General features: G+C 39.6%; 1 protein-coding gene and 2 pseudogenes across 4 annotated transcripts; 1 reads left to right on the forward strand and 2 right to left on the reverse strand.

The window, feature by feature from the left end:
• Positions 1 to 150: 150 nt before the first annotated feature.
• LOC308491994 (THUMP domain-containing protein 2-like) lies at positions 151 to 1,186 on the reverse strand (annotated as a pseudogene). The gene is made up of 2 exons: positions 316 to 1,186; positions 151 to 222 (listed from the first exon to the last, which is right to left on the reverse strand). The product of its transcript is annotated as a THUMP domain-containing protein 2-like (transcript).
• An 8,925-nt stretch (positions 1,187 to 10,111) lies between these two features.
• On the forward strand, positions 10,112 to 106,000 carry UIMC1 (ubiquitin interaction motif containing 1). 2 transcript variants are annotated; one of them, XM_081036214.1, is made up of 15 exons: positions 10,112 to 10,260; positions 21,977 to 22,131; positions 39,852 to 39,936; positions 50,328 to 50,452; positions 51,150 to 51,255; positions 51,571 to 52,304; positions 59,335 to 59,399; positions 61,582 to 61,658; positions 69,093 to 69,196; positions 73,924 to 74,077; positions 99,653 to 99,731; positions 102,319 to 102,490; positions 103,816 to 103,879; positions 104,873 to 104,915; positions 105,409 to 106,000. In XM_081036214.1, the coding sequence occupies exons 2-15, from the start codon at positions 21,985 to 21,987 to the stop codon at positions 105,617 to 105,619; spliced, it is 2,166 nt and encodes a 721-aa protein (XP_080892340.1). In that variant the 5' UTR covers positions 10,112 to 10,260; positions 21,977 to 21,984; the 3' UTR covers positions 105,620 to 106,000. The 2 variants fall into 2 exon arrangements, with proteins under 2 accessions (XP_080892340.1, XP_080892341.1); XM_081036215.1 differs by lacking the exons at positions 51,150 to 51,255; positions 51,571 to 52,304 and having other exon boundaries at positions 105,409 to 105,999.
• On the reverse strand, positions 14,323 to 15,108 carry LOC308491979 (large ribosomal subunit protein uL11-like; annotated as a pseudogene). The gene is made up of 2 exons: positions 15,090 to 15,108; positions 14,323 to 14,803 (listed from the first exon to the last, which is right to left on the reverse strand). The product of its transcript is annotated as a large ribosomal subunit protein uL11-like (transcript).
• Positions 106,001 to 118,089: the final 12,089 nt, after the last annotated feature.

Consider the following 118,089-nt stretch of genomic DNA (forward strand, 5'->3'; position numbering starts at 1 on the left):
TTTGTGTGCTGCCTTTGGAATTCAAAGGGATGCTGATCCCTTCACAATATTCAAGGTGCCTGTGGTGATCTTTGCTAAGCAACGATACAATGGTTGCGCCAACATGAAGCACTCTTTCCATTTTTTGTAAAATGCGTCTGATGTCGTTTCCTAACTTAAACTTTTTCCTGCACGGAATGTCAGAAATAATAATATCGACACTTTCTGATGGCAATGGCAATTCTATTATGAGACTTTTTTTTTTAAATGAAAATTTATGGGGGTGACAATTGTTAGTAAAGTTACATAGATTTCAGGTGTACAATTCTGTAATACATCATCTATATACCACAGTGTGTGTTCACTACCCAGAGTCAGTTCACCTTCCATCACCATATATTTGATCCCTATATTGGAGAGACTTTAAGTAACTCAATTTTATCCTTAAGGCCTGCAGCTTTCAGATTGTCACATGCACCTAGTAACTGTGAGTCACTGATATCATCACCCACATAATACACAGCTGGCCATTCTTTAGCAGCTTTCAAAAGTATTGTTTTGAATCCACACATTCGATCTAAAACAAACGTACCAGCCTCAATTTCTGCGACAGAGGCCATTGCCCATGCTATGGTAGATCTCAGTCCTGTAGTTTTGATGTAAGCTCTGCTGGCTAAGGGAACCCTGAACACAGGAATTCCCACCACAGAGTAAATGTCATTTAGATGTATAAAGATCTCTAAATTGGGATTCCTCAAATCTCATTTCCATCCAAACTGTTTGATAAGAGCAATTCCAATTATCCTTCCTATCTCCTGTGCAGTAAAGGTCTTTGCAATAGCTCCACTGCAGCAATAAGAAACTCGGACATTCAAGTCATTCTCGTTTTATCAACTGCTTTTGCTACATCATTCTGAAATTCTTCTTCTTGAAATTGTTCTCTTTTTGTGAGAAAATCTCCTTGCTCCAAGGTTCCTTCTCCTATTTGTTTTTCCAGTTGGCATTCCTTAGTCTTTTGTGTCTCTTGAAGTTGTTCTGTTTTTAATTTCTTATCAATGATGGTGTTATTTTGTCCCATTTGTATTTTTAGTGGGTTAGCATCTCTTTGAGGAAGTTTTTCCTTTTTTGCATCAAGTTCAAGAAGATGTTTCCAAAGTGAAACGACATTCAACCAACTCTCAGGATCATCATTTATAAGTCTTTGCATTTCATTAAATATGTCTCCTTTACTTACAGAAGAAACATTAAATGGAAACTGCTTTTTAATCAGCAAAAATAATCTTTCTGCAGATTTTAACTTTTTCAGCATATTCAAGTCAGAACAGGTGGTGAATAAAACTTTTCTTAAAATATATTCAACCTTGGTGTCTTCCAGCGGTGCTCACACCTCCTGCATCAGGAAGGGCTCCAAGCCTCTGCCGGTGACCTCACCCACCATGCAGAAGAACCAGGTGCCCACTGCAGGCCACCACATGGCCTCTCCATTGCCGAGGTTTTATTATTCCATTTTTATCTTTTACTTGTGTGTGTGCTTTTTTTGAAAGCATTTAATTAAAAAAAATTTTATTGGGGAAGGATAACAGGACTTCATTGGGGAACAGTGTGTACTTCCGGGACTTTTCCCTCAATCTTAGTTGTGGTGGGCGCCCTCCACAACTGAGCTGCACCCTCAATCTTAGTTGTGGAGGAGCCAGGTCCAGTTACCTTTGTTAGTTGCAGGAGGCGCAGCCCACCATCTCTTGTGGGGAGTTGAACCAGCAACCTTGTGGTTGAGAGGACGCGCTCCAATCAACTGAGCCATCTGGCCACTGGGAGCTGAGTGGCAGGTCATTGACTTCATTCTAGTTGTGGAGGGCGCAGCTGGCTGGCCCATGTGGGAATCGAACCGGCAGCCCCCTTGCCCAGAGCTCGCGCTCTAACCAACTGAGCCGCCCTTATTTGTGTTTTTATTATTATTTAATTACTTGTGTATTTGCTTATTATTTTATTGTTCTTTTAGTGGTTACTCTAGAGGTTGTAATATGTATCCTTAACTCATCACAGTCTAAATTAGTTTTTCCCCACTTCCTGATCAGTGGTAGAACCTTAAAAAAGCTTAACACTTTCTGCACTATTTTTGTCATATATTTTATTTCAATATATATTTTAAATCTCACAAGACATTATTGTTGTGGTGGTTTTAAACTGTCAGTATTCATTTATATTTACCTACTTAGTCTTCCTTTTTGGTCTTCATTCTTTCTGCAGTACCATGTTACCATCTGGCTCATCTTCCTTCAGACTAAGGAATTTCATTTAGTATTTTTTTGTGGTGTAGGTCTCCTCATGATGAACTCGCTCAGGTTTTGATTGTCAGAAAATGTCCTATTTTGCCTTCATTAATTTTTTTATTCTGATAAAATATGCATACCATAAAATTTACCTTTTTAAACCATTTTAAGTGTACAGTTCAATGGCATTAAGTGCATTCACTTTGTTGTGCAACCATCACCACTATCCATCTCCAGAACTTTCTCATCATCCCAAAATGAAACTCTGTACCCAGGAGGTGGCCAGTTAGCTCGGTTGGTTGGAGCACGATGCTCATAATACCAGGCTTGCCGGTTCAATCCCCACATGCACCACTGTGAGCTGCACCCTCCACAACTAGATTGAAACAACTACTTGACTTAGAGCTGATGGGTCCTGGAAAAACACACTTAAAATAAATAAAAGTTTAGAAACTCTGTACCCATTGAACAACTCTGTAGTCCTTCTTTCTGTATGAATTTGACTATTTCAGATACTTCATATATGTAGAATCATACCAGATTTGTCCTTCTGTGTTTGGCTTATTTCAATTAATGTGATGTTTTCAAGGTTCATTCATGTTGTTTTATGTATCAGAATTTCCTTCCTTCTTAAGGCTGAATAATATTCCATTGTATGTATATAGCACATTTTGTTTATCCATCCGTTTATCCATCAATGGACAGTTGGGCGGCTTCTACCTTCTGGCTATTGTGAATAAATGCTACTACAAACATTGGTGTTCAAATACCTGTTTGAATTCCTGCTTTCAATTCTTTCAGGTATATGTCTAAAATTAGAATTGCTGCATCTTATGGTAACTCTATGTTTAACTTTCTGAGGAGCCACTGTACTGTTTTCCACGATTGCTAACCTTTTTACATTCCCACCAGCAATATATGAAGTTTCCAATTTCTTCACATCCTTGCCAACATTTTGCCAACATTTGTTATTTTCCATTTCAATTTTGAAGTATGTTTTTGCCAAATATAGAGCCCTAAGTTGCCCTAAGTTGATAGATGTATTTTTTCACCAATTTAAAGTGCTATTTTTTCGTTCTGTGCTATTTTTAAATTATGCTATTTTTTCTATCTGTTCCATTCCACTCTTTCTGTTGAAATGTTAGTCATCAATGTTAGTCATCAGTCTTTTTATTTATTTTTATTTTTTTATTTTATTCGTTGCCATTCCTGCCCCCCTTTTAAAAAAATTTATTGGGGAATATTGGGGAACAGTGTGTTTTTCCAGGACCCATCAGCTCCAAGTCATTGTCCTTCAATCTCGTTGTGGAGGGCGCAGCTCACTGGCCCATGTGGGAATCGAACCGGCAACTCTGTTGTTCAGAGCTTGTGCTCCAACCAACCGAGCCATCCGGCCGCCCTATTTTTATTTTTTATTTATTATTTTTTCATCAATCTTATTCTTGTTCCTTTGATCATAATATATCCTTTTCACATGACTGTTTTTAAGATTTTGTGTTTATCATTGGCTTTTAGCAGTTGGGTGTGATATGTCCTTATATTTTATTATATTTATTTATTTTATTGTTTATCCTGATTTGGGTTCAGAACCTCCTTGAATCTGTGGTTTGATGTCTTTTGTAGTTTGGAAAATTCTTGAAGAATATTTGAATTCTTGAAGAAAATATTTGAAGAAATTTCTTTTCTCCTCCTAGGACTTCTGCTACTTATTATATATGTTTAAACGGTGTACCATGTCCTATAAGTCTCTTACACAATGTATATTTCATATTTTTTTCCCCTGTGCTTCTGTTTGCATATTTTCTATTGTCATTTCTTCTAGTTCACTAATCCTCTGTCCTACTGTTAATCTATTATTAAATCCACCTGTGGTATTTCTAGTTTTGCATATAGCATTTTTTTAGTTTTAGAATTTCCATCTGCTATTTTCCTTATTTTTAGATTCCAGATATATGATGCAATTTCTCTTTTTTTTCTATTTTCTTGAACATTTTAATAATAAAGTCCCTTTCTGATAACTGCCAATATCTGACACACTTATTGATATATTTCTATTGTTTGTTTTGTACATTGGGCTTTCAGTCATTTGTTCCTGTTTTTAGCATGATTCATAGGTTGTTGTTGTTTTTAAAGAGTTTATTGGGGAAGGAGAACAGGACTTTATTGGGGAACAGTGTATACTTCCAGGCCTTTTTTCCAAGCCAAGTTGTTGTCCTTTACGTCTTGGTGGTGGAGGGCACAGCTCAGCTCCAGGTCCGGTTGCTAGTTGCTAGTTGCATGGGGCGCAGTCCACCATCCCTTGCAGGAGTCAAACCAGCAACCTTGTGGTTGAGATGACATGCTTCAACCAACTGAGCCATCTGGGAGCTCAGCGGCAGCTCAGCTCAAGGTGCCATGTTCAATCTTAGTTGCAGGGAGCGCTGCCTACCATCCCTTGCGGGAGTGGAGGAATCGAACTGGCAACCTTGTGGTTGAGAGCCCACTGGCCCATGTGGGAATCGAACCAGCGGCCTTTGGAGTTAGGAGCATGGAGCTCCAACTGCCTGAGCCACCGGCCCGGCACTGTATATGTATTTTTGTATTATTAAAGACATATGTCCCTTTTATTTTGTTCACAATATCTAAAAACATCCAGATTCACATAGATGAGTATTTGTAAATAATAACATTTTTAAATTAGCTTGCTTGCAATCTCAAGTTGCTCTTCAATTAAACTGATTTGGAAGCTTTAAAAAGAGAAGGGAATTTTTGTTTCAAATGAAATCAAGAACACTGTCTGATGGTGTGTAGTCCTTGTAAATGTAGATTGAAAAGCACCCAAAACCTACAATAAATGCTAAGACAAAAAAAAAAAGATTACTCTATGATTAACACAAGTACTGTACACACATACCTGAAGCTCACCGAACATTTTCTTGGAGGCTGTGCACATATTCTGCAGTACTGTTCTCTTGTTACAGTTTTACATATAGACATATATAGCCTTACATAAAAAATAAAAAAAAGTGAAGAACTGCCAGCTTCCTAATTATTGTGGTTTGAGGAGATTAACAAATAACACTCCTGTTTCTTGCCCAATATTGGAGCCCAGTAAGAGATTGATTAGTGTGTTAACCAAGTGAGCTTGCTTATAATTCAACCCTGTATTGGATGGACTTGCCCCATCTAAATAGGTCCATCTAAACAGTCTTGGCTTTTCTTGGTGGAGATGGGAGAGGTGAGGGGTGGTGTGATGTGCCGGAAAACTTACAGTGGTGAAGAGCAGAGAATGTGTGCTTCATGCAGGCGGGCAGATCAGGAAGACAGTGAGAAAAGGGCTGAGTGGAAGATATGTATTTCCTTCTCTGAAACCTACCAGACATAATCAGCCTTACTCTGGGAGGAGTGAGTGAGGAGGTAGGATTATTACACTTACTGTAATGCTCCCACATGGAACAAGAGGAATTGTAAATAAGTCATCTTCCCACTATTAATAAATGACCCACTTAAAAAATGACAAGAGGGGCCAGCCCGATGGCTCAGGCAGTTGCAGTTCCGTGCTCCTAATGCCAAAGGCTGCCGGTTGGATTCCCACATGGGTCACTGGGCTCTCAACCACAGGGTTGCCGGTTGGACTCCTGGACTCCCACAAGGGATGGTGGGCTCCGCCCCCTGCAACCAAGATTGAACACAGCACCTTGAGCTGAGCTGCCGCTGAGCTCCCAGATGGCTCAGTTGGTTGGAGCGTGTCTTCTCAACCACAAGGTTGTTGGTTTGACTTCCGCAAGGGATGGTGGGCTTCGCCCCCTGCACTAGAAAACGGCAACTGGACCTGGAGCTGAGCTGCGCCCTCCACAACTAAGACTGAAAGGACAACTTGACTTGGAAAAAGTCCTGGAAGTACACACTGTTCCCCAATAAAATCCTGTTAAAAAAAAAAAAAAGACAAGAAATTCTACTCAGAAATGGCAAGAGAAACTTTAGAAAGAGATCAGCAGTGAAACATTAGGTAACTGGGATGCAGCAATCACTGAAAGATATTTGCTTTCTCAATATATAATTTATTCATTTTTAGTTACACAGTAGTAGTTCTAAAAATAAAATCAAAACACTATGGCTAAAAACAAAACAAAACAAAACAAAAAAACCCCAAAAAACACTATGGCTATATTAAGATTCCCTTTGATCCCAGTTTTGGACTTCTGGCTACCTTTCAAACTATCTTCTATTTTTTGCTTATTATGATAATACTTTCAAATGTATCTTTTAACTTAAAACTACAATATTATTTGTGTAAGAATGCATGTTCACACAAATGGAATCAGGCTGAACATATCATTCATTATTCTCTACTATGTGCCAGGTATTGTTCTAAGTACTAGGGATGCAGCAAAATAAAATCCTATTCTCATGGAACTTGCATCATCCTGCAATTTTCTTTTTAAAGTATTATTATCATTTTTTGAGTTTTATTTATGATGATACATGTAGATCTAGTGTATTTCTTTTAATTATATGATGTTATTCTATTATATGAATATACTATATTATGTAGTATTTCATTCCCTTCCTGATGGACATTCAGATTTACCACATTTACCGTGTATAATGCTTACTTTTTTGTCCAAATTTGTGAGGGAAAAATAAGGATGTGCATTATACATGGGTAGTACTAATTCCATATGTGTAAAAATTTTTTTAATTGTTTTATTTATGCTTATGAGTTAAAAGTGTAACTCTAGAAATCAATAACAATATCCACATGCAAAATAATACCCTGGAATACGATAATTTGTTTTGTTGAACTTACAATGAACTGGCAGTGACAAAGAGTTCTTGGCCTTCTATGATGCGTAAATATTGTAAATTTGTTACTGGTACATAAAATCTCTTGTACCATAATATGTTAAAAGATAAATGCTAAAATTCCTTTATAATACAAAAAACAAGCACCTAAATATAAACAAATAAAAATTTGATTAAAATATTAAAATGAAAGATTTTTTTCCCCCTGAAAGTTTGGGCCAACAATGTGGGTGCGCATTATATACGGGAGCACATTATACATGGAAGCGCTTTATACACAGCAAAATATGGTACATCTAATATGGTAACATCAATTAGAATGTTGTCTACTGCAAGTAACAGAAAACATGACTCATAGTGACATAAATATTAAGGATATTTATTATCTCACATCATAGAAAGCCCAGAAGTGGAATGGTCTCCAGATTATATATATGTACACATATATATAATACAAACACACACACACACACACACACACACACACACACACACACACACGAGGTCTGACAATTAAGTTTGTGAACTTCGTTGCAATGATGTTGCTAATCTTTTTTGATGTCAGAGGGATTATTCATTATGAATTTGTATCAACTGGACAAAGAGTTAACCAAGTTTACTATTTGGAAGTGCTGAAAAGGCTGCACGAAAAAGTTAGATGACCTGAACTTTTCGCCAACACTTCATGGCTCTTGCATCACGACAACGAATCAGCTCACACAGCACTGTCTGTGAGGGAGTGTTTAGATAGTAAACAAACAACTGTATTGGAACACCCTCCCTACTCACCTGATCTGGCCCCCAATGACTTCTTTCTTCACCGGAAGATAAAGGAAATATTGAAAGGAAGACATTTTGATGACATTCAGGACCTCAAGAGTAATACGACAATAGCTCTGCTGGCCATTCCAGAAAAAGAGTTCCAAAATTGCTTTGAAGGATGGACTAGGCGCTGGCATCGGCGTATAGCTTCCTACAGGGAGTACTTCGAAGGTGATTGTAGTGATATTCAGCAATGAGATATGTAGCACTTTTTCTGGATGAGTTCGGAAACTTAATCCTCAGACCTTGTGAGCGTGTGTGTGTGTGTGTGTGTGTGTGTGTGTTCGTGTGTGTGTGTGTGTGTGTGTGTGTGTGTGTCAGGGTCCTCACCTGATTTTCTGTTTTTGTTTTCTTTTCTAAGCTGTGTATTAGTTCTCTGTTGTTATGCAACAAATTGCCCCCAAAATTAGTGGCTTAAAACATAAACATAGTTTCAGTGGGTGAGGAATTTTGGCATGGCTTAACCTGGAGGTACCTTTGACCTCGGTTTCTTAAGAGGTTGTGATCAAGCAGTCACCATGGGTAGGTGGGTGGGGGGAATCCTCTCCCACATGTGGGTCTTTTCACATGATTACCTCAGGACATGGCATTTGGATTCCCGCATATTGAGCACATTCAGAGGGTGAGAGTGCCCAGGAAGGAAGCCACAGTCTTTTTATAACCTAGTTTTGGAAATGACATCCCATCACTATGCCTTATTATATTTTTAAAAAGTGAGTCATTAAGTCTAGTCAGTAGCCCATCTTCAAGGGAGGGGAGGAGATTACACAGAGTGTGATTGCCAGGAGGCAGGATGATTTGGGGCCATCTTGGAGGCTGCCTACCGTAGGCTGGCTCTCCTCAGTATTGCAAAATGGCTGCCAGCAACAATTGCATCACCATTCTTGTCTGAAGTAGGATGCTCCAAATGGACCTTTTTGGCCCTGCATTGAAACTTTTTCTGATCTCCCCTACTTCACAATTCAATTCAATCAGCATGTATTGGGTGTTTGCTTTTGCCCAGGCTCTTTGCTACTTGCTAGGGTTACATGGATTATGTCTTCAGAAGGCCCACAGTATTACAGAAGGGATACAGTAAACAGTTGCAGTATATCACGGGTGATCAAACGTCCCAGAAGCTGAGGAAGCAAGCAGGAGAAATGAACTAGGGTTAAAAGAGGCAGATGAAAAAATTGGCTGAGCTGGATTTTGGAGGATCACTTGGAGGTAGGTGATTTGGGGGGATAGGAAAAGGGCATTCCAGAATTAAATGTTACGAAAAGTACCGAGAATAATGTGTAGATCCACTACCCAACTGTTAACATTTGATTATTTTTGGACTTCTTTTTATTTTAAAGAAATCATGAGAGATCTATCTGAAGTTCTGTTTATCCCCTATCTCCATCCATCCTGGGTTCCACCCCTACCGTCTCCTGCCTATTATCACATCATTGTCACGGTGTGTGTTGATCTATCCATCTAGTTCATTTTCTATACACACATATATTTTCTATAATCAGTATATTGTGTCATTCTATGTAATTTTAAATTTACATATATCATTTCACTGCACATATTTGTTGGCATGTTGCTATTTCAATAACTCATGAGCTATCAAATGTTGCTACTTGTAGGACTCATTTATTAGTTTTATTTGTTGTAATATTTTATTGTAGGAACATATCACATTTTATTAATCCATGTCTTAGTGGACATTTCCATTGTTTATATTTTTTGCAAGGAAGCAGGCTTCAACATGAATATGTCTTCTTGTGCACACCTGTAGCAGTTTCTTGCTGTATTTTTCTAGACAGGAAATTGCTGTGTGATAAAATGCACATTTTAAATTTCTCCCAAAGTAGCTGTTCTCATTTTACACTCCATCTGAGATCTTTTACGAGTTGCCGTTTCTCAGAGTCCCTCTCTCCCTTGAAATGATCAGACTAACATTTACAGAGAAAGTTTTCAAGTGTTCATATGAACAGATAATTTCAGTGTTAACTCTAGATACATGCAAAGAAAGGGCCAGAGGAGGCTTGATGTGGCAGAGAAGACTTTGAAAAGTTTACTGTAATGTTTGGGGGCCTTTGTGCTACTACTGTTTGGTTTCCCTCAAAGTGCTAGCGAACAGGCACTCTGCGAGAGCAGCAGGATGGGTCCATGCTGCTGTTGGAGATCGGATCCACTTCCCCCGCCTGGCGCAGTTGGTACGTCCTGGCGGTGGCTTCCCCCGCGGTGCGCGTTGGTTCCGTTCCCGGACGCCTGCGCCTGCGCACGCCTGTAGAGCGCGTCGCCTCTCGGTAGCGGCCAGCTTCGCGCGCGCTCGCTCGCTTACCCGCCGGCTCCCAGCTCCTGACGTGCCGCGGGCGCTCGCGACCGCCAGCGCCCCGGAGGAGGGGCTCCGCGGAGTGGCGCGGGCCCGTTGGTGAGTACCTGCCGCCTCCGCATACGCCAGCCAGCCCTCTTCCCACTCGCCTTCCTCACGGGGCCGCGGCCCGCGGCCCGCTCCTCACCCGCTGGGGCGCCTCTAAAGCGGGGATAGGGCTCTGTGGACGCTGAGTCGGGCCTTTCGGGACTCAGGTGGGCGCCTCCCCACGCAGGTGTGGCCCCTGGGACGCCGGGTGGGCCCTTGGAGAGGCCGGGGATGGCCCCTGGGACGCCGGTGGGCGCGCCCCGACGGCAGGGTGGGCCCTTGGAGACGCCGGGGATGGCCCCTCGGGAGGCGCGGCGGGCTTCCGCCCTCGGGTGACGGGCGCGACCCCTCACCCCGGGAGTGCGGCCTTCATCGTCCTGCGCGTCCCGCTCTGTGATTCCCGCTCTCGCGGAAGGGCTCTGCTCCCCTCCTGCCCGTGAAGGCGTCCGCCTCCCGCAGAACCCCGCGAGGAGGCTCCGTCCGGCTGCCCCTCGGGAGTTAGGGCCACAGTCGCTTCGTCGCCGCCTTCTCGCGCCCCGCCCTCCTCCGGGCTACTGTTCTGTCGGGGAGCGATTCTTGCATGAACTGGTTATTTTGCCAGAAAACAAGATTTTCCTTGGAAATCCTTATCATTTTCCACTTTCCTCTGCAGCAGAACTGGTGCGTTGCCCGTCTGTACGATGACAGACGGTGTTTCAAGCCTTTTACACAGACACGTGTACTTAGTGTTCACGAGTAGGTGCGGGACCGTGCTCTTCGGGTTACAGATGATCAAAGACACACGTTTCGCCAGAGCTGGTTTTGAATCAAGGCAGCTTGACTCCAGTGTTCCTGTGTGTAGTCTTATGTCGTAGTGAGTGACACCCAGGAAAAATGGAAGTTTTATGCTTCTGTTTTTAGTTTTTCCTGTCAGGGAGGAGGGAGTGCTTTGTAGTTGAACGAAAGAATGTGTTTTTGGAATCAGACACATCGGACTTCAGTTCTCAACATAGCCTTTTACCAGCTTAATCTCTTACCAACTGTTTGATTTTGAATAATTTTCCCAATGTAGAAGAAAACTGATAAAAATTGTTTATAAAAATAGTGTAAAATAATGATACCTACCACATAGAGTTATTTGGAGGAACGTCCTCTATAATGTGTGTGAGGGACCTAGAATAGTGTCCAAGGACTCAATAAATAACTATAATTTAGTTATTACTCAAAGTGTTTGGATTCTGTACTTACACATTTGTCCTAAACTGAGGCTGAATATGAGCTGGGAAATAAAACATCAGGGGTGTGTGTAGATGCTGGTATATATTTACCTTTTTTTTAAATTAGAGAAGCATCAAGCTGATGTGGTCAGTTGATAAAGAGCTTGGTACCAAATTTTTTTTTTTTTTTTTTAATTTTTAAATGTGTGTTTTTCCAGGACTCGTCAGCTCCAACTCAAGTCGTTTTCAATCTAGTCATAGAGGGCGCAGCTCACTGGCCCATGTGGGAATCCAATCTGGGACCTTGGTGTTATGAGCCAACCAGCCGTCCCCAAATTTCTTGAATAGTGGCTTATTTAGGGGTAAGAGTCAATCATTTATAAAGTCCTGTTGTTAAGGTCGCTGTGCCCCCAAGCTTTCAAAGCAATTTTGACAGGTTTGGTAGGTAGAATGTTAAGATTTTAAATGATCTTGTCAGTGATTGTTCTTCGGACAGATTAAGACGATGGATGTGCTGAAAGGAAAAGACAAATATCCCAAATTGGAGATTTTCAAGAACACTATCAAAGGGTCACCTTAGTGCTTGTGCATTCTTTGAGAGACATTTTATTCCTAAATATCATGATTATGAAGAGGCTGTTGGCATCCAGACTCTACTCCTCCTTTATAGACACTTAGTGGTAATTCATTCTATAGTCTCAGTTCAAGTAATTGAAGATAAGCCGTTATTTTAGTGAATTCTTCATTTTGAAGAGTAGCAATTTAAATAGTAGTTCAATTATAGGCTTGCTTGCTTGTTTGAATGGCTGAGCAGTGACCTTTTTTACTCTTAGAAATACTTTGGAAACTGGCTAAATCTCATAAAGCATTGGAATTTTGGAATCTGTATCTGGGGCGCCTCTTCTTAATGCTTCTTATTGATCCTTTATCTGCTGTGGTTCTTTGAAAACCTACTTTGAATCTCCAGGTGGTTCTGTGCTAGGGAGAAGGGTTTTTATTTACATACAACTTTAATAAATTACATACATATATTTGTATGGGTGTAGCTACCCTTACTATCAGATTTGAGCATATTGGTTTAAATAACTAGGATATAGAAAACATTAATTAAGATGGAAACTATTCCATATAAGGTGTTTTCCCAGGGCAGTATGATTCCTCCAGTCTTCCTCCATGCTAATTCTCACTTCCAAGTCGTACTCATGCTGTTCTATTAGATTCAAAGATCACCTTAAGTCTTATGATCCTCCATATAGCTTCAGTCTATAATAATTTTGTCCTTCTGTGCCTTTATATAGCATTTAATAATTTTAATATATACTTTATGCCATTAATTCAGCAAATGTTTATGTGTGTATACCATACATCAGGGAGCAGTTCTAGTTAAAAGAGGTATAAAGATTAAGCCATGAGGTATTGGAGTCAGATTTTGGAGACGAGAGACAGAAGTGGAAGTGCCTGCTTTGTGACTGGGCAAGTTACTTCTGAAGCTATGTTTCCTCATAATAATTATATTTACTTCTTAGGTTTTTATGAGGATTAATTAAAATATCCATTCATTCACAAACATTTATTAAACATTACAAAACCTGTATTTAATACAGTTTTAAAGGTATTTAATGTAGTGAAGTGAACCAATCTTAACTGTACTGCTTAATGTGTACATTAATGTACCTACCCCCCAAATCGACATTTAGAACATTTCCAGCACCCTGGAAGGCTCCCTTGTTCCCCTTCCCAGTTAGTTCCCTTCACAGGTAACCAGTGTTCTGACTTAGTCACCGTAGGTTAATTTTTTTTTAACAGCTTTATTGAGATATAATTAATATACCATACAATTCACCCATTTAAGTGTACAGTTCAATGAATTAGTATTTTCACAGAGTTGTATAACCATCATAATACTCAATTTTAGAACATTTTCATCACCCCAAAGAGAAACTCCACACTCCTAAGCCATCAGTACTCAATCCCACTGAGCCCTAAGGAATCACTGCTCTACTTTCCGTCTAAAGATTTACCAATCTGGATATTTCATAAATAGAACCATACAATAATATATGGTCTTTAAGTATTGGCTTCTTTCACTTAGCATGATGTTTTCAAGCTTTATCCATGTTGTTGTATGTACTAGTAATTCATTCTTTTTTGTTGCAAATAATATTCTGTTGTATGGATATATCACATTTTATTCCTTCATCAGTTGATGGACATTTGGGTTTCCAGTTTAAGGCTCTCATGAATAATGCTATTACGTAAATTTGTGTACAAGTTTTTGTGTGGACATAAGTTTTAATTTCTTTTGGCTATTTGCCTAGGAGTGGAATTGCTGAGTTGTAACTCTAATTTTAGCATTTTTGAGGAACTGCTAGACTGTTTTCCAGAGGCTTCATTATTTTACATATTCACCAACCAGCAGCATACGAGTATGTAGCACTTTTTCTAGGATGAGTTCTAGAACTTAGTTGTCAGACCTGTATGAGGGTTCAATTTCTCCACATTCCTGCCTGCACTTATTATTATGTGTCATTTTGGTTATAGCTGTTCTGGTGTGTGTAAAGTGGTATCTCATTGCACTTTTGATTTGCATTTCCTTGATGGCTAGTAATATACAGTATCTTTTCATGTGCTTATTCGCCATTTGTAAATTTTGTAGAAATGTATACTTAGATCCTTTGTTTAATTTTTATTGGGTTATTTGCCTTTTTATTTTTGAGTTGTAAGAGTTATTATTATTTTTTTAATATATTTTAGGTGCAAGTCCGTTATCAGATGTGATTTGCAAAAAGTTTTTCCAATTCCGTGGACTATCCTTTAACTTTTTTCCCCTCACTGATTGTTAGATGATCTTTAATTGAAATATTTTCCTTTGTAGTTCTTAACTAGCTGGGCATTCCACTGCACCACGGTTAATGTCATGAGGGTGGCAGCCATCAACATTGAAGCCCACAGGCTGGGCAGTTCCCAAGATCTATTTAATGGTTCCAGGGAGTTCTCTAGCTAAACATCAGTGCTGCATCTGTTGGGCAATGTTGACAATCTCATCAAAAATTATATTTCCACTGTGCTTAATGTTTTTTTGCTTTTTTCTGTCTTTTGGTTCTTTGAGGGCTTTGATGATCAGGGCAGAGGCAGATCCACCTCAATCTGGGCCTGTCTGTTCTGCATGGTCAGTTTCACTGTCATCCTCAGACCCTTCCAGTCACCGGTTGTTTTAGCAATGTCATCACCAACTGTTTTGGAGACAGACGCAGGGGGCCGATCTTGGGGGCTAGAGCAGATGTAGCACTGACTTCCCCACAGGTACACCTCAGGTATACGACTGATCTCTTTGGGGTTGAACTTTGAACTTTGGCGGCCTGGTAGAGGTGGCTGGTGTCAGATGAAACTGGATTCCTGACTAGGATGGAAGAAAGTTGCTCCTTGGCTTTCTCTTAGCCGAAAGCCGAAAAGCTCCTTTCACTTTCTTGATAGTGCCCTTTGAAACACAAAAGTTCTTAATTTTTGATGATGTCTAGTTCATCTAGTTTTTCTTTTCTCTGCTTGTGCTTTTGATGTTATATCTAAGACACCATTACTTAATTCAAACTCATACAGATTTATGCCGATGTTTTCTTCTGTGAGTTGTGTAATTCTAGCTCTTACACTTGAATCTTTGATCCATTTTGACTTAATTTTTCTATGATGTGAGGTAGAGGTCCAATTTTATTCTTTTGCATCTGACTCTGCAGTTTCCCCAGCACCATATGTTGAAAAAGAGTATTCTTTTCCTATTTTTTTTAAATTAAATTTATTAGGGTGACAATGGTTAGTAAAATTACAGGGGTTTCAAGTGTACATTTCTGTAATACATCTTCTGTATATCACATTGTGTGCTCACCACCCAGAGTCAGTTCTCTTTCCATCACCATATAGTTGATCCCCTTTACCCTCTTCTACTATCTCCCCTCCCCCCTTACTCTTTGTAACCACTAAACTATTCTCTGTGTCTATGAATTTTTGTTTGTCTTGTTTCCTTTTTGCTTTCAGTTTTATGTCTCACATATGAGTGAAGTCATATGGTTTTCGACTTTTTGTCTTATTTCACTTAGCATAATGATCTCAAGATCCATCCGTGTTGTCCCAAATGGCAGTATTTGAATCTTTTTCTTTTCCTGTTGAATGGTCTTGGCACCCTTGTTGAAAATCAGTTGCCTGTAAATGTGAGCATATATTTCTGGACTCTCATTTTTATTCCATTGATCTATATGTTCATTCTTATGCCAGTGCCACACTGTCTTAATTACTGTAGCATTTTAAGTACATATTGAAATCAGGAAGTGTGAGTCCTTCAGCTTTGTTCTTTTTCAGGATTGTTTGTATTATTCAGGGAACCTTGAATTTCCATGTGAACTTGAGGATCAGCTTGTCAATTTCCACACAAAACCACCTAGTATTTCATTAGGGATTGCATTGAATCTGTATGTCCATTTGAGGAGTATTGATATCTTAATATTAAGTCTTCTGATCCTTGAACGTTGGATATCTTTGCACTTATTTAGATCATCTTTAATTTCTTGCAAAATATTTTATAGTTTTCAGAATATAAATTTTGCATGTCTTTTGTTAAGTTTATGCCTAAGTATTTTATTCCTTGTGATGCTGTTGTAAATGAAATTTTCTTAATTTAATTTTCAGATTGTTCATTACAAGTATAGAAATACACTTTATTTTATTTATCTTTGTATTCTGCAACCTTACTGAACTTGCTTTTATTTTTACCCTCTTTCTTCTGCCTCTGCCCGCCCCCACTCCAGTTCAAGCTGTTGTTTTTCTCAGTCTAGTTGTGTAGGACACAGCTCCCTGGCCCATGCTGGTTTTAGGAGCCTTGTGCTCCCCCTGCTGCAGCAGTCGCTCGCCAGTCGTCGGTCGGCCGCTCACAGCCGCTCACGGCAGCTCTCGCTGGCTGCTGGCCACTCACGCTGGCTGCCGGCCATTCATGGCAGCACACAGCAGCTTACGGCAGCCCACGCCAACCTCCGGCTGCTCATGGCAGCCCAGCTCCAGGGAGAGCTATTGTTCACAATTTTAGCTGCAGTGGCCGCAACGCAGCTCACGGGCCCATGTGGGAATCGAACCAGCGGCCTTCAGTGGTAGGAGCACAGTGCTCCAACTACCTGAGCCACTGGGCCGGCCCAAACTTGTTTTTTCTAACAGTTTTTAGAGGATTCCTTAGAATTTCTTATATAAAAGATCTTTGCATCTAAGAATAGAGATAGTTTTACTTCTTCCTTTCCAAGTTGGGTGTCTTTTCTTTTTCTTGCTTAGTTACCCTTGCTAGAACCTCCAGTACCATGTTGAACAGAAGAGGTGTGAGTAGACATCCTTGTCTTGTACCTGATACAAGGGGAAAGCTTTCACCATTAAGTATGATATTAACTGTGGGTTTTCAGATTATAATATGTCATATAATCTGAATCTGTTCTCCCGTTAAAATCATCAAAGATCTCCTTGACATCAAATCCATGTGCTTCTCACCTTTCATTTCACCAACAAATATTTTCTTTTTGTTTTCTTAATGGTGTCTTTTGAAGAACAGAAGTTTTACATTTCAGTGAAGTCCATTTATGTATTTTAAAAAATTCCATGGTTTGTACTTTTTGTATCCTGAAAATCTTTACTTACTTAAGGTCGCAAAGATTTTCTTACCTTTCAAAAATCTTGTATCCCTGCTGATAACTTTTGTAGCACAATCCATAATATATGTATATTTGTAAGTTATGTATGTGTACTAATATACTTATGTATATTAGAAAGCATACACACAAAAAATTTAAAAATGTAAAAAGATTAAATAGTCAAAGAACTTGGGTAAATATGCTTATTAAATAAAAAACACTGGGAGACTTCTTGTGTCCATTTAAACCTCTGGATTGCTTCTGAAAATGAAGGGGTTTAGCTAGATTGTTGGTAGTTCTGAATTATTTTGTGTCTTGAGCCCCTTTGAGAATTAGATGAAGCCTATAAAATTTTCCCCCAAAGAATATACAGAAACAAGACAATTTTGCACAAAATTTCAAGGCGTGGTGACTCCTTTGAGGCCTATCCATAGATCCTTTAAAGCTTGTAGATTGATGGGTTAAGAATGTTTAACATGGGCAGCTGGATGGCTCAGTTGGTTAGAGCATAAGGTCTTAGCAACAGGGTTGCTAGTTTGATTCCCACATGGGCCAGTGGCTGTGCCCTTCACAAGTAGATTGAAGACAACGAGCTGCCACTGGGTGGCTGGATAGCTCAGTTGGTTAGAGCGCGAGCTCTTAGCAACAGGGCTGCTGGTTCGATTCCCACATGGGATGGTGGGCTGTGTCCCCTGGCCCCCCGCCCCCAACTAGATTGAAAATGGCACTGGACTTGGAGCTGAGTTGCACCCTCCACAGCTAGATTGAAGAACCTGACTTGGAGCTGATGGGTCCTGGAAAAAACACAGTTACCCAATAAAAATTTTAAAAAAACCCACAAAAACAAAACTGCTTAGCCTGCAGTTCTCTAAGTATCAATCTAAAATCTGTTTATCTTTAATTTGCCAGATTCCATATACTTTTCCCTCAGGTAACTTTGCTGTTTCTCTTGGTTCCCAAAGAGATTTGTTTTCTTTTCTTTGGGTGATTTTCATTATGACAGTAGCAGACCTACATCTAAGAAGGTGGGGTAAGGTGAGTGGTTAAAACTTGAGACTTTAGTCATTTAGAATTATGGCACCATTTGTACAAAGTTTTGTGTTGTGTTTGTGTTTGGATTTTTCCCCCATTTCTATTATAGTTTGGTCTTTAGAGAACTGCCTCCTATTGTGAATTACCATTAATATTCTTTTAATTTGGGAATTAAAAGTATATCATCCTATTTGTCTCACGATAGCTTGATAAGTTAAATGCTTCTATATATTTGTATTTAATGTGATTTTTTTCCTTGCAAATTGACAGTTCGTGTCTAGTTATCAATTTGTATGTATGTACTACTTATATACTAGATCACTAACCCTTTTTCATATATACTATTAATATATGTATTTCTCTAGTTCTCTCGTTACTCAGTACAGAATTAAAAATTTATATCTAGTTTAAATTTTTGATCTTTTCGGTGTGACTTCTTTAAGACTTAAGTTATTTAAAAATATGCATTAAGAATAGAAAATAAATTTGTGTTTATGTTTCTGTTGTGATAGGAAATGATTTTGGAATGACTGGAATGGAAGCATCTGGGTATATTACCGTCCTCCCATAATACCAGGATTGCACAGATTCTTTTTGATAAACAGGTGTAACAACTGTCTAAAGCTATTTGAGAAGTAAGACAGTTAAAGTTACTTTATTTAAATCAGTAACTAAGCCAGTGATTCTCTGCTTTGGTTATAAAATAAAATCATCTTTTTTTCTTTACATTTAGGTAAAATTCACGTAACATAAAACCCAATATTTAAAAAACACAAACCCAACATTTTAATCATTTTAATATGTACAATTTAGTGGCTTTTTGTACATTGAGAATGTGCAAGTATTACCACTTTCTAATTCCAGAACATTTTCATAATCCCCTGCAAAGCCCTGTAGCCATTAAGCAGTCACTGCAAGTTTCCCTCTCTGCCAGCCCCCTAGTAATAGTAATCTGCTCTCTGTCTCTACATATTTACCTGTTGTAGATATTTCATGTAAATGGCATCATGCAGTGTTTGGGCTTTTGTGATTGGTTCATTCACTTAACATGTTCTTAAGAGTTCATTCATGTAGTATATATCATTACTTCATGCCTTGTTTTTTTTTTGACCCCACAGCAGCTGTACCATTGAATATTCCCATCAGCATTGTACTAGGGTTCCAGTTTCTCCATATCTTCATCAACAGTTGTTATTTTCCATTTTCTTAAATCGCCATCACGTAGTGCACTTTGTGTTTCCCTAATGACTAATGACATTGAGCATCTTTTGATGTGCTTACTAGTCCTTTGTTTTTCTGGAGAAATATCTATTCAGCTTCTTTACCCATTTTTAAATTGGTTTATTTGCCTTTTTACTATTGAGTTACAAGTGTTTTTTTTGTATTCTGGATACCATAATTTTATTACATAGATGATTTTCAAATACTTTTTTCTATTTTTTTTGTTTCACTTTCTTGATATTATGGTTTGAAGCATAAAGGTTTTTAATTTAGATGAAGCCCAATTCATCTATTATTTTTGTTACTCATGCTTTTCATGTCTTATGTAACAAACCATTGCCTATTCAAGATCAAAAGAATTATGACGAGGGGCCGGCCCGGTGGCTCAGACAGTTAGAGCTCCATGCTCCTAACTCCGAAGGCTGCCGGTTCAATTCCCACATGGGCCAGTGGGCTCTCAACCACAAGGTTGCCAGTTCAATTCCTCGAGTCCCGCAAGGGATGGTCCCTGCAATTAAGACTGAACACGGCACCTTGAGCTGAGCTGCCGCTGATCTCCCAAATGGCTCAGTTGGTTGGAGTGCGTGTACTCAACCACAAGGTTGCCGGTTCGACTCCTGCAAGGGATGGTGGCCTGCACCCCCTGCAACTAACAATGGCAACTGGACCTGGAACTGACCTGAGCCCTCCACAACTACGATTGAAAGGACAACTTGATTTGGAAAAAGCCCTGTAAATACACACACTGTTCCCCAATAAAGTCCTGTTCCCCTTCCCCAATTAAAAAAAAAAAGAGATTGAAAACAGAGATTGAAAACAGCGACTGGACTTGAAGGTGAGCTGCGCCCTCCACAACTAGGTTGAAGGAGAACGACTTGGAGCTGATGGGCCCTGGAGAAACACACTGTTCCCAATATTCTCCAATAAAATTTTTAAAAAAAGATTTATGACGGTATTTGACTTGAGAATTTTACCTAAATCTTACATTTAGGTCTTTGATCCAATTTTTGCAACTTTTTGTATATGTGAGGTAGAAGCCCTCTACATCTGTTGAAAAGACTATACTTTCCCCATTGAATTATTTTGGCAGCCTTGTTGAAAATCGACAGTAAATGTGTGGGTGTTTTCTGGACTCTGTTTTATTCCATTGATCTTTACGTCTCTATATTTGTGCCAGTGCCACATTGGCTGTTTTGGATCCTTGTGTTTCCTTGTGAATTTTAGGATCAGCTTGTCTATTTCCACAATAAATTCAATAAGAGATTTTATTAGGGATTATGTTGCATCTGCAGAGCAATTTGGGGAATATTGCTGTCTTAACAATATCAAGTCTTCCAATTCATGAATAATGGATGTCTTTGCATTTATTTAGGTCTTTAATTTCTTTCAACATTATTTTTAAGTTTTCAGTTGCAAATCTTGCACTTCCTTTATTAAATTTATTCCTGAGCATTTTATTATTTTTGATGTTACTAGAAATTGAAGTTTTTAAATTCCATTTTTGAATTGTTTATTGCTAGTGGATAGCAATACAAGTGATTTTTGTATATTGACCTTGAATCCTGCAATATTGCTGACCTCGTTCATTAGTTATAATAGTTTTTGTAGATTTCTTAAATTTTTTAAAAAATACAAGATCATGTAAATTATAGTAGTTCTACTTCTTCCTTTCCAATTTGGATGTCTTGTATTTCTTCTTGAATAATTGACCTGCCTAGAATCTCCAGTATAAATTAATTAAAGTTCAGAGAAATGATGAAATCAGGCATTGTTGTATTGTTCCTGTCTTAAGGAGAAAGCATTCAATCTTTTATCTTTAAGTATGATATTAGCTGTGGGTTTTTTGGAGGTGTCCTTTATCAGGTTGAGACATTGGTATTTAAAAACACTTTAGATAAATTATAACATGTACTCAATTATAACATGTACTCATTTAGATAAATTATAACATGTATAATAACAAATTATAACATGTACTCAAGATGATATTTTTAGCTATTTGAATACATCAATTATCTGGGCCGGCCCAGTGGCTCAGGCGGTTAGAACTCCGTGCTCCTAATGCGGAAGGCTGCCGGTTCGATTCCCACATGGGTCAGTGGGCTCTCAACCACAAGGTTGCCGGTTCAACTCATTCCTCGACTCCCGCAAGGGATGGTGGGCTGCACCCCCTGCAACTAACAACAGCAACTGGACCTGGAGCTGAGCTGCACCCTCCAGAGCTAAAATTGAAAGGACAATAGCTTGACTTGGAAAAAGTCCTGGAAATACACACTGTTCCCCAATAAAGTCCTGTTCCCCTTCTCCAATAAAATCTTTTTTAAAAAAATAAATTAAAAAACCCCAATTATCTAAGTTAATGTTTAAGGAACTAGGATAAGTTATTATTCCTACCGAAATTTCACTAAAGAGATAAGATTTATATATTTTCCTCTATAGCAAAGTATATAAATTTTTAATATATTTTCTCTATAGAAAAATATATACATTTTAATGAGTAGTGGAAAAATTTAGAAATCCAGCTTTACTTCTGTTAGATGGTTTTTTCCTTTTATGTGATTTATTACAAATAGCATCTAAAAAACTTATACTTTGAGTAAATTATTTGTCTTTGTATTTCAGTCAAAAGGATGCCACGGAGAAAGAAAAAAATCAAAGAAGCCTCTGAAGCGCAGAACCTGGAGAAGAAAGATGCAGAAACTACCGGTCCCGTCAATGTGAAGAGGAAGCGCAAAGTTGACGATGCATTCATTGTGATATCCGATAGCGAGGGAGAGGTCAGTATTCTGTAGAGTGGAGTTCTAGGTCTCAAACTAGGCCTTCTAATCCAAGACTGGTTTGTTTTGCCACTGAACCTTAATGCCAGCTTGCCAGACCATGCAGTTTTTACTCAGCTTCATTTTGATTTACAAATGGAATTAAGAATTACTTAATCATACTGTTTGGCTGAGGATGGATCATAGATCCTTATTTTTGTAATATATTAAGCCAAGATGATATTTTTAGCTATTTGAATACATCAAATGTAAGCCTTAATTGTTGTATGTATGGGACGTAAGAGAAATGGAATGTAAATGCTCTCTAAGTTGCTGGATATGTTCTATCTAATGTGGTAGTAACTAGCTACCTGTAGCTATTTAAATTTAAATTAAAGTTCAGTAAAAATGAAAATGAGTTCCTCTGTTGCACTAGTCACATTTCAAGTGGTCAAAGCCACATGACTCGAGTGTCTGCTGTATTAGACAGTACAGCTATAGAATATTTCTCTTATTTTAGAAATCTTTTTTATTCCCATCCCTCTACCCTCCTCCCCTTTGGCAAACATCAGAATGTTATCTATATCTATGGGTCTGTTTTGTTTATTTATTTATTTATTTTTAGATTACACATATGAGTGAAATGATATGGTATTTGTCTTTGACTTATTTCACTCAGCACAATACCCTCTAGGTCCATCCATGTTGTTGCAAATGGAAAGATTTCATTCTTTTTTAATTGCTGATTAATATTCCATTGTATGTATACCACATCTTCTTTACCCATTCATCTGTTGATTGTAGAAAGCTGTATTTGACAGTGCTCTCTAGATCTTAATGTCTCTCTTTTGTTTCCTATTCCATTTGTTTATTGGAGATTTCCACCTTTCTGTAGATCACATACAGTAAAGCAGTGAACTAAGTCACTGTTTTTTCCTCCAACTTCTCTTTCTTCTTTATCTTTGATCACATTTGATGGTAGAATTACTCATTTGCCTCAAGTTATAAAGCTCAGAATTATCTTTAACTTTCTTCTTTCATACCTAATCATTCACCACAAGCTTTTAGTTTTTTACCTTTTTTTTTTTAAATTTTTTACCTCTTAAATGACACTACACAGATCTGTCCTTTTTCATTTCCACTTCTCTCCTTAATCATCTGCTATTTTAGTTCTTGCAGTAGACTCTGAACTTGCTTCTCTGCCTTCAGTTTTGTTTCTCTACATTTCACTTAGCTTACTCTAATTTTCTTGTAAAAGTTCAGATTTTAGATCTTTGTACTTGATTACTTAAAAATCTGTGACTCCATGAGATCAGTTCATATGTTATACTCTCTCGGAGCCGTCACAATAGTCTCATTTGTATTCTTTTTGTTTTTTTCTTTCCTTTTTTTATTTTTACTATTTTTCTTTTTTCTTTTTTTCTTCATTTGTATTCTTAACAGCAGTGCACTCCTTGTCCTTTTGCCAAGATTATTATCACTTTATTTTTCCCAATTTGATAAAGCATTGTATATTTTTAATAACCAGCAAAATTGAGATTCTTTTTTCAAATCTCTATGGGGTATTTTTATTTTTTTTTAAATTCCTCATAGTCCAGTTTTTAACTAGGATTTTGACTAAATACTTTTTTTTTTTTTTTAAAGATGTAAAAGTATAAAGAAGAAAACAAGCAATCCATCAATTCTACCACTTGGATAACCCATCTTAATATTAACAAAAATAAAATAGTTATACACATACAGATATGTTAAAAAGTTACATGCATGTTAAAAATCAGTTCAGAATAAAATCAGAATAAAAACAGTTCAAAACTATTTGAAAACAAAACAGCAGAGAAAGGTATAAAATGAATATGTATACCTTAATTATTGTGCATTTAATGAAAGGTAATAATTTCTTCTGTATTCTTCCAGAGGAAAAACTCTTTATGCATATACTATCAATAAAAACTTTTACAGGAAAGGAATCATGCTACACATACTATTTTGCTTTTTCACTTAATACTTCTTAGAGATCTTTCTGTAACAGCACATACAGATCATTTTATTAAAATTTTTAAAATTGTCAAATATGTCAAACATAAAGGAGAGTGCATAAAATGTAAATACATAGTTTTATAAAATAACCTGAACACCTGTATTTACCACCTTAGAAGCCTTCTTAGCGTGATCCTCTCCGATTGTGTCCCTTTCCATTCATCTAAAGGTAACCGCTGTATTTGTTTTATCTTTCTATGCTTTTCTTTATAATTCTATTATATTTATTTGTATCTCTAAACAGTGTACATCTATACTGAAAAACTTGAGTCTCAGTGGATAGACCTTTCTACCAATGTTTTTCTATAATCTATCCTTTATCCAAAGATTTACGATTTGAAATTGTAAACTAAAATCTTGTCTATAAATGGGTTTGTTTTTGGATTTTTTATTTTGTCCCATTGATGTGTCACATATTTTTGAAATAATTGTTCAGTTGATTATTTGGGATTTTTTAGGTAGATACTTGTGTCTGCTAATAACGATCAGTTTCTCTCTTCCTTACTTCATTTTTTTGTTTCATTGCATTGACTGTATAGCCTCCAGAGTAATGTTGATTGATATCAGTGACAGGGTACAATTTGTCTTGATTTTAAATTTAACTGTAGAAGTATTCTGATGTTTTGCTATTTTTTTCATATTTCTATCCTTTACAGAAATATCCTTTAATTGCTTATTTACTATTAGTATTTTTAGGAAGGGATGTTTAATTAAATGCCTTTTCATTACTTAGCAAGATGACGATGGTATAATTTTTCTTCTTTAATTAGTTAACATTTTATGTCATTAATACATTGTCCAATGCTGGAACATCTTTGCATTTCTGGAGGAAATCTTACTTGGTCATGATGTATTATATTAAGGAGAATATGAGGAATGGTATAAGGAAATCTCTGGATTATCATTCCAACATTTTTACAAATCTAATTATTCCAAACCAAAAATTTTATTGAAATAAAAGGATGAAACAAGACTTTTCAGATACACTAATGCAGAAAGAATTCATCACCAGCAGACTCACTGATAAGAAATGTTAAAGTCCTTTAGGCAGCAGGAACACTGCTGTGGACTGGATTATTTCCTCCTCAAAATATTTGTATGTTGAAGTACTAACCTCCAACGTGATGGTATTTAGAATTGTCTCCTTTGAGGGTAATTATAGTTAGATGAGGTCAGGATGGTGTGCCCTCATGATGGGATTAATGCCCCTATAGGAAGATATACCAGAAAGCTTGTTCTCTCTCTCCCAGTGCACGTGGGGGTGGGGGGAGCATATGAGTACACAGTGAGAAGGTAGCCATCTACAACCTTCAGAGAGAATCCTCACCAAAGATTGACCCTGCTGGCACCTTAATCTTGGACTTCTAGTCTCCAGAACTGTGAGAAAATAAATTTCTGTTAAAGCCACCTAATCTACGGTATTTTGTTATGGCAGCCCAATTAGACCAAAACAAACATGATACCAGATGTAAATATGGAGTTACATAAGGAATGAAGAACACCAAAAATGAAAACTACACGATAAAAATGTAAGATTGTTTATCTTTAAAAGAAAAACTGCCTATTTAAACAAAATAAAAATGTATCATGGAGTTTATAATACATGTACAAGTAAAATGCATACTAACAAAGTTCAGGGAGTATTAATACATGAAATAGTATGATATCACTTGATAGTAGACTGTGATGGGCTAAATATGCATACTAAAACCCCTAAATTGCTAAAATAACAGTTATAGCTAGCATGTCAAAAAGGTAGATTAAATGGGATTGTAAAATAATACTTGATTAATCCAAAAGAAGGCCCTCCCAAAAATGTCAAAAAAAGGACATACAGAACAGATAGAACAACTTGAAAACAAATGGCAAGAGGACAAACTCATAGCTAATCATATTCATAATCACAAAACATGAATGATCTAATCACCCAAATTAAAGGCAGAGATCAGACTGGATACTAAAGCAAGACTCAGCTATATATGCACCCTACAAGAATGCACTTGAAATGTAAAGATACAAATAGATTTAAAATAAGAGGATGGAAAAAGAAATACCATGGTAATACAGGTCAAAAGAAGGTTTGATAGCCACAACACATTGGAAATAACAAAAAAAGCAAACACAGGCACGAAGCCAGCATTAAGAAAAAATCATCCAGTAAAGAGATAGAAAAGTCTTTGAAGGATTCTACACTAAATAACTAAGTTGATGCACCTGTAATATAAAGTACATTTAAATTTACAATACTTTTCAGTTGAAATATTGAGACTGTTAAAAGTTTTAAAATTTATAGGCATAGGTTTTGATGTTTAAAACTTAGTTTGAGGGAGACAATCCTTTTACTTTGCTTAAAAGTAAACAGCTAATTATACTTCTGTAAAATTAACAGCTACATCATATAGTAGAAAAGTGGACAATCCATTTAGAAAATGATACACTGCTCAGAATTATGGTTCTGGCATATTTTCAATTAGTGTGTATATGTTAATGTGTAATTGATAGTAGAAAAAAAATATATATATATTTTTATGATTGCAACATTTTTTTTTAAATTTATTTATTGGGGTGACAATTGTTAATGAAATTACATAATTTCAGGTGTACAATTCCGTATTACATCATCAATAAATCCCATTGTGTGTTCACCACCCAGAGTCAGTTCTCCTTCCATCACCATATAGAAAAAAATATTTTAAAAACTACTTGTATAAACCTTTCCCCCAAATACTGTAGTTTTTGTGCATAGTTTTTAAAAATTTGGATTTACAAACTGTCTTTTCATTCATGTGTTTTCTAGAAGTTGAAAATTTTTATGATAGATAAAATATTACTTCTATATATAAGTACTGACCCTCTCCTTTCATCAAAAGTTCATTTATAATCTCCCACTCTACTCTGTGTTACATTATCCCCACTTCTCTGTAACAATGTGTGTAGTATGTATGTCTTTCTATGTCACAACCAGTAAACCAACTTAGGTTGAAGTGACAACTTTACAAAGTAAAAAATGCATGTGTTTTTAAAGATAATTAATTTTATGCCTTGGCATTCAGAAAATCACGTGACTTTTCCCAAAAAGAGCAGAATGGGTTATATGTAAGAATGAATCTGGCTCTAAGGTTATTAATCTTCTTGAAATCAATCATCTAAGAGCCTATGTAAACATGGTAGATAAAATTCAAAACGAAATGATAAAAGTCTATTTTGTTTTAAAGTCACACATTAACAAAGTCATTTAAGTAGTATTTTTTAATTGGAAAAAAAAAATCCATGATGCTTGTATAGTCAATCTAAATATCATATAAGGAGACTAACCTATCTGAAAATATGGCTGTATTAGAAGGGAATTTTATTCTCATTTCTGCATCATGTATGTGAACAGGGTTAAAAAGAATGGAAATACTCATTTCTTCATGGCAGTGAAGAAAGAGTGACTAGTACTTTGATAGTCTATATGTAAACATGTGAACTAAATCAGGATAAACCAATGTTAAAACAAATTAATGGATTATGTTAACCAAAGGATAGTGTTTCTAAAATACCGTTTTGAATATTAGGTCATTTGGTAATGTTCAATAACTAAAAGATACATTTCATGTTGTAAAACTAAATGTGGGGAAATAGCTTAATGTAAGACAGATAATTACAGGCCTGTGTTTTTTAAATTACAAATAAAAAGCGTTTGCATGTGACGTGTATTGTATGTTTTTATCTCATGGATAACTGTTTTCATCTACAGATGGAAAATCTGAATTATTTCAATAATGGGATGTTTTGCTTTTCAGAGGTCATAAAACGGAACTAGGATCCATTATTTTAAAGAAATTATACAAACCAGTCCTTCTGTGTTTGGTCCTTAATACAATTTTAATTTGAACAGATTTATTCTAGTTAAGTCATAAATGTTAACATGTAAGCTTGTTTCACTAAAGACTTTTCCTATCAAAAAAAAAGAAAACTGGAGTAGCCATATTAATGCCATAAGAAGTGGATGTCATTAACTATTATCTCAGTTACAGTTTTTTGGTTTCTGAGTTTTTTTGTTTGGTTTGGTTTGACATTTCTATTTATTTGAAACAGTATTAAGTCCTATTGCTAGAATAGGTTACTACAAAAAAGATATTTTGAAAGAAAAATAACTTGGCATATAACCAACTAATTTAAAGTATTGCCATTTAAATTACACACCAAGAACATGTACTGTGCAGAGACAGGTTTTTCTGTTCATTTATTTTTCTTTATTGTAGTGGATTGATTTGACAGAGGTGTTGAATTACTATGTTTGCTATACATATTATTTAATAACTTTATTCAGGAAAAAAAGAAGTAGATGTCAGAGTAAAGAATATTGCCAGTGATTAAAAAAAGTTATTTCATAATGATAAAGGGGTCAATTATCAAGAAAAGGTAAAAATCCTAAATGTTTACACACCTAATAGCAAAACTTAAAAATACATGAAACAAAAACTGGTAGAACTAAAAGAAGAAATAGACAAATCTACAATTACAGTAAAAACCTTTACTACCGCCCTCAAAATAATAGCAGAATATCAGTAAGGATATAGGTTTGACAACCCTATCAACTAACTTGATCAGGTTGACATTTACAGAAAACACCACCCAATATACACATTCCTCTCAAGTACACACAGACTATTAACCAAGATGAATGATATTGTGGGCCATAAAAACAGTTTCCATCAATTGTTTTTTTTTTTTTGAAGATGTTCTTTTTTCCCCTTTGTTCCACCTCCCCCCTCTCTCCCCTTCCAGATGTTTCTCAGTCTAGTTGTGTAGGACACAGCTCCGTGGCCCAAGCTGGTATTATGAGCCTTGTGCTTTTCCCTGGCTGAGGCAGTCGGTCTCCAGTTGTTGGTGGGACGCTCACGGCAGATGCTCACGGCAGCTCTCACCGTCTGCTGGCCACTCACTCTGGCCACCGGCCGCTAATGGCGGCACACAGTAGCCCACGGCAGCACACAGCAGCCCATGGCCCCCCTCAGCGGCCCAGGGCAGCTCACTCCAACTTCTGGCTGCTCATGGCAGCCCAGCTCCTGGGAGAGCTGTTGTTCACAATCTTAGCTGTAGAGGGCACTGCTCACTGGCCCACGTGGGAATTGAACTGGCAATCTCGGCGGCGTTAGGAACTGGGCGCTCCAACCACCTGAGCCACTGGGCCGGCCCTCCATCAATTTTAAAAGGATTCAAATTGTACAAAGTATACAGCTGACCAATGGAATTAAATTAATAACAAAAATCTGTAGAAAAATTTTTAAATATTTGGAAATACCATACTTCTAAATAACCGACAGGTCAAAGAAGAAATCAAAAGGGACATTAGAAGGTATTTTGAATTAAATGCAAATGGAAACACAACATGTTAAAAATTTGTAGGACACTTTAGTAGCACTTAAGGGGAAATTATAGCATTAAACACCTATGTTAGAAAAGAAAAAATGTCTCCAATTAATGACCTTAGCCTTCACATTAAGGAATAGAATCAGAAAAAGAAAGTAAGCAGAAGAAAAAAAATAATAAAGATCAAAGTGGAAATAAATAAAACAAAACAGAAAATCAATGAAGGCAGAAGTGATAAACCAGACTGATGAGGATTAAAAAGAAACGATCTATATAAGGAATGAGAGAAGTGATACCAGTATTCATTCCACAGATTTTACAAAAAGGATAAGGGAGTGTTGTAAACAACTTTATGTCAAGAAATTGAACAATGTAGTTGAAATAGACAAGTTCCTTGAAAGATACAAGCAAAACTCATACAAGAAAGAGGTAACTTGAATAGCCTTATGTGTATTAATAAAATGGAAATTATTGAAGTCCTTCACATAAACAAAGCTTCAAGCCCAGATGACTTTACTGGTAAATTCTATCAAACCTTTAAGTTAGAAATAATACCGGTTCTACTGAAACTCTTACAAACAACTGAAGATGTATCTCCCAACTCATTCTAATACAGCCAAACTAGCCCTGACTTCAAAAGCAGACAAAGACATTTTAAGAAAAGAAACCTACAGACCAATAACCCTCATGAACATAGCTACTAAAATCCTAAATAAAATTTTAGCAAATCAAATCCAACAATATTGAAAAGGATAATACATCATGAGCAAGTGGAGTTTATCCCAAGAATTCTGTATTTGTTTAACATTGAAAGATCAATGTAATTCACCATTATCAAACTAAAAAAGAAAATTTATAAGTTCATCTCAATACATGGAGAAAAAACTTTGACAAAATCCAGTATCCATTTTTGATTAGAACTCTCAGCAACTAGGAGCAGAAGAGAACTTCAATCTGATAAAAAGCATCTATGAAAAATCTACAGCTAACAAAAGCTGATTCTTTCTAAGGATCAATAAAATTGATGGACCTCTAGCCTGATTGACAAAGAAAAAGAAAAATACTGGGAATGAAAGAGGGTGATTATTATAGACTCTCAAACATGAAAAGGAAATAAGGGAATATTACAAAAACTCTGTGCACATAAATCCGACAACTGAGACTTGGATAAATTTCTTGAAAGACAAACTACCAAAGGTTACTCAAGAATAAAAGATAACCAGAATAGTCGTATACCTATTAAATTGAATTGGTAGTTTAAAACCTCCAAAAATATTAATTACATACTCAAGAATTTAATTATTATGCTATCTCTAAAATACTAAAAAGGACTTTGTAGGGAAAGTCATAAATACACTTTAATTGTTTCTAGTCTCAACAGATACCAAATACAGAAGCATTGTTGTCATCCATTTGGTGACAATGTTCTGAAACAAAAATTAAGACATAGTCTAACACAGAATTTTTATAATCTTCAGGGTATAAGAAAGTCTTGGAATAGTTTGGATGTTCAAATGACAAAACTTCTGGATTATTTCTATGGTTGGGGAGACCTAGAGATAGGACAATTGAGGTTGGAGCTGTTTGTAAAATTCCTGAACAATCTGTTTTTAACCATTTAAATCAAGTTGGAAAAACAACTTGAAAGACAGTGATTAGTTGGCCAAGTTTTAAAAAGGTTTACGGCTTATAGTACCAAAGGAAAATATGTTTAATGCTCTTAACTAAGAAAAGGTTCACTAAAATATACGTTCCATAAGAACAGCAAGTTCGTGTTTCTCATCGCTGTTATCTCCAACCTCTAAAATAGTATCTGACTAAATAGCAAGGTGCTCAGTGATGTTGAATGTTGAATAAATGTTAAATTAATAAACATACAAAAAATGAAAAATTTTAAGTATTAGTAGTTTGAAGACTTACAAACATAATAACTTTAGATTAAAATCTTCGATGTTAATATCTGCAAAAGAATTTGAAGAGATAGAACATATTTACTGAATCAATAAGCTATTTTTTGTACAAAAACATTGAAGCAGTGCCTAAGCTAAAGGCTGGGAAAAAATGCTTCTGGGTATATAGCTGATTTTAATTTAAGGTAACATCTTACATTACTACAGTACATTTCTCAGAACTAAGACATTAAAATTGGTGCATTACTATTAACTAAACTTCACACTTTATTTGGTTTCATCTGTTTTTCCACTACTACCTTTTTTTCTGTTCTAGGATCTAATTCAGGATACCATATTACATTTAGTAACCTTAATTTTTAGAAGAGTTTTCTGGGTGTAGAATTTTAGGTTGATACTTTTTTCTTTCTGTATTTTAAAAGATTTGGCTCCACCGTTTTCTTGCTTGTATTGTTACCAACAAGAAATCTGATGTAACCCTTATGTTTCCCTCTGTACATGTCTATTTTCTCTGGATGGTTTTAAGATTTTATCTTTATCACTGGTTTTAGACAATTTTATTGTGATGTGCTTTTTAAATTTATGGTATTTCTTGTTCCTGTGGTTCATTGAACTTCCTGGATCTCTTGATTTATAATTTTAATCAGTTTGAAATATTATCAGCCATTACTCGATCAAATATTTTTCCTGCCCCTTACCCCCTACAGAGACTGTATATTAAGCGACTTAGAATAGTCCCACAGTTCACTAACGTTCTTTTCATATTTGGGGTGTTGCTTCAGTCTCATTTCAACTGCTCAACGGCCACATGTGACTAGTCCTCGCTTCCATATTTGACCCACAAATACAGACAGGTCCACTGGCTTGCACTGCTCCTTTAAGAGATAACCAGCACTAATATTATCATGCCTTAAGTCTCTTTACCTGGGACACCACGAGAAATCCAAGCCTCCCTGGCATCTGTCATCACCTAGAGTCTCATCCCCGCCTGACTCTAATCTGTCACCTGGGGGGATTTTCTGATCTGACTCCATCGCCTATTCTTACTCTCCCTCTGGAATTCCTGTCAGGGATCAATAAAATTCCCACCGTTCCCAACGTCCTCTGAAAGTTTCCTTTGTCGTCTTGTTCTCACTGAAAGATCCTCTGAGGATAGTGCTTCTCCGTGGACCTTCTCAAGTCCTGGCTTGTTTCTTCTTCCAAACATCACAGTACTACTGGCTGGGGGTGGGGTATATATCCTCTTACTCCTCTGTTGCTTCCAGGCGACGGGAAAAATCTAGTGTGAGCACAAATCATTGTGCTACCCGACCCTGATGCAGTCATCTCCGATCTTCCTGGTCACCTGCCCCCCACCAGCCACCCACACGTCCCAGCCCGGCCATTCACTGAAAGTTTTCACACGTCACTCACCGTCTTTCTCTTCACCACGCCTGCCATCATTCTTGTGACTTCAATCCACACTGTATGGGACTGAAGCGCAGGCAGCTGCAGTTTTTGTAGGTTCGACCTAAGGTAGGATCTGTCCGATACTCTGGCCTCTCAGTTCCTCGACCTCTCGGCTGTCTGCTCCCCTGGATCACACCTCTTATCTCAGCCTTTCTCAGGTCAGGTGCTGAGAGAGGAGTCAGCCTAATGCCCTGTGGCACCGTCTGCATCTAAAGTGGCTGGTACCAGTTTTGTACCATCCTTGGGAGAAGTAAGGTCACAACAGTCTGTTCTGTTCATCTTCCGTGTTCCGTACTTCCAGTGAGGAACCCTGGTGGAGCCTGTCAGCAATCGTGCCACTTGCAAGGTCTCAGTTTCAGATGTCTATTCTCTTATCACCGCCGCCACCAGTCTTGCCAGCTCACTCCCTCTAGTAGCCTAACTCCAGTGATCCTTCAGCCCTCGAGGACGTCTAACTCCAGACGGTCACCTTTTCACTGTCCATGACCCTGTCATGCGCTCACTTTCCCTCTTACCTAACTTAGACCTCACGGTTACCATATCAACAATTCCCTTGAATATGCTCTCAGCTTATTTCTAATTTCTCTCGTACTCCCTGCAAAACCCAATTTTGGTTCAGTCCAACCCTCCACTGTTCTGTTTCTACCTAAGCAGCAGCGCAGTGCCGCCCGCAGCCTTCAGGTGGCTCCTCAGCCCTGCCTGGCGGTGCCGGTCTGTTGGCACAGGGTGTTGTTGCACTTCCCGGGGATTATTTCTCATCTTCTCCGCTACCCTCACACCTCCAATGTCCGTCCTGACTGCTGGCGACATCCTTTTTTGTTTCAATGTAACACCTTTATTGAGGTATGACATATTACATAATTCACTAATTTCAGGTATAATTCAGTGGTTTTCAGTATGTCCAGAGTTGTACGGCCATCACCACAATCAATTTCAGAACATTTTTGGGAACCAAAAATGAAATCTGTTCTTATTAGCAGTCGTTCTGCATTTTCCCCCAAACTCCCAGCCCCAGGACAGCACGAACCTGCTGTCTGTGTCTATGGATTTCCCGATTCTGGGCATGTCCTGTAAATGGAATCATACAATACATGGGCTTTGTGGCTGGCTTCCTTCACTTAACACACGTTTTTAAGGTTCACGCATACTATAGCACGTATCAGTACTTCATTCCTTTTATTATTATTTTTTTACAACTTGCACACCACTTTCCATTCCTATCAACAATACTAGGGTTCCAATTTCTCTGTGTTAGCCAACACTTATTTTCTGTTGAAAATATTATAACCACCCAATTGAGTATATAGTGGTATCTCATTGATTTTGATTTGCATTTCCCTAGTGGCTAATGATATTATCCTTTTATGTGCTTGTTGGCCATTTGTATATCTTTGGAGAAATGTCTATTCAAGTCCTTTGACCATTTATAAATTGCATTGCCTGTCTTTTTTTTTGGTTGTTGAGTGGGAAATATTTTTTATCTTATGGATATTAAACCCCTCATATATGATTTGCAGCTATTTGCTTTCCTTCTTTGAGTTATCTTTACTTTCTTTATGGTGTCCTTTGATGCACAAAAGTCCAAAATTTTGATGAAGTCCAGTTTATCCATTTTTTTTCTTTGTTGCTTGTGCTTTTGGAGATTGATCCCTAAGATCTTTATTGTTTTAGTTCTTACATGTACATCTTTGATCCATTTTGAGCTAATTTTTGTATATGATGTGCGATAGTAGTGTGCGTGTGTAGTTCTAATATATACCAGAGGTGCCAAAAAAATGTATACACATACTTGTATTCATCTTTTGTTATCGGTATATATTATTTCAATTTTAATACAATTTTTTCCTTTCTTTAAATGTATGTACTTTTTTGGCACCCTATGTACATAACATAAAATTTACCATTTTAACCATTTTTAAAGGTAATTGTTCAGTGACATTAAGTGTATTCACTGTTGTTGTAGTTCTTTATATATTGTGGATATAAACACCTTATCGGGTAAATGATTTGTACTTGTGTTTCCATTCTGTAGTTGCCTTTGCACTCCATTGATAGTGTCCTTTGATGCACAGTAGATTTAAATTTTGAAATACTTCAGTTTATCTGTTTTTTATTTTGTTGCTTGTGGTTTTGGTGTGATATCCAAGAAGTCATTGCCTAACCCATCGTCATGAAGCTTTCCCCCATGCTTTCTTCTAAGAATTTTAAAATTTTATCTTTCACATTTAGGTCTTTGATTCATTTTTTGTTAGCTTTTGTATATGGTATAAGATAGGGGTCCAACTTTCCTCTTTTGCATGTGGGTATCTAGTTTCCCTGCACCATTGTTGGTATTTTAACTTTTAACCTGTCTATGTCTTTATATTTTAATTGGTTGTCTTGTAGACAGCACATGATTTGGTCAATTTTTATACCATCTGACAATTATTACTCTTTTAAAACTGGTGTGTTTAGACTACTTATATTTAAAAAATTATTGCTGTACTTTAATTAAAATCTACCATCTTACTGGAACAGGAAGAAGAATTTTTAAGCACTTTCAATAGGATTGTGGTATTTAAAATTGTTATTCAAAATGACATTGTTTAATTGTTATTCAAAATGACAATTTTAAATTGTTATTCAAAATTTTATTGGGGAAGGGGAACAGGACTGTATTTTTTTAAAATAAATTTTATTGGGGAATATTGGGGTATAGTGTGTTTCTCCAGGGCCCATCAGCTCCAAGTCGTTGTCCTTCAGAGTAGTTGAGGAGAGCGCAGCTCAGCTCCAAGTCCAGTCGCTGTTTTCAATCTTTAGTTGCAGGGGGCTCAACCCATCATCCAATGGATGGGAATTGCACCAGGAACCTTGTTGAGAGCTCGCACTCTAACCAGCTGAGCCATTCGGCCGCCCCTCTGGAAGCTCAGCGGCAGCTGGTTGTCTTCAATCTAGTTGTGGAGGGCACAGCTCACTTACCCATGTGGGAATCGAACCGGCAACCCCTGGAATCCTGTATTTCAAAATTCATCTTTGATCCTTCTTGGTAGCCAGTTCCCAGCAATTTTTCCTGTAAAGTTATAGTTACATTTCAGTTATCTTTTGAAAGAAATGATATTGAGATCCATGAATTTCCTATAGGCTAATTTTTTTGAAGTCACATAAAATTCAAAAGGTTCTGTCAAATTTGTAAGGTCTTAGATAATAACTATTTGTAGATGTGTAATGTCAAGATTACCATGTATTTTATTGATGTTTGTTATAAAATTATAGAACATACCACAAGATGCAGAATATTCTTCTAATAATCTTTTATTTCTGGCCTTTGATCTTATCTGCCATTGAATTCCTCCCTTGCATGGGAGCATTAAGTTTATTGAAAATACTGAAGATATCAGACAAATAAACAAGTCTTGCTTTCCACTTACATCTTAAAGAAGTTGCAGAAATGCTAAGCATTCATTTTGTAGTTCAGAATTCTCCACAGAACTTTTTCCTTTAGTAATATCTTATATCTCATCAAGTAATAACAGTTGTTTATGATCCATTTACATAATCACACAATAAAGAGAATTTTCTTTTTTCTTTTTTTTTTTTTTAAAGATTTTATTGGTGAAGGGGAACAGGACTTTATTGGGGAACAATGTGTACTTCCAGGCCTTTTTTCCAAGTTAAGTTGTTGTCCTTTCAATCTTAGTTGTGGAAGGTGCCGTTCAGCTTCAAGGTGTTGTCCTTTCAGTCTTAGTTGTGGAGGGCACAGCTCAGCTCCAGGTCCAGTTGCTGTTTTCTAGTTGCCGGGGTACAGCCCACCATCCCTTGCGGGACTCGAAGAGTTGAACCAGCAACCTTGTGGTTGAGAGCCCACTGGCCCATGTGGGAATCAAACCGGCAGCCCTCAGAGTTAGGAGCATGGAGCTCTAACCGCCTGAGTCACCAGGCCGGCCCAAGAGAATTTTCTTGAATTGAATGCGTTAGCCTTAATCTTTATGTAATGTACAATTTCTGCTATGCACAGTATTTAGCTGACACTTTTTTCAGTAATGGAATTAGTACATTGATTAACATTCTGGCACAGGCTCCTTAATCTAGGAAATTTTCCTGTTATTACTTCTGGCTACATAAACTTTAAAAGTTTAATTCTTTATGGTTGGTTTTAAACAGTTCAAAATGTAGTTAAGTTTGTCAGAAATGAGGCTGAAAGAATTTTTCTACCATCAAGCTCATTACACATTTCCTAAAAGTATTCCGTGTTGCCAGAATCTGTACATTCATGAAGTTGCAATGAAAATTACGTTGCTAGCTTTGTTTTATTAATCGGTCTTCTCTATCATGATCTACTTCTTGAAAATGTCAAGCTGTGTTGTCCTAAGAATATGGTACTTGAGCTACCTTCTTTGCCAGATTCACCCAGCATTTCCAAGTTGATAGCTTTGCTCTTTTACTAATTTCTTGACAATTGTATATAATTTTTTGATCTTAATAAATCTAGTATTTATAAGAAATCTACAAAGTACTAATTATATATGAAACATTAAGCATCTGTGTCAGCTTATTAATTCAATACTCTTTCATAGAATTCTTTTGATTTTGAACTTATTCTTTTGTTTTGTAGATAAATGTTTAAGTTTTGATAGTTTCATTAGTCAGTGTATATTTAGAAATAAGATACTCTGATTGTTATACTTCATAAATTGTGGGTGGAAAACTAAAACTAGAACGAAACTTTTGCTCTTTATTTCTTCACAATCACTTAGATCATCGGTTGTTTTACTGCTACATTCGAAAAGATTTGCCTCTGACAAAAATCCACTGAAGCTGTTTCGAAATCTGTAAATTAGGATTAAAAATAAATAATATGAGCTTTACTTTTCTTGTTTAGCAAATAGTATTAAAGTATGATTTAAAAAATAGGCTTGATTAAAAATGAAAATTATAGTTAATATCATAAGTTATGTCTACATTTTTTCAGATATTTATATACTTTAGATTTTCATAAATAACTAAGCTTAAAATATCACAAATTATAATTTGGTCCTTTTGTGAATGACTAGTCTGCAGCTTTCACCATAGAAGTCCTCTTATCATGTGCATGGATGTTGTAGCAATGTCAAATTGCTGTAAAAGTTTCTAAGTGCTTATTCTCAATTTCTGTGCTTATTTTATTGCAGCCCAATAACAAGCAGTTTGCTGATTGTCACCCATTTGTAAATCATACTTAGAGTAGCATTGATTGAGGTGGTTTACAGTCTTATAATGACAAAACATTCTACTTGGAACGTAATTGTGCTCATGTCTTTGTGGTAATGTGTGAGCGTATATGTAGGATCAATTCCTTGAAATGTATTGCTGGACAGAGTCTGTATATGATTTTAGAGGTTATTGCTAATTTACCCTCTAAACATTGCATCCATTTTATCCCATCAATGGTATGAGAGTACCTGTTTTCCCACAGTAAGTGTTTTATAAAACATTTTCATTTTTACTACTAGTATAGGTAAAAGGAAATAATATCTATATAATTGTTTTGATTTGCATTTCCAAAATGAAGTTGAGCATCTTCCCATATATTTATGAGCCCCTGTGTATGTTTTTCTATGAAGTGTCTTATCATGTTCTTTCCTATGGGCAGAGGCAAAATATTGGTCTTTTTATTGATTTTAAGTGCGCTTTTATATAGTCATGCGCCACTTGATGACAGGACACATTCTGAGAAATGCGTGGTTAGGAGATTTCCTTGTTGTGTGCGTATCATAGAATGGACTTACACACACTTAGGCGGGATAGTCTGCTACACCTAGGCTATGTGGTGTAGCCTGCTGGGCCACAAGCCTGTATAGCATGTTACTGGACAAAACAACACCAGATTCATCAATCATAAGATAAAATGACGCAGTCAGGAGGCTGCTGCTGGTGTAACACAGCATACTGTTTTACGGAAAGCTGCTTTTTTTATAAGTAGAAAGAGTACATTCAGTTGGTTAGAGTGTGAACTCTGGGCAACGTTGTTGCCGGTTCGATTCCCACACGGGCCAGTGAGCTGCCCCCCTCTGCAACTAGAATGAACACAATGAGCTGCCGCTGAGCTCCTGGGCGGCTAGATGACTCAGTTGGTTGGAGTGCGTGCTCTCAACCACAAGGTTGCCGGTTCGACTCCCGCAAGGGATGGTGGGCTGCGCCCCCAGCAACTAAGTTTGAAAAATGGCAACTTGGAGCTGATGGGTCCTGGGAAAAACACACTGTTCCCCAATGAAGTCCTGTGCCCCTTCCCCAATAAAATTTTAAAAATAAATAAGTAAATAAAGTAACAATGAAAAGTATAGTAAATATATAAACCAGTAACATAGTTGTTTGTTGTGATCAAGTATCATGTACTGTACGCATTGTCTGTACTATGCATTTTTACGATGAGCAGCACGGTAGATTTGTTTTACACCATTACCACAATCGTGTAATTGGTTGTGTACGACGTTACCATGGCTCTGATGTCACTCAGTGATAGGACTTTTCAGCTCCATTGTAATCTTATGTCATGTACGCTGTCTGTCTTTGACCGAAATGTCTTTATGCGGCACATGTATAAGGAAAATTAGCCCCTTATCTGACAAAAGGTTGCCTACTTTCCCTCAGTTGTTCTGTTCTTTTGTTAAGTACAGATTTAAAATAAATGAATATGTAGAGTTAAAACATTACTGATTTTTAAACCTTGAATCAAGCTTTTTCTGAACTTGGGTGCGTGCTTACTGCTATTTTGCAGAATGACCAGTTTTTACATGAGCGTGTATATGACACATAATAATGTGAATATATTTAAAATTTTTATTTCTATGGTACTTACTGGTATTAGATCTATATTTTTTTGTACCGTAAAGGATATTTTACTAATATTTTTCTGTGAACATTTACAACCACTGTTTCTTCAGAGGTTTAGCGGCCTCAGCTATAGAAGAGATTGAAAGAGTACTACTTTTAATGGTAGCTATCCTGATCCTATTTCTTGTTTTGCAACAGGAACCGAAGGAGGAGAATGGATTGCAGAAAACGAAGACAAAACAGTCGAATAGAGCAAAGTGTTTGGCTAAAAGAAAAATTGCACGTATGTTTTTATTTCTGTGTTAAGAATGGTTTAGAAATTGCAACAGTCATAGAATTGACACTAGTTTCTTCATTAGGAAGAGATTTCTCTGAATAAGGATGTATGTGCTTCCTCTTTATTCTGGATTCTGTTAAAATTTTTAGGAGTCACAATTACCTGTAGCTTATACGATTGACTTATTAGAGGCAGAACGTGAAAATTAAAAATGTGACCTTTAGGGGTGGCTGTGTGGTGCTGGTAGCACCAAGGTTGCCGGTTCGATCCCCGCCTGGGCTACTGTGAGCTGTGCCTTCCTTAAAGTGACCTGTAGAGTTAGCCACATTTGGATTTGAATCCTTGCTTCAGCCCTTACTATGTGGATTTCAGGCAAATCCCTGCTTTCAGCCCACCTCTGTTTCTTTGTCAATAAAATGGAGATAATTCGACTTACTTAGAACCTGACTTAGTAAAATTGTAAGGGAAAATCTCTTCTGTGTGTTTCCTCCCAGTATTTCACTCTGGTCATCAGATGTGTAGGGTTTTTCCCCCACACCGAGGGATAGTATCAGATCCCCCAAATTAGGGGCTCGGTCCCACAGGACTACCCCTACTTCACACAGCAGTTGCAAGTCCAGGTTGTTACCTCTGCTTTGACCGTCTGGCTCTAAATTAGAAGTTTCCATGACTTCCTCTTTATTTGCTAGAATGGCTTACAGAACTCAAGGAAACAGTTTACTTATTAGATGACTGCATTCTATTTTTTATTTTTTTTTTAAAGGCTATGACTCAGGAACAGTCACATACAAGAGATGCCTAGGGCAAGATATGGGGGTAAGGGTGTGAAGCTTTCATGCCCTCTCCAGGAGTGCCACCCTCTCAGTACCTCTACATGTTCACCAGTCCGGAAGCTTTCCAAACCCTGTAGTTGAAGGATATTTATGGAGGCTTCATTAATGCATGTATGATGACTAAATCATTGGACATTGGTGGTTAATTCAACCTTCAATCAGCCCCTTTCCCCTCCATGGAGGTTGGGGGTGGGGCTATAAGTTCCAAATCTCTAATCACAATGGTTGGTTCTCCTGGTAACCAGCCTCTGTCCTTTAGGGCTTTCCAAAAGTAAGCTCATTAACATAAACTCAGGAGTGTTTGAGAGGGGTTTGTTATGAATAACAAAATATACCTTTATTGCTCTTTTCACTTAGGAAATTCAAGAGTTTTAGGAGCTCTGTGCCAGGGAACAAAGACTAAATATATATTTATTATTATAAATTACAATATCACAAAAATCCTTTGTTGATGGTTTTGATCAATTGTGAAGATACTTATTTAAAGTTGTTTCATGCTAGTTGATTGGGGGGGGCGGGGTTCCATTTTCATTCTTTAATAGATTTTTATGTGTTTTTCACATGCTTCTTCATTCCTTAGTTCATCTAGCTCTGAAGGGTAACTCAATGTCATTTTAATCAACCAGCCATCTTCATAACAAGATTTGTTGACAAGACCTGGATTTTATGCAAAAGCTTCGTTAATTTCAGTTATTGCTCCTGATAGAGAACAGAGTTCACTAGCAGATTTCACACTTTCCAAAGCACCAAACTCATCTTGTTCAATTTTGTCCCAACTTCAGGGAGACTATAGTAAACAACATCTTCCAAAGCTTCCTATGCAAAACTGTTGTTTCCCACTGTTTCAGTGACATTTTCTATTGTTATCCATTAACGTTTGTGAATTTATCCACTGAGAGCAGAGCGGGGGTGGGCTGGTACCAGCGTCTGGACAATGCCCACCCTCAGCCCCCAGGGTTGCAGTGGCCAGGGCATGGTGCACTGCAGAGTCCGAGTGCCTTCTGCAGGCAGTGGCCCACTCCTCACCACTTCCAGTGCTAAGTAGGCAGGGGGTGAGGGCTGGAGGGGGTGGTTCAAGGCACAGCTCCTCGGACCCCTGCGAGCTGGCTAGATTGGGACACGGAGGCTAATAATAATTACATTTTTGCATTTTAATGTGATGTGAAATGTTCAAGTATGTAAGTGAATTTTTCAAAAAGTACGTATGATAACTAGTTGAAATTATTACAACAGTTGATTGAAGATAAACAAGGCTTTTTTTCACTATAAACTTGAGTTTTGGTGATTTAAGGTATAATTCTCAGCCTTGTAAAATTAATCAAAACAGCTCTTTGTTACATCACATAATTACATCTAGAGGTGGTAGTCACTATGGTTATATTTGTTGAATGTATTCAACTTACTGTCAGACTTGAAAATTATTGATAATAGTTAACTTTTTAAGATGTGATAATCTTTATCAATTGAAGTTAAATTTTTGCCACCATTGGTAGACTGTTGGTAGTTGGCTGGTTGGAAAATCTGGATCTTTATAGTCAAACTGGGTTTTACTTGTTTATTTAGTCATGCTTTTTTTATCCAGTCTGACAGTCCTTTTTATCTTTTTATCTAGGCTGACAACTTCTTTTACATTTGTATTCATAATTGTATTAAAATCTACCATTTTGAAAGCTGTTGATTTGTTCAACTGTTTCTTTTTCTGTCCTTTTTTGTACTTGCTGAGTATTATTTTATGATTCCATTTCACTTGTATTTATATGTCTTTTAAAAGGTCAGTAGTTGCCCTGGAGTTTACAATACACAAGTTTAATACATCAGTCACCGTCAAATACTGTTAATTGCTTCACGTGTAGTGTAAAAGACTGTGTAACTCCCAGTTACTTTCTGCCCTCTTTTGTGCTATTTTTGCAATATATTTGACTTTCGCTTATGTTATAAACACACAATACATTGATACTCTTTTAGAGTTGTCTTTTAGATAGTTGTCTTTTAGAACAATGAAGATAAAAAATAAAGAATTACGTACTTTTTGCTATCCCAAGGGCTAAATTTCTTTGCATAGATCCCAGTATCATATTCTTTTTCTGCTGTAAGAGCTTACTTTATCACTTCTTATAATGTAGACAAGTTGCTAATTCTCTTTTTGTTTGTGTGAGAAAGTCTTTATTTCTCCTTCTTTATGGTAATTGCTTTACGATATAACTCACCATGTAATTCATCATACAATATATTCATCATTTAAAGTGTTCAGTGGTTTTTCATATATTAACAGTGTTGTGCAAACATCACCACGGTCTAATTCTGAACATTTTCATCACCCCAAAAAGAAACCCCATACACTTAGCAGTCAGTCAGAGCCCTCATTTCACCCAACCCTGAGTAACTACTAAATCTGTTTTCCGTCTCCATAGATTTCTCTGTTACGGATATTCCATATAAATGAAATCTCATAGTATGTGTTTTTTTGTGTGTGATTTCTTTTTTTTACTTAATGTTTTTAAGTTTATCCATGTTTTGTCTTGTATCAGTACTTTATTCCTTTATTGTCAAATATTATTCCAATATATTGCTATACCACATTTTTAAATGTATTATTTGATATACATTTGGGTTATTTCCTACTCTTTGCCTATTATGACTAAAGTTGCTATGAACATTCATGTACAAGTTTTTGTGTGGACATAGGTTTTTATTCTTTTTGGTATATACTTAGGTGGAATGATTGGTTCATATGGTAACTCACTATTTAATCATTGGAGACACTGCCAGACTGCTTACTAAAGTGGCCACAGCGTGTTACGTTTCCACCAGCATTGTATGAGGGTTCCAGTTCTTCCACATCCCTGCCAAAACTACTAGTGCTACTTTTTGTTGTTATGGCCATGCTAGTGGGAATGTAGTGGTTGTGATTTTCATTTCCCTCATGACTAATGATGGTGAGCATCTTTTCATGTGCCTATTGGCCATTTGTGTATCATCTTTGGAGAAATGTCTATTCAGATCCTTTGCTCATTAAAAAATTTTTATGGTGTTAAAATACACATAACGTAAAATACACTGTTTTAACCATTTAAAAATGTGTTTATCATGAAGTGGTGTTCAATTTTGTCAAATGCTTTTCCTGTGTCTGCTGAGATGATTGTGTGGGTTTTGTCTTTTATTCTCTTGATTTGGTGTATTAGTTGATTTTCATATGTTGTATCAGCCTTGCATTTCTGAGATAAATTCTACTCTGAGGAACTCAAAGAAAAACTAAATGAAAACTCAATAAATGTATATTTCTCTCCACTCTTTTGCTTGCATCGTTTCTGTGAAGTCAGATGTGATTCTTATCTTTGTTTCTCTCTTTAGGTAAGATGTTTTATCCTATGGCTTCCTTCAGAATTTTTTATGTTCGATTTTCCATAGTTTGAAAATGATGTGTCTAGGTGTAGGGGTTGTTTTTGTATGTTTTTAAATATTTTCCTATTTTTTGTTCTCTGAGCTTTCTGGATCTAAGATTTAGTATTTGACATTAATTTGGGGGAAATTCTGCGTCATTGTTTCACATACTGCTTTTGCTCTTCTCTCTCTTTTCCCTCTGGTAATTCCATGATGTGTGTGTTACACATTTTGTAGTTGTCCCACAGTCCTTGGATAGTCTGCTTTATTCTTTTCAGTCTTTGTTCTCTTTATCTCGTTTTGGAGGTTTCTATTACTATATCCTCAACCTCAGATTCTTTTCTCAGTTGTGTTCAATCTACTAATTGAAGACATTCCTCATTTCTGTTAGTGTGTTTTTGATCTGTAGCATTTCTCTTTGGTTCTTTCTTAGGATTTACATCTCTATTCACATTGCCCATCTGGCCTTGCATGCTCTCTACTTTATCCATTAGAGCCTTTTAGCATATTAATCATAGTTGCTTTAAATTCCCAGTCTGATAATTCCAACATCTCTACCATGTCTGGTTCTGGTTCTGATGCTTACTCTGTGTTTTTTTTTTTTGTTTTTTGTTTTGCCTTTTAGTGTGTCTTGTAATTTTTTCTTGATAGCTAGACATGATGTACCAGGTAAAAGAGACTACTGTAAATAGGCCTTTTAGTAATGGGGGTAAGCTGAAGCATTTGGTAGTTCTATGATTAGGTCTCAGTCTTTCAGTGAGCCTGTGCCTCTGGACTGTGAACTTCACAAGTGTTTCCAGTTTTTTTCCTTTTCCTCTTAGGTGGGACAGGATGGCTAGAGTAGGTTGGAGTTTGGTATTGCCCTTTTCCTGGGTCAGTTAGACTCTGATCAATTCAAGTTCTGGTTAACTAGTTTCTCCTAGGACAGATCTTGTTAAAAAGAACAAGGTACTCTGGCGTATTTCACAATAGTTCCTTTTTCCCTCCCCATGCGATGCTCAAGGGGAATTTCCCTCCATATTTATTGTGAGAACCTGGTTGAGCTCTTCAAGATAAAACTCACATAAAAGTGTGGGGGCCGCCTATGAGAGTTCCCCTGGAGGTTTTAACTCTTAGAATTGTCCACACTGAGCCTCCAGCAATTTTTCAATTATAGTTTTCCTACCCTGGCACTGGTTTCTGTGGCAGTTTCCAGTATTGAATCTGCTCTGATAAGCCATGAACCTGTATTCCCCTCTCTCTCCACCTTGAGGGCAGCAGTTTGTCCTGTGTCCTTCCCTCACAGGGATCCAAGAAGAGTTGTTGACTTTTCAGTCTATTCAATTTTGTACTTACTGTTAGGACAGAGTGGCAACTTCCAAGTTCTTTACATGTACAACCAGAAATTGCTGAGTAGTCCCCATTATACTCATTCAGCTTTTACACACTTTATCATTTTCATGCCTTTATGATTAGCATTTTGGTAACTTCTGAGTCTCTTGAGTTAACATGCTGTAATTTATTTAACCATTGCCTTGTTTTAGGCATTTAAGTCAGTGCTCTTATAGATAATAGTGTAGTGAACATCTTTTTGTGTTTAGCATTTTTCTTTTTTTTCAGTGATTGCTTAGGGTAAATTCCCAGAAGTGGTATTACTTTGCTTGAGAATGTGCATCTGTAAGGGTTATGACACAGTGCCTTTTTGCTTTCAAAAGTGTCTTATAAAATTACATTGTAACTGACAATATATAGGTATATCAGTTTTACCACAGTTGCAGAGTTATATCTGTTTTAGAAAAGAAAGTTCATAGGAAAAGATTTGGGTGGGAAAATAATTTATCTTGTATATTTTTTTGTTATGTGAAATATTTTTCAGCCATTTTAAATACTCACAAATTATACTATAGGTTCTCTTGATATGTACTATCTGGTTTGTGTTCTGGATTGTTAATAGTCTGTTTGCACATCTCAGTGGGAGGCTACCCTGAATGTTGGGAAATGTTAATCTTCATAAATTTTGACCAGCATAATCAACTTCACCCAAATTGTATACTGCTCTGTTTAGCTTAGCAGAATCATTTCATAAGATGAATGGAGCCGGTTCAGCTGGGGAGTCTAAAAAGGTTGATACTTGCTGATGATTTCCTTAAGGAAGCATGCTCCCAGGTGGGATTCCAATGTTTTTATATAGTAGAGAGGTCAGGTAAAATGTTTTAATTAACGGTGATGTTTATTGGATTTTAGTCTCAGATTAAGGTTTATAAGTGAGAATAAGAGACAGTAACTAATAAATGAATATCTTTTTAACTCTGATGTAATTCTGATTGATTTAATTCTGAGTGGTTAGGGTAAATTTGTAATGGTGGCTTTGTCAAGTTCTGTGGCTGTGTGCTGTCAGTAATGACTTAGATAATCTGAATTAAAGTTTTGGATTTCTTTAACATGTAATGAATAAATTAATTATTAGTAGTAACAATTATTGGGTACCAGTGTGCCAAGTAGTATTCTAAGTGTTTTGTTTTTTTTTAATTGGGGAAGGGGAACAGGACTTTATTGGGGAACAGTGTGTACTTCCAGGATTTTTTTTCCAAGTCAAGTTGTTGTCCTTTCAGTCTTAGTTGTGGAGGGCGCAACTCAGTCTAAGTGTTTTACATGTATTAAATTATTTAATCATCAACAGCCTTAAATATTATTACCTCTATTTTATGTATGTTTGAACTAAAGTATAACAAAATCATGATATTTACATGAGAATCCCTAAAGTGAAGGGTGTACTTACTTTACATGCATGTCCACAACATATTAAAAGAAGGAGGAGGAGAGATGAACAGAACCAGACCAGTATCCAGGTACCAGAGGATAAGTAAGCTGCTTAAGATTGCACAACTAAAGAGGAAAAATCAAGATTTAAGCCCAGAATCACACTGTGTTACTGAATTAAAGTTTTTGTTTTAGTGGTGGGGCAAGAGGGCAGAGTCTGGAGAATACTTCAGTTAATGCAGCAAAGCCTCATCTCTCCAGAACCTTTAGGATTATTTAGGATGTTTTGAAAAGCCAAGTATTACGAAGAACTCAGACTTACTTCTTTTGTATTACATGATCTTTGGTACTCTTAAATTGAACATAAAGGATATAATCACTTTTTCTTGATGATTTATTAGTGACTGTGTTAGGAATGCCGATCTGTTTCATTTTAGCTCGTCTAAAGTGGCATATAATGGTATCTCATTTTTGACTTGCCTGATTAACGATCTTTTCATGTGCTTACTGGTTATTCTGATATTTTCTTTTGTGGAGTATCTGTTCAGATCCCTTGCTCATTATTTTTCAAATTAGATTTCTTGTTTCTTATTGAATTACAGAATTTCTTTATATATTTTGGATACAAGTTCTTTGTCAGATTATATGTATTATGAATATGTTTCCCCATTTTGTAGCTTACCTTTTTATTTTCTTAACAAAGAGAAGTTTTAAATTTTGGTTGGGTCCTTTTTTTTTTTCTTTTAATGTTTTTTTCTTTCTGGGTCTAAGCAATCTTTGACTACCCCAAGGTTATAAAGATTTTCACCTATGTTTTTTTCTAGCACTTTCACAGTTTTAGCTTTTACATTTAGACATATCCATTTTGAGTTAATTTTTGTATATAGTGTGAGGTAAGGGTTTTAAGGTTCATTTTTTTATATAGTATGAGGTTATCAGCACCATGCTCTAACCAACGGAGCTAATGGGTTACCCCATTACGTTTTTTGTTTTTTTTTTTTTACGAGTATTCTTTGATAGAGTTCACCAGTGATGAATTTTGGATGTCTCTGGGATTTTGTTTATGGAAAGATTTTAAATTACAAATTAAATTTCTTTAATAGGTATAAAGATATTCAGATTTTGTTTCTTCTTGTGTAAGTTTCTGTAATTTGTGTTTTTCAGTGATTTTTTTTGTTTGTTTGTCCGCTAAGTCAGTGTTTCTCAATCCTTTTTTCATTGTTGTTCTCCAAGGATTCTTTTTAGACTTTTTTTTTCTTAACTACCTCATGAACTTTTAATACCACTGGTAGTGCTATATGTCCTGGTTTATGTACTGATTATATATCTGTTTTAAAGAGAGAGAGATTTTTTTGACCTTCAAGAACCAATTCTTGTCCACTTTGGGATGATGTCACCCCTGGTGAGAATGCATGATCCAAGTTGTCAAATTTATTGGCATAAAACTGTCCATGTTATTCCCTTACTATTGTTATTTTCCTGACTGTAGAATCTGTGGTGATGTATCCCCTCTTTCATTCCTGATATTGTTAATTTGTGTTTTCTTTTTTTACCTTGATAAGCCTACTTAGTTTTATAAATTTTATTGACCTTTTTATAGAACCAATTTTTGTTTCTAATTTTTTCTCTCTAGTGTATATCATCTTCTATTTTGTTGATTTCTGCTCTTTATATTTGTTTCTACTTACTTTGGGTTAATTTCACTCTTTATTTTCTAGTTTCTTAAAGTGGGAGGCTTTTGGATCACTGATTTTAAACTTTTCTAATACGATCCTGTAAAGCTATACATTTCTCTGTAAACATTGCATTAGGTGCACCCCACAAATTTTGATGTTTTCATTCTCATTAAAGTTATTTCAAATTCCATTGTGTGCATTTTTTAATGTTTGGATTGAATTTTAGGAATCCCTCACCCTTAATGATTTTATTTTACTTTTTAAAAATATGTATAACATTTACATGATTCTGTAAGTCTGAAAGATACACAAAAAGGTATAGTCAGAGAAGAGTCACTCCCTCTTACCCCTTTCACCTGTTCCCAATTGCATGTAGGTAACCGCGTGGATTGGTTTCTGACTTACCCTGCTGGTGTCAATTTTTTTTGCAAAAACAAACAGGTGTATGTATTTTTAAAAATTTCTCTTTTCTTACACAAAAGGTAGCATACTATATATACACTATTTTGTACTTTGCTTTTTTTTTTTTCCTTTTAAACTAATATCATTTTGAAATCATTCTATTCCTGGTCTATAGATATCTTTCTGATTCTTTTTTTAGTTATATATATATATATATATATACACACACACATACATACATACATACATATACACACACCAGAGTTTGTTTAAGCATTGTCCTGTGTGGGTCATTAAGTAGATTCCAGTATTTTATAAATTCAAACAATGCTGCGATGAAAAATGCAGTGCTCATTTTCTTTTCTTCTAATTAGAAGTCTATCTTTAGAGTAAATTGCTGGAATTGGTATTGCTGGGCCATATATGTAGTTTGTTAGACATTGCCAAAATCCTCTCCATGTGCATTACACAAAATGGTGATATTCTGTCATTTCTTTTACATTTTTATTAGCTGGAATAATTTTTTTAAAGAGAAACTTCTCTTCATCTATTTCGTTACCCAGTATAGCTTGTGTTGGAAGAATAAAACAAAAGCTTGATTCTCTGTTCTTTTATTTATCAGTTTTCAAAATAATTGATTCACTAACATTCTTCAACAATGACCAGTTGTTTTTTTTTGAGTATCCTGAACTTACAGATTTAAACATACTTAATGTATTTTAATTTATTGCATTCCTTATTTTTATTGATGTTCGTCCCAGTTGTTCCATTTTTGACTAGTGAGAACCTTTTTAAGTTGACTGTTAAATCTTTTGATATGACCCTAGTAGTGTCTGATAGATTTCTTTGCTCACAGGTACGACATATTTTAGTTCATCTTCTACATTTCTAGCTCCAGACTTGGAATCGCCATTTCTCCAAGATAGCCCAGTTACTTTTAATGGGAAATGGTGTTTGTAGATCACATTCTGGTCAGTAAGGATGGTCTTTTCTACTGGGTAAATAAGAGGATTCTGAAGACTAATATGATTCTGGTTGAGCATAAAGCAGTGTGATATGTAACAAAAAGTGCTGGAGTGGAAGTTCATCTGTTTATTCATTCACTAAATACTTGACAATAAACAAAATAAGCAAGAACTCTGCCTTCACGGGAGCTCAGTCTAATTAACCCAAGATTCTTGTTGTAACTTCTGCTACTGATCTTGGCCAACACCTTACCTTTTGGGGCTTTCCTTGTTTATAAGATTATAAAATTGTATTAAATGGTCTGTAGTGTCTTCACTTGAGAAGTTTAATAATTCTATTTCTTGCCTCCATGCTTATTCATTGTTTGTTGTGTCCCTCCCCCTCCCCTATCCTCTTACAGAAATGACAGAAGACGAGCAGTTTGCTCTGGCTCTCAAAATGAGTGAGCAGGAAGCTAGGGAGGTGAACAGCCAGGAGGAGGAGGAAGAAGAGCTCTTGAGGAAAGCCATTGCGGAAAGCCTTAATGTAAATATGCTATGTTGAAACAGTTTATGAGGATTGATAAGCGATATTCTTTTACTTCTGTGGTGTTATGGGGGTTTCAACTAATAGTTCCCATAATAATTTTTAAAGCCCATGTTGAATTGTTGGTGAACCCAATTTGAAGTGTTGTGTTAATTCTATGTGAAAGAGTTTTCTTCCACTTACAGATTTTCAGTCTATGGCCTAAGAGAGCCGTAGTAGTTGGCAGCTTCTGAAAAGAGTTACCAATTACTAAGAAACCAAAAGGGGAAAGATAAGATGCTTACCTCCCCTGTTTTGTGGGGAGAGCAAAGGGAATGAGAACCAAAGGTGGGTTATAGAGAGAAAGAATGGACAGTTTTAAATTTTTTCAAATAATGTTAAGTGATGATTTGAATACTCGTATGTGTAATTGAAATTAATTTAAATGTGAAGGATATTTGTCGATGGTAAATCCAGAGCCATTTATGCCATCCACTTCTCTGTACTAGAACGGGGTTTAGTATAGTGATCTAATACAGCATTGTGCACATAGTAAACAGTCAGCACACATTGTGGAATTTATTTGAACCGAGCATCTGCATTTTAAAGAGGAGAATCTCTTAGGGACAGTGGCCTCCCCTTTTTGTCCTTCCCGTGACCCTTCATGCATAGCTATTGTAATAATAAACCTGGTCTGGTGTGGGATCACTTGTTTCAGAGTTGCCGGCCTTCTGATGCTTCTGCTACTAGATCTCGACCTCTGGCCACTGGACCATCTTCACAGTCCCACCAAGAGAAAACCACAGACTCTGGGACCACTGAAGGCATGTCTCCCTATTCTGACTCCTTGCATTCATCAAGTAGAACCATATCACAGGGATCTCATACTGAGAGTAGATATACAGAAATTCCCGAAATTCCTTGGGTGGTATTAAAGAGGTTAAATCAGAAAGTAGTTGAGATCTCACTAATATCCAGCATACTTTCATCTCCAAGGAAAAACCAACGTTTGGTTAAACCCAAAGAAGAGCCTTTTTTTTTAACCCACATTATGTAATTCTTGGTAAGTGAGAACTTACCAAGCCCTCTTAATAAAAAACAGTTTGTCCTTAGCCCTACTTTTTCTCAAATACCTACAGGCATATGGCAGCTGGTACCTCCATCACTGTTTAAAGGCTCACATATCAGTCAGGGAAACGAGGCTGAGGAAAGAGAGGAGCCTTGGGACCACACTGAAAACACTGAAGAGGAGCCTGTCTCTGGCAGCTCAGGAAGCTGGGACCAGTCAAGCCAGCCAGTGTTTGAGAATGAGAACGTTAAATGTTTTGACAGATGTACTGGCCACTTGGCTGAGCACACACAGTGTGGGAAGCCACAGGAAAGTACTGGGAGGCGTTGTGCTTTTCACGAAGCTGCGCAGGGTAGGGGGGACACATCTAGGCACTGTCTGCCTACCTCAGTGGATGCCAAGGGTCTCCAGAACAGTGGGGGCACTGTGCACTACTTCTGGGGTATTCCATTCTGTCCTGCTGGAGTAGACCCCAATCAATACACCCAGGTCATTCTCTGCCAGTTGGAGGTTTATCAAAAGAGCCTGAAAATGGCTCAGAGGCAGCTCTTTAAAAAAAAAGGATTTGGGGAACCAGTGTTACCTAGACCTTCTCTGACCCAGAATGAATGTGGCCAAGATCAGGCTAGTGAAAAAAATGAAGGCATCTCAGAAGATATGGGAGATGAAGACAAAGAGGAGGAGAGGCAGGAGTCTAGGGCATCTGTCTGGCACTCAAAAACCAAGGATTTCCAAGAAAGCCCAATTAAAAGCTTGAAAGAGAAACTTTTGTTGGAGGAAGAACCAACAACCAGTCATGGTCAGGTAAGGGTCGGTGATGCTGTGATTAGGATGATTTATTCACAGATTAAACGAAGATTTTAGCTATCTGTTATTTTTATGATCTTTCCCCCCTTTATTTTTTTCCCCTCCCTTCTTCCGCCTTCCCTCCCACACACACACACCGGTTCAAGCCGTTGCTCAGTCTAGTTGTGTAGGATCCATCTCCCTGGCCAATGCTGGTATTATGAGCCTTGCGCTCCCCCGGCCGAGGCAGTCGGTCGCCGGTTGTTGGTAGGCCGCTCACAGCAGCTCAGGGCGGCTCTTGCCGGCTACCGGCTGCTCACGATGGCTGCCAGCCACTCATGCTGGCTGCCAGCTGCTCATGGCAGCACACAGCAGCTCACAGTGGTTGCCGGCCACTGACGCTGGCTACCAGCCACTCACCGCGGCGCACAGTAGCCTGCTGCAATACTCAGCGGCCCACGACAGCTCATGCCCACCTCCCGCTGCTCACAGCAGCCCAGCTCCAGGGAGAGCTGTTGTTCACAATCTTAGCTGTAGAGGGCGCAGCTCACTGGCCCACGTGGGAATCAAACTGGTGAGCTCAGCGTTAGGAGCAGGGTGCTCCAACCACCTGAGCCACCGGGCCGGCTCCCCCTTTATTTTTAACGTAACATACTCACTATGGAAAATTAGGAAAGTACAGAAGAATATAAAGAAAAAATTACCTATAATCCCAGCACCAAGAGGCAGTTAGTATTTGTATGTGTATAAAAATAGCTTTTATTTTTAATTTTTAAACAAAATGAAGACTCTTCTGTATAAGCTTTGTTCTCCCCCCCCCCACTTAAATAGTTTATCTTAGATCTTTTCCTATTAACTATGTTTGAAGACATTCTATCATATGGATGCACCATATTTATCTTTTGTGTTTTAAAATTTTTATTTCTAAAAAGTTAAATTTTGAATGGGTAATAATGTTTACACGGCTCAGAATTTTAAAAAGATATAAATAAATCGTTGGTCTCTTACTCTCATCCCCAGCCAACCAGTTCCCCTCTGTGGAATCAAGTTTTATTACTAGTTTCTAGTATATCCTTCCAAGATATTTCATGTAGTAGAATCAACTTTTACACAGAGCATAGCATACTCTACACATTGTTATGCCTTTTTCATTTAATATTTCTATGACATCATTCCATAACACTGCATAAAGAATTTCCTTTTTTGGATGTGTAATATGTTGGATAAATATTTTATCCAGTGCTTCTATAGGTGGACATTTAGGTTGTTTCCAATATTTTACTATTAAAAACACTACTGCAGTGATTACTCTTGTTCAGAAGATTTTTTTCACTCACATGGGAGATGCTAGAATAATTTGTTGTAGATGTAATTGATGGATTAAAGTATATATGCGTTTATAGTTTTGTTATCTGTTGTCAAATTGCCTTCCATAGAGGTTGTATAAATGTATACTGCAATGTATGATGTGTACGAGCTTACCCATATCCATACCCGTACAGTATTACCAGGATCTCTTGATCGTTGTTAATCTGAGAGAGAAAAAATACCTCAGTGCAGTCTAACTTGTCATTTTTCTTATTATGTGTGTAGTTGAGACTCATTTGTATTTTCTTTTCTGTGTTTTAGATATTGTGGGCATTTTTCTTTTCTGACAGTCTTTTGCTTAGTGGTTTGTAGGCATTCTTTGTGTGTTAGGGAAGTAGTCCTTTGTAACTGGAAGTAGAGGTAGTTTTCCAGTTTATTTTTTCCTCCACATAATGGTTTATTTTTGATTTTGCTTGTGGTGACCTTTACTGAAAACAGTCCCTTGTTTGGGGACACTTAGGTTGCCTTTTTTGCCGTTTTCTGATATCTAGGTTACATCTGAAAGCTTGTATTCATTTTTTGTCTGAATATTATAAAAGCAATCATATAATTTCAAACTCTATAAACTATAAAGTACTCTGTGTTGTGACTATACTTTTTTGTTGCTATTTCTGTTACTGGACTCTTGAGTTTTGGTTTGATTTTGCTGTTACCCTATTTGTTCTGTCTCTTATGATTAAGGTTCAAGAAATGATAGCTGTGAGAAATTTCATAATCGTGTACAGAGCATGGATTTGGAGTTCAAATTTTGACATTTTTGTTGTCGTAACTGGGTGCCTTTTAGCAAGCCATTTAACCTCTGAATCTCAGTTTTTACATGTGTAAAATCATATCTTTCATTAATTTTAATGATTAAAGTGAATTATGTAAAATGCCTAGTACAATGCTTAGGACACTCAGTAAATGGTAGTTTGCTCTAAGGGACCAGAAGGTCACCCGTTAAGAGTAACCCATGGGAATCATTCTTCATACACATTATGCAAAGAGTACTGTATGGGAAGAGAAAGCATTTTTCTTTACAGTTCTTCTAGTGACTTGCCTCTTTTCCAAAGGAAAGTTAGGTTATGCTTATGATAGCATCTTTTGTTTCTTAGTTCTTTGCAATTTAGAGATGCTTTCCCTTAAAAGAATAAATTAACTCCATAGAGTTAACACAATGATTTATTGTAATTCAAGTTGTTAGCTTGAAAAATCCCAGAGGCCAGAGTTCTAGAGCATATAGACTTGTGTCAAGTTCCAAAGTTTGAAAGCAGTGCCTTTGGAATAGTCTTGACGTGGTCACAACCTAGTGACTGGCCTTATTAGACTGAAGTTCTTACTTCACGAACAGGCCACCAAATACTACAAATAGTATTATTAATTGCTACTATTTGGCTGCAACAAACCAAATCATGATAGCTTAATTAAAAAGGGGACTTTATCATAAGGAAACAGGGTGCCTCATAAATTTTGAAACAGGATGGTATTCAAGCCTGGAGAAGGTACTGGGTCTAGAAAATCATCTGTAATTTTTCTGTATCTCAGTGCTAAATTGTATCTGCTTCAGCTTTCTCCTTGCAGACCATCTTCCTTTGCTTCTCTGTTTCATATGGTATAATAGTGGAAAACACTGATTGTCCGGCTCCCAAACTTAAATACAGTTTACAGGAGATTTACTCTCTTCCAGTTCCAATTTCAAATGTCTAGGAAAGGACTTATGGCCCATTTGGGGTTAATAGCCCTCGCCATCCCAGTTGGCTGTGGCCTGAAGGTGGTATGTGTCAAATTGTATGAATGACTATGAATCCACTGCTCTAATGCAGTGGAAGGAATGAGGGGCAGTCCTCAGTAAAAGGAGACCAGGCTGACAACATAGTAAGTATCCATTGTAATCATTAAAATTAATTTTAGAAATCACTTAGAACTATTGAAAAATGCTGAAAAGTTTGAAGAGTGAAGTTGAGAGCACCCACAGTCCTACTATCCAGTGATGTATTCCTTCATCTTTTTTTCTATACCTATATTTTGTATGGTTTAGATTATATTTTTATACATATTTTGTATTTCAAAGTAAAAACATTATTTAAACATTTCCTTGTGATGTTAAAATTATTTGTAGATTTTATTTTTTAATGACTACCTAATATTCTGGCCTATGATTTACCATAATGTTTTAACCATTTTCCTTTTGTTGGATGTTTTGGTTGTGGTAAACGTCTTTCTAAATAAAACTTTTCTTTATTTGAAACTAGTGTCCTTAGGGATAGGGAACCAGAAAAATGTGGGTGAGAGTTACGAACGTAAAAAAAAAAAAAAAGGACCTACTATTTATTGCCAGATTGCTTTTCAGAAAGATTGCTCAAATTTGTAGTCCTTCCTTCCAGCAATGTATGAGACTACTTCACTTCAGCCTTGCCAACATAGAATAGTATCTTTAAAAAACAAACAGAAATAAACTTAATAATGTTATAGACAAATAATGAAGGCGTTAACGATTGTAATTTCACCTCTTGTCTTGATCTTTTGCATTCAGGAACTGTGGGTAGAAAGAATTTGTTTTTTGTTTTGTTTTTTTCTTTAAAGTTTATTGGGGTGACAATAGTTAGTAAAGTTACATAGATTTCAGGTGTACAATTCTGTGATACATTATCTATATCTCACATTGTGTGTTGAAAGAATTTGTTTTTATTAAACATTTTCTATTGATTTTGGCTTCGCTGAAGCTGCCCACTTTTGAGACTACTTGGTTGATAGAGATAGCAAGACAGTGCCAGGACTCAGAAAAACATTCACCCTGGGGCAAATTGTTTATATGAGGGTTGTAAAAGCCTTAGAATCAGAGGGGAACTGGTTTCTGGCATCACTGAGGTCATAGGGAAGTTGTTAATGCAAAGGTCATCTTGATGTCTGTATAGCAGGGAGGTAGAGGGCTAGTAAATTGATGTAGTGAATACTTTTTAGTATCTTAATTTTTCAGTCCTGATACTGCAATTTATTTCCCAGAAATGACCACATTGTGTAGGGTGTGAGAACTGACTGACTAACCAAACTTCAAGCTGACATGTACACCAAATGACATTTTGTTAATTTATTATGGAAGAGACATTTTCAGTGATCACAATACTCAGTTACATCATCTAGTGTCCTTCCTCTAGGATGAGGTATGTGAAACCTGAAATAGTAATCAGAAAATAGAAATTTTAAGGGATGATTCAACTAGTTTATGAAAGACGTGATTATCGACCAGTGCTTGACACCAGAGGACATTTCTATGTGTCTGTCTATTTTCACTTCTCAGGCTGTGGTGTTGAAGACACTGCTTGATTCTGGATCTTTGGATTTTTCTTTTTAGATGTTTTGCAAACTATCCTTTTTCCATTAACATCATTTCTTCAGGCAGAGAGTTATGTTTTGATTAGGCCACAGTTTCCTTAAAGTTACATTCCTAGCATGCTCGAGGTATAAGTTTAGAAATTAAAAATGATTGAATGAAGTGAAGACATTCTTGGGATATGTTGAAATGGTTGGGAAGAAGAGTAAAACAATATAACTGTAGTGGTTAAAGCATGGATTTTGGAGTCAGACAGGTCCCAGTTCTACTTTTCACCAACTCTGATTTTGGGCAAATTATTTAAACCTGTCAAAATTATACTTTCCTCATTTCTAAAATAATTTAACAGTTTTTGCCTCAAAAGTTTCTTGTGAGGATTAAAGGAGATAATGCATGTACGTGATTAGCAAGAGCCTGGCTTATAATAGTTATACAATAATTAAAAAGAAATTTACTCTGGGTAAGGTAGAGATATGCTTTAGCTGAAGGTCGAGGCGGAGGTGAAGGTATCTTACACCTTCTTACTGCCTTGATTACTTCTCAAGCAAGTCATTCTAAGACGGCTGTTAAATGGACACTAGGTGTCAGTATTTACCTTTCTCGAGATTTCAGGAATGAAATTGTCACTACCCAGTTAAAACAAATAGGTGAAGTATTTATTGCTGTTGTATTTTAGTCCATTTGACAGTTTTGTTGAACCCTTATTTTTCATAATGGCTACATTCCTGATCATTGTACAGCTTTATCTTCCCTTTGACTGAAGGGATTCCGTTTTTTTTTAGTTTATTTCATCATTTACCAGAGTGGTAGAGAGATGCCTAACTTGTTTAGGTTATTTATATCCTTTTAGGAGAACCTGTAAACTTCAGCCAGTAGCTTTTCATCTGTTGGAAGAAGCCTCACAGCCCAGACATTTCCTCAGAAGTCCACCTAAGTAGGCAGTAGCTGCCTTTTCTGTGCTCTTCTGTGTAACTCCATTTAATGAGTTGACATTTGTACCAACTCCACCATGAATCGAAGAAAATGATCTTTTTCTTATCCACTCTCTATTTGTTATGTTTCTCTCTCTTTTTTTTTTTTTTTAAGATTTTATTGGGGACGGGGAACAGGACTTTATTGGGGAACAGTGTGTACTTCCAGGACTTTTTTTTTTTCCAAGTCAAGTTGTTGTCCTTTCAGTCCTAGTTGGCATTCAGCTTCAAGTTGTTGTCTTTTCAGTCTTAGTTGTGGAGGGCGCAGCTCAGCTCCAGGTCCAGTTGCCGTTGCTAGTTGCAGGGGGCACAGCCCACCATCCCTTGCGGGAGTTGAACCAGCGACTTTGTGGTTGAGAGGACGCGCTCCAACCAACTGAGCCATCCGGGAGGCAGCTCAGCTCAAGGTGCCGTGTTCAATTTTAGTTGCAGGGGGCGCTGCCCACCATCCCTTGCAGGACAGGAGGAATTGAACTGGCAACCTTGTGGTTGAGAGCCCACTGGCCCATGTGGGAATCGAACCGGCAGCCTTCAGAGTTAGGAGCACGGAGCTCTAACTGTCTGAGCCACCGGGCGGGCCTCTATTTGTTGTTTCTTAAAAGATATCCCTGCAGCCAGATACCAAAACCATAGTGGCAGATTTGTATCAAAAGAATCTTGCTTTTCTTCTTTAAAGTTTTGGGGCAGACAGTTGTTTATAAAGGTACATAGATTTCAGGTGTACAATTCTGTAATACATTATCTATATCTCACACTATGTGTTCACCAGCCAGAGTCAGTTCTCTTTCCATCACCATATATTAGACCCTGTTTACTCTCTTCTAGAGCCCTGCTCCCCTCCCCCCTTTATTCTCTGGTAACCCGAAAGGAATCTTTATGACCTTCCCTTTGGGATATTCTGTTACGACTTGGTTGTGCCCAGAGAGCCTTTTGTGGATTGCACTGTTTTTCCCAACTCAGTATTTCCATTGAAAACTGGACTTTTCTGTTTCCTCCTTCCACAACCGAAGCTTTATAACTGCCTTTCTGAAATCATAATTCATTTGACTGACCAATTAATATTTGTTTTACATTTTACAAAGTACATAGCATATCTTATTTAATTCTCACAGTAACACTCTGTGAGGCAATCATTAATACCCATTTTAAGATGAGGACACAAATTCAAATGTGACTTACCCAAGATTATAAAGTTAGTAGGTGATTCACCCATAATTTAAATCTCAGTCTTCTGACTCCACAGGATATGTTCTTCTTCTGAAACTTACTGATTTAATATAAAATGTTTTTTCTTATTGCTAATTGCTGAGTGATAATGTCGAACAATTAATTTTAAAAAATAGGAGAGAAACTAGTCATCTGTGCCTTTATATTTATAACGTTACATATTTCTTCGCAGTCTTCCCAAGGGCTATTTGTTGAAGAAACTTCTGAAGAAGGAAACTCTGTACCTGCCTCACAAAGGTAAGATTATATGTTGTTATGGGTCTGAATTCTCTGATGGTGCCAGAATAAGAGAGATAAACCACATGAGTGAGACTGTATAGGGACAGCTTGCCAGGGATTTTTTTTTAGCTCGTTATAAGCACAGACTAGGAGAAATCATTATCTCTCAGTTCTCAAATATGCATCTCACAGAAGCCTAGACTATTTGGGTGAAAGAAATCTGGTTTTTCTTGTTGGTTTTCTTGTTCAATCCAGCCATCTTGGCACAATCCCATTTACACTATTCCCTGAAAAGTGGTTACATCCTGCTACTCTCTTAACTAACTATGCTAGTTTCCTACCGTGTTTCCCCCAAAATAAGACCTAACTGGAAAATAAGCCCTAGCGTGATTTTTCAGGATGACATCCCCCAAGCGTAAGCCCTAATGCGTCGTTTGGAGCAAAACTTAATGTAAGACCCGGTCTTATTTTTGGGGAAACATGGTATGCCAATTTGAAGGCTTAAACTGATTTCTTTATGATCCTTCTAGTCCTCATATTCCTTTTGTTTCCTCTGCTTATGCTTATTTTATCTGCATATCCAAAACATATACATCCTTTAAGTCTACTCTTAGGACTTACCTCCTCTTTGAACCCTTCAGGCCACACACAACCTGTGTGACTCTCACTCCCTATCCTATGCCCCTTTCATTCTGATTGTATCTCAGCTTCCCTTTAAATGGTTGTATTTGCATTGCCTCCTCAGTGAATCTCGATGATTGATTAATGGGGGTTTTCCTTCTTAGGTCTTCTCACTTTAATTACATATAGTAGTTGACGGGTTACAAACTGCACTGTTAACCAGATCAGGCTTCCAATGACTTTCCCCTTTATCCAGTAGTTGAGCTTTGGGGATTACTCAAGAGCTTAATCCTATGTTGAGTGACCTTCATCTCCCAAATGGAAGTTGAGGCCCAGTTGCCTTTGCTGTAATTTAGTTGGTATTCCTGGGCTTTTAGTTAATAGTAGTAGCTCTTCCTGAGCTGAAGAATATGGTTTTGGTTTGATTCTCCTGCTGTTAAGACAGTTTTGGAAGTGGTTTTAACTGGAGTAGGCATTCTGCTTCCCGCAGGCCTCTCTGCTTTGTTGTAGGGAGCCTTGTGCAGAGCAGATGTAGGTTTTAATAAATGATTATATGCTTTGTCACCAGGAGAGAGTTGGAATTGCAGGCAATGCGGTTTGACTTCAAATTGATTAGCCCATTTTATAAATGTCAGCAAATTGTTTTGTGATGGACCTTTGAATAGAGCCCTAATGTTACATGCAGAGTAAACTGTGTCTGGCTTGGGTTTATAACAAATGGTATGAGATGTTTTATTTAGAGAGAGAAATCACTTGTGGTTTCCTATCAGGATTCAGTTATTTATCATGAATCAGTGGTGGTTATTTTCTCTTCTCTGTGGTTCTTGGTTGATGTGAGGATTTGCATCCTCATGCATACTTGATCAAACTAATCGTAAAAGGTCTGTGAAGCATGACAGGGCTTGATAGCTCAGATGCTCAGATTTCTCAGCCCTCTGTTCCTGTGTCAGGAAGAGATTGCATTCCATGAACAGGCAGGGTAAACCAGAAGGCCGGATGAGGAGAGCCATTGATAATTATGTTCTTCTCAGAAGACATAGTCCACTTGTGTGGGCAGATTTTCGCTGTAGGGCAGTTTGGAACTGTATCTTATTTTTGTTGCTTGGAAAGCCACATCTTGAGATAAAGAAGAAATTTAACTGCAAGGTGCAGGAAAAGCTCATGTGTTGTCAGGAGAATCTCCATATCTTCTCTTATGAGTTTACAGATCTCTAGCCTTCAAAAGGCTCAGCTGGAGGCTATAAAACACCTTTGACATCTTCATATAGGAGTGGAGTTTTTGTCTTCTGTGGTATTCATAGATAGTCCTTACCCTTCAACCTTCCTTTGCAAAGACTCCAAAAGGGGGTTTCTTTTCATTCAGTAATTTCACTGGAAACAAAGTTGTAAGTATGTTTATTTCCCCTATTTCTGGCTTGGAGTTTTCACTACTGATTCCTTGCTTCCCTGTTGTGCTTTTGTGGTATTGGACAGCAGGTGTCAGATTACCTGTGGGGTTATTAATGACTCGCCGTTGCTTTTGGTCCTGTGTTCTGATTCATTTTACTGGGAATTCACTTGGGGTTTGGTTCTTTTTCAGCATTGCTGCTTTGACAAGTAAGAGAGACTCAGTCTTTGTGCCAGAGAATTCTGCAGAGGAAGTCACTGTGTGTCCTGGTAAGCACCCCACTGTGATTTCACTGAATTTCTGATCCCTAGCTATCTACCTTTTTGTGCCTATTAATTTTCCTGAATTTTCCAACCCACCACCAGGAGATTTATGTGTGATTGGTTGTGTGTATCTCCACACATACATATGTATATACACATACATTGTACACACACACTTTTTTTTTTAACGGACTTTGAATCTGGTTCTCAATCTTTTCCCTTAGAGTATTTGAGTTTTGAAATTAACATGGCTCTTTTGTCTGCATGTTTGCTTATTAGGTTCATCAGAGATGGCAGCAAAGCATCGGAAATAGCACTTAATTGTACATTCAGGGCTAAGAGGACTTTATGTTTTGGTTTATGGATTCTCAAAGTTGGGCTGTCCTCAAAATGGCCTGTCATTTAGCAGATTTTTCTCAGAGCTTTTTATTAGTTTTACATTGCCACTCACAAGGTATTATATATAGGGAGTCAAGAAATTGAATTTTGTGCGCAGTTCTGTTCATTGACTTATATTTTAATCTCAGACAAACATTTAACCTGATTAAGCACTGTACTTTGCTTTTTGTTAATTGTAGAGATGAAAACACGTGTATCTTGCTTTAGGATGTATAAGAGCTGTTCCTTCAGAGATGCACATGAATATATTTTGATAAACAAATAATTTTAAGTGAACTAAGATACTAAGAGAACTCTTGAGTTGAATCATTATATGCTATGAACAATTATTTTGTGATATGAACCACTACTTTCTAAGGAATTTGTTTTAGCTTGTATTTTTTTAAAAGTCGGCCTATTACATTTATCAGTAACCTCGTTCATGTGAGATTGAGTGGATTTCCTATTAATGTTTAAACTCTTAGGGCAGCAAGTGGTATACAAACGTTATTATAAGTCATACCTAGTTTTCCTTTATGTCTCATATAACCTGTCAGGGTCAGGGAGACTAGTATAAACTAAGTTTGAGTTTCTGTGGAAAAAAACATGAAAGAAACAAAAATAAGAAAACTATGGATACAGAAGAGGCCACCTTGAGACTAGTAGGAGGGGCTGTGGAATGGGCTGGTCCCACACCTATGTATGACTATTAAAAATCAGGAGGGATATCTCAGCTGCAGAGGTTCCCTCTGGAGGAGCAAGGGGTCCCAGCCCCTACACCAGGCTCCCCAGCCCAGGGGTTCAGTACTGGGGAGAGAACTCCCCCTAAGTTCTGGCCGTGAAAACCAGCAGAGGTTGTAGCTGAGTGAGACTAGAGCTGTTGCGGTCCCAAGAGCTCCTCTTAAAGGGCCTGTGCACAGACTTACTCGCTGACGGACTCACTCACTCTGAGTTCCAGCACTGGGGCAGCAGCTTGAAAGGTACCAGGGACATATGGGGAGAAACTGAGCTGTCTGGCTGCAGGGCGAGGGCTGGAAGGGCACCTTTCTCCCAGTGGAGGAGTTGGTGGAAACCAGTGTTTCTTTGTTGAGCCCTCCCCTATCCCGGTGTGCAGACACAGACAGCTGCCATATCTCAGTCTCCATCAACACAGCTAACACCGTTCGTTGGCCCTAATTCCCTGAGACCCCGCCCCACCCAACTTTTGGACATACCAAAGCTGCTTCCGGTGGCTTTTCCATATAAATGGTTTGTCTTGGCTTATCCAGCGGACTTTTCCAAAATCTCTCAAAGGTTCACAAAACCCAAACATGGAGCATCTGGCTTCAGCGTATCCTGTATCTCTGGCTCAGCATCCCTAAACCTGACAGTAGCGACAGCTGGCGTCAGTTTGTAGCTTGGCCTCTTGAGGAACCCTCAAGTCCAGTGTGGTGGCAGTCATCTGCGGATGGCTTTGTGGTTCATGCCAGATGGCTCTGGGCAGGGCACAGACTGTGGCTGAACCTGGCCTGAGGTGGGGTTCCTCCCAGGAGGCCCTGGGCTGGCACGTCCAGAGGCCAGCTTCAGACCCAGGTGGAGCATCACCCAGCCACCTCTGGGGACGTCACAGCCAAAGGGCACACTGGGCAGACACCAGAGCCCTGCTACAGTGAATCCTGCTTTGTATGCTTCTGCATAGCAGCTCCTCTGCTGTACTCACAGCTGATCAGCCTGAAGGTCAATCCCTCCCATTAATGTGCAGACAGCAACTAAGGCTCAACTACAACAGGAGGGTACACACAACTCATACAAGAGACACACCTGGAGCATCCAGCTCAGGTGACCAGGAAGACTGCACCACTGAGCCCCACAGCACACCTACTACATAAGTCCACTTTACTAAGACCAGGAGACATAGCAGCCCTACCTAATACATAGAAACAAACACAGGGAAGCAGCCGAAATGGGGAGACAAAGAAACATGTCCTGAATAAAAGAACAGAACAAAGCTCCAGAAAAAGAACTAAACAAAATAGAGACAAGCAATCTACCAGATGCATTGTTCAAAACATAAGGATGCTTACTGAACTCAGGGAAAACTTCAACAAAGATATAGGAAACATAAAAATGGAGATAAAGAAACATAAAAAAGAACCAGTCAGAAATGAAGAATACAATAGCTGAAATGAAGACTATATTAGAGGGCATCAGCTCTACATTACCTGAGGCAGAAGATCAAATCAGTGATTTAGAAGATAAGGTAGCAGAAAACACCCAATCAAAACAACAAAAAGAAAAAAGAATCTGGAAAAATGAGGACAGTTTAAGGGGCCTCTGGGACAACATCAAGCATACTAACATTCACATCGTAGGGGTGCCAGAAGGAGAAGAGACAGAGCAAGGAATTGAGAACCTATTTGAAGAAATAATGCCTGGAAATTTCCCTAACCTGGTAAAAGAAATAAATATACAAGTCCAGGAAGTGCTGAGAATCCAAAACAAGATGAACCCAAAAAGGCCCACACCAAGACACATCATAAATTAAAATGCCAAAGGTTAAATACAAAGGAAGAATCTTAAAAGCAGCAAGAGAAAAACAGTTACTTACAAGGGAGCGCCCATAAGACTGTCAACTGATTTCTCCACAGAAACTTTCCAGGCCAGAAGGGAGTGGCAGGAAATATTCAAAGTGATGGACAGCAAGGACCTACAACCAAGATTACCCAGCAAAGCTATCATTTAGAATCAAGGACAGCTGAAGAGCTTCCCAGACAAAAAGATAAAGGAGTTCATCAACATAAAACCAGAATTACAAGGAATCTTAGAGGGACTTCTTTAAGATGAAAAAAAGGTGAATAATAAAATGGCAGTAACTACATATCTATCACTAATTACTTAAAATGTAAGTGGATTAAATGATCCAATCAAAAGGTAGGCTGGCTGAATGGATAAGAAAACAAGAGCCTTACATATGCTGCCTGTAAGAGACTCACTTCAGATCAAAAGACACATACAGACTGAAAGTAAAGGGATGAGGAAAAGATATTTCGTGAAAATGGAAATGAAAAAACAGCTGGGGTAGCAGACAAAATAATTCTTTAAAACAGAGGCTATAACAAGAGACAAAGAAGGACCCAGTGATCCCATTTCTGGGCAATTACCTGAAGAAATCCAAAATGCTACTTTGAGGGGATGAATGTATCCACATGTTCATTGCAGCATTGCTTACAATGGCCAAGATGTGGAGGCAGCCTGGGTGTGTATCGATGGACGAATGGAATGGAATGGGTTCTCACCGTCTGCAGCAGCATGGATTGACCTGGAGGGTACTGTGCTGAGTGGAGTATGTCAGATAAAGACTGATGCAATGTGATTTCGCTTATATGTGGAATCTAAAGAATAAAATAAACAAAACATGTTGTCGCACAACAGCCTAGCCAAATGTCCCTTCATGTCTTTCCTTAAGGAAAGAAGAGTTTGTGAAATTGTGCCTTTCTGGGACTCTGTTCCATCCTTTGTTTACACCTTATGTCTCTCTGTCTGGTCCCCAAAGGATGGTTTGCAGCCAAAAACGGGTAAGATATCTCACGGTAGATACAACTTAAGCCAGGCGGAACTGAGTGGGGACCCCAAATGAGTTGCCTTGGACAGGTATGGGAAGGGGCCTTGCCTCCTCTTCCCCCTGCTTGGGAAAGTCTGTTGCTGGCTCTGGCTTTCCCCTTGCACCTGATTCCACTTCTCTCAACAGAGTTGTTACAATGTGAAAGACTTGATCCTGAAAAGGTACATACTTTAGATAAAAACATCCTGGGACCTTGGGACCTTGTGCTTCTGCTGTTTACAGACAAAGGGTAATTGGAATAAACATTTTTCTGTTAGGAAGTCTGAGCCTCACAGACCGTGTAAGAAACAATGTTGCTTTCTTGTAGTTGTAGACCTCTCAATAAAAACCTCCAGCCAGCTTTATTCTGGGCTCCAGCCCTCTGAGACTGAGAGACCCCTGGCCTTTGGAGAGATTTAACTGCATTAAGTCTCTGGTTGTTTCTTGCTTAAAAACTTAACCCAAACCGCCCCTTCTCGCCTCCTCACTGCCCTTGTTGCGCGGGACACGACAAAAACAAACTCATAGATACAGAGAACATTTTGATGGTTGCCAAATGGGAGGAGGTTTGGGGATGGGTGACAAAGGGGAAGGGATTAAGAAGTACAAATTGGTAGTTACAAAATAGTCCTGGAGGTGTAAAGTAAAGCACAGGGAATATAGTCAATAATATGGTAATAACTGTATAGTGTCAGGTGGGTACTAGACTAGTCAGGGGGATCACTTCTTAAATTACATAAATGTCTACTCACTATGCTATACACCTGAAATTAATATAAAATATTGAATGTCAACTGTAATTGAAAAATTAAAAAGGAGGGGGAAAGGTGAAGGGGAATAGGAGGTTCAAATTTCTAGCTATAAAACAAATAAGTCATGCGGATGTCATTTACAGCATAGAGAATATAGTCAGTAATATTGTGATAGTGTGGTACGGTATACGGTGTCAGATGGTTTCTGGACTTACGCTGATCACTTCTTTAGGTATATAAATGTTTAATAACTATGGTGTATACCTGAAACTAATTTTATATTGTATGTTAGCTATATTTTAATAAAATCTTGAAAAAAAGAAAAGTATGTCTTGTAAATACTTGAAAACATTTGGCAGCATATCATAAAGTTTAACTTGTTGGTTTTTATTGAAAGTGTTTTCTTAATTCATCTGAAATGTATTGGGATTAGTGCCTAATGATACCTACTAAAAGACCCATTATCAAGTGCTCCAGTTTGGGTAGGAGCACTCCAGAATGCTGTGCTTATGCCATCCTGCTCGGAAGTCACTCAGATTGTTTAGGAAGATGGCGTGTGACGTCACCCTGGGATCTCGCAGGAGGAACCTGAAAACACAATAGTCTTGAAAGCCCTAGTTAATGAGAGAGGAAAAAACAAAGACCTTTATGACTGAGGTTAGATAACTTTTACGATCATGACTTGCTGTTATTAGCCTGCTAATTAAGTCCAACTGTTTGCTGACATAAGCCACTTCTAAATTAGATTGCAAAATACTGTTTTGCTAAGGAAGTGTAACTGTTCCTGTTGCTAAGGAAGCGTAACTTCTCCATGGAGCTAGACTCCTGAGTCCTATGTAATTCTAAAAATAAAATTTAGAAGCTATGCATCTAAATGTCCAAAAATTCTGTTCTAAATGGGTGAAACACAGATTGAGTGTAGTACTTATTTTGTTTTACATATTTTCTGACAGTTCCAGGGGTCTGATGTTCAAAATTATAACATCTTTTTAGAATTACTCTGTCGAAGAAGCAGGATTATAGCCTTATGCCCCCATTGTGCATGATAACAGCGTTGTTTATTTCTAAGGAAATAATGCCCTCTTAAATTGTCTTTATAGTTGAACATTTTAGCCATTCACAGAAAAACTTAATTAAAGACCTTTTATTGTTACAGTAGTGACAGCTATTATTTTTTAACAGACTGTCTTTTTTGGTAATGACTCTCAGAAACTTGACACAGATTTTGAAGTTTATGCAGTGTAATCCTTTTTCTAACAAAGTAGTAAAATTTGTGTGTGTATCCAGTTTTCAAAAAATTATGATGTATTAAACTGTAGTTAACATTAGAAACGTATTTAATCCTTCTTTTTGATTGAGAAGCTACCTCCGTGCCTTGCAGGTACTTTATTTGCCCAACATTGGCCGTTCATTCTATTTGTGAAGCACAGAAGTACCAGTTAGATGTACAGTGTATATAACAGAGAACTTACTGGATTTGTGTTCTGAGGCACATTTCTTTTCCAGATTTATTGTCCTTTTTTGAAATATAGTTACTGTTCTTTTGTTATATTGAGAGATAGAGGTCTAGACCAGAGGTTGGAAAAGTTTTTCTACAAAAGACTAGATAATAAGTATAAATTGGTGCAAAAGCAGTTGCGGTTTTTGCAATTACTTTTAACCTTTTAAACCGCAGTTGCTTTGCACCAACCTAATATTTAGGCTTTGTGTGCCATGCAGTCTCTGTTGAAACTACTCAACTCTGTCATTTTAGCACAAAAGCAACCATAGACAATACAAAGAAGGAGTATGGCTGTGTTCCAATAAAAATTTATTAACAAAAACAGGCAGCTGGCTAGATTTGCCTCATCAGCTATAGTATGCTGACCCCTGAACTGTGAGATTATGAGGGACCCCATCTTACATCTCCATATTGCTAGTAGCTCCAGGCTATTACAATGCCTGGAACTTATTGAATAAATATTTGTTTAATTAATGTTGAGTGAATAGATGCTGCTTAAAAAATAAAGAAAGGTATATCTTTGTTGAGAATGTATTTTCTTTTTCTGCTTCCAATTTTTGTTGTCTCTCATCATCTCTCTAACCTCAGAACTAACATTGGCAGGTTTCTGTTTTTTGTTGAAGTTAATCTATTTTAAAACCACAGCTCTGCTGGAAAGAAGCCAAATGAATGAATGGGTAAACAAACTGATATATCCACAGTGGAATACAACTCAGCTGTAAAAAGGGATGAACTACTGACATATGTAATAACATAGATGCTTCTCAAACACATTATACTAAGTGAAAGAAGTAAGACACAAAAGACGATACTACATGACATTCTAGAAAAGGCAAAACTATAGGAACATAAAGTAGATTGGTCATTGCAGGGAGCCAAATGGGAGAGGATTGACTGCAAAGGGGTATACTTTAGGGGTGCTAGAAAGGGAGAACTTTTTGGGGTGCCAGAAGTATTTTGTATCTTGATCGTGGTGGTAATTACATGGTATAAATAACACCATGTATAAATTATATGTATTTGTCAAAACATCAAATTATATACTGAAAATTGGTGAATTCTATTGTATGTAAATTATGCCTCAGTAAAGCTTTAAGAAGAAACAAACTAGATCTATGTTGCCACTGCAATATTATCATACCTTAAGCTTTAGGGGAAATAGATGTTTGTTTTTTTAACTGTGAAAATACAAAATGAAAATTAATGAGATTTAAATTTTTTAATTACAGAGACACAACTAAGTTCCCCTGAAACTTTTGACCTTGAAAGAGAAGTCTCTCCAGGTAGCAGAGATACCCTGGATGAAGTAAGAATAACAATGGCAGATAAGGAGGTGAATATTCTCTCTAATTTTTTTCAGTGTTTCTTTCTATTGATAGCCCTCTCCGATGCTACATTGACCTTGGCTGAAAAGATTTAGGTGACAGAGGGTTGCAGCTTTTGGGACGCTTATCTCAGAGAGAGATTCTTATAGTTAAGATCAGTTCAGCATTGTTTCCAAAAATAACAGTAGTTACCATTTCTTGAGTCTTTTAATAGGCTTTATTATTTCTATTACAGATGGGGAAACGGAAGCTTAGGATATTTAAGTAATTTGTTCAAATTCAAGCTGCCAGTATTGGTAGAACTAGAATTTGAACACAGATTTCTCTCTGAAGTCTGAGGTATTTTCCATTATATACTGATAAGTAACAGAGATGAGCAGTCTTGGAAATTGTTACTATATTTGTAAGTTTCATCCCTAATTTGTAGATGTGATCAAAAATAAAAAGTCAGAATATCAGCATGATAAAATAAGCAAATCTCTATTTGCAATACTACCTTTCCTAACTTCACATTAACCTTAAAGCTGATTGACACAAGTTTACACTTGATTAAGGTTCTCAGTGTATATTTTTCATATTGAGACTGATAAAACGTTTAATTACCAAGAGTTCCTTTAAATAATTTAAAGACTTTAAAATCTGTTGTTGTGAAAGCACCTGAGAATTAAACTGATTTTTCTGTGGAAATAAAGAATTTGGTTACATTTGTATTATATATACTGTCTTATCCTGAGTACCTCAAAAAGGCTACATTCTTACTCCTTTTTATACTCCAGGTTTTTTGAAAACAGTTTTTGCAGTAGAGGTTAGATCCTCTCCCTAGTTTCTGCACTGCAGGTAACTGGGTAGAAATTCTGCTTTCATGAATCACGCACACGGCTTGGTTTCCTGGAGCCCTATCTGTCACAACTGACAGACCAAGATTCCCTGATGCCAGTTGTGGTAGGAAAGATGATGAGACTTCATGGAGCAGAGTGACTAAGGGACAGATCCTGCTAGACAATGTCAAAATGGCCTCAGGTCCTTTTCCTAGGGAGGGACCAGAACCTTCTAAATGGTGATAGGGGGAACAGAGTGTTATTAATACAGTCATCCCAACATATAGAAGAAGCTCTCTCTGCAAGCCTTTAGTTAAGGCTGATTTCTACCCATCCATGACTGCGAAGGAGACTGTTCTTTGGGGCAAAAAGCATGAACCCTATTTAGAATTTATAGTGTATATGTCTGTACCACTACACATGAAATAGATGGAATTGTATGGCCTTTCTTACATTGAATGTCCTCCTTTCGTGTTGCTCTTTGCTGATATCTGTGGATGTCTCTAAATCGTCTTAAAAGTTCTGTTAAAAGAAGTTAGAGATGCTGTAATTTTTAAGTAATCACTTACTAGTTACTAGTCACTTACTAGAAAGATAGAAAATCTGTACATGTTATATATACAAAGATAGTATAATGGGTGTGGACTTTTGCCCTTAGAATCTGTGTATAGGGTCATTTGTCCTAAGGTTTTTATTTATTTATTGGAAGGTAGTTTGGTGTAGTGCAAGGAACATGAGTATTGGAATTAGGTGGCATAACTTTGAATCCCAATCCCACCACTTAGCTTTGTAACCTTGGGCAAATTATTAATTAACCATTTTATTCATTTATTTAGCAGATAATATAGTTAGTATACTGAGATCCAGTCGTCGTTTTAGACTCTTGAGCTATGAAGATAAATAAGACAAAAACAGTTCCTGTCCTCAAAGGGTCCTGTTACAGGAGGAGACAGACACATAAACAGAAAATTACAATTTCAATGTGGTCTGACAAGTGTAATGATAGAGAGATAGAGGCCTAGGAGCATAGACGAGTAATGTTTTTCTGGATTTCAGTTCTTCGTATGTATAATGGAGCTATTCACTGCGTTTCTCTGAAGATGAAATTCGATAACGTATGTAAGATAGAGATTTGGCACAAGTAGAAGTGTGCATGTGGAACCAGTTATTGTCCTCCTGCTTTGTAATGTATCGTGTCTGTTCAGTGATATTACCTTACTAATGACAGAGAACTGCTCGACAGTATTCGAGATATTTGGAATACCTGCGGCAGAACTGTAATCTCTCTTGATTTGATTTCCTGCAGTGGTCAGGTTCCTTTGGAAGTAATGTTTCCTGAATATCTTGCCTGAGAGTTTCCCTTACTTGGAGTCTCAGATAATCTGTTCTCAGAAAAGTTAATGGATATTATTCAGAACCAAACAGCCTGTTTAGTCAGTTGGTTTTTTAAGTAAACTGTGCTTTGAGTCCTATGGGAAGAGGAGACAGATCTAAACAAACAGCTTTCTAAGCTACACATGTGTTTGGAGGGGGAGGGGGAGGAGGTGGTGATTTGTAGGACATACTTTTATTTTCACTGGCTCTATTTCTTGAGGTGAAGTTTCTTTTGAGGCCAGAAGGTAAGAGCCCTTTAAGAGATGAAGGTTCTGTGTCCAACCACCTCTTTTGAAAAATGGCTGTATAGTGTTTTAAAAGAAGTAGAAGCCGTTCTGCTGAGACTGACTGCCTGACTGCATGGTTCTAATAAAAGGTGTTTTGCTTGTATTTTTTTCTCTTGTGGTTCCTCCATTGTAGTTAATATTTAATTAGACCATTTTAATGATGCTGGAAAAAAATCTTATTTTAATATAACAATGTTTAGAAATCTTCTGGGTTGCCTATGAATGTGAATGAAAGTGGTCTTGTATTCACATTAGGGCAATGGACAGACTACCCCCTCTTGAATGTATTAATAGTTGAAGGTACGTTCTCTACATTTTATAGAGCTGGTGATGGATACAAAGGAACGTAGCACTGTGACATTCCTGTCATATAACATTTATGCACTTGGTGAACTTTAGAATGCCTAGTAACTGCCCAGTGACCACTAACTTTCAGTAACCCAGACTACTTGCAAATTTTAGGATATATTGATTTTTCTCCCCTTTGCTCAAATGGCTTTGCATGCACAAGAAACTTTTCATTGTAAAACTTACGAACAGAGGAACCTGGGTTTGTGAGAAGCTGTGACTAAGCTTGGAATAAGTAACACCGAGAACTTGTAAACCCACTTGACTCCCTACCTCCTAGAGAAGGATAACAGTGCCTGGCACAGTCAGCTTCCAGAAACAAAGTGGGAGGGTGTGCTTTTTGCTCTCGCCGCACCAGGGCCGAATGAAGTACTGAAGGTTCTGATGCCACACAGGCCTACGCTTGAGTCCAGGTGGTCTACTTCCTTAAAAGAAAGGAATATCTGTCTATCTAGCTTGCTAACTCTGTGATCGGTAGGTTACTTGGCCTTTCCAAGCCTCAGTTTCCTTTTCTGTAATACTGCAGCTCGTGGTACCTTTGCCAGCAGGGTTGTTATGAGGGATGCAGATGGAAGATGCTTGGCCATGCCAGGCATCGTATGGGAGGGAGCTCAACCACCGTTAGTTTCTTTCTCATCTTTTTTTTTCCCTTTCAGAGTATGTTTTCTTAAGTAAAAGGCACGTATGTTGAAAACGTTTTCTGGCAATTATAGAAACTACTTGACTTGGTATTTAGATGGCCTGTTTCCCTCTCTGCTGGGGCACATTCACAAGCAGCAGATTTTAGGGATGGCCTAAACTTACAGAGACCAAAAATACCAAAAAAAAACCCAGTTGGCTTAAAGCTCAGATTATCTACCCATTGCTGTTTTGGTCCTGTTTTGTTCTTGTACCAGAAGATAGGTTATTTTTTCTCTGTAGTAAGGCATAAGGACAGCCCAGGTGCTCCTTGCTCTTAAATGGAAGCAATGGCTATGTAGGACAGTTTCACATTGATTGGATAGGACATGCTGTCCTTTGAAGCAAGTGTTAGGCAGTAATGCTGCACTGCTCACGCATACTGTTGAATTAATCACTGCAGAGTTCTCAGTTCTGACCTGTAAAGGTAAAATATAACTGCCTCTGAGAGATACTGGCGACTACAGGAAAAATGGTGACTACAGAATATTGAGAGGGGCAAAAGAGATCAGGTATAAGAATAGCTTCGGCAGAATTCTCTTAATGACTTTTCTTGGGCCTTCTGAAATATTTGGGTCTCCGTTGTGTTTCCTCTTTCAATCCATGTCACAAATAAAACACAGGAGGTGGTATGATTTACTGGTCTAAGCTGAGGCTTTAGTTCTTAAATTTTCATCGTGCTGCTTTTGCTCAGAGCGCTTGTTTTCTAACTTCTTATGTCTGAAGTCACTTACAATATCACAGTTCATTTGTGAGATTGCAAAAATATCTTTGAGATGCTGTTGATATATACAGACTGTTGACACACAGCAGACACGGTGTACTGTCCCAGCGTGGACAATGCCTTGCAGTGCAATCGGAGAGGCACAACCTCAGTTTTTGGAGCCAGATAGGCTTTGGTTTGAATTTTAGGTCTGCCACTTATTTGTTCTGTAACTTTGGGCAAGTTGCTTTACTGTGTTGGACAACTCTTTTTTTTCATGTGTTAAAAGGGTATGTCAATACCTTTGTAAGATTACTATGAGGATTATATGAGTATTACATGCAGAGTGCTTAGCACATAGTAGGTAGGCACTAAATGTCTCTCAATCCTCAGTCCTGAATTTGGCAAACTGGTATTGTTTCTTTGAAAGTACATGAAGTATGGGATGGAGTCTCTTGCGGTTCTTTGGGGGACAATTTATTTTATAAAGTAAAGCTGTTACAATTGCCATTTGTCCTGTTCTTCAGGTTGGTAACAGGGAAGATGCTGAGAAGGAAATACCTGCTTTTCCCCTCTCAGCCAATACCAACATATCCTGCCCACTATGTGGCCAAGGCTTCCCACCCACAAAGATCGAGCGCCATGCCATGGACTGCAATGGGCTGATGGAGCAAGATACAGGTAAAGACTTACCAGGACTCTTCTTTGTCTGTGCGATGGCTTTGTAATAGTGTACAATACAGTGCAGGAAACACAGACAACTCTTCTTCCAAGTTATAGTGGTTGGTGTTTTGTTTTGTTTTCTATCTAGTTAATTCTCCAGCACTTTCCCTGTTCTTTATTACTTTGGCAGGTATTTTATTTTGTTACACATACCTGAGGAAAAGGGGAAGGGAAAAATCTTTCATCTTTTAATGTTTCAACTTGTCCCTTGCCATAGGTGAGCCAAAAATCAGTGCTATAGCCCAGACCTTGCATTTCAACTTACAGATTCAAATATTGAGACTCCTATGGAACTTGAGGAACTAAGTTCTAGAGTTGAACATTTTTCATTCAAAATAAGCCCTTTGTGGAATTTGTGTGTGTTTGTGTGTAAATTCTACCTAAAGACAGCAGCTGAAAAATATTCCTAATTTCCATTTATGCACCTAAAGCGTTAGTTTTGATGCAGTGTGAGATAAAGGCCAAGAGAATTTGCTTGTTCATTACAGCCCTTGAAATACCACCCCTGATCTTGCCTTTCTATCTATGACTTTAAAGTCTAAACATGTGTAATAGTGTCAGCACAGTTTTCTGTGGTCCAACATTCTGAATGTAACCGTACCTTAGATGATCAATATTGTTGCAACGTTTTTCTCAGTGCAGTTTGATTCCCGTAAGTTAGAGGTATTTAATCTGAAATTGTATAATTATGAGCTATTTTATAAATTAAGAGTTCGAGGAAAGAAAGTTACATGTTATTTAATTTTTCTAAAGTAATACACTTCTTATTTATTAAATGAGGAAGTACTGAAACTTGTAATTTAAGTAAATTTGTTGATTTTTCTGACTATAAAGTAGTATGTGTTAATAATGATAATAATAATAATGGCTTACATTTATTGAATACTTAAAATGAGTCAGACACTATTTACATAAGTGGGACCATGCTGTATATATATTATTCTGCAACTTGTCTTTTTTTATTTAACAGTAAATAATCTTTCCATGTGCAGATATATTTTTTATATAGTTGAGATCTGGCGGTATGTAAAATTTTGTATTTTGCTTTTTCTATAGCATAAAATTTCCTCCATTAGTCACTAAAAAGTTAGATATAAAAATATTTTTTAAATTTATTTATTGGGGAAGGGGTACAGGGCTTTATTGGGGAACAGTGTGTACTTCCAGGACTTTTTTCCAAGTCAAGTTGTTGTCCTTTCAATCTTAGTTGTGGAGGGTGCCGTTCAGCTTCAAGTTGTTGTCCTTTCAGTCTTAGTTGTGGAGGGTGCAGCTCAGCTCCAGGTCCAGTTGCCGTTGCTAGTTGCAGGAGGCGCAGCCCACCATCCCTTGCAGGAGTCGAACCAGCAACCTTGTGGTTGAAAGGATGCACTCCAACAAACTGAGCCATCAGGGAGCTCAGCAGCAGCTCAGCTCAAGATGCCGTGTTCAATCTTAGTTGCAGGGGGCGCTGCCCACCATCCCTTGCGGGACTCGAGGAATCGAACTGGCAACCTTGTGGTTGAGAGCCCACTGGCCCATGTGGGAGTCGAACTGGCAGCCTTTGGAGTTAGGAGCACGGAGCTCTAACCACCTGAGCCACCGGGCCGGCCCTAAAAATATTTTTAATGCCTACATATTTTGTAATTTGATTTGCTTCTGTTTACTTAACTGTTATGTATTTAGAATGCTTCAAGTTATCAGGTACTTACATGGCACTGAGCCTTATGCCTAAAGTTGTTGCTTTATTTTGGGGTTGTTTTATTTTATATTTGGGGTATTTTGGGGTTATTTCCTAAGATATTCCTAGTGTGGGTGGTAGTAAAAAAGATGGGCTCTGGAGTTCAGTCAATCTGAGATGGACTCCCACCTTTGTCACTCACTAGTGTGTGACCCCATGCTTGTTTAAAGCTTCCCTTTATGCATCTGTCAAATACTAGCAATGACCTTTAGTTTTTGTGAGGTTAGTGAGGTATTATTTATTTATTTATTTATTTATTTATTTATTTATTTATTTATTTATTTTAATTTATTAGTTTCAGGTGTACAAGACAAGGTAATACTTAGATGTTCATCATTTATATCCCTCACACTGTGACCCCCCTCTCCCATCCACTATCCCTCCGACCTCGCACCGAGCCATCACATTATATATATAAAATTATAATTGGCATTTATTATTGTTTAGCTTCTGATGTACAATGCCATGATCAGGCCTCCACAGTATCCCTGAGGTGGTCTCCCAAATAGGACGCATGTCCATCGGATACCCAACAAAATCTTTACAACATTATTACGTTCCCCAAATTAATTTTCAAAAACCCTGAGGCCATCTTGTGGTTTTAATAGTGCTCAGCATGGTGCCTAGCACGTAGTACGTACTTAAGAACTTGCCGCTGCTGTTACTACTCCCAGTAGTGGGATTACTATCATGTGTCCCCGAATAGAAGACCGGGTCTTATATTTTTTGCTCCAAAAGATGCATCAGGGCTTCTGTTCAGGGGATGTCATCCTGAAAAATCATGCTAGGGCTTATTTTCCAGTTAGGTCTTATTTTGGGGGAAACATGGTAGGTCAGAGATTTTGTCATCATTTTCAAGGATCCTTATGAATAGTATTGTAGTCTTAACTACATTGAAAAGTGAAGACCTAAATCTGGTCATCAACTTCTTAATAGAAGAACGCTGAAGGCCTAGGATTCTAGATGCAGTTTTAATTTGACATAGCTCTTCAGTCATATTTTTAGCAGAGCGTTCCAGTGCCTGAAAGAATTCTGGGGCTGGGCGCTTGGTGATCAGAGAAGGAAGAGACTATCTTGTCTATCTCACCAAACATGCTTATTCAATCAGTATTAGTTATGTGAGTCAACAACCTACTCAGCATTGAGGTCCAGAAATAATGAGTTTGAGAAGCTGAATGCCTCTTGAGCTCCAGGAATAGATAACCTTCTGATCAGAATTATTAGATAAGGAGCAGTATAGAGCCGCTCCGACTGACATCTTCCAGACTGAACTCTTGATAGGTTGTTCTTAAACAGGAAGTTTTAGTATTCATTACCATCAGACATCTTTCAGCTATATAATATTTGCTTTTTAAGCCTGTTCTTCCTTACTGGGGTGTGGTGGGGTAACTCACAGCCCCAAATATTTGCTGTTGAAATTGATTGGGCTTGTTTCCAAGTTTTTCCAAACCAAATGCAGACTTATATCACCAGAACAAGGTCATTCTCCTTGAACTTGAAAAGCTGACATCATCAGATTTGGACCAAGTAGATTGAGACTTGCATTGTCATCCGTTCAGGAAAAGCCTTTCAGGTTCTCTATATTCCATTGGACCAAGGGTCAGTGACCTGCTTAATACTACTTAATTGTATTTACACTTTGGTCTGGAGGACTCTTTCAGATATTACAGATGTGTGTTTTCGGATATAACTGGAAGCCCTTATATTTTTGGCACTATGTATCTTACAGCTCTGATCCAAATGTCTCAGACCTCTATCCAAAGACGTCTGCTGTGTCCCAAATGACCGTCACACTTGCTTTTTCAAAGGGAAAGTTGTTTCAAAAATTAGTTCAGAAGTATAATAAAGGCAAATCTAGAATACTACAAACTTCTTTTCAACACCAGCTTGTCTGCCTAGAACCAGAAATTTGATTCCTTTCTATCACCTACTGCCTTTAACTTTAATTCATCTAGATATTAGACCTTATGTGGGTTACTAAAGAGGTTTAAGACAAGATTTCTGCAGCTAAGAAGCTTGCCGTCTCACTGGGGAGATAAGCATTAACCTAAGAAATTAATTATAGGGTGATACAAAGTGAATGATTGTGTACCCAAATGAATGACCCTGACAATAAGTGCAAGAGGAAAGAGCAGAGCTGCAGTGAATAGGGTAGGGATGGTGTCCCGGAGAGAGTGGGCTTAGCCTGGGCTGTAAAGGCTGGATAGGTTTGGGTAAACCCACAGGAAAGTGGGGGTCTCTTTATCCTCCTGTGGGTTAGATAAGATAGGAGGCAAGGGAAAATGGCACTAAAGACCAGCTTCCTCTTCATCTTAGTAGTGTTAGCTTGCTAATCGAAATTACCCTCTCTGGTGACATTTTGGGCTCTATGACAGAATTTGGCGGATGGAGGAGGGAGTCCTCACTGGAACTGTCTCTGCTTACTCCTCTGCTTTCCTAGGAACAGAATTTGGGGCTACAGGTAGGGTGGGAAAGTTAGAGGAATTATGCATTATGCAAAGTACCTACTAGTGTGCCTGGCATAGGTCCTCAGTAAGTTTGCTATTTGGTTTCTCTACCAGCCTGCCTGCCCCTGTTTTCCTGGGGCAGTCGTGATTGCCCTGGTTCCTCTCAGCTTTATAACTGGAGACAGAGGCCAAGCCCTCAGCCTAATTTTGTAACCTTTGGTAAAAGGAAACCTCTACTAGTATGGAGGGGAAAGAGTTTCTCTTGAAGATGCATAACCCAGGCTGGGAGACCATTCGCCCAACGCCTCAGGGTATGAAATAAGAGAGAGGTCTTACCTCTCAGACGTAGGTAGCCAGCTTTCCCTGCCTTCCTGTTTTCCCCTGAATCTGATCCTAGACATGCTTGGTTTGGTTGGCTGTGTAAAAAAAAAATAGTAATTAGAGTCATTTACATGAAGTGTCTACCATTTATGCCTACTTACCGTGCAGCACAATGACAATTATGCATATCATTAAATATGTGTCTGATTAACTTTGCTGTAAGTTTTATTTGATTATAATACTACACTCTGGTTAAGTTGGCTCAGTCTGTGCTCACTCTGTTGCTTAATGACACAGCTATCAATTCACAAGTATGGAAAAATGAGAGAGAGTGGTCTTTAAAGGCATTGTTCGAGGCTTTGCTAAATTAATCTGGACTAGAACAAAGGCAGGCTGCCTTTGCATTTGCTTTCTGGAAAATGTCTTTGATACATTTTTATTTAAACACCTAGAAAGAATAAGGATCTTCATTTACTCGTTCAATAAATGTTAAGTACCAACTATATACCAGATACAGTGAACAGAATATACAGAGTCCCTGTTCTCATGGAGCTTTTATTCTAGTAGTAGGATACTGACAGTAAACAAATAAACATACAATATGTCAAGTAGTAATACATATTTTGGAGAAAAACAGAAAGCAAAGAATTGAGGGGATAAGGAGTCTGAGGTCACGAGGTAACAATTTTAAAATAGGTGACCAGGGAAGGTCGCATTGAGAAGGTGGCATTTGAACAAGTGGCCTAAAAGAAACGAGGGAGTAAGCTAACAGGACTTCGAGGTGGAGAAGAGTGTTGCAGGCTGATGGAACAGTAAGTGTGAAGACCCTAAAGTATGAACAGACACGATGTGTATGTGTGAGGAATGACAAAAAAGCCAGTGTGGCTGGAGTGGAGTAACTGAGAGAGAGAAACAGACCAGAGAGGTAATTGGGGAGGGGACCAGTGGACAGATCATATGGGGCTCTTAGGCCATAGTAAGGACTTCAGCTTTTACTCTCAGCAAAGGAGGACTATTGGAGGGATTTGATCAAAGAAAATTAATATTTTTTTAATTTAGCACAGGGTCACTCTGGCTGCTGTGTGAATCGATTGTCGGGGTGAGGGACAAAGTTGGAAGCTGGGAGAACAGCCAACGTTTTGTTTTTGGCAATATGATAGCGTGGGAGAAATACGGGCTATGGAACTAGGCGGAGCTGAACTTACATTTCAGCTGTAATACTGTCAGCCGGGTGATATTTGAGAAGTTACCTTACCTCTTTGAGGCTCAGGTGCCTTGTTTGTAAAATTAGTCTGACATCATCAGGATTGTCATGAGAATCAGAGACACTTTATAAAGTATCTAACACTGTATCTAGATTGTAACAGACATTCAGTAAATGATAGCTGCTGCTATGATTTGAATATTTTTCCTGCCTGTGTAGTCTCTGTGAGGTCCGTCAGCCAGGCAGAGCTAAGGGAGAGATAAAAGGCAGGGAAAGGCAATCTGATTGTTAAAGTGGTAAGAAAAAGCTAGTGGGAAATAGATCATAGGAGAGTTAGGGAAGCTCTCTGTATACACTCGGGGCCTAGATACAGGGTGTGGCTTAGAGTCAGGATAATGCCAGGAGTAATTTTCTCTTCATGGATATCTCCTGGGAAAAGAATGGTGTGTAAGTAAGTGGGTGGGTGGAGCTAATAGAGAAGGACAGACCTAGAATCGGCTCAACTTGGGAGATTCGGCAAATACAGTAAGATGTGAACCTCCGTAAGTAAAACAGTTGTTAAATTAGACAAAAATTGATTTTTTTCTGTTTTAGATACCTGTATTTGCCTACCTAAATGTAATTTGTACCTCCTTTAGTCCTCTCACTTCTATTAATGTGGCTTTTGTGCTACCTAGGACAGTATTGCTCCTAACTCCTGAAGACGTTAACTGTATGCTATGAGTAAGTGTAATACAAGGTCAAATATAAGGGACATACAGATAAAATCCTGTGGTTTCAGAGGAAATGTGATTGGTGACGACTAAGAGAGAAGGGCATTAATGTAAAGGACAGTAGGCAAAAATCACATAAGTAGAAAAATGTGAAGGGTGTATAGGAAAGCAAGAGATTCAATGTGGTTGTAGTGTGGGCAGTATGAACGGAAATAGGCAACTGGAGAACGACAAATGTCACTTGAGTTACGTGGGTTAATATGGGCGAAGTTTTTTCCAACTGTAAAAATTATTTGTATGCTTACCCCACTGTAGTATGTGGGACTATTTTAGATGTAAGTTTTGGAAATATAATTCAAATAACCTTTAGTAAAAAAGAGACAGTTGGCACAATTGGGAAGTCTGGTATAGGCTTCAGGCAGAGCTGATGTCTCCCTCTTTTGGCTCCATTTGTCTGTATTCAACAGATAGGCTTTTGCCAAGGGCCAAGCAAAATATTTGCCAGCAGCCATAGACTTAGCCTTTAATGACAAGGAGAACACACAAAGCAGGCTAAAGAAAGACTGGCTTAAGTGTCCACCCCTGGTCTAGTCACTATAACCAAGTGGATGGGTATGTGTGGATCGTTTATAAGTCAGAACAAGTAATGGAAAATGCTGTTAGTATCTATCAGAAAATTCTATCAATCACAGTAACAGAAAACACCATTAACAATGGGTTTCTTTTTCTCACATAACAAGATGTCAAGACTGAGGCAGTAACTCAGTGATGTAACGAGAGGCTTTTCTGTTTGGGTTGGTTCTACAGTCCTTGACTTGTGGCTTCTTGACTTACAGTTTCAAGATGGCTGTTGCATCTGTAGACCTCACAGCTGTGTTCCAGGCAGAGAAAGGATAAAGGGGAATGACTGTAGATTCTGACTACTACAATTATATTAGAATGCAATCCAATACTCATTCCTATAATCGCATGGAATTGAGTTTATTCCAAATTGTGATAGAATTCGGTCAGTTATAAGTTTAATATTTGTTCATGTCTTTTACATGTGTGTTCATATGTCTTTATGTGTATAAAATTATACTATCAGAAGTCATTGATTAGTTGCCTTCATACAGTAATTCAGCTTAACAAACGTTTGTGTCCTGGTATTAGTGAAGTATTGTGCTAGGGCCTGAGGGTGTGCTCAAGAGGTAGAAAGGAGCTGAATGGGATCTCAAATTTGTATTCAGGGAATTCATAGTCCATTGAGGCAAACAGACCTGGGGATGACTAAGTATGATACAAATTGGTGAAGTGCTAAAACAAAGGTAGGAACCACTCACAAGATTGTTGAGAAAAAGGACATTCTTACTTCACTGTTCCCCTAATATCAAGCATTGGCTTTTTACCTATCCCACCACCTCTCCGTTAAAGATATGTATCTAAAATAGCAATGAGCCTTATAATGTATAAATTGTCTGAACTTCTGATTAGTTATTTCTTTAAACTGGATTACTAAAAGTAGAATTACTGGATTATATGTATAAAGTTTTCAGATTGCTTTCTGGAAGGTTATGCTCATTTAAATTCTCACTAGTAACATGAGAGTATTACTCTCATCACACCATTGCAAATACTGAGAAATAATCTTTTCTTTTTTTAAAAGCATGGCATATTTATAGGTAAACAATGGCATTTCATTATACTTTATATTTCTTTGATTAGTAGTAAAGTTGAATTTTTTTCTTTTTAAAAAAGGCCAATTTATATTTCTTTTTTGAAGACTTGTTCTTTAAGTATCTATTGGGTTCTTAGTATTTTGCTTATCAGTTTATATAAGTTCTTTGTAAGTGATGCCTTTAGCATCAAAGGTGCTTTCTAGATTTTTTTTCACACACCCATCAGTTTTTACCAAGTTTCCAGATTTATGCTTGGGATGGCAACCCCCTTCTTGTGTGAATGCTGTGAAAGCTTTTATTTCTTGAAGCACAAGCAGTGCTGATCCTGCGGAAAGACCTAATCGGTATGAATAGAAGTGGCACTAACATGGGATAAAAGAGTGTTGGAATTGACACAGAATTAAGGGGGGACTGGGCAACAAGAAGAGAGGATAAAGAAGTCATTGCCACTGGTAATGAGAGGAGGAAGCTAAAAGGGAGGAGCAGGAGGGGGCCTGGTATAGGGGTCGTCTTAGTTGTCTTCTGAAAACTTTTCAACCTTTCTGTGGAGCATTTCCTCATATCGGCCCCACTATGGCGCGTTCATCAAGTTGCTGTGTGACGAGCCATGTGAAAGGGCAGTCGGAATGCATCCCAGGTCCTCAGTGCCTCGCTCTTCCTCTCTTGTTCCTGTCGTGACTCTGCTTACCGCCACTCATTGTGCCTGCTGCTGCAGAGCCAGGCCTCGGGATTTCTTTGAGCGGTTCTATTTGGTTTTATTTTGTTTTCTGCCAGATGTGCTTATTCCTTCCTTGAAAAATAAAATAGCTCTTATTAGCACTTGAGTTAATACTCAAAGTGTTATGTGTTGAAGATATATTAACAGCTGAAAATCACTTTAGAGAAGTTCTGTCACTCATGATCTAGTTATACTTTTAAATTTAGGCATCTAGAGCATTTTGAGAAAGAAGAAAGGTCAAGGAATTAATATTAGGTCAGTCATTTCCATTAGAACTACCGTGTTTCCCCGAAAATAAGACCTAGCCGGACAATCAGCTCTAATGCGTCTTGTGGAGCAAAAATTAATATAAAACCTTGTCTTATTTTACTATAATATAACGCCAGGTCTAATATAATGTAATATAATATAAAATATAATATATATAATATAATACTGGGTCTTATTAATTTTTGTTCCAAAAGATGCATTAGAGCTGATGGTCTGGCTAGGTCTTAATATTTGGGGAAACATGGCATCGTAGAGCTGCAGTAAGGACAATAATTACCTTAGAGAATAAGTGTTATCTCCATTTTACCTGTGAGGAACCTGGTATAAGAGAGGTTTAGTACTTGTCCAGCATCATACAGTTACTCAGCAGGAGAGCCAGGGCCCATGCCCAGGTCTGCGTGTCTCCAGAGCTAGCATTCCTCTTTGCTGTGTTCTGTCTGCCTTCCCATCTGTAGAGTTGGGGACATCCACACTCAGGGGAAAGTTTGAGGAGACCATAGAAGCCTCAGTCAGTTTTAGGAATGTAGAGTAGTAGAATCCTTCACTTCTGAATGCAAACACGGAATCTCATCTCATTAGAATTGACCTTGTCAGCTTTTCAATTACTTGGAAGAAACAGTTTGATGGATTCAGACTATTTCCTGGTGAACAGAGTTAATGTGACCTAAGTCACCTCTGGGAAAGCATGTGTGCAAAGTCAAAGGGTCAGACGAACTATCAGAAGTACTTCTTTGGTGGCTGTGGAGATCGATTATCCATAGGCTGACTTGCTACTAAGGAATTTTCTAAGGGCCTAATTAATATAAAGGAAATACTTGATAGCAAGATATTATTTTTGCGTTAAATAAAAGGATTTAATTTGCCAAGTCTTTATAAATCATACCTAATTTTAAGCAATAATAGCTACCATTTATGAGCACCTGCTGTATACTAGTAAATCGGATCGTTTGACTTTTTATTGTTGAGACTCCTCATATGTCCTGAATACCAGTCATTTGTCAAAGATGTTTTGTACAGATATTTTCTTCTAGTCTGTGACACATGCCTATTCATTTTCCTAATGGTGTATGGAGCAGAACTTTTAAGATAAAGTCTAAATCTGTGTGTTTTTTATAGCTATTGTTTTCTGTTTGGGTTTATGACACATCTTGAATTGATTTTTGTATGTGGAGTGAGGTAAGGGATGAGGTTTATTTCTTCCATATGGATATCTAGTTATTCCAGCATCGTTCTTTGAAGATTTCCCTTTCATTGGGTTACTTTGGTGTCTTTGTAGAAATTCAGATGACTATATAAGTGCAGACTTGTGTCTGGGTTCTTTGTTCTAGTTCATTTTGATCCGTTTGTTTTTACTTACGCCTATACCACAAATATGTTGACTACACATAGTTCCATAGTACGTCTTGAAGTCAGATACTTTTGTTCTTTTTTTAAAGATTGCTATGGATAGTCTAGTCCTTTGCATTTCCATAAATATTGTAGAGCCAATTTGTAAGTATATTGTTTAGTTTCCAACTTTACCTCTGGTAATATTTTCTTGATGTGTATTTCATCTGCTAGAACAACTAGACATGGTTCTAGCAATTTCAACTCTTTTTTGCCTAATGTTTGCCTGGATATCCTTTTTCTGTTCATTTACTTTGAACATATTGTGTTTTTAAAGTGCATCTCTTGTAGATAGCATACCACTGGGTCATGCTTTTTATTTTGACAGTCTCTAATTTTTAATTGGAAATTCAGTTACTTAACATTTAATCATTGATATAGTTGGATTTCGGTATACCATTGTATTGTTTTCTGTTTGTCCATTTTGTTTTTTCAGATTTTTTTTCTTTCCTGCCTTTTATTGATTATTTGAATATGTTATAGAATTGCTTTCTTTTTTTTTTGCTATACTTCTGCATTTTTAGTGGCTGCTCTAAGGATGGTAGACTTTCATAGTCTACTTAGAGTTAATACCACTTTATGAAAACTGTAGAAAATCTTGTAACTGTACAGGTCCATTTACTACCCTCCCCTTTCTTTTATGCTCTAGTTGTCATATGTACAGCTACATACATTATAAACCCCTTAAAACATAGTTTTGCTTTAAACAGCCCTGTGTATTTTAAAGAAATTTAGAGGAAAATAGCCTTTCATATTTACTAGATATTTACCATTTCTGATACTCTTCAGTTTTTCCCGATGATCTGAATCCATTTGGAGTCATCACCTTTAGCCCAAAGAATTGCTGTTAGCATTTTTTATAGTTTGAGTCTACTGGCAACAAACTTCCTTACATTCTTATTATCTGGCAAGGGAGCCCTCTTCTGGGTTATAGATTGCCGAATTCTTGCTGTGTCCACAGGTGGTGGAATGAGAGAACTCTGGTCTCGTCAGCCCTTTATAAGGGCACTGATCCCATTTCGTGGAAGCTCCACCCGCGTGCCCTAATCTCCACCCAGAGGCCCCACATTCTAATCCCATCACATTAGGGGTTAGGATTTCAACGTATGAATTTTGGAGGCACATAAACATTCAGTCCATAACATAGCAAGCACATCAGGGAGCAAATGATATTTGTTTGTACTATTGGGATTGTTAAATTTGATCCTGCCTCTTAGGTGGTGTCTGTCAGATAGATTTTCATCTGTAAAGGTACCTTTTCCCTTTTGTGATCAGTAGTGGCATCTGTGGGATAGTACTTTGAGGCCGTAGGAATATCCTGTTCCCAAGTAGGCATTCACCTGCGGTTTTAGCATCCATTGGGGAGTCTTGCTCAAATTAGTTATTAGAGTAGTGAATGGTGGTTTTTTAAATTTTTATTTTATTCCTGTCATTCTTCTATGTTAATTAGCTAACATTCTTCTGTAGAGGAACTTTTTCTCTCCTCCCCAGTTAATATTTTTTTAATGTGGTATAGACTCATGGTTTCATTTTCTAAATTTAATGTGTTATAATTCATTCTTTCAGCAGTCATTTCGATGTTCAAGTTGTTCCAAATTTGAAAGTCTTCTGTAACCTTTTGGCATATGCCTATTAGTTCTTTGAGCACTGCCTTACTTTTTATTACAAGAGGTCCTGGGGTTACCTTGACTTTTCCTGCTTCATCCCTGGAATTTGCCATTTATCCAAGGGCTCCACTTGTAATCATTGGCTGTTTTTCCTGCTAACAGTTTTTTTAAAAAGTAGAACATCTTTATTATAGAAGAATTTAGAGAAATTCTACTCAGAAAAAATTCATCCATGAACAAGCAGAATTCAAACAACTGTGGAAAGAGTTTGATGTGAATCCTTTTTTTACATTTTTTTTTCTTTTAAACTTTTATTTATTTAGGTGTATTTTTCCAAGACCATCAGCTCCAAGTCGTAGTTGTTTCAATCTAGTTGTGGAGGGCGCAGCTCACAGTGGCCCCTGTGGGGATCGAACCGGCAACCCTGTTGTTAAAAGCACTGTGCCCTAACCAACTAAGCTAACAGGCCACCCCCTTTCCTTACTTTTTTTGTTTTTAAACAGTTAGCTTTTAACAGCAGGTTTTATTTTGAGCCTGTATTTTATTTTTATTGTTTAATAGTATAATGAATCCCTGTGAACCCATTTTGCAGCTTCAGCAGTTATCAATATGTGGCCAGTCTTTTTTCATGTACAATTTGCCTACCATCCCACCACCCCCAATACATTTTTTTGAAGCAATTTTCAGACCTAGCATTTCATCTATAAATGTTTTAATATGTATCTAAAAGACAAGGACTATTAAAAAAAATAAAGCCACAGTACCATTATCACACCAGTCAGCATCTCCCTTTCCCCAATTATAATTTTTTTTAATGGTTTGTTCAAATTAGGGTCCAAACGAGGTTCATATAATACATTTGGTTGATGTCTCTCTTAAGTCTCTTTTTTTTTTTTAAATTTATTTATTGGGGTGACAATTGTTAATGAAATTACATAATTTCAGGTGTACAATTCTGTATTACATCATCTATAAATCCCATTGTGTGTTCACCACCCAGAGTCAGTTCTCCTTCCATCACCTTAAGTCTCTTTTAATCTATGTTATTCTCCTCTCTCTTTTTTCCCCATTATGGTTTATTTGTTAAAGAGACTGGCTTTTTGTCTTTTAGAATTTCCCTCCTGGATTTTGCTGATTGTTTCCCTGTTCTATCTTTAACATATTCTTCTCTTCTAGACTATAATTTCTGGAAACTTCTAGGTAGAGTTGAGGTTTGATCACATTTAGTTTATTTCATTTTTTTGACAAGAGTAGTTTATAAGGTGGTATTATATATTTCACATTGCATCAGATTGGGAGGCACAAACTATCTGGTTATCTTTCTTTTAGGATGTTAAGATTGACTGGTGGGATCAACCTAATCTATCCATTAGAAAGCCCAGCTTTCAACCAATGTTCACTGATGATCATTGCCTAGATCACTTACTTCATTTAGGGTGTCTCAGTATTGAAACAATTTTGTAAATGATTAAAGTGGTATATGCTCATTGAAAAAAAACTGGCAACATAGAAAATTAATGATCCAAAAATAATCACTCAAAACCCAACCCCCTCTCCCTCCTGAATTGTAGTTGATATGTTGGTATATTTCCTTTCAGTCTTTAGTTTGAATTCTGGCATATTATTTTATCCTGTATTTGAACATTGGGTTGTTTAAATGTTTTATTGTTATAAATAATACTTTGATAAAATATCTTTGTCTTACGATCTCATCTAAATTCAGATGATTTCCTCAGAGTAGATTCCCAAAGTATAATTCATGGGTCAGAAGATTGAATTATTTCAGAATTCTAGATATATGTTGTCAAATTGCTTAAATAAAAATTGCAGCTGTTAAAGAAAAAGATTGAGCAATAAATATTACACACAAGTACTAGTAGGAACTAGACAAGGGGTTGCTTTTCTAAGACCTCTAAATTATTCAGTACCTCATAGACTGAGAAATTTTGTTCATAAAAATATAATGGTTCTAGACCCTTTATTTTTATATCCTAAATAGAAATTGTGTGGTTTTAAGATTTTTCTCAGTATTGACTCTTCCCTTTAGCCTTGGGGTGGGGGGCACTGCTAAGAATATTTTCATATGAATATTTTTGTCTTTATGTGAAAAGGTGTTGAGCAAGGCATGCCAAACACTTCAGATGCAGGGGATAACTGCAGCAGCACTGAAGGTTAAGATCAAGAGCTCAAAATTCAGGTGTACCTCTTGAGAAATAAAGCTTATCTTTAAACTTGAAAAGACATTGCTACAACTTGAGTATGGACAGGGGGCCTCTGTGGCTTCTCTGTAGCAAAGAAGGCAGTTTAGTATTGTGGTACTGGCTTTGAAGTCTAACAGACTTGGAATCATAGCCTAGACCAGGTAGTTACAGAATTGAGCCTTCTGAGCCCTTATTTGCTCACCTGTAAAATGAACCTAGGGATGCCTGCCTTTTTAGGGTGTTTATAATTATGAACTATCAACATACTCCTTAGGATTTTTGAGACAGAAACTGTCCCTGGTAGAATAAGATTATCAAGTCTGGTACCTGAGAGAACGATAAGAATTTATTTATTGAGTGGAGTGAGGCAGATAGGGCCTTCCCATTTCAAGAGTTATTTCAGATCAGGCTCTAGAGACATTTTCATCTAAGTTATAAAAATATTGTGTTCTTTTTCTTTTTCTTTTTTTTTTTAAAGATTTTATTGGGGAAGGGGAACAGGATTTTTCTTGGGAACAGTGTGTACCTCAGGGACTCTTTCCAAGTCAAGTTGTTGTCCTTTCAAAGGTAGTTGAGGAGGGCGCAGCTCAGCTCCAGGTCCAGTTGCCATTGTTAGTTGCAGGGGGCGCAGCCCACCATCCCTTGCGGGAGTCGAGGAGTCGAACCGGCAACCTTGTGGTTGAGAGCCCACACTCCAACCACCTGAGCCATCTGGCCACCTGAGAGCTGAGCGGCAGCTCATTGACTTCATTCTAGTTGCGGAGGGCGCAGCTCGCTGTCCTATGCGGGAATCAAACCAGCAGCCCCGCTGCCCAGAGCTTGCGCTCTAACCAACTGAGCCACCCGTCCGCCCATTTTGTTGTTCTTAAAGCCAAGAAAATACTCCTCCAAACTTGTTAATAAGAAACTACCTTACCAAATCGATTCATTAAATATACATTTGTATTGAGTGTCAATTTTATGCCAGGAACGTGGAATTCTGAAGTGGTAGATATTCTGCTGGGGGAGACAAATAGGTAAAGCAATAATTAGAACGTTATGTAAGAGCTATTATAGGTGTGCACATAGGGTCCTGTTCAAGTGCAAAGACTGGGCTCTCCCTAGGTCAGGGAAGACCCTGGGTGCCGCCTCTGGTAATGTGGGGCTGCAGTTATTCTAGGGGCAGTATGAAAGGTGGGTTGGAGGGATTGAGACTGGAAACCGGGACATGAATAATGAAGCAGTGGCAATGGGAGTGGATAGATTCGATCTGAGAATCTTTTGGTGAGAGAATCAATCAAACTTTGTGACTGAGGGTCAGGATGAGAGGAGGCAGCTTTGGCTCAGGTTTCTGGCTAGGCCCACTGCAGGATGCTCAAATTAGAGAGTCCCCTTGAATAATTCATAAGACAACAGTGTTTTTTATAATGTATTATTTATACTCCTTTAACTGACAGCACCAATCAGTATTTATTGAGCACCTACTATAACCCAGATACTGTTATACAAGCTGAGATATACCACTGAACAAAAGAGAATTCTGTGCTCTACTGAAACTTACGTTCTCATGGGGGGAAAACAGATACTAAATAAAATTTGCAAGGGTAGACAATGTCCAGGGCAGGGAACGTGTGTGTGGGGGGCTCTTAAATAAGAAGATCACGGAAGACTTCTTGAGCTGATATTTGAATAGTCATTCCAGGGAAAGGGGATATGTATAAAGGCCCGAATGCAAGTGTATGTTTGGCATGTTTCTTAGAGCCGCAGATCACAATAACTGAATTCACAATAACTGAAATGGGATGAACAATAGGGGGAAAGAGCGAGAAGCAGTAGTCAGATCATGTGGGGTTTTGCACTTTATTCTAAATATGATGAAAAGCCATAGAAGGGTTGAGAGCAAGGGAGTGATGTAACCTGACTTTGTCTACTGTGTGGAGAGTAGTCTGGAGAGGGACAGGAGCAAAGTAGAAGCGAACAGACTAAGCAGGAGGCTGGCTGCTCAGTATTCCAGGCAGGGTCAAATGCTTACTTGGGTCACAGTGATAGCTGTGAGGTGAAGAAGTTGTCAAATTGTCAAATTTGGGATGTATTTTGAAAGTCAGACCTACAAGATTTATTGGGAGTGGGAGAAAGAGAAAACTCGAGGGTTACACCAAGGTTTTATACCCAAGCAACTGAGTTAATGATGACTCCATGTTTTGAGATTGGGAGGTCCAAAGGATCCACAATAGCCAAAACACAGTCTTGAAAAAGAACAAAGCTGAGGGCTCACACTTCCCGATTTTACAACTTATTAAGACAGCGTGGTACTGACATAAAGATAGGTATATAGATCAGTGGAATAGAATTGAGAGTCCAGAATTAAAACTACATTTATGAGTAATCACTTTTTGACAAAGGTGATAGTCTTTTCAACAAATGTTGCTGGGACAACTGAATGGCCACATGCAAAAGAAGTCGGACCCTGACCTCACACCACATACAAACGATGAATCAAAGACCTAAATAAACTCTCCTGGGGGTAAATCTCCATGACCTTAGACTTGGCAAAGGACTCTTAGCTTCTTAGACACCAAAAGCACCAGCAAAAGGAAAAAAAAACACAGATTAGTTGGACTCCATCAAATTTTAAAACTGTCATGCACCAAAGGACATTATTAAGTGAAAAGAAAACCTATAGAATGGGAGAAAATACTTGCAAATCCTGTTTGTACGGGTCTAGATTCCAGAATATGTAAAGACCTCTTGCCATTCAACAACAAAAAGATAAACAACCCAATTAAAACAAAGGACTTGAATTGACATTTCTCCAAAGAAGATACACAAATGAGCAACAAGCACATAAAAAGATCATCAACGTCGTTAGTCATTAGGGAAATGCAAGTCAAAGGCACAGTGAGGTCACACCTCTAGCCACTAGGATGGCTATTAAAAAACAAACAAATCAGAAAATAGCAGAGGTTGGCAAGAATGTGGAGACATTGGAATAACAGTACATTGTTGGTGGGAATGTGGAATGGTACAACCACAGTGGGGGAAAAAGGAACGAAGTACTGATTCGTGCTATAGTATGCGTGAACCTTAAAAACGTGTGTTAAGTGAAGGAAGCCAGAACACAAAAGCCCCCGTGTTATATGATTCCATTTACAGGACATGCCCAGAATCGGGAAATCCATAGACACAGACAGCAGGTTCGTGCTGTCCTGGGGCTGGGAGTTTGGGGGAAAATGCAGAACGACTGCTAATAAGAACAGATTTCATTTTTGGTTCCCAAAAATGTTCTGAAATTGATTGTGGTGATGGCCGTACAACTCTGGACATACTGAAAACCACTGAATTATACCTGAAATTAGTGAATTATGTAATATGTCATACCTCAATAAAGGTGTTACATTGAAACAAAAAAGGATGTCGCCAGCAGTCAGGACGGACATTGGAGGTGTGAGGGTAGCGGAGAAGATGAGAAATAATCCCCGGGAAGTGCAACACCCTGTGCCAACAGACCGGCACCGCCAGGCAGGGCTGAGGAGCCACCTGAAGGCTGCGGGCGGCACTGCGCTGCTGCTTAGGTAGAAACAGAACAGTGGAGGGTTGGACTGAACCAAAATTGGGTTTTGCAGGGAGTACGAGAGAAATTAGAAATAAGCTGAGAGCATATTCAAGGGAATTGTTGATATGGTAACCGTGAGGTCTAAGTTAGGTAAGAGGGAAAGTGAGCGCATGACAGGGTCATGGACAGTGAAAAGGTGACCGTCTGGAGTTAGACGTCCTCGAGGGCTGAAGGATCACTGGAGTTAGGCTACTAGAGGGAGTGAGCTGGCAAGACTGGTGGCGGCGGTGATAAGAGAATAGACATCTGAAACTGAGACCTTGCAAGTGGCACGATTGCTGACAGGCTCCACCAGGGTTCCTCACTGGAAGTACGGAACACGGAAGATGAACAGAACAGACTGTTGTGACCTTACTTCTCCCAAGGATGGTACAAAACTGGTACCAGCCACTTTAGATGCAGGCGGTGCCACAGGGCATTAGGCTGACTCCTCTCTCAGCACCTGACCTGAGAAAGGCTGAGATAAGAGGTGTGATCCAGGGGAGCAGACAGCCGAGAGGTCGAGGAACTGAGAGGCCAGAGTATCGGACAGATCCTACCTTAGGTCGAACCTACAAAAACTGCAGCTGCCTGCGCTTCAGTCCGATACAGTATGGATTGAAGTCACAAGAATGATGGCAGGCGTGGTGAAGAGAAAGACGGTGAGTGACGTGTGAAAACTTTCAGTGAATGGCCGGGCTGGGACGTGTGGGTGGCTGGTGGGGGGCAGGTGACCAGGAAGATCGGAGATGACTGCATCAGGGTCGGGTAGCACAATGATTTGTGCTTCACACTAGATTTTTCCCGTCGCCTGGAAGCAACAGAGGAGTAAGAGGATATATACCCCACCCCCAGCCAGTAGTACTGTCATGTTTGGAAGAAGAAACAAGCCAGGACTTGAGGAGGTCCAAGGAGAAGCACTATCCTCAGAGGATCTTTCAGTGAGAACAAGAAGACAAAGGAAACTTCCAGAGGATGTTGGGAACGGTGGGAATTTTATTGATCCCTGACAGGAATTCCAGAGGGAGAGTAAGAATAGGCGATGGAGTCAGATCAGAAAATCCCCCCAGGTGACAGATTAGAGTCAGGCGGGGATGAGACTCTAGGTGATGAGAGATGCCAGGGAGGCTTGGATTTCTCGTGGTGTCCCAGGTAAAGAGACTTAAGGCATGATAATATTAGTGCTGGTTATCTCTTAAAGGAGCAGTGCAAGCCAGTGGACCTGTCTGTAACGACAGAATATTTGTGGGTCAAATATGGAAGCGAGGACTAGTCACATGTGGCCGTTGAGCAGTTGAAATGAGACTGATTGCACTGAGGAGCTGAATTTTAAATCATTTTTAATTCTAATTAAAATTTAAAAAGCCACATCTCTCAGAGAATGGTAGATAATTTGTTCTATTGATAGCCTTTCAGTTGGGATTCATCTCTTAGGGGAGGCCAGAAGCATTGGTTGAGGCAAACGGCAGGCGCCCTGCAGGTGGAGCTCGCTGACCCTCCCTCTTAGCACGTCCGGGAACATACACAAGTCTGTGGCCGCTCGCTATTTTCTGCTCAGGCAGTTTGCAGGTTAAGGGAGACAAATTGAGGAGACTAACCGCCATCATTCTACCTAATCTCTTTTCTTTGTGTATAAAATTTCTACTCTTCCCGGGAGCCTTTGTTTTCACTATTAACAGTTCTAGGCCGTGTGTGTGTGTGTGTGTGTGTGTGTGTGTGTGTGTGTGTATGGTTTTTTTTCAGTTTCAGGTGTACGAAACAACATAGTGATTAGACATTTATGTAGCTCACAAAGTAATAACCTCAATAAGTCTATTACCCATCTGACACTGTACATAGCTATTAGGCTATAGGCCATATGTTTTATGGTTTGTCTTTGGATTTTGGAAGCAAATGTGCTGATGCTTATATAGTATTGATAATTGTTCTTTGATACTTCGGTTATGTATCCATTTTGTTTTTACAAATTAGTATGGGACCATTTAAGACTAAGACCTAACCCAAATTATAGACAGGCTGGCAAGTGCTTGCTCTAAGGATGAGCATAAATGTTTGGATAAGGCTAAGAAATAAGTCTGGAAGAATAACTGTGACAATTATAATAATAATAATTTAGGTTTGCTGGATGCTTTTTGTGGCCTGGACACTCATATCTTGTTTGGGTTATCTGATGTGATCCTTACCAAAATTCATGAGGGTAGATGCTACGTCCTCTCGTTTTGTGGGTAAGTCAGCCAATACGCAGAGCAGTTACTTGCGTACGGCGACACAGCTAGTAGAGTCCCAGTTTGGAAAACCATTTTGTCCATCTCAGAAGTTGGTGCACTCTATTCTGCGGGGCGTTACTGCTTCCTTGTATCTTCACAGTGCCAAGACAGGTCCCAAGCGCAGCTCCTTAGAGTGTTTTCCAGCTGGGGTATGTAAAGGGCTGAGTACATGTCATCGGTTTATGTAGGTGGCTGTCTCAGCTCTCAGCGATGCCCCTCCTCTCCTCCATTTGACTTACCTTACACTGGTAGTTATTTTCCTGCTAGGTGTCTTCAGACTCCATCCATTGTTTCCTTTTGAAATCTTTGGCTATTGCCACTACCAGTACGGGTTTTGGATTTCAGTTTCGTACTGAAGTCTCTGCCTGCAGCTAGGTGAAATGTCTGTCTCAACCCTCATAAACTGGAGTTGGAGGCTCCTTTAGAACAACTTATACTTTTCTGCTCCTTTGCAGGGGCAGAAGGTTTCAAAGGAAAAACTTAACTGCAAGGCCCAGTCCAGTACACCACAATCATAACATTTAATAATAGAATTAGCGTATAATTCCCAGCCATCTGCCAAGTCTCTCCCCTCAGATTCTTCTCCACCTGCCACTCACTTACCACTTATCACTTTTTCTCTTCTCATCCTTTACCTTCTTATTTCTCAGGAGAGGCAGCCTGCTCTTGTAGGACATAAGCTTCTTTCAAGTCAGACTTGTATTGCATTCCTGGTGCCATGATGGCGGCTGTTTTGTTATTGTTTTAGCTTTGTGATCTTGATCAGGTTATTTAATATTTCTTCATCTATAAAATACAGATAATAATATATGTCTTGCAGGGTTTTGTTGTAAGGGTTAGAGATTATGTTTATAAAGGCCCTGGTACAGTGTAGGCCCTCATAAAACAAGGACCTACTTTTTCCCCTTGAATCCACTGCTGTGATTTAATTTGGCAAATATTTATTAGTGTTTAATATATGCTAGGTTCTGCTAAGGATGCTGAAGAGATCAAAACAAAACCCAGAATCTCTGGATTTAGAAAGTTGCACGGTATAGAAAGGAGACCGAGACACAAACAAATAACAGCAGAAATGTGCTAAGTGCAATAGAGGTATACATAAAGTGCTAGAAACAAATAATTCTTTTTCTAGCCCTGTCTGTGGAGTGGTTTCCAAGTATTTCTTTTGGAAAAATACTTGGTAGTCAAGATGAGGGACAAATGGAGAGAGAAAAAAACAACTCTTAAAGTTTTCTGTAATCTGTGAGGTGCCAACCTTTTAAGAATTGATTTCAGCAAGGCACTAGATAAAATCTCTCATGAAGTCCTTGTACATAAGATGGAGAAATGTGGGCTAGCTGATAGGATAGGAGGTGCGTTTGAAGGTGGTTATAAAACTATGTCCAGGATGTTTTTCTCCTGCAGTACTTTATTTTTACTTATAAAATCTCTGGGTTGGAAGGAACCTTAGAAATAGATTATCTACTATCTCTATAATATTGTCTCTGTTATCCCGCTTTTAATTTTTAATTCAGCAGGGCAGAAAAGGATGTAGTAAAAAATATGCCTCCCTCCTCTTCCAGTCCTTACATCATCCTCCCCAGAGGCATATACTATTAATAGTTGCTTGTGTGTATGATCTTGTTTTATTATGCACATCTCTTTACACTTGGTATTACAGTTATTCGAGTGTATGTGCTGTCTCCCTTTGTAAATTGTAAGCTCCATAAGAGCAGGGATCCTGCCTCACAATTTCCTGTGTCTCCCCAAATTACTTGCACATTGAAGATTCTCTATAACTATTTGCTTGATAAAGTATTTAAAGGAGACTGGGACCAGGGGGAAGAAGACAGGTGTCTCTGGTAACGTGCCACCGTTTTCTGTCCTTGGCCAGATCCTTTACAACCATTTTTCCCCCGATGACGTGGATGAAGATGTAGAAAGTATGCTTGTCATATATTCACATGACACAGAGCTGGACAAGAAAGCTAATAACATCAGATGACAGGATCAAGACTGCAGATGATCCGAACAGACTGAATGTTCACCTGGAAACAGGGAGAAATATAAAGTCCTGTGTTGAAGGGGGAAAATACCCAGCAGCATAGTTACCCAAGTATAGAATTAGGAGACCTGTCTTGATAACATTTTGTTTGAAAATGATCTGGGAGGGTAGGGGATGGACCTTAATTACCCTGAAGCTCAATTTAAACCAGCGGTATGTATACCAGGATTGTCAGTAAAGCAAACAGGCGTGGCTAAGTTAGTAGAATGTGTCTAGGTGGGGTAGTTTACGGTTCTTATGTTCTCTTTACTGGTAAGATTGCTTGTTGAGTAGTGGGTCTACTTTGGGGTGCCACACATATAAAGAGAGACAGAAATTGGGGTGTCCATAGAGGAAGGTAAAACTAAGAAGGTAAAACATGGGCATAGAAATCAGACAGATATAAATTGTATCCTGGGTTCTACTACTTAGCAGTTGTGGTAACTTGGCGAAGTCAGTTCCTCTGAGTTTGTTGCCATACCTTTAAAACAGGGCAGATGTGGTACATTTATATAATGGAGTATTACGCAACCATAAAGAAGAAAGAAATCTTATCATTTGCAACAACATGGATGGATCTAGAGAACATTATGTTAAGTGAAATAAGTCAGAAAGAGAAAGACAAGTACCATATGATCTCACTTATATGCGGAATCTAAAGAAAAGAACATGTGAATGAACTGATCAGAGACAGTTTTTGAGGACACAAAGAAAAAACCGAGAGTTGTTAGATGGGCGGGGGCGGGGGGGGGGGTAGGGGATAAGGGGAAAGGTGAAGGGATTGGGAGGCGGCTGGTGGCCGCAAGATGGCCTCAGGGTTTTCTGGAAATTAATTTGGGGAACTTATTCAATAATGTTGTAGGGGTTTTGTTGGGTATCCGATGGGCTTGCGTCCTATTTGGGAGACCACCTCAGGGATGGTGTGGATGCCTGATCGTGGTGTTGTGCACCAGAGGCTAAACATTAATGAATGCCAACTATAATTTTATGTGTGTGATGTGATGGCTGGGTGTGAGGTCGGAGGGATGGTGGGTGGGGGGAGGGGGGTTCACAGTGTGAGGGATGTAGATGGTGGGCGTCTAAGTATTACCTTGTCTTGTACACCTGAAACTAATAAAAAAAAAATCCATCTGGTCTGCACCCCCCCAAAAAAAAAAGAAAAAGTAAAAGTGCATTTCTATCAGTTAAGAATATAATTATTGAAATTAAAAAAAAAATCATTGAAAAAATAAAAGGGCCAATTAAATTGGGACCAACTAAAGGAAAAAATAACTGCAAAAAATATGTATCTAAATAAATTACTCAAAGTAGAGCATAAAATGAGAAATATGAAACAGATATTAAGAGAATATATTGGGCAGAATAAGGTCCAACATATGTCATCAGAGTCCAATCAAGAAAGAATAGAGAGAATGGATATAGATGCACATTTTTTAAAATAATGGTTAGGACTGAGAAAGGACATAAAAGTAAAATACATACTAAACAGTATAAATCAAATGAGATCCAAAATTAGATCTATTAGAGTGACACTGAAGAGCACAATATAGATAAAATATTAAACACAAGCAGGAAAAAGGATTAACTGAGCAGGAGCAAAAATACTATCAAACGTTTAACAGCAATAGTGAAAACAAGAATACAATGGCATAACATGTTCAAAGAGCTGAGGGAAAAAGCCATCCTAAAATTGTAAACTAAAATTGTAAAAGTCATCCTAAAATTGTGAAAAGGCTAGCTTTCAAGGACAAGAGTAAAATATAAATGTTTTTGGATAAATAAAAAAAATATGATCAAAAAAAAAAATAAAACAGGGCAGAATAATAATACCGATTTGGAGGATTGTTATAAGGATTAGAACTAACCTAGAGACTCAAAAGGTTCTGCAACCCAAGTCTCATTCGAGATTGGTTTAATGACTAGATACAGTCCCTGTTTTGAAGGAGGTTACATTTTAGTAGGAAAGATAACTGAGTAAATCCAAGATTGTAATGCAGTTAAGTGTTAGAGCTGACCTGTGAAAAAGGGGGGCAAACATATTCATAGAGCCTCCAGTAAGTACAGATTGAGCCAGGTTGTTGTGTAGCAGTCACATGGGTTTCCCTAGGAGGAAGAGAATTCCCCTCAGTGAGTGGATAGGCAAATTGAAAACTGTATGATTACTTGTCAGGGATACTCACAGAAGGCATTTTTTTATGAGTGGGAGGTTGGACTAGAGGGTAGGCAAACAAACTATGGTAGCTGGAAGCCAAATCCAGCCAGAAATCTGTTTGTTTGTTTGTTTTAATTTTTATTGGAACACACCACACCCAGTTATTTATGTATCGTTTATGGCTGCCTTCCTGCCACAGTGCAGAGTTCACTAGTGGTGACAGAGACCAGATGGCCTGCCAAGCCTAACATATTTACTGTGACCCCTTACAGAAAGTTTGCTGACCCTTGGACTAGAGTAGGGGTGTCCAAACTTTTTTCAACGTTTTTCACCAAGGGCCACATGCGGTAAAATACACAAACAGCCGGGCCACTCACTCGAGGTGAAGTACGTATTGCCTCACCTGGTTTAAGTAAATTAAATATATTTTTGGAATTTGCTGCGGGCCAATTAAAAATGGATTGCAGGCTGCAGTTGGCCCGTGGGCCACAGTTTTGACACCCCTGGACTAGATAAATGCTTCACAGTCTCAATTACTTTGTGAACTAATAACTTCCCTAAATTCTCTGTCATGAGAATTTCAAGTGTCAAGAGGGAAGATGGCAAGATTTGAAATGAGATGGTCACAGTTTTTCTTGTTACTGCAAAGAATGAAGATGGGAAAACAGTTGGTTAAATAACCTCCAAGATCTTTTAAGAGACTATGATTTTATAAACAGATGCCTTTTGGTATAAGATAAAGTATTTGTATGCCACGGGGACCAAAGGTGTCTATACCCATCTAGAATTGGGAGGTGGCTGGTGTAGTGAAAAAGGCTGGTTGTGTTTACCGTTCTCAGTTCCAGTGTCCTCACTTGTAAATGGAACACTTTGCAGAGTTTTGTCAAGATTGGAGGTAATGTGGGCACTCAATCTAGCTACTGTTACTGTGTCTCACAGAGCACCTCATTGGGATGTGGTCACACCAATCAGAATTCTAATTGGGAAAGTAGAAAGCCCTCCCTCGAGGGCTGCAGGTTGGGGTAGTACACAAATCTTTAGGGCATAAATAGGTGTCATTAGCAAATACGGATTGTGCTGTGGTTGGCGGCGTTAGTACATTCAGCACAGGCGTTACTCTCTTTATTCGAAAGGCTGAGGCTTCTCAGTGCACGTTGCCCAGTGGAATCGGATTTTAAACTTTGCTTCTTCCTATACATTTTGTCTTTTATATTCAGAGTCTACCTAACAGTTTTTCTTCTTCTTTTTTTGTTTTTGTTTTGTTGTTGTTGTTGCAAGTGTTGACTCGGAGACAAAAAGAGGCCAAGGAGAAGAGCGCCAGTGGGCCAGCTGCTCAGGCTGTCCTGGGCGTTGACAAGTACGTAAGTACGCGGTGTTCACAGTTCCTCTTGCTTTGTGTTGTTTGTTTGTTATACATTTTATTGGGGAATATTGGGGGACAGTGTGTTTCTCCAAGCAGTTGTCCTTCATTCAGTCTAGTTGTGGAGGGCGCAGCTCACTGGCCCATGTGGGAATCGAACCAGCGACCCTGTTGTTCAGAGCTCGCACTCTAACCAACTGAGACATCCGGCTACCCCGAGAGTTCCTCTTATTTGGTACACCATTGCTTAGACCAAATAAAGTGACTAATTCCTCCCTCACTTCTCTTGGGTTTCTTTGGCCTGCCAATCACTTTGATGCTTGGATGCCTTAATTTCTTTTTCTTATTCCCAGTTTATGTCAGTGTAAGTGGCCTCTATATATCCCTTTTTATTACCCTAAAAAAGTCCTGCTAGCCATTCCACTTCCACATTGCTGTTAGCTTTGGAATCAGCGTGTAAGCAAAAAAAGGAAAGCTAAATTTCAACATGCCAGTTTCATAAAGCAGTTTAGGTTATGGTGGTTTAGCAGAACACAGGAAAGCAAGAAAATATGTCACACTTATACCAAATGAAGGATGTTGGGTTATGTTACTAACGTGTGCAACTTTAATTTTGTTTAACACTAGTTGCCAAAATAAACTTTATTCCCTATAACTTAGTGTGTGTGTATGTAATAGTTTATTATGTACAGTTAATCCCACTGTTTTGGCTACAATAAAACTGATGTTGAAATTTAAAAGCTTTTTCTTTGAATTTGCATATTGGTGTTTGGTGCTTTGGGGAAGCAGTGAGCTATTTTTCTATGTAGTGGTATAGAAGCTGAATTGCAAAAAGTTGGGCAATATAGAAACTTCCTTGGGTTGTGGAAAGCACAACTTGACTAAGAAAGCACATTGTAGGGGGCCTGGGAGGGTCAGGCTTAAGTGCTGCCTCCGAAAGTGAAGACTTTATTTACCAACAGTACCTTAGAGCAGTTAGTCACTATGTGGAAACATTTCTCTTTGAAACACAGATCTTAGACCTTAAATTTTAGAGTTGTCTTCTGTAATCCAGTTGAGCAGAGCTGATCACTTGCTCCTTTTGCAATCCTACTGTCATGTGGACATTCCTCTAGGACTGGATTCATCACAGTGTACTGCAGTAATTATTTTTGTTTTGAACATTTCTGTTTCCCTGGCTAGGCTGTTAGTTATTTGAAGGCAGATACTTGCCTTCATTTATGCTTTATTACCCGGCATCTAATAAAATGTGTCTGAGACAGCAGTAACAGTTATAGTTATTTGTTGAGCACCTAATACTGTATACCAGCCATTGTGTTACGTGCTTTACTTATTATATAACTCTCACAATAGCTGGTAAGGTAGTTACTATTTTTCTCTTTTTTTTTTTTTTAAATAAAGAAACTGAAGAGAAATTATAATTGGTTAAGGTCATGTGGTCAGAACTGGCACAGCCTATCTGACTTAAGCTCCTTCCAGTGCTGCGTCTCTCACGTAGGAGGGCATTAATAAATGCTTTTTATATTCGTTGATAAACCTTGAAAGCTACACTGGCCTAGCTTTTCTCATAAGGCAGAGTTTTGCTTGCATTCTGTCAGATGATTAAGTACTTGAGAAACTTACTTCTTTTATTTTAAAGACCTCCAGATAAATTTTTTCTTAGAGCTAATCCAAATCTCTCTTGCCGTAGTGATTGAATAGTACCAACCAGAAAGAGAAATCTAAGATAGCAAACTTTGGAAAGTTTTCTTCAGCTTCTTAAAACTAAGGTGATCAGACCTGGCTTCTGACAAGTATTAGCTATAGGACCTTGAGGAGAATAATATCTTCCTAATAGGGCTAAAGAATTAATTGAGAAATAGTGTTTGAAGGGCCTTCCACCAGTTTTCACCACAGAGGAAATACTTAATAAATGTTCATTTTCTTCCTTTGTCTCCCACGATTCCATTTTCCCCAATGCCCAATAAACCTTACCTCAAGGACACAATTTCCTCTTTCCACAAACTCAACTGTTTAAAAAGATAAAAATAACTATGTATATAAAATTATGGAGAAGCCTCTGGCAGAACCACATGCTTTTATAACTTCCTAGTTAATGCGGCAGGTTGTAGAATTAAGGAAGTTGGCATATGGATGGATTTGATTTACTAATCAGACAAGTTCATCCACCCTGGCAAAATTGTTATCTTGATTTAATGCTCTTGGTGCTCCCTTTTCTGTCTAAATTTTAACTTCCCTTTTGAAAAAACTATTACACTTAATTTCAGATGAGTTTGACAGATATTTTATGTCTAAAGAGCAGGCAGCGTTGTTTGTGATAGTTAAAAGAGCTGATTTCATTACTATCTCACTGCTGCAACAGCAGGGTACAGAGAATCAGCCAGGGAAAACCGCTAATCACTCAGTCCTTTTGATTGGCGTTGGGTTAGTTTTATTGGCGGTCCCACTGAGCGAGTCTGCATTGGTTGACATGCCTTCTCAGCAGAATAACTTTGAGACGTAAAAACACAATTTGAGACTTATCCAGGAGCCCAGCGGCAAAAGCAAATTTTAAAACTGCTTTTTCTTCCTTCTGATTGGCTAGGAATGAGAAGTGTTATCTCTGTAAATCCCTGGTCCCATTCAAAGAATACCAGTGTCATGTAGAGTCCTGTCTCCAGCTTGCAAGGCGTGACCAAAGAGATGGGCCTGAAGAGAGAGAGAGAGTATGCTCAGATGTGGAGGCCAAAGGGCAGCGGCGGCCGAGGAGCCCAAAGGTATGTATGTGTGGGGTGTTTTAGGGGAGGCTGCTGACCCTCCACAGCTTTTTTCTGGGCTTTTTATCTTCCTTCTTGTCCTCCCTCCTTTTCTTCTGTTTATCTTGAAACAGGATTTATGCTTCTTAAAATTAGTGTTTTTTTTAATAAAAAATATATGCTTATTGTAGAAAATACAGGAAATTTTTAAAAAAGTATGAAGAATTGACAAATTATCAATCATAATTTAGCTACTCAATGATAACTTTTAGTATTTTGACCTATTTATTTTCTTCCAGCTTTTTTTTTTTTTTTTTTTTTTATTTTTTTCCTATGCATTTTTAATGTAGTTGACACCGTACTGTACATGTGTGTATACACATAACATTGTAGCATAAATACCTTCCTTGCTTTGTTTTTAAACTATTTTTTAAAATTACTCTTAATGTTTATATCACAAGTCACTTAACCATTCTTATATTATTGGACGTCCAGGTTCTTTCCATTTCTTCTGTATTATAAGACTTTTTAAAATAGTCAGTCTTTGTACCACTGATTATTTCCTTAGAATAAATTTCCCCTTAGGGCAATGGATATAAACATTTAAAAATCTCTTGAAACATACTGCCAAATTGCTTTCCAGAAAGGATATCCAATCATATATCCAACCGCCAATCTTCAAGACCAATTTTGTTGAACGCTTTGTGTGCCTGGCCTTATGAAACTATGGGGTTGGGTCACTGGAAAGATCGATGTGCTTTCTGGGCTTTGTGGTTAGAGATTAGGAAAAGTAAGTCTTGGCTTAGAGATCAAAAATAAAACAGCAGCTCCATATTCTAGGCTTACTCACATAACAATCACTGTGTGCTAAGATGGAGAAGCCATTATCTGTCATGACACAAGAAAGAGACCCCCGAGGGGGGTGATTTTGAGGTGGTTATTTGGAGTTGGATTTTAGAGGCATGTGCTTATGCCGTAGAGCCAGTTTATTCTTCTGGTATCACTGACCCTAGGAGCTACCTTGAAACTGTTGTTTTCTACTTTAGATCACTCCAAATCTATCATAGGTCAAAGGCTACTGTTCTGTAATATGATCTTGGTGGAATAATTTGCCTTCATTCTGTTATTCATTCTTGGATAATATTCTTGTTATAAAGATGTATCTCTTCATCACAGTTTGCTTTTTTGCTTTTGTGTGCCCTCATTTATTAGAAAGCAAAAGACTTTCCTAGAGGTGTGCCTCCACACCTCTTGGTCCTGGAGACAGGTGTGATCTGGGCTAAGGAAGTGGTATTTTAGATTCTCTCCCAAGAGGTAACCCTTTTATCTATTTCTCTCTGTCACAGGGAAAAGGCCGCAATGAAGGCCGACTCCTCAGTCTCTTGGAACAATCTGAGCACAAGACTGCAGGTGAGGACCCCCAGACCAGTTTTCTGGGCCTTTGCCTAAAGCCTTTCAGTGAAAAGAACCACTGCCAACTCCCTATTTGTTGGAGTTATGTGGGTGTACATTTGACCTTGGAGACTAGGTAATTTCTCCCTAAGGAAAATGGGAGATACCCTATCTTATTCACAATGCGTTTCATTTCAGGCTTCATAAAGCCTAAACTTGCAGAACTGCCTGTTGAATTGGGAAAAACCATTTCCAAATCACAGGGGAATAACCCAAGCCCCAAATACCTTCTAAAGGAACAGGCATGGAAAATCAGGCATGCAGGTGTTACTGCTTCCTAATGTTTTGTGCGTCATTAATGTGCTACCTTTAGCTTAGTGTCCCAACCTGTGCTCCTGAGGGATTGAAGGAAATAACTCTGTCTCTTTGTGCCTAACAGTTAGGAAACAGTAGAGTAGATTGGAGCATTGCATGTAGTTAGTAATACCAACTTCATAAAGTGTAAGGACTATATCTGGTAAAGCTCCAAACATATTTCCTGGCATAAGTAGGCTCTTGATAAATGTTAGCTGCTATCATTACTGTGGTTGTTATTAGTTGCTATTGTTAAAGTTCACTAGATGCAGATGGAAAGGAGCTTTTCCTTAAGCCTCTCTGATGACTGTAAAAAGGCAGCCTCTCTGAGCCCCATGTCCTACTGCCTCTAGAGTAGTAGGTTGTGAATCTCTGCAGGTGCCAGGTTTCCCTTGGCAACTCCTTGTTCCTCAAGTCCAGATTCGAAGTAGATTTATTCAGAGGTTGTTCATTCAAAAGCATTCATCTCAGTACTTATGCGGCTGAGTCTGTTGGATGCTAAATGCTCACATTCCATTGGTCTGGGATTGGGGAATAGCTACGTGGATAAGCCTGATGAAAAGCAGGGCCCAGAGCACAGGAAGCACATGATCAGTGAGAGGTGGTTTGATTACAACGCTGCTAACGACATTATTACTTTTTCTCTCCCTATCGCAGATGCAGAGGTAAAGACCAAGTCTTCAGAAACAGTGGCCTTCAGGTAAATTGGGGTATACATTGAAGTGTGGCCGTCAGCAGTTCTAGAAAAGTGCAGGCTTGGTCCTGGGTTTTGTGTATAATGTGATATTCAAACTGTTGAAGGTAGAAATCACTGTGGAACTGTGTGACCTCTCTATGTGAAACTCTGTGACCCTCATGTATCTGAGCTAAGAATTGAATGGCTAGCTAGCTCAGTTCACGCATGGTGTTAAAACAAGCAGAGCCAAAGCTGTGTCTTATTCCTCCTTACCTCCTTGTCCCCACCCAGCCTTGGTCTTCTGACTTGGATTTTAAGCAGCTTGGGAATTGGGGTCTGAATCCTCGTTCGCTCACTGTCCAACTGTGGGCTTTAGGTGTACAGTTTTCCCAATGTCCCCATCTGTGAAAGCGGAACGATAGTACTTCTCTGGTTGGATGACTACAAAGATTATATGACTTGAGGTATGTAAAAGCCCCCAGTACAATGCATGATGCATTTTTCCTCTTCTCTCTAGGGCACCCTCACCAGGGACAGAAGAGGCAGGCTGCAGCAGAGAGATGCAGAGTTCCCTTGCACATCTCGACTTAAATGAATCTCCCATCAAATCTTTTGTTTCCATTTCAGAAGCTACAGATTGCTTAGTGGACTTTCAAAAGCAGTTTACTGTCCGGCCTGGCAGCCGGACACGGACCAAAGCAGGCAGGGGAAAAAAGAGAAAATTCTGAGTTTCCAGGGTCCGAAGGTTGACAAAACCAGTTTAGCAGCAGGCGTGGGCCACGTTCATTAAGCCTTAGTGACCCCCAGTTCCTTGTTGAGAAAGTTTGGCCCTGCACTTCCCACCACCAGCACCTACCCAGCATTCTGGTTTTTATGTTTTCTATGATTTATACAGACAACTGTGTATAATAATTCTGTTTTATAACAGCCTGTTTGAATTCACGTATAGTTAAAAGAAAATTTAAATATATTTATCTATGTTTATATGAAATCTTATTTCAGTACGATGGAGATTTTCCTTTTTTTCCTCTGTGTTATAGGGTTTCGGGTGGGGATATTTTAATTGTGGAGCTAGTTCTCACGCTCATAAATTACATGTTTCTGAATGAATTTTGTTACTGGTCTTTGATATACTGCCTGTATTCACTGAATGTGTAGTGCACAGTCCCAAACACTGTGTGGTTACTCCCTTGACCTTTTCTGACACCATTCTGGAAGGTGCCAGGGCATTGAATCCTACTTCTTTTTCTGATATTCCTACCATTCAGTCACCTATTACTTCGTCTTGCTGTCCCACCCAGAGCATAAGACCTCTGAGGGATGTGTCATGCTATTCTTCCCAAGAATTTCTCAGTGAACACCCTGTTATTAGTTCCTGTACAATTATTTTTTCCTTCCTAGATTAGCCAGTGGGGACGCCAGGAATATTCATCTGTTGAAACTGAGATTGGTTCTCTTACTGTGAGAGGTCATAGAAGCCACAGGAAATAGGCTCTGTTTTAGCACCTTAGGACTAGAGTGCACATTCTCCACCACATTGCCCAGGAGCTTCCTGTGCAGAACAAAGATGCCAAATGGCAGAAGTAGCTTCCCAAGGGCAAGGGGCACACAGGATGTTCAGAAAGCTAGCTTTGGCCTAGACCATGTGAAGATGTAATGAAAAACTGTGGGAGGCGGTTTGCTGACCAGGAAAGGTTCCTGGGATGGGTAACAGGCGCCACTCACACTCCTAACTTCTGGTTTATCAAGTGCGAAGTTACATAAGTCATAACTGTTATTTTTTGAGCAACGACTGTGGTTCAGGCAATGTATGCACCTTCATTGAATCCTCAGAGGTATGACCTATGAGGTAGGTATTATCCTTTCCGATTGTTAGACGAGGAAACAAAGGCTGAGAGGAACAAATAAAGCCGTTTTTTGTCCATGGCAGTGACACCACAGTGGCCCTCCTCTTCAGTCCTAAAGAAAGTACTGTATTTTGACTCTAGTATTGATTATTTTCCTGTTTTCCTTCTAATGAAAATTAGCTTATCAGTTATGTCCCATCAGCTTAACTCTCACTAGTCTTATTAAACGGCAATTTATTGGAGGTAGAGCTCTACAAATGAGATAGTATGTTTCTCTCTGCCTGAAGATAAGAAAAGGGAAAGGGATGATTCTACAAAGTGAATTATTTCGCTTTAAATTGAGCAGCCTCCCTAGAACATGGGTCAGTAGCAAATTGTTGAAGGAGGGTGTGGATCGGCAGGACCAGGAACAACAGGCTAATTTGTTAGCTAATGGGGTGGGGAGAGGTGTGTGTGTACAGCCACCTCCCCAGTGTCCCTCCCTGCCCCCCAATCTTTGGTCAAGTTTGTCTTCTCCCCTCCCCTGTGGGTGGGGATCTCCAATCCACAATGCCAGTGGTCCTGTGGGAGGGGCATTGCGGGGACAGTGAAGAGACAAAGTCAGTGGAAAGAGCATCGCCTCAACCTGAGTGTGAACCCTCTGCTGATACAGATTAACCTCTCTGAGACTTAGTTTCCTTGTCTATAAAATGGGAAAAATCATACAGGGTTCTCAGGATGAAGATAATGTGTATAAAGGCATAGTATCTGTCACAGAAGATGAGGAGTAAGTGGCAGCAATTGTTACTAATGTGATGCCAGTTTTGTACGTCATAAGTAGGTTGCAGTGAGAGGAGAAGCCAGAGAGAGGTGGGGTGCAGACGCAGGAAGAAACAGTTCTCAGAGGAGCAAGCCCTCAACTACCTTAGCTCCTTCAGTCACGAGCTTTCTGCAGCAAGGGCTCCGGGCCTTTGGAGCTCTCCTGGGGACCCTGGGGTTTTGGTTGGTCGGTTTTCTTCCAAAAGATGGGAAGCAACTGTTCTGCTGGTAGTGTTGACTCATGGAGAGCTGGGAGGCTCCATGTACTTCATAAGCGATGGCCATAAATTGAGAAAGAGAAGGGGACTTCTCTGTGTTAGGTATTGTGGTTGTTCCTTCCTTTCACCCTTGCCACAGCCCTCTAGCAGAGGCGGTGCCTGGCCCCTTTCCTCTGGGCACTCACCCTTCTATTACGTACCCCACAGGGTCCTATTGCAAGAGCCTGCCACGCGGCCTTTGCACTTCTCCAGGCTTGGGTGGCCAGGGAGTTAGGGTCCCGGAAGCATCCCTCAACTGGTGAAAGATGGAAGATGGAGGACAAACCCCCAGCTTCCTCACCTCTTAGGTGGCTGCATTCTACCTGTCTCCCAGAGTTCTTCTGTAGGGTTTAGCTCCCAGCAGCAACCTGATTATATATATGGTCCTTTGGCTTCCTACCGCGCTTCCAACTGTCCTGTCAGTGCTTCGTGGGTCAGGGCTGGGTCTAGGGTGAGGGGCACTTGCAGGGCAGGGTTGGCACTTGCGTGAACCTGAGCGCCTCTTTCCATTTTACAGCAGGGCACCTCCCATGTATCACCGTAATCCCAGCGCTGGCCGGGATCGCTTCCCAAGTAAACTATCTGCACTCAAATTTGATCTGATTTGGGGGGGACCCACCCCAAGGCGTATCCTATGGAGAAATTAGTCTCCATGTTTTATCCGTGGAAAACGGGGGCTCAGAGAAGTGACGAAATTTGCCTAGGGTCCTACAGCTGGTAAATGGCATGGGATTTGCATCTAGAGCTGACAACAGCTAATGCGCTCCTTACTGCACTGTGTTAGCTCCTGCCGCCCCTCAACTCACAAAACAATGGAAATTGCAGGTCTGGATGCGTTCTTTGTCACCTGTGAGGCCGGGCAGCTTTGACGCTAAGTTGATTTAGCAGATGGGAATTGGGGTGAGGGGAGGACAGGTAGTACCCGTGGGAAGATGGAAGCATGTATAAAGCCAGATAGAAAGGCTGCTGAAGCCATATGCACCAGGAAGGCAGGAAGAGATTTTCTCCCAGTTTCAAAAGCCCTGGACTATTGAGGTTATGGGCTCTTCCAATTTGACAAAAATTAACAGACCTATTCCATGTCAGGTCTAGAAATGGGCCCAGGGCCTCTAAAGGTGAGTAAGAAGCACGCTGTGGGAGCCCATAATACAGTGGGGGCAGACAAACACTGAAAGTGATTTTTAATAGAGTTGTCAATGCAATGGTGGAAGAAAGTCCAAGACACGAGGGGATCAAGAGGCCACACCCAGCTGGGGTCCAGGCCCGGAGGAGCGTATCAGGAGGCCCCCCAGCATTGGTAAAGATTGAGGTGTAATTTAAAGGTGAAAGGGCTGGAGAGGGCAAAGGGGGTGTCATCCCAGACAGATCAGCATGAGCAAAGACTTAGCAGTACAGCAGCGTGATGGGTACAGGAGAGCAGGTACAGGAGAGCCTCAAGGTGCTTCAGAGTGAGAGGCCATGGAGTGAGAGGCCACACCGGCTTACTGAGGGCTGGTGTGCCTTGCTGCTAGGCACTGCCTGCTGGGAAGCAAACCTGGGAACAGCTCAGAGCAGGGAGGGCCTGGCTCCCAGCCCAGCAGTGGCACTCTTGCTTGGCCCGCCTTCCAGCTGACTGCGTCACCCCATTCCTTAGTTCCTTCTGTACAGCTGGTGATTGGCACTAAGGGACTGTGAGGGAGCTTTGTCAGGGTTTGTCCTTCTTGTTCGTCGGTGGCCATCTGGTGTCTGAAGAGAACTGCCGTGCCTCTGCTACAGCGAGGGCTCTCACAGCTGCTCAGGGTCAGGGCCAGGCTGCCTCCTCCCTCCTCCCTGACATAGCCCTTCCCTGACACTCGGCCTAGGGTGCCAGGAGCCCTGCTCCTGGGGAAATGGACATAAGACTCGCAGAAACAGACAAGGAGCCCTGACATTGCTTGTCGGAGGCGTATCTCACTCACTCAGGAGACTGCAGGCTGGTCATCAGCATGAATCACAGTTGGGCCTTTCACATTCACTTCCATGTTCTCCTTTCCCAACTGAACCAAGTTGAGAGAGACTGCGACTCGAGGCTAGGTAGGATGCTATGTTGTGCGTGACGGTCACTCTCTCCTCCCCTCCCCCTCCCCTGCCTTTCAGAGCCAACCTGCCTGATTAGTACCCAGTGAATTGTGCGGCAGGGCTGATGTCTGGCATGTTTCCAGGCCCAGTCACACCACAACTGACACAAGAGCTCACGTCCCTGGTCTCCATCCTGGTATCATATGGAGGTCATGTACTATCTGGATAATGGTTACTGCTGATGAGGTACCCTGAAGTTTTAAAGTGTCTGCCCACCAGTTGCCCTGAAATGAAAATTAGTGCAGTATTTCTAGTCTCCCGTGGTGGGCGTCTCAGTCTGCTCAGGCTGCTGGAACAAGGTACCAGAGACTGGGCGGCTGACAAACAGCAGAAATGTATTCCTCACAGGCCTGGATCCGGGAAGGCGGAGATCAGTCGGCTGAGGGCTGTTTTCTGGTAGTAGACTTCTGATTGTGTCCTCGTGTGGCGGAAAGGGGGGAAGGGTCTTCTGGAGCCTCTTTTATGAAGAGACTAGCCCCATTCATGAGGGCTCTGACCTCATGACCTAATCCCCTCCCAAAGGCCCCACCTCCTAATACCATCACCTTGGGCATTAGGTTTTCAACATGAATTTGGAGGGGACGCAAACATTCAGACCATAGCAGTGAGCACGGTGATGAGCCATGGTTCTGTGCATGCAAGAAGACTAGTTGGGGGAAAACCAGCTTGGCGGCCAACAGCTGCACTGCAGCCTGAGACCCCTTCCGCTTCCAGGAGAGAAGACCCATGTTGTGAACCTGCTCTCCCCCGTTGGCCGACAGACTCCAATCTGGCTGCTGCCTCTCCCACCATGTACCCCACCTACGTGTTTCCTCTTTAGGCCCTTGGAGCTGCACCCCATTCCATGAAGGTGCCTTATGCTGCATGATGTTGGACGTGCCCTTCTCTGCCAAGCACCACGTCTGCCAACACACTGCCGGTCTTTCTTCAAGGTTCAGCTTCCTCAGCTAACGAGGGCACAGTTAGTCTTTTCCTCTCCTGTGCTCCCATTGTCTATTACTCATCAGTGTTTCCACTTTTGCAACATTGTCCACTGGACTGCTTATTTCCCAGGCTAGCTGTCCCTCTCCCATCTCCTTTCCAGGGGTGAAACACCACCTCAAAACTCAGACTCTGAGTGTTTGTAAAAGGGATGGAGCTCCCAGCATTGCGGAAGGGGTGTCCCAGGGCTCTTGGCGCAGTTCAGGACTCCACTTTCCTGCGGTCATCTTGCTTAAGTTTGCACCATGGCCCTGCCTACCGGGGTTTCCTCTTAGGCCAGACTCAAAAGGAAGTGCATCTTCCTGAATTAGTTGGTGTCTAGTAAGAGGGTGGAGCTTGGGGCAGTATAACTCAGGTCACTTGTGAGTTTCACTTTTGCATGTAAACTAGGTCAGTGGGATACCTCATACTGAGAGAAAAGAGCTCAGGCCTGAGGAGAGTGACCAACTGCTGCTTCGCCCGGGTAAGGTAAGAGCCTCCTCCTCTGTCTAGTTCCTGCTTGCCGCAGCCCAGCCTTCCTCTCACCTCTCCTGCTTGGCCCATGCTGGAGGAATGGAGGCTGGAGAGAGCTGCTGGTCCTCGGTGGTGACCCTCCCTAGCAAGCATCCCTGGCATGCCTTCCCAAAGGAAGGCTCACTCCATATAGCTGACTCAGCTGAGGGAAGCCAAGAGGCCCACAGTTCTTCAAATGTGTGCAGACCCCGGGCTGGGCTCTGCAGAGCAAGTGATATGGGAGTCACGTGCCTCCCCACAAGGACTTTCAGCTGGAGAAGACGGACGTGGATACATTTACCGAGAGTATAAATACTGGGGCTTCTTGGGGGAAGTTTCACGGTCCCTGGCATAGAAGTGCTAAATAAATGTCAAATAAAACAGGGAAAGGAGAAGAGAGTGAATGAATGAATGAATGAGTGAATGGGCTAGCCGGTGTTTGAAAAGAGAGTGTAATCTCACCACATGTGTACCCCTTGGTCCTTTCCAAAGGTAATTGCCTCAGTTGCCCCATCTTATCTTTGAAATAGACCTGCAATGTATGTGGAACTCACATTCCCATTTGACAGATTTAGAAACCGAATGTAGATATATGTGACTCCGGGGAGATTGATTAGAAAGTGATTTCTCGGTTCTCTGAATAAGACTCCTCCCCTCAATGTTACAAAGCTGCATTAGCACCTACCTATGCTGAAGCCCTGTGCTGGGCATTGAAGATGCGAAGATGACCCAGACAACGGTGGTTCCGACTCAGGGACAGCAGGAAAGAGGGTGAAGCTTGTAGTCCTCGTGACTGGAGTATGAAGGGAAGTAGCGAGAGGAAGCTTGGATTGAGGACAGCGTGAGGGGCCTGCAATGCCACAATAAGGAATTTTGGACTGGCTTTTTTTTTTCTTTTTTCTTTTTTTGTCTACAGTGAGAGCCATCACAATGTGACGGTTTACTTTCTTTCTTAGGGGAGCTAGAGCTGGGGAATGACATGATGAGATCTGTTTTAGCACACTCTGCTGACGTGTTGAGAGCCTGTGGGGGCGGGTGGGAGGTGGACCCACTGGAGAAGTATCAGTCGGGAGGCTGTTGGAATAATCAGATGGGAGGAAGGTCTAGGGCAGTGGCAGTGGGAACCGGAGGAGGGGACACATGGGAGAGCTCTTTCTGCTCTCAGTTCTGTCTGCCTGAGAATGCTGCACGGAGGAGGTGAGGGTCAGGCGACCTGGACACTGTGTGAGGGAGCAGCCCTGAGGCCTCCAGCCAAGCGGGGGCACAGGAGAGTCGTGGGCAAAAGTGAAGGAGAAAATGAATGTGGCTTTGACAGTGGGTGTGAGGAGACTCCAGCATCCGTGTCATGAAGTCTGCCAGACCACTGGAATTGGGATTTGGCTCAAGACGGGTATTTTGGGAGTCCTCACACGGAAGTTTAATCAAATGTTGGGGACTAGGAGATAAAGAGAATGTGGAAGGGCGAGCTGTCAGAAACCCGGGAGCCTGTTGTTTAAGGCAAGAGGGGAGAAGGAGTTACGAAAACTACAAGAGACTCAGCAAGGAGGCCTAGGAGAGACTGGCTGTTGAAGGGACAAGAGGATTTTGCAGTGAAGAGAATGCTGGTGGCTTTGCATGCCTAAGAGAGGGCAGTGCAGGTGGGGACTGAGGAAAAGGCTGGGATTGGGAGGTCAGGAGATCATAGGTGACCAGAGGAGGCCAAGGTCATGAGAGTGATGGGGTAGACGGTGGGGACGGGCTGCAGGGCGGGAAGGTACCTTTCCTGCATTTGCTGTTCCAAGAGGGGAGGTGGAGTGATTCGGTGGACAGATGCCACCTGCCAATCTTAGGTCCTCCACTGCATTTTCCTTTCCCTTCACCCCTGACGGGCACCTGGATCACTGAAGGCTCCCTCAGGAAGCTCCTGGAACAGCAATACCACCTCTAGCTTGAGTGAGCACAACACCTGACATTTCTACAGTCCTTTCCAGGGTGCAAGGACTTTCAGAATCCTTAACTCCTTTAATCCTCACAAGAACTGGATTTTTGTCCTGTTCTAGAAGAGGAAATTGAGGCTCAAAGAGTTTCCACTCAGATTCAGCTAAATACATCTGAAGACACTGAGCAAGCTTCTGTTGCTCTCGTCTTCTCATTTCCGCCCTTTGACCTATGTGGGTCCGCATTTGGCAGACAGCCATCGGGCCCCGACCCGGGGCAGTGGCTCTGGGCACAGTGTCCTTTCAGCTCTGCATTGCTGCCCCTTCCAGTCCCAGCCAGGAGCCGACGTTCTTGCCCCTTACAGTTCCCAAAGCATGTACCCACGTGTGGTTCCACTTAATTGTCACAACCACCTGCAGAGGCAGACATTATTGCCTCCTGTGTTACAGATGGAGAACTGAAATGCAAAGAAGTCATCAATGACTTGCCCAAAGTTTGTGCCACTAGTGGGAGCGCTTTCTGAAGCACAGACCCACCCCTGTCCCCAGTGCCCGTCAGAGAGAAATCCATGCACTTGGCTTGGCATAAAGGCCGTCTGCATCTTCGGCCCCTCCTTACCTCACACCCTTTGTGCCCAAGGCTCTAGCATGTCCCTGAACTCCCAAGCACTGCAGCGTGCCCATCTTGCCAGCTGCCTATGTCAGCCCTACTGTGACTGCTGGTCCGACCGTGAGGTCCCTAAGGGTGGGCCCCTGTCGCCTTCCTCTGTACTCCAGCTTCCAGCAAGTAGGGCTTCAGGACTGGTAAATGTGAATGAAGGACAGGAGTGAATGGCATCAGGGATAGAAGTCAGCCTTCCCGCTGCTCTCTCATTACGGATCCTGGAAAATGAGGGCCTTCTGGTTGGTGACTAAGCATCTTTGCTGGTCAGAGGTTCTGAGCTCTGTCCATAGCTTCCTTCCTGGGCCCCTTCAGAAGGAAGAAAGTTACGGGTCTGGGTGATGGCCTCCCAGGGCCTGTAGAGTAAGTGGTTCACTTGGGCTCTCTCTTTCCTCTCTTAGGTAGCCACCCCCCACTGTGGAGCCACATGGATTCCGTTGGGCCTGTAGGGTTGTGGCAAGGGGATGGAGCTGCCCAGGAGGGCTTGCCCTGCCCGCCAGGCAGCTCTGAGCTGGTAAGTTTTGCACTGGCTTCCGTCTCATGCCCATTCAAGGCTGTCAGAGCAGGACTGGCTCACACCCACACAGCCCCTCCTAGTTTGCCAAGACTTGCATATCTGATCTGGTAACTCTCCTTCCTATGAGGCTCCACATAGTACTACAGGCGGGATTATCTCATTTTCCAGCTCAGGAGGAGGGGGCTCAGAGAGGTGACGTGCCTTGGTTAAGGCATGGCAGGAGCCTGAGCCGAGCTGAGGTGTTTCAGCCCCAAATGGATTGCTTCAGCCACCTTGCCACACAGGTGTCACTTTGCCCCGAATGGGTTGACCCAGTCTAGAAAGGACCCTCCTGGGGTTCTCTTGTGGAAGACTGTGTTTTTAAGGCCCTTCCTTTCCCCGCTTCTCTAGTCACTCCTGCAGGTCTCCCCTCCACATGGCCATGCAGTCAGACAGAGGCGATTTCAGTGCTGAACCCAATTGGAGGTTAGAGAGCAGCTTACTCTGCATGCCTCAGGTTAGCCCAGAAGTGAGTCTTCCTTTTTTCTGTCATCTTGACCAAGGTTTAGAACCATTGCATATCACATTCTCGAGCAGGAAACACTTGTGTAAGTCATTTCATATCCCTTAGTCTGTTTCCTCATCGGTAAAATGGAGGCAAAGGAAGTCGAGTGCTCCCGCCTCTTGGAGGATTAAGTGAGATGCTGGATGGATGATAAAGGACCTGCACAGAGGAGGGTCTGCAAAGGGCTCTCCAGTCCTTCCCTGCAGCTTCTTTAGTTTTCCGGCTTGTTCAGACATCTGCTGGACTTAGCTTGTTTCCCAAACTACGTGCATGTCGCGACTCACTACATTTCATGCTCTCACTTCACCCTCATTCAACCTCTGCCCCAGACCCTGCTGTAAGCATTTCCTCTGGGTGCAACTCACAGCTGGGCTGCGGGTGGTGCCTGGCCTGCCACCACCTCCTCGCTCACTTCCTGCCCCTGCCTCCTGAAGCTCCCGTGCCTGTCCCCACACCTGCCCTGCTAGCTTCATTGCACCTGCATTTTAAGGAAGAGTCTCTTTGGTTTCGGGGGACTTCACAGGGATGCCACATTTCCCGTGGCCTTGGCCCCCCTCGACACCACAGGCTCACCCTTGGCGCTCCTTCCCATGGTCATCTGGTCATCCAAGGAAGTTTGTTCGCCATGTGTGGTCAGAGCGCAGCCTGTCTGGAGCCCCGCCTGTTCCCCCAGGGCTCCTTTTGTCACCACAGAGTATGCAGTCAGGCTCTCCAGGCTGTGTTTACCTCGCTTTCTTGGGAAAGGGACTCACGTTTCAATGAGCATGTCCTACAGGCCAGCCACTGCCACCCCTTCCTTCTCAGTCCTCACAGCCTCTCTAGGAAGTGGGCACTATTTTTGTTCCTGCTCTGTCGAGTGGGAAACCTGCTCAGAGAGGTGAGGCGATGGGCCCAGACCAACTGCCACGCCAGGTGTTTGAGGGAGCCAGCACTGAAGCCATGCTGGACCCACCTTCTCTCTGATGCTTTGCTTCTTGCTTTCCTGCCTGAGGTCTCTCCCCACTCTTCTTGGGGGAGGTTCGGGTGGGGGAACTCCTCCCCCCAGGGGGTGCTCCTTCTGGCTGCTGTGAGCCCACTAGAGTCGGCCGGGGAAGTCCTTTCATCTTTCTTGTGGCTTCTGCGTCTCCGAGTCACTCCTTTTGTACCTCTCACTGCACCCAGGAGGAAAATGAAGAGAAGCATGCAGCTGCCCAAGCCACTGACTACTCCATAGTTCTGTTGTCATTAAGCAATAATAATAACACACCCCTCCCACCTACAGCACTTTACACTTTCCCACACATGACCCCCTTTAATTCTTAGGCCCTCGCAACCACTCGATCAACAAATCCTTTCTTAGTGCCAGCCTTGAACGAGCCACTCCACGTGGCGCTGAGATGCAGCCGTGAGTAAGACACAGCCTCCGGCATTCCGGGCCTGGGGCTTTCGGAGCTTGATTCTTCTCTCAGTTTTGCACAAGAGAGATGTCTGGCTTGCCCAGGACCACACAGCCACGAAGTGGCAGGACGAGGACTCAGATGTAAGTTGCTTCATCCCAGGTCCTCTGGGGCTTCTTTGCTGTGAACTTCATCAGCTTTGGGTTCTTTTCAGGTGAAATTGCTAGTTTTTATAAGGCATCACATTTATGTAGAAACATCTCTGCCGTCAGACAGTGCGTTCAAATCCCATCGTGTTCCTTCATAGCTGCTTGGGCTAGGCAGATGACTGTCCATCTCTGAGCCTCAGTTTCCTCATGTATAACACAGGACTAACCCCTGTGAGCGTACATGCTGCTGGAAACATCTGCTGTCACGTAAGCATGGACCATCTGGCACTCCTGTCAGAGTCATTTGCAGCCGTAGGGATCTGTTTCCCATTCTCTTCCAAAGCAGAGGTGGGATGGAGTCATCCCCTCTCCCTCAGTGGGCAGCCTCTGTCTCCAGGCTCTTCCGCCGCCTTATCCAGGTGCCCGAGTGGTTACTTTACAGACACAGGTCAGGCTGGGGCAGCAGGAGGTGGGGGCCTGGGAAAGGGGAAGCCTAAGAGAATGGAGTCATGGGTTGGGACTCTCCAAAGAACCTCCGGGAGCCTGCTGGGGCTTCTGAAGGACGAGCCAGAAGGTCGTCCAGGGGAGGTTTCCACACAAGGGGGAGATGTGTGGGGGGGGCGCTCTTCTTAAGCTCCCCACAGCGGGCTTCTGGTGGAAGAACCTGGGGTGTCCTGTTCTCTGCTCTCCCTGCCTCACCCCTCCCTTCGTTCTGATCCACTCCTGGTCCAGCCTTTCCCCCAATTCATCCCCTTACACTGAAGAAAATCCCTTTAGTTCTTCCCCCAGATTTTCAAATGGCTCGTTCTTTCCCTTCATTTAGGTCACCTCCATAGGGAGACCTTCCCTGACCAATGTCCAAAAATACCTCTTCCTCTCTGGTCACTCTCGGACTTCTATTCCTGCTTTATTTATTTATTTTTAATAGCTACCATTACTACCAGAACATATTATCTGTTTATTTACTCATTTTCTGCCCTGACACAAGTTGAGCTCCGTAAGGCAGGCCTCAGCTGGCTGTGTAGCGTTCAGTGCTCAGAATAGAGCTCGGTGCGTAGGTGGCCTTGGCCAGCATCCGTGGGAAAAACCACTGACTAAGGTTGCTGGGCTGTCACTTTGGTGTGGCCTCCAAACTCTCCTTACTACCTCACCATCAGACTGTCACTTTTTCCAGGGTTCTACCCTCTCGCCTCAGTTTCTCTCCTGTCACTTACTGACATTGGACTTGGAAGGTTCTGAGGCATCACGTGACCTCTTCCTATATGTCCCGCTCCTCCAGAAAGCAGCTCTCCTAGGTCTACCACAGGCGCAGGCCCCACAAGGATTCAGGCCGGGAAAGCCTCAGGGGAGGACTGACAGTCCCCAAGGCACATTAGAATGGTCACACTGGGCCCTTAGGCCGACCGCTTCTCATGCAGGCCCAGCCCCCCAGTTCCAGTACTGGCTTTTTGGGGAGAGCTGAGCAATAAATGTTGATGGTGTATTTAAGAAAAAAGAAATGAGGGCTGGGCTTGCTTAGGCTCCAGAGTGGAGTGGATCTGGAGAGGGTCACCTCTGAACTTG

The sequence above is a fragment of the Rhinolophus hipposideros genome (assembly GCF_964194185.1).
Source record: "Rhinolophus hipposideros genome assembly, chromosome: 23".
NCBI lineage: Eukaryota > Metazoa > Chordata > Mammalia > Chiroptera > Rhinolophidae > Rhinolophus > Rhinolophus hipposideros.

Excerpts from the sequence above, each read along its gene's own strand:
- UIMC1 (XM_081036214.1), top strand. The coding sequence starts at position 21,985 with ATGCCACGGAGAAAGAAAAAAATCAAAGAAGCCTCTGAAGCGCAGAAC. Across the intron at positions 52,305-59,334 it reads CAACAACCAGTCATGGTCAG|TCTTCCCAAGGGCTATTTGT; the intron begins GTAAGGGTCGGT and ends ATTTCTTCGCAG. Across the intron at positions 104,916-105,408 it reads TCAGAAACAGTGGCCTTCAG|GGCACCCTCACCAGGGACAG; the intron begins GTAAATTGGGGT and ends TCTTCTCTCTAG.